Raw genomic sequence first — 144,179 nt, forward strand, 5'->3', positions numbered from 1 at the left:
CTTGTGAATGTGCTGAAATCTCCCAAACTGAGACACGTACAGCTAAACAGTACTGTAAGGATGAGATGTGGCCTCATATAGACATGGTCTGCCAGTGATGAGACTGTTGTTATGTTACAGGGTTCTGGCTAGGAAAAAACATGCAGTTAAAAGGATACTGTACCATGTCCCCAGATCTGGTCCACATGTGTTTTCTACTGGCCACATCTACGGATGTGGTCCAGGTACAACTTTGTTCCCCGGGCCAGAAGTGGGCCGGCTCTGGCTGCCATTCCTGAGCCTTAACTTTTGCAGCATGTGGATGTGGTCCAGGTCAGACCAAAGATGGCCCAGTAGCTGCAGGAATGTATCAGGGCAACATTCCTAATACCAGAGCTGGCCCACAGCAAATTGCCAACATCAGCCAGGGCTGCCCCCCCACATTTGGACCGAGTCTGGCCCATATAAGACGTGGCGTTTCCGGCACTCAGACATATCGTATGTGCCACCACAAGACCAGATCTGGCCCACAATTGTCTGACTGAGATAATGTGTGATGTGGGTTTTGAGAGATGGGTGTGTGTGTGTGTGTGTGTGTGTGTGTGTGTGTGTGTGTGTGTGTGTGTGTGTGTGTGTGTGTGTGTGTGTGTGTGTGCGTGTGCATGCGTGTGTGTGAGTGCACGTGCGCGTGTGTGCCCATCTTCTTTGGGTTGTTGCGTGTTTCCCACCAGTCTGTTTCTTGCAGATTATTTTTGTACTCCTGTCTTAAACGTCTTAAATCACCCACCCCCACCCCCCTCTCCCCTCAGCCCCCCACCCGCCTCAGCATCTGCCAGGTAGCATGCTGTATTCATACGCTGCAGCTCTGCAAGAAGCACACATGGCAGATTGTTAATTACGACAAGTCTGAAGAAAATTACTTTATCGATTTGCATCAGGGTCTCTCTCTCTCTCTCTCGCTCGCACTCTCTCTCTATCTCTCTCTCTCTCTCTCTCTCTCTCTGTCTGTATAAATCATTCTGTTTGGTCCGTTCGTGTGTTTTACACTCCCACTTTGTCCCTGATAACTCACTCATCAATTATGCATCAGCATACCTCCAGTGCAGCAGAACGGACTGGCAAGAGGAAGAGGAGGAGGAAGGAGGGGAGCCACATCACACCGCCGCTCTGAGATGCCCAGTGCATGGCAGACCTCCATGTTTCTGCCACGGTGCGATACGGCTCCACCGGTTCTTTGGGTTCGGCTTTGGGAGGGCTGGTGTGGGTCAGAGAGGAGATTTGAGAGAATAAAGGTGGGGACGAGGAGGGGGGGGTGGAGGGGAGGGGAGGGGAGACAGGGAGGCAGACTCGGGGCGATGGAGACATCAGTGCTTGACAGGTCTGGCCGGACTCCAGGTGGAAAAGGCCGGAGCTTTACAGAGGATTATCTCAACGACTCAGGGCAAGGCTTCAACAGGCTCCGCTGGACGAGTGACAACAGTGGATGAGCCATAACCGAAATACTGCAGAAATACGTCAGGCAATCCACCTAGGCTGTCAGGACACTCAGGAGAACTCTATCGACTCTAGTACTACAGAGGTTTATTTTACTGTAAAGGTTTGTCTTCAGGCTCTCTACCAAATATCAGTTGATTTTTATATTTTTTGGGCATGAAATTTAATTCCACCCTAATCAAAAGTGGAATGTGAATTGCGTGACCTACGACCCCTTGAGGTACAGTACTGTGATTTCACACACGACTATGTTTTCATGAATTAATCAACAACCCCAAGCTGTTCACAAGGCGTTGTGGTTAGGAGTATGAAAAGGAGAAATACACATGAAAAACCAAAGTCTTTCATTCATTCATAATTGGTCCGGTAAGGGATAGAGATGAGCCCTTTGCTAAGAATAAGCAAATCATCATTCTGACAACAGTTTCCTATGTGTTTTCACAGAATGAACAGAACTAATCAAAGCTGAAAATATATGTATCTTCAAATATATTATATTTCCCCTCATTTACAGTCCAGTGGACAGGTCCTTTGGTAGTCACTATTCAGCTCCCTGAATGCAGATGAATGTGACTAATCATGTCAGATAGAAACACCTGTGACTGCTGCTCATTCTAATTGGGTATGTATTCACTTCAAAGCATTTTCTTATTATCCAATTATCTCACCGGCTCGAGAACCTTCATTTAGTCTATTAGGTAAATGGAACAGAACTACGCCTCTCTCTCTCTCTCTCTCTCTCTCTCTCTCTCTCTCTCTCTCTCTCTCTCTCTCTCTCTCTCTCTCTTTCTCTCTCTCTCTCTCTCACCCTCCCTCCCTCTCCCTCTCTCCCTCCCTCTCTCTCCCTCTCTCTCCCTCCCTCCCTCTCCCTCTCTCTCTCCCTCCCTCCCTCCCTCTCTCTCTCTCTCTCTCTGTCTGATTTGGCAGTGATGTTGTTGAATGATCTCCCTGTGGTCGTCTTCTACTGTGCAGTCTGAGCACGGACGTTTGTGTTGACTTGATCAGTGGTGACAGATGAAATGGGAAATAACACTTCGCTGTAAGGGTCTAGGTATTACCATGACACACAGCATGATTCTTTAACTGATCATTAAGTCGTGAAGCAGATACGCATGGGGCTTGAATGACAGACAAGAAGGACACCGAGGGTATCCTTAGGTGCTTTGTTTGTTGTTTATATTCTGCAGTGCAGCCTCAAGCATTCTTATTCAATGTCTGACCCAGGATTTGGATTTGTTGTGTAGCTTGCCAGTGTGTTTGTTAAGTAGGTTTGGTGTGCTATCGGTCTGTGACATCTCCTCCATTTTGTGTAGTCGTCGACTCCTTGTGCTACTGGAACTGGAAACTGTTGAAGGTAATTTCTATTATGGATGATGTGACAACGTCCCCTCTGTCACTTGACATACAAGCTCAGCCCAAAGGATCGTGATTAATTTTTCATCTTGTTTAAAAACACAGGCTGTTGATCCTATTCAATTAAATAACATCCTACTTTTAGAACTGGCAAAATATAAGCTCAGTGAGCGTCATCCCACTGAAGTGTAATTAACATGCAATTAATATGTAATAACAGTTTTACAAGTACTTTTTAAGTACATATTGTGCTTGCTTCATACTGGGCTGTCAAATTAACCGTTACCTATTATACTGAAGAAAATAAGATTTGATGGTGAAATAAATGGAGAATGCATAAAATGGCTGAATATAAATGTACTCACATGAAATGTACTGGAAAAAGCACTGGTATCCTGCTGGCTTTCCATGATTCCCGAGATGTGAAAAGAACAGGTGTTTATAGTTCTGGGGAACATGTGATGCTGTGTAGAGTCTATATATATATATATATATATATATATATATATATGGATAATGCTTCATATGGGAGAGAATGACGTTACCCAGTAACCCAGTCAATGTTGATTTCCAGAACGTTCCTCATTGTGGTTTGCAGTTAGAAATAATATTCACCTGGCAATCATTTATCCAGATGTATGCAGTGATTTTGAGAACCTTTATTCCTGGAACAGTATGAATTGTCAATGAACGCACTTGTGAACTGTCAATCACAAATTGCGCAGTCCTCTTCTTATTTGTGTTTCTCTTCCTGGAACAGTAGCACAGTGAAGCATCTGATCCGGTATATATCAGGGATACAATCGTCCATATCCTCTAACTATTGTAATCATTACCACAGGTGCTGACCTAACAGCACCAGCAGTTACCATTGACTTACTGTAGGACTAACATTGCAGTACTTCATGGCTGCACATTGGATCCAACCAGTGATCTATCAATATGTAAGCCAAGGTCGCTCTTCCCCTGCTATAGAAGTCATTATTTTCTAAAACCAACAGCCTGCCTTGTAAAGGCCATTCTAATTAACTATTGATCAGGGAGGATAGTAAAAATAATTGAGTGACTTAGATAGCATTCCCTGCTCAGACGTTTTCTCATAAAGGGTAATACGCAAACATATATGGCTTGGAATTACTGTCTTCGAATTCTGAGTCATCCCTTTGTTTGCCTTTATACTTAATAACACAGTGGCGGACGCGTTGATGATATACAGTCTGTACTCAGATAGATCTTATCCTTCATATCACCCAGTAAAGACAATCACTCACTCTTATTGCAGGTTCTGACATTGTTTGACACGATTTCTTGAGATGATGAACTGACATTTTCATAAAGATGATATCACTCATTTCACACATGTATGAGTCATGCTGTATGTGACGGAACATTTCCAAAACATGGAACATTTAACGGCCCACTAAAGTGACTTCTGGGTAAATGTTAGATTCCATACTTTAATTGTTTATAATTAAAATGCTCCAAAAGAAACAAGAAGTGGCTTTTTTACTTATCATAGTTTCTCAAGCAGACTACTGGACTCATTGTGTGTGACGGTCGCACATTTGATTGACAGTTTGTCTCGTGAGCCCTTCCCAATGTTTTTTTAGCTGGCTATAATGTTGACCCTTTCCTTAGCAGCCTACAGTGTCTCTTATGTGGATTTATGCACTATTTCTGTTTGCAGTTGGACGCTATTACATTCTTTGAAGCTAGCTTTATAAAATTGGAAGCAACTCAGCAAACAGGTCGTTTTTCCAGCTTGCAAAATACGCTTTGCTAGCTCAAACAACAAGATAACTTCAGCTGGTCATGGTGACGGACATATAACCCCTTAAATCACTCCTGTCAAAAATGGAGCATTTGGGGCGTCCAGTGGTGTCGCACACTAAGGCGTATACCATATCATCGCAAGGTCCCTGGTTTGATTCCGGCCATTGACATATCCTGCATGTCATCCCTCCTCTCTCTCTCACCCATCCTTCCTGTCAATCTCTACTATCTCTATCCCAATAAAGCAGAAATGCCCTAAAACATATACTAAAAAAAACAAAAACAAATGGAGCATTTGAGGAAGAGTGGCAGGGCTAGATTTTTACATAAAGAGTACTCGAAAATGACAGAAACCTAATATTTCATATTTGGGTGATACTAATTTGATCTGGTGAAGCAAAAATTCAAACCAAAATACTGGAAATGTCACTTTAGTGGGCCTTTAAGGCTGTTTTATGCGTTTTTAATATGTGTCGATCGACATATCATCGCTCTACAAAAATGAAGTGTCCCTCACCTTGACATAGCCGATCTATGGCAGCAGCGTCAGCGACATAACAAAGTTCAGGAGGTGTGCGACTCCCCTCGAGCATACTCAAAAGTGTCATTTCTGTCGATCACCAGTTATCTGCAGTGTCGATCAACAAAGCATAAATTAACCTTTAGACACGGTTAAAATGCATCAAGCTTTCTTTTTTTTTTTTGAAAGACCAGCATGAATTGATGTGCTTTGGATCTATTTTTGGGGGTCGCTGTTCTAGTCCCTATTTTAGGAAGTCTTAGTATTTTGAAAACATATTTTACCTTGATGACATTGAAGATCACAGACTCATGAAAGGGAACCCAATTAAACTGTTGAGGTTTGTGATTCAGGTTGGTGGCGTGTGTGTGTGCGTGTGTGTGTGTGTGTGTGTGTGTGTGTGTGTGTGTGTGTGTGTGTGTGTGTGTGTGTATGTGTGTGTGTGTGTGTGTGTGTGTGTGTGTGTGTGTGTGTGTGTGTGTGTGTGTGTGTGTGCGTGTGCATTGACCGTAGTCACTCGTTGGTTTATAACGGCTGTATTTTCTGTGAGTCTGGCTTTTATAGCTTCCTTTTAGCTGTGGAGTGTTTTACTGTTGATTGGACCATGGTCCAGGCCCTCTTGTTTTGTCATTTTATTGCTGGCACATCTTAAATTTGTGACAGTTATACTCTCTGCATCCACAAACAAACTAAAGTAGCTACCTCTCTAGTTTGTTGGTATTCCACACACACAATGTGTGTATGTGATACATTGCATCATCCGCTCATCTGTATAATAATGAACCACAGAAGACCAAAACTGTTGGACCCGTAAGCCTATTAGCTCTCACAGTCAAAGATATATATATATATATAATAAAAAAAGGCACATTGAAAATACTTGAATGACCTTTTTCATGTTGACTGATTCTCTGAATTAAATGTCAGGATATACTTCATCAAAGCTTCGTCAAAGCAGTACAAAGCGAGGGCTCACATAGAATGTAACTATTTAATGTACAGCATGATCTCTGTCTTAGCGCTTTGCATGCTGCCTGTTAATGTGCTGCTCTGTGAACAGATCAATGCATGTATGTGTATGGCTCAGGCTCTGCATGACTCCTGTGATGGTTGAGGCTCATTAGGGTAAGATATCGTATATACAGAGATGGTATTGTCTTATCCATCACAGTAGATAACTCTACTGTGACCTCCTCCCATACAGCCAAGAACCTTGTGGTGATCCTTGACAACCGCTTATCCTGTGTGGCGAACATCACAGCGACAGCACGCTCCTGTAGATTCTTCCTCTACAACATGAGAAGGATACGTCCATTCCTCACCAGAGAAGCAGCACAACTTTTGCAAGCAATGGTCAATGCTCACTACCCCCCCTATACTAACCCTAACCCTGAGACCTCTTCTCCCTTGCTAGCCCCCTGTACAAGTTCTCTCCTGCTAATAAAATATATTTTTAAAAATTAAAAAATTTAGCCTACTGGCATTACGACTGCCAATGGCCCCTGGTGTGAGCATTGATTACTTTGTCTTATGATGACTGTTGGATAGATGATTCACTTATTTAAACAAATGTATTTGTTGTATGTCGCTTTGGATAAAGGCGTCTGCTAAATGCCATAAATGTAAATGTCATTACTTTGTGCTTTAGAAAAACACCACATATACAACGACAATGTTCCACCAGTACATGGAATTTTCATTGCATAAAAAATATATTTGTCTTGACTTTGGTGACCTGACTTAAATGACTGCAAATGTCAAACATGAAAAGCACAGTATGTAGAGTTTAGCTTTAAAAGGGTGCTAAATGGCCATGATATTCAAGGAATGAGATCACATGATGAAGAACATTCAGTGAAATACTGAATGCTGCATTGTTCCAAACAAAGTGTTTTCTAAAATCAGGTGTCGGGTACGTGTCTGTTTCATATTTGGTTTGTTTACGAGGATATGCACGTTTGGTGCTATTAGGACACATAGCATATGCACATTTGGTGCTATTAGGACACACAGCATATGCACGTTTGGTGCTATTAGGACACATAGCATATGCACATTTGGTGCTATTAGGACACATAGCATATGCACATTTGGTGCTATTAGGACACACAGCATATGCACGTTTGGTGCTATTAGGACACATAGCATATGCACATTTTAAAAATGTCAGTGTGACCAGTATGGGCAGCAACAAGCAAAACTACATGCTGGACCTTTAACATTCGAGACACACAGCCCCAATTTGATGAATCTATCACACTGACTCTCTAACTCTCTTTATCACTGTTGTGGCTCTTGCAGTACACTTGAGTAATAGCACTGTAGTTACTCTGGCAACAACACTGTACTTACATGTTATTACATAGTGATAGCATAGTAAAAGCTTAGTACAGTAACAGCATAAATGCTTAGTAATAGCATCGTAAAAGCATATGCTATTTCATAGTAATAACTGGCTAGTAAGTACACTGCATTCTGTTATTGTACTGTTCACTTCTTTGTTTTGTCTTGGAAAACATAACTGTGTGTACTCAATAACCGAGGTGTGTTTCATTTTCTGAGAGGAAAACACCATGCAACGGATGCAGGGAGGGACTCAGAGGAGGCTTGTTGAGGTCGAAATCGGACGACGGGCTCATTGTAATATATGTAATGGAATGAGGAATGTCTGTTTGATATCATTACTCATTCCGTTCCATGCATTACAATGAGCCTGTCCTCGATTTGTACCTCCACTAGCCTCCCCTGGAGGGACTACTGTACAGTAGTACTGCTCCTCCAGGACTCCAGTCTTGCATTAGGAGGCAGACAGTTCCCCGCTGCTCCGTACAAAGCCTGTGATTACATGTACCTAATCTCAGCAGAACAGAGGCCTCCGCCAGCTTCTGTATGGCAGCTTCATTTGGCCTGGTGACGGGGTGCAATGAGAGCTGGGCTCCAGTCACAGTGTTGTGGCAGGAGAAGGATTTATAGAAGGAAGCAATATGGTGGATAGCTTTGTTTGGACTAGAGATACCAGCAACGATCTCTCCCTCTCTCTCTCTCTCACACACACACACACACACACACACACACACACGCACTCTTACATGTGCCCCCCCCCCATTATGGGGCAAAAATCATTTGTCACGTGAATGCAAACAAAGTCATAATCTGGGAGCCTCAGGGTACTGCTTATTACAGGGAGTGTGTACTGTAGGTTCTGGCTGGCTCGGTCAGTCTATATCTCATCTATCCAGACACACACACACACAAACACACACACACACACACACACACACACACACACACACACACACACACACACAAACACACACACACACACACACGCACACACACACACACACACACACACACACTATTCGTGCCATGGTTTTATCTATCCATGCATGTAGTTATCTAACCACACACACCACTGCTCCTGTACATGTTATCGATAAGTTATCAGGCAATGCGCAGTCTCTAAGGAGCTATGGGGGGTGGATATCACCTTACTTGTCTCAGCTGTTGTCCTGGCAGGCCTGCTCTGTATACAAAGAGGTAGACAAAGGAAGGTGTGATAAATGACTGAGCAAAGTGGAATCAGGGGATATATCTTCCTGCTTAGGCCCGTGCACAAATAGACTCCACAACATGGGGAGTAGCGTTTTAGCAGACTCTACACTGCCTCAGCCTTTTTTGACTGTCCGATTTAGTTCTCAATGTACATCCAAGAAAAAAACACTTTAAGGCCTTCTGTTCGATTAGTTTCCTGTTGCTTAATTAAGAGTGTTAAAACGTCAGGGGAAATGAGGGGTAAAATTGTTCCTTGGTAACAACCGTCTGGTTATTGTAATGTGAATCATCAGGTCTGTGAATGTGTTCTTCTCTTCTAGCTGAGGAGATAAATTGGGTCCCCGTGGTTCAACAATCTTTATTAGATTCTGCCACTTTACTGATGTAACCGTTTCATAAAGGCTAATTATGTCAGATATGAAGAGTGGGATAGGGCTCGGGGGAAATATTTCTTTTTTTAAAAACCAACAAACATTTCTGAGAGGATGACACAGGGACTCTGGCAGGGTTGACTGGTGGAGGTAGAAACCTGAGATTCAGTTCCATGCATTACAATGAGCCTGTCCTCTGATTTGTACCTCCATTAGGATGGTATGGGAAATACTGTATATCATGCATATTGTATAACCCAAACACATATCCACTGAGGGAATTGGCTTACATGTGTTCTAGGTGGTCTCATACAGCACTTTGTTAGATTGTTCCTAAACGATAAAAGTGAAATACTCTGCTCTCTCAGAGAATAATAAAAGAATAATAATACCTCTTTGACAAACAGTTTATGTCAACCACAAACACACAAGGTCTACTGTAGTCCTACACCGGCAACCCCTGAAATCCACTAGTATTGATTCAGAAAGGCCTGACTGTATACTTTTCACTGACGAGTGTATGGCTTTTATTTTTGATACCTATCATTGTAGCCCTTGGGGGAAGAGCAAGAGCTATTGGGATATTCCTCCATTTTGAGCGTGAGGCCAGAGCAGGTGCCATGGTATCTGCTCCTCTTTCTTTTGTGTTGTCCCCAATAAGTCGTGGAGCAATTACATCCTAAACATTGAGTCACTACTGATGTCAGTGTCCATGGTCGTCACTCTTATAATCAATTCACTAGTAGTGATTCTAAAAGGCTTTCTAACTCTAAATGTTATCGAATCCACTTCGTAGGCAAACAAAACATCAAATGATTTACAATATATATGTACAGTATCCGGCTGTATCCATTTACAAGATGAGCAGTCAGACCTTGTAAGGAAAAGTAAATAAGCATCGCTACACTGCAACCCATTCAGCGCTCCTCAAAACAATTTGTCACATTCATCATTAGGTTTACCTTGAAACCATTTGCCACAAACACACACCCCTCTGTGTTGTTGTTCCCCGAGGAAAACACAAAAGAGCAAGAGCTGCAGCAACAGCAGCATTAAAGCTGCTCGACTTTGAGAACAAACGACAGGGAGGGAGACATCCACAGCCAAGGTCCTTTCTGCCTCTGTGGCGGCTGGCGGCTCGTGGATGATAAATGGCTGTACATGGCTAAAGCCTCATTTGGCTCAGGGAGCATCAGTGATAAAACGGGCCGAGCGTGGTGTAGTCAGGGATGGAGTCTGTTCCCCCTGTACTACAAGGACAAGGCCTCACCATCACTATGGAAACTGTTGTAGGGAATATGTTTACTATTCACAGTGCATGGGACTAGTGTAGGTAGATAGTGGAGGAATGCATTGAGGGATGGAATGTACTGTAAAGAAGCCTAGGCTGGTTAGGCCACCACAGAGTATACAGCAAAGAAAAGGACACATTGTAGTTCTACACCCTCATGCTAAGACCTAACCATATTTGTATCATCCAATAAAGCCTGTATTATATATATACTATATTATTCAATATAAAGCTTTCTAGATACTATGGTTGATTATGTAATGTAATACAATGTGTTTGCAGGAATACTAATATGCTGAAGGCCAAGACTAAAGATTTAGATTCCATGTACTGTTGTTGATTGGGGGCAGAAGAGAGCAATGCTCCTCATCTGACAAGCTGATATAGTTTGTAGCTGACTCTTGTTAGAGTACACAAGTGATGGGGTAACAACCCAGCATGGGGTATTAGAAGATGTAGACATTGTTCAAGTTGTTTACAGCAGGGCACTGAAGCACAGGAGTGAGGGGGTGAGGGGGATGGGGGGGATGGGGGGGTGAGGGAGTGAGGGGGATGGGGGGGTACTCAATGTCTGAAGCATTTTTTGGTAAAATGTCAAGACAGACCGTTAATTATCAGGGGGCCCCTCTGGCGAATGTCTTCTCAAAGAGACAGGTGCTATGCTAATCCTTTCCAATGAGGAAATAAAAACTGCTTTTAATTAAAGGAAACAAGCAAACAAAATAAGGCCCACACCCAATTATATTCAATCAGTGTGCAATCATAACAGAGTGTAGCTCAATTAAAGGATTTCAATACACCCCTTATGTAATCTAGCGCAGCGTGTGTGTGTGTGTGTGTGTGTGTGTGTGTGTGTGTGTGTGTGTGTATATGTGTGTGTGTGTGTGTGTGTGTGTGTGTGTGTGTGTGTGTGTGTGTGTGTGTGTGTGTGTGTGTGTGTGTGTGTGTGCGTTTCAATATCCTGCTCAACTTCCCATTACATTTGCTTCTGGAGGATAATTGTTTATATTTTGATTTTGATTTGATTGTAGATGCTGGACATCAAACTCTCCTAGGAAATAAGACTGTCATCTCTGCGCCGGTCTCATAACACTGTGTGAGATGTACCGTACCTCCTCGTGATTGTGAGAACTATTGAAGCTCAATTTGCATATCTTTAAGACACGAAACACAATGGATGGGTTTTCATGAGGAAATTGATTCTTGTTTCATACAGCAAGTGTAAATGAAAGGAGATGGTTGGTTGGTTGGTTGGTTGGTTGGTTGAACTGTACCTCTCTAAGATATTCTAATGATAGGAGAAACAGATGGGTTTCATTTTTACTACTAGGAATGTATAATCATCTACCAAGGACGCCATGCTCTGCTCAGCTCGGCTCACTCTCTCTCTTTCTCTCTCACTTTTGGGAAAAAAGTAGTTTGCAGTGCATACATTGCAGATCTCTTCCTTACCTTCTACATTATCCATGAGTAATAAGTGCACACTTCGGGGCGGCAGGTAGCCTGGAGGTTAGAGAGGCCGGCCAGCAATCAGAAGGTTGCTGGTTCGAGGAGGGATCTGGATGTGAGCTGGTGACTGGAGGGTTACTGGCATCATATCCAGGTCCCTACCACTGCCGTTGTGCCCTTGAGCGTGTGTGTTGTCTCGGGGGGGGTGTGCAAAAAGATTCATTCCAACAATTGATGAGAATTCATCAATTTCCAACCTGTCCTTGTGGCAGCCTTACATTAGAGACTACTGAGGACCCAACCAAGAGAGGAGAGCAAGTCAACACTAGTTTAAGTCTAGCAACTAAAATGGCCTCTCACCCTTTCTTGAATTAGGGTGTTCCATTAGAATGGTTGCACTCTTCTCTCTCACAGGCTTTCCTTAGAAACCTAACGATGGGTTTAATATTATGGTAATGATTTTTAACTTCCTTTGGCCTTGCATAGCACTGTAACCTTTTAAAATGCCGCAATGCATGTGTGGATTCATCACACATCACCTTCAAGGCCAGCTAGCTGAGAGTAAGCCTTTGGAAACATGATTACTTTTAAGATGCCAGCATTTCTTCTCAACATATTCTTTATATTTCATTATGACACGTTGTAAGAATGGAGGTAAAGATGTATTCGTTCCCTTAAGCTGTGGTTTTGAATCCATTTTAAAAAACTCAACTTCAGGTTTGTTTTAGATTAATTAGAGGTGTACTCCAATGATGATGCCTCCTCTCTAATGATGTGGGTGGAGTTTACACACGCAGTTCAGCCTGAGGGAAGCATGATGCTAATGTTTTTATTTCTGTGTGTGATGGAGAGAAGCTTGGGTCAATGTGGGGCCAAACCTTTAATTACTGTCGTTCTGTGGCCTTAAAGAGCAGCAGAGAAGCATTAACCTCGGCCACACAGCCTTTCAGACTGGGAGACGGGGGTGAGAGAGGGGAGGGAGGGAGGGAGGGAGGGAGGAGAGGAATGGAAGATAGGGTGATGAGACGAAGGAGAAAACCCAGTTGTCTTCCACACGCTCATCCGGTAATGAGGTCATCGCTGTTATGCTCTCGAGCAATGTTTCAAATCGGTTTATCTCTCTGCAGTTTGTCAAAAGTTTTTTCTTTTTTTCTTTTGAAAATGTTTCTTTCTTTCTTGTTGAAAGGACTTGATTGCAACAGTTCTGAGACAAACTTACTGAATATCAACCAAAAAAATAAACAAATCTCATCATTGTAAATTATGGTGGTGTGAGGTATGTATTTCAACCGTTTCATTTCTCATTGAAAGGGCTTGATTGACGCAGTAAGGAGACAAATGTAATGAAAAATGTAGAAATTAAAGCCGGATCTGATCATCAGAACAATGATGGTGTGGGGTAACTGCTTCAACTACTTTTCTGGTACTGTCTGTATATCCTGGTCAATTACAGAAGTTCCAAGGAATGTGCCCAGACGCCATGCAACATGACATGCCCATCTTTCCATGTACTGTATCAGTCTAGGTTACATATTCTATCAATTCGAAATGTACAAGTTCTCAGTCAATAGCTCTCTCTCCTGAGAATGGGATTAGCTAAATCTGCAGTGTATGTGTATGAATCAGCATGGTCTTAATGACTTTGCCTGTGCTGCATTTACAGTTGGTGTTATGTTGTAATATTTCTTTGGCTATGCTTCACAGTACACTGTGTTGAATCACAGGTTACAACCTTCTCTATTAAGGCTTAGAGTGCAGTTCAACATCAGTGCATTAATTCATCAGTATGTAGCTCACTCAGTCTTACACATAATCCCTCTATACGTCTCCTCCTCATCAGATTAAAGACAACGCAAAAGGTAGGCAATGAAAACCTTGAGAATAACCTATTTTCAAATAATAATAAATCATCTTTTTTTTTTTTTTTTTTTTAATACATTTAAAAAAATAATAATCTATTTTCAAGTCAGGGTGTGTGGTGAATACACTACTTGTGGTATCGGCGAACCTTCCTATGATCTCAAACTCCCTGATTTGAAAATGGATACGCTAGCTGCATGTTTACTATCATTCCCAAGTCTGATAGAGGTAGCAGAGAAATTTGCCTTACCATATCTGAAATGAATACCGCATCTGTCCCCTGTTCCACATCCCGCTATTTGCAAATTGCAAAAACCGACCATGGCCGATTCCTAGAGAACCACTGTACATCACTTAGGAGGGCAAACCCATGACCAGATGCTGCACGTTTCTGGTTCCTGCCAACGTTGTGGGCTGTCTCCTGAAATATACAGACCTCATCCTTCCGCATTGGTGTCGTCACCTCAGCAGCCTCAACCTCCGAGGTGTTGACAGCTACACCCTGATGAAGATGGGTCGATGGTCTTCATCGTCATACGAACGTTACATTTGACTGAAGTCAAAGCCCAAAAAACGCAGAGTAGTCAGTGTCTGATCGAGAGATGTGTCTGTGACAGCATTCAGCAATTGACAGCCTGAAATACAAGCAAAATAAAACGCAGGAGACAGAAGTTCTCCATGGGCAGTTCATGAAGGGCAGCAAGCTTGCTTAAGCAGGTGGTCGGTTGGGTATTGATTGTGTACTGTAACAATAGAACGACCATTCAGATCTTGATAATCATCCATGTTGAGTCGCAGACGTGCTCTGTGAACTAGAGTCTAGCACAGAACTGTGAAACATCATGAAACACGTGCAGGAAGCAGTGATTGCACACTGTAAACAATAATTCATTAGGTAGAGTATTCCCCAGGTACCACGGTACTGTAAGTGAGTATCTTACCTTTGCGTACTCTGTATGGGTGCTAACAAGCTTAGAGTAGAGGCTGCAAGTGCCAGTTCTAATGGGCAAAATTCCCTGCCCTAGTAATACAGTGAGAATGGCAGATGGTATGGTGTTGTGCTACATGGGTAATAGTTCATAGTTTGGTCACATAATTCTATAATGACCTCAGTCTGATCCAGAATGAAGTTCATTCGTCTCGGCACCTTCAGAAGGTGCCGGGGGGGACACCAGGAGGTTCATCTCAGGTGAGGAGCGGCATATACCCTCTGATCACATAGTCTGTTATAATGCTTGAATTACATCCTTCGTTACACACAGGTATTATTGGCTGACGGATGATTCTGCTGTGTTGGCGTCTGTTAAGTTATGGGCTCCCTGCCATATTATACACAGTACCTTGTAACTCCAGGCACGGTGCTCTGAAGAGCAGAGCCACCCAAATACACCAAGCTTAGAGGTCTTACCATTTCCATGCAATAAATGGTAAAACTGGCGTGAATGTAATTCCGACTGAAATTAAGACAGCATTAGTTCAGGCAGTGCCCTCTACGTTGATGGAACAGCTGGTTCACAGGGATGCACAAACACACGTCACATGTTCAAGGGACAGAGGCTCCACAGCAGCCAAATTAACGCTCCTCCACAGCATCCAACAGTTGTTCCAACAGTTGTGGCCATTCACCTCCATTCAGGAAGCTCTAAAGAACAGAGCCATCAAATACGCCAAATTTAAATGTATTACCATTTTTCATGCAAAAAATTGTTAAACTGATGTGAATGTCCTGACTGAAGTGTTGTTATTCCTGTGCAGGTGTTCCTGTTACCTGGTCCCTGGAGGCTGTCACTCTCCACTGATTGGCAGGAGGGGGGCTGTTGGAGGAGTGCCACAAGCCTGTCAGTCAAATGGGGCCTAGCTATCGTGCTGTTGTGTGATTTATGTAGAAACTGATCGTGTCACTGGCTTCATAAATTGATCTTGTCGTTTTTTCCCGTAAACAGAATGACTCAGGCTGACGCCTGCGCATGTCCACTCCTGTGATCTGCTGAGCTGTGGCTGAGACTGTCAACGTGTACTATCTGACACACATACACACACACACACACAGACACGGGCGCGCGCACACACACACACACACACACACACACACAAGCATGCATGCACACACACACACACACACACACACACACACACACACACACACATAAAAGTCAGCCTGGAGAAGAAGAAATTAGACAATGGACTTCCTTGTGTTGTTGATGTAAAAGATTAACAGGGCTCCAGACCCGGAACTCCTCTATCAATGTTGTCATGCCTTGAAAAAGGTGTCCCATTGAAAGGCCTAAGGGAAGATATTCTGCTCATATTCCATTCCATGGTTCAGAGTTTGAGTCACTTAATTCAGTGTGACTACTTGTACCCCCAGTTGCAATCCAGAGGGGTGAATTTAGATGAGTGTTTTGAGGCTCATTTGGTTTTATAATTGTGTTAGAGGACATCTGCTGTGGTAAACAAGAGGTTGGTGTTTAAAACATGAGATTAGTTTGAAAAGGGCGATATTCTTGCAAGGGCACAGACTCCCATCAAGTTGAACGGGTGCATTTGGGAACACCTGAATCAAGTTGCAATATGTTGTTTCACTTAGACTACATTTGCTTAGTCATCCTTTAACCTAACCACCAACCATGTATCTAGATTGCAATGGAGTTATGCATAAGACCAGTATGAGAAATTCTACATCCTAATGGTATCTTTAAAACCATTACACAACATCGTTCATTTTCACTATCCCTCCATTCCTCTCTCAGGCATTGGCATTGCTAACATTGGTAACAATTTAACAAACAAACAATTGTAGATGGATGATTTAGAGGAAAACAAACAGCCATCAAATGACAGGTAGAATTACATTCTTTAAAACATCCTCTAAACAGCGTTGCAAAGCAGTTTAGCGACGGCCAAGAGCATAAAAGTTTCCGTTAATAAGGTCTCCCTGGCAATTGAAAAGCCTGGCCGGTCTGGGCTGCACAGAGTGGGGAACATACAGTTGTGTAAATTGGTATTCCAGCATAGATTGCATAGAAAGAGACAGGAAGGAGCAGGGATCAGAACTCGCACCACTTCCTGTTTACTTTTGTAAACAGGATGTGAAAATGAAAATAACAAGAAAACCAACCGTATTATTTTCAGAACTACAGTACATGTACGGGATTTGATTGACGTGCCTGAGTGCTTCTCCATTGTTTGATTGCTGTGGGATGGAAGAATAGAGTAAGGATATCCCAGAGGCTTTCAGAACTAACCCTGAGAAGAATTGTAACATGCAGTGATTTTGACAAAAGGCTGCTGGGTTGCTCATTTCCATTAGTTAATGCAGGGTGATTACAACCATTCCAATTACGATTTTGTACAACAGCTTTTCAAAAACGGTGTCACTTAAGTATGCACGCTTGAGAATCCTTGCAAACACAATTACTTTACAACATCATGCACAAAACCACATGAATAACAGTTTATCTTGAACTGTCTTATCTCATTGGCAACGGGAATGTTCTACACATAGAATTAGAATATTAGAATATGATTATAATAATATTATAATTCTATAGTGTTCTGCATCCAGACAGCCTGAGAGCCTACAGGTCAAATTAATTGCGTCCTAGATGTTCTAGAATCTAGAGAGTCATGTTTGGATGAGTTTCTTTGTGAAGGCATAATCCAACCCCGCATGTTAGACTGTGACAGGCAAGAGCTGGAGCATTATGAGTCACCCCGTGTGTCACCTTTAGACGTGCTAGTGTCAGAACACATCCCACGCAGTGCCAGGCACACCGGTCCCTGATAGTTCTACCCCACAACTAGGCTGCCAATTGTCGACAATGCAGCTTCACCTGTAGATGGAATTTGCAATGAAGATGGTTGGATTGGCAGTCACGTCACGTAGGGAGATAGGCCCACCGTACAAGGTCAAAAAATAATTCTGTTGGTCCCACACACCATATCGATAACATACATGAGAATAGAAGAGGTCAATGTGCTCATTCATATTAATGGTAGAGGAGTGAAACCTATAGCTGTAGTATTGTTATTATTCACTCAGTCCTCAGGTAGTCTCTCAAAGTATATCCGACACAACTAACCCAGAGAGGGTGTCCTCATCCCGATGGAAGGATAAGCCTAGCAATGCCTCGTCCGCTCTCATTTTTAACGGCTCATGACACTGCCTGCTGACGATCTTCAAAGGTAATAGTAGTTGTCAGACATTTCACCAAAGGATATATATGCCTCATTTCAAAAGACCTCCACACTCCTCAGTTGACTAGTAATGCCTTCGTGGGTCTCCTAAAAATTGAATGTAGGTTGAATTCCGAATGTCAGCCTGCTAAAATAAGCTATACATAGGTATAACACTTTTGGGAAAGGGAAAAGCAGAGGGCTGAGGAGGTGCTAATTTACTTCAGAAACGCAGCCCTTTTGTTTTACAAAGCCCAAAAATCATCTTCAAATTGGCAAAGGAATCTCCATCAGCGATAGATTTGAACCACTGGTGATCCCCGATATCATCGTCCAATCACCCAACCCTACCTCATACAGTACCTTCCTCTCTTGTGTGGGAGTCACAGAGCTGGAGGGAAATTTATTAGCACATCCATCCACAGGCAGTGGTAGGGACCTCAAAGGCTCCCCAGGTCCCCAGCACCCCCCCCCCCACAGGCCACCACCTCTCAGCTCACCTTCTAGCCTGGGAGAGCCGCTCAGATGTGATAGCTCAACAGAAAGCAGTTGCTTAGGAACCTGTGGAAGAGGAAGACTGAGCACAGCCCAAGCTGTGTAAAAGCATACTTCGAAAGGTCACGCCCAGGTTTTGCCATGCCTGTAATAAAGCAATGATACATTATAATTATTGTTCCACTTACTATTACTGTTCGCTCAAATAGTGTGCATGTGTGTGACTGTGTGTGTGTGTGTGTGTGTGTGTGTGTGTGTGTGTGTGTGTGTGTGTGTGTGTGTGTGTATGTGCTATATTCTTACTTGGCCCCACTGCCTTTGAGATGTTTGTTATTGTTGTTATTCTCAAATATGCTTTCTGTCCATGGCTGAGCATATTTCTAGGCATCAATGGGAATCAGCTGAAGTCATAGTTATTAGAGTAACAACACAGTGCAGTGTGACAGGCCTCGGACTATAAATCCCGTCAGTTTTAGACTTCAGCCTCCTCACAGTTCTCATTGGGAGACAGTGGCCTGGCAGTTGAGACTGCACTTGATGAGATGGGAGGCCTGGTCTTGTCTCGCCTCATCGAGAAAGAAAGAGAGAGAGAGTGCCTTTTTGTACTGAGCCGAGAGTAAGTCAAATAAAATGTAGCGTGATATAAAATTTAGCATAACACTAACTGTACAGAGCAATCACTTATGTAACGCAAGTTGTTTCTCCATTAAATAAGCTGTCACTCTTCCTACAGTAAGTATAATAGGTTATAATATAATAGAAATACACTTTGTGAAAACATACTCTATATCAAAATATGTCTGCTTCAATCCTGGGTGTCTTATTGTATTGGAACATTTCGTACAGTACAGTCGGTCTGTATTATATAACATTTCTCGCAATGCCTGCTGCTACTCATTAAAAGTCTGGGAACATACAGTTAGTCTGTCAACTGAGCAGTAGTCAATGTGTGTGTAGACCAGTGGAGGCAGTGTTTGATACTATTCCTCACTCCATTCCATGCATTACAATGAGCCCGTTCTCCGATATCTACCTCCACTAGCCTCCTGGTGTAGGTATGGAAAGAAACCCACACCCTCAATCTTCTTCACCCCTTTTCACAATACTCTATATACTCTGAGAGGGGCATGCAAGCATGAAGTGTGACAAGGGACATTGAAAAGGCTTCAGAAATGTGATACTGTATTGTTTTGGAGTTGGTTGAATGGTTGTGCTCAGGTATTACCCCTCCTCTTAGTCCTCGACGACTCCTGACAGCCATTCTCCTAGTAGGAACACTGTTTTCGAAAAAGATCCTCTTTGTGAAAATGATGGATGGGGATTGTGAGAATCCTTTACACAGAGTGCTAATGTTTTTCCTTCACGCACATCTGGCCCTGCGCTGCTGTCCATGGTATCTGTATTTTGCATTTTAATAACGTTTGGCAAAAAAAAAAAAAAAAAAAGAAAAGAAAAGAAAAAAATCTTCCAGCAGTTTGCATGCAAATTAACATCTTAACAAAAGAGGAGAGGAGCACTCTGTGCTTTTTCATAAACATTCTTCTCCCCAGAGAGACTCGTCTGCCTCAGAGTAGGAATGGAATCGACATGCAATCATCAAAAGCATTGGAAAACTGATACTTATTTAACCCATCACTGCTGCTGTAGAGCAGTGTTCAGGAAGCAGCTAGTATTTGTGTATAAAGTACAAAGGGTTGCTATATACCTGCCTGGTGCCCCACTACTTTCCATGTGTGCCAGGTCTTTCAAATCAACAACACCAAAGCAAGCCAATTTGACTCTGAGACACATGTTTGTGAGTGTGGAGTAGTGAAGAAGCTGCGGGAGTCTCAAGTGTTTGTGGGGAACAAATATGTCTCCAGCTTTAGTGCCTAGGATTCAAATCAAATCAAACTGGAGAGGGCTGCAGAGAAAGAGACTTGTGTCGAAATACTGAGGCCAGAGACACTGGCCTGTGTCCTGGACTGTGTGAATTTGGAGCTTCAGTCTTCATTGTGTTTTGATAACGCTTCGGTTCCTCCAATAGTTATGTTATGTGAATCATGGTGATGACAAGTATAGTACACACAATTGGTATATCTCTTGGTCTAATCCCCGTAAAATTTCAAAGAAAAACTTCAAAGAGAATTTAGATGCACAAGGTTTTCTACATAAACTGTATTAATGTGATTTACCCGGTGTTTACTATATTCCTGATGCTCCAGGTAAAAGGTTAACAATCAAGGATAGAGCCAATCCTTGGTTGGCTCTCTGAATTAATCAAGGAAAGAAACCTAGCTTGGCCAAAGGCTAGATTTACAGATTTAGATACTGATTGGCTATAGTTTAGACATCTCAGAAATAGATGTACTGCCCTGATTAAGAAGGCTAAATCAAGTTACTATTTAAACACTATCTCTGATGCTGGTTGTGACCCAAATACATTTTGGAAAGCAGTTAAATCACTGAAACAGAATAGTGTGTCTCCCTCTACCTCAACAAGTTGTATCCAGTCATTCATTACATCATTATGGATTCAAAAAGAATAAGTGACACCTTTAGCCAATATTTTTAATTAATAATTTATCTCTGCAGACTACCTATTGACTACCTATATCTCTGCCGACTGATAGCCTGGCTAGGTTTCCTGTTTAGACTGATAGACTCATAGCTTCCCCACTGGCTAACAATGACATACAACATATTCTCCATCCGTTGTGTTTCTACCAGGGATGTGTTTTATTTTCTTCTTTTTTTTCAAGGAAATGTTCGATGATTTGTGTAAGATGGATGTTAACATGTATACATGGGTTGACATGCTTGATCCATATCTCCTGCAGCTCTCTGTCCTTTTAATAGCTGAACCTCTGGCATTAGTCAGGTTTTAGGACTGGACATAGCACCATCACTGCTGCTTCCCTGGTTATAAATGACATTGTGATCTCTCTAGATAAGAAACAGCATTGTGCAGCCCTCTATAGTGACCTCTCAAAGGCTTTTGATACTGTTGATCATGCCCTCCTATTACAAAGGTCATCTGCCATTGATTTGGTTCAGTCAGCATGTAATTGGTTTCAAAATTACCTGCAGAGTAGAACTCTGTTTCAGTAGCTGGGGTTCAGTCTAGTTTTCTCTATATAAATAAAGGTATTATGCAAGGTTCAATTCTAGGTCCACTGCTGTTTACCATTTACATAAACAATGTTGGTTTGTCCTTGAACAATTAAGTAAATGGCATCTTTATGCTGATGATACTGTTGTCTACTGTGGCCCCTCCAATTCAGCAGGCTATTCTTGACCTTCAGCAAGGTTTTAATTATATTCAAAAATTGCTTGTTGGTCAACAGGATGCTTTAGAACTGGATACTCTTGTGTCACTTGACATTTTTGGTGAGGGATCTCTTTAGAGAGGATTGCACTTGTGGATAGTGTTTTAATTGAGATGCTCTTCTAAACTATTTGTATAGCATTGTTTGAAACTGGTTCTTGTATCGTACATGTATTTATTTATTTTCCTTTCCTTTGTTCTCTGTGAATAGGGCCTCACTCAGGTCTCTCTGTATAAATAAAGGTAAGTAAATAAAAATGTGTCTGGTCTCTGTGGATGGCAGTTGAGAAAGTGCAATTACGTTCATGTGCCATGTATTCTCTCCTCCTACTTGAAATCAATGTTCTCTGTTGTTCCATTAAAATGTATTGTGGAGAGCAGCCTGATTGCTCCCTGGATTTGTAGCTCATCAGTCATTTTTATTGTTCCAGTGGGAAGTTATGGTGTGTAACTAGGGTTTCAGAGTCAGGTAGTCCCATCAAAGAGGAATACCTACATGATGATTTATTAGTTTACAGTATATGTGTGTTCTCTCCAGGGAATTAGGACATGGAGTTTATAGAATCCTTTGGAATGTATATCTGTACATCTGTACAGCATGTACACTGTTGGGCTGTGTATCTCGCAGTGTGTCAAAAGCATGCAGTGGGTATGTCAATCTAAATATAGTGAGTGATGCCATGTGTGTGTGATGCCATGTGTGTGCTATACTTTCCTACACAGGCATAGAGCGTAATGCGGTTGTGCTACTGAATGTCTTCTTTTACCTGTGTGTGTGTGTGTGTGTGTGTGTGTGTGTGTGTGTGTGTGTGTGTGTGTGTGTGTGTGTGTGTGTGTGTGTGTGTGTGTGTGTAAGTGTGTGTTTAACATGCACAAAATAAAACAGTTAGTAGTTTCATATTCAGACATATCACCTGCTAATTATTATGACTAATATTATTAGCCAGTTAAAAAATATATACATATATATATATCCAGTTCCAGAAAACATATTCTCCATCAAGTCAATCCCTGTTACTTTTGATGGGCATGTCTAATTAAACACAAACAGTCAGGCATTGGCTAATGAAGAGCAAATACGCACAGAAACTTTCTTCTTCTTCTTCTTCTTTTTTTCTAATAATAAGTGGAACCCGGACGGGAGAAAAATAATGAGGCAAAGTACAAAGGCTGGCATCTTAATGTGCATAGAACTGGGCTGTCATTGGAGATCTACTGCAACTAATGTGCACCCGCTCTTTCTGCATAATTAGGTCACCTCAGCTCCGGAACACTCTCTTGATCTGGGGTTTAGTTGACAACCAGTCCCTAGGAGCCACACGGAGAGGCACACAAACTGTTTATTTACCATTACCACAGAGGTTGTTCAGACAAAACTTTTACAAAATAGCGCCGTCCCTCTTGTCCATGGGAGCGGGTGTGTGGGAAGGGCTAGGAGATTGAGTGGGATGAGGATTTATTCTGGGGAGCTTGTAACTGGTTGATGCACTGTTCATTTACAGTAATAGTGGAGCTGTGGGTCAGCGATTTGTATCTACAGTAGGCCTACATGTCGAATTACATTGAAGGACATTCCTAACGTAAGTCTTGATGCAAAGTCATTCTTTTTACCGTTGTCATCATTAGCATCATCATCATCGTCTTCATCAGATTCACCATCATTATCATCACGCCCATCATCATCATTATCACCATCATCATCCGTGATTGTCTATGGTCACTGGATCACACTCAGATCTCAAATACTGGACTTGAATCCTAAACAGATTCTGGGACTCAAGAGTGTATCTACTGTATGCATGAGTCCTCTCTAACTTCACAGCCCACAACCTGATCTCTCCACTCTACAGTACTGATAGTTGATACCAGACTCACGGCACGTCATGCACACCTCCAGCTCTTATCACAACTCAGCTGATGAGCTGTAAGCGCTCCACCGATTATGGCCAACTGATTGTCAGCCTGCACTTCTGGTATCTGGCCTCTGAAGTGGATCTGTGCAGGTTGAGTGCCTATAAGACAGTCCCCCCCCCCCCGTCCCCCCATCCCCCCACACACACACCCATCGCTCCCTTTCAGCCCCCCACCACCCCCCATGGATTTGCAAACCCACTTCTGCGTTTCCATTACTCAGGCATGGCCAGTGTGTGAGAAAATGAAGGGTCTCTCTCTTTAAAGTGGACAATATATGGTTGGAGATTGAAATAGAGATTGCTAGCCGTGTCATCTGCGGCCCCTGCTCTCCTCTCCTCTCCTCTCTTCGCCTCTCCTCTCGTATTTGTGAGGGAGCAGATATTCTGTTATGGATATTCATCTCTCCCCCAGATTCCCAGTGCTGTTTCAGACAGGGCAACGGCGCTCGGGCGACATCACAAAGATGGATTAAGCCATGCGTTAAATTGCCTCTTTGAGGGAAATGAATAAATAAAATTGAGGAACTAATTCCTTGACTGTGCACATCTCTTGTGAGTGTGGTTATATAATGCAGTCTCTGAATTCAGTCTCTGTTTCTGCTGCCCTGTTCTATAACCTGTAAATAGGCCATTTGCTCATCCGCCCCTGTACAAATATAGTCTCATATTCACCCAGTGGGTTGTTCCCTAAAAAATGACCTGGTTATTCATTCATGTGTTTCTTTTATCTCTAAATGAAATCATGAAGGAAAAACTCACCAAAATGTTCATCTTTAAATGATGACCTTCCCCTTAGTTCACAAATGTTCTAAAAATAAATTGAGTCTACTGGGAGAGAAAGCTACTGGTAATATATGATGTCATCCGTCATCTGTGTTGAATCGTTGAAGAGTCTGGTTCCATGAGTTCGGACATGGGGAAAACAGCGGAGGCTGGTCGAAGTAGAAATCAGAGGACAGGCTCATTGTAATGCATAGAATGGAATGAGCCTCCCCTGGTGGAAAATGTGTTGCTGTACAAAGTCGGTTCAACTGTGCTACTCTCTTTAGAAACTATCAGAAAAAATGCAATAAGATAATGTTATAATAATGTAAGAAAACATACTGCCAATCATAGTCAAATCGCATATTAAAGGGATGGTTCAGCCTTTGTTCATGTTTACGTGAATATTATCTTACCCTGAGTTGTCCACATAGGCGAATAGTGAAAGCTTCTCTACTGGCCTATGAGGACAACTCAGGGTAAGGTGATGTTTCACTTAAACATGAAAATAGGCTGAATCATCCCTATAATAGTACTCTGTAATTAGTTGAAACAACATCCATTGACATTAACATTTACATTTTTGACATTTAGCAGACGCTTTTATCCAAAGTACATTTGTCTTAAGTAAGGGAATCATCTATACATAAGTCATCATAAGCAAAAGGCTAGAAAAGGGAAGCTTTTTTTTTTTTTTTAATTACAGTAGAGGAAAACCATTAAAAACCTTTCCTGTCTTCTACCATGTATAATATCTGCTAGCAGGGTTACAATGCGGTCTGTGTCCCATCCGCCACCTGTGACAATCTGTTCCTGCCAATCAGAAGCCCATGACAGGTGGCCAGTTCCTGTTAATACACAGAAGGTAACACCCCCATAACAAAAGGACTCACTCGCTCTTCCCTCAGTGGTCAGCCCCTTTTACAGACACACTATTAGACCACATTAGAGGTGTGATGTGACCTAGTGTTGTGTGAGATAAAAGGTGCGGACCACTTAGGGAGGTGAGACGATTATAGGTGTTATGAACCTTTTTGTGCCACCATACACTCCCGCTGGACAGGAAGTTGCCTATATACAGTCGTGACTGTGCCACAGTGTAGTGTGTGTGGGCATGGTAACTGTATTGTCAATTTTCTATTCAAACTTCCATTGAGATGCCATATCCAAAAAAAGCCATGACAACTTTCCACACAAAATACTGCTTTATCCCCCAGGGACAATTGTTGAGGTAAGATCTTTTGAAAGAGAAAAAGCTAGTCCAGTGAGAAGGCAGTAGCTTGAGACCATTACCTAGACTAGGCAGCGCTGGGAGGAGAAGGCAAGGCAACAGCTTGGTTTATTATGTCTCATGATGGAGCCCCTTCTGTTAGGAACAAAAGCATTCCATTGGTTTCCATCATCTCCTCCACTGAAGGGCTGCGAGTTGCCCCATGCTGATGGAGTCAATTAAAACCTCCATCCGTCAAGCTGCTCCAGCCTGCCTGCTCTGAGCCTCTGTTAGTGTGCTCTCTCACTCTCCATGTCCCACTCTCTCTCTCTATCTCTCACTCTCTGTTTCCCACTCTCCTACTTTCTCTCTCTCATACACACACGCTTGTTCTCACTCTCTCCTGCCCTCTCTCTACCTCGACCTCACATCAACACACACACTCTCTCTCTCTCCCTCTGTGTGTGTGTGTGTGTGTGTGTGTGTGTGTGTGTGTGTGTGTGTGTGTGTGTGTGTGTGTGTGTGTGTGTGTGTGTGTACTGGCATCACAGTGCCCAAAATCACTATCACACCTGATATTTCGACAGAAGGTGGCAAATCCAACTTGTGTGTGAATATTTATTCTCCCATAAAATACAATACAATTAAAAATGTGCATCGAAAGCCATCATGTGAGAATGGGGCCTATAACAAAGGGCTGATAAAATTCATCTCCATGCATTTCTATTTCTCTCTAAGGGGATTAGTGAGACTGTGTGCTTCCCAGTTTTCTGATATTTAGGATTAGCTCTGGCACACTTGGTATGAATTTTGAGCGCTGCACTACAGTACGTGGGCTTACATTCTGACCATGAGAGGTGAGATAGGGGGAAGGAAGGAAGGTGTGTTAGTACTGGGAGCTGGTCTCCTCAAAGTACCCTTGTGTAGCCTTACAGTACATGGCAATGATGTCAGTACCTGCAATACTTCCTCAGGGCAAATCTAATCAGATCAAATTTAATTAATACAGCACATTTCATACACAGATGCAATGCAATGCCCTTAGCAGAAATTATACATTCAAACAGAGGGAGAAAATAAAAACAAGATAAAAACAAAGAACAGGTGAGAACAAAAATGTCAACAGTACACTGCCATCTTCTCTGAACTCCATTTCAACATTGGAATTGCAATGACAGACTGTCTGACTTGAAATGTCTGAAGACTGAAATAGAGCTGCAACCTTCAAAATATTATTCTTCAGATAATTGGACTTCATGAAGACCTCAGGGACCTAAAAGAAAACCAATCTACAGTCCTTTTTAATCCAGTGTTTTCAGTCCGAACCTGGCCTATTATAGTCAATAGTTGTGATCAATAGTTGTCAACAGTCTGTTTATCGGCATGATTCACACTGTAAGACCAAACAGATAGGTAACTGAAGGTTACAAAGGTAACCCGGTTCTCTGAATGACATGATTGAGGCCCCTCAATATGGGACATGCACTCTTGTGTACCTTTCGCTGAAGATCCCTATTCAATCCCGCCTGGTACAGGCCGGGGACGCTTGCAAGTGATAGCTACATCCATCTCACGTCCCAATAGAGGGATGCTGCAAGCCCGCCATTTCATCCAGCGGACCTTCACAAGCTCAGCACGAGAGGGGCAATGAGGTGAGGGGGTCCCTCTCATCTCCTTCAGAGAACCTGGGCTGCATTTGTAACCTTAAGTTCTCTTTCAGTCGTTTCCTCATTATGGTGACCCTGCAAAACGTCCCTGAATGCCTGGCCCGAACTGGAAACCTATACGGATACAAGAATGTCACCCTTCTATGTCCGTCATGCGGTCTCAATACCAATGCTGTGGATGGAATGCGCCACAGAGGGCGCAGTCACGACCTGGAAGGTATGAGGAGAGAAGGCCAGCTGGTAGCAGCACTTATCTGTGAAGAGATAACAGGGCCTTGAACAGGGCCCAGGACACCACCAACCCATGGGTGGGGTGTGCCCGGGTCCCCACAGGGGGCTGCAATCCTCTAGAATTGTAAGCCTCAACAATGGCCCCAACAATCCAGGACTATGAACACAGGGCGATAATATTTTTCACACAAGGCGAGAAAGAAATAGCTTGTCAAAGCTGGCCGAGGGCTCAGCTGTCCGGATACAATGAGTCACTTAGTTAGCCGACCTAGCAAGCGCTAGACGTAGCCTACACGCAGGACCTAGCAAGCAATAATAACAACATGAGGAATTATCGTCCCGCTAGCAAGGGTTCAACAATTCCAATTCTAAAGAATTGCAAGCTCCCAGGCTAGCCACAGATCTTCTCGTCTTAGCTTGCTACCTCAGAGAGTTAACAAGGCAAGGTGCTCACAAGGTGAAAATCGTCAAACTTATTAGACTTATCGACTTCTTTGAAAATCGTCCTTTAATGTCGTGCTGTACCGCAGGATTCTAGTAGTAGACAACCTAACGGCCCAGGAGAATCATAGGATTCTCAGTAGAACCGTTAAGAACTACAGTACGCTTCGGGCACTCAGTGAGTGAAGAATGAAAAGAATAAAATGGCGCACTTGCAGCATCCCTGTATTGGGACAGGTGATAGGCAGGGCTATCACTTGCAAGTTTCACCAGCCGGTACCAGGCGTGATTTAATAGGGGTCCTCAGCGAAAGGTAGTGAGGGGTCGAACCGAGTCGCCTGAAAGAAAACCACTGAGGATGCAATTGTTGTAACTTAAAGGTTGAGCAAGATTGAAGTGGACACATATGCTACAGTACTAGTAGCACTGTATTGCAACCCTAACACTGTAATCCGATTTCTATGGTTAAACTGGAAGGCAGAAGGCAGGTGTGTAATGAAACAAACTTTCAAGCATGGTGTGTAATAGAACAGGATGATGTTTGTCCGATGGAGGGAGGAATGGAGGGATGTTACTACACAGTAAATTAATGGTAAACGCCTAGAGGGGATGAGGCATTGTCGGGAGACATTCTTCTCATATAAATACATTTCTTCCTGTTGTAAGACTTTACCCAGGCATATAGGGGATCAATTGAGCGCGGGGAGGAACCATACATCTTTAAAAATTCCCCCATCACTGAAACTATAGGCTACATTAATTATGTTGAGTCTCGTTACTTGTTAATATGGAGACTGAGCAATGGAGGAGGCACTATATGTCACAGTGAAAGCAATGGGATTTGACTGCAGGCTTGAGAGAGAGAGAGAGAGAGAGGAATTATGGCAGTGTAATATAGGATGGACTTCCATCCCAGTATAGCCGCTTTAAAGATTATAAACGCTCACATTAGTCACATAGGTAATCATTTACACTCACATTGATCATAGTGAGAGATGAGAGGAGAGGAGGACAGAATGAGAGGAGAGGAGGGCAGAATAGTGTGATTATCTCATGATTGTTACATCATCACACAGAGGCAATATGTGATTCAAGGCCATTAGACAGTAGCAGAACTATGATAGTTGCACAAGGAGTGTTCATGGGAGGTTTATAGCCAACTGGAAACATATATAGAAATCATACATTTATATCAGTGTGTGTGTGTGTGTGTGTGTGTGTGTGTGTGTGTGTGTGTGTGTGTGTGTGTGTGTGTGTGTGTGTGTGTGTGTGTGTAGAACATGTGTGTGGCTCATGCATGTGTTTGTGCACGCATTCATTTGTCTTCTTGCCAGTAATTGGAGTTGTGCGCTGCATTGCTGAATCTTAATAAGCCCATGTTGACAGTGATGGTGTGGCTATATATGTTGGAAGCTGTTGTCAAAGACGGATTCAACCGTCATTATAGCACAGAACATCTCATGGGAACACTCTCTCCGAGTGTCTTTCTCTCCCCACATGCATACCACTGACACACGTACACCACTCACACACAAGCCACATCCATCCCATCACCCAGATGAGCCCCTGTCTCACACAGCAACACTACATCCAGACCTCTGACAGCATAGACGAACACGCACGTACGCACACACACACACACACACACACAACACACATACGCACACACACACGGCAACACTACATCCAGACCTCTGACAGCATAGACGAACACGCACGCACGCACACACACACACACACACACACACACACACACACACACACACACACACACACATACACACACACGGCAACACTCACAGTAAGCAAACAAAAGCGAATCTCCCCAGAGTGGACCTCAATAGTGATAGAGCCAGACAACACTCTGCCTCCACTTTATGGAGATACTGTAGTCCTCTACAGTTGCAGTATGACATCACTGCTTCAGCTCGACATCCTTTATAACACGGGACGCTAACCTGCATTAGCCGTCCTTTAAAACTCAACCCTGGCCACATCAGTACTGATGCTAATCCAGTTAGCTCTGATTCTCATTGAAGGACAGCTGATCCTGCTGAGCTACGTCCTCGTAGCTTCAGCTGTCCCAGACTCCCACCGTAGTGTGTGGGACAAGAGGGGGAGAAGGAGAGAAGAGGAGAGGAGATGGGAAGGTTGGGGAGGAGAACAGAGGAGAGAAGAGAGGAGGGGAGAGGAGGAGGAGGAAGAGGAGAAGAGGGTGTGTTAGTGTGAGGGGAGTAGAGGTGAGAATCTAAAAGATGTGCTTATCTCCTTCAGAGCCATCAGAGCTGATTTCTCTGTGATCCTCCTGCCTCCCTGGGATGGGTTGACCCCTCCACTCTTCCCTCAAGATGGAATCAATGCTCTCCTACAGAGCAGCAGTCAATGAGAGCTCTCCACTCTGACAGTTTTCTTCAACTGGTTCAGAGGGAGTAAAGGGGTTGGGAGAGCAGGATATAAAGGTAGGGTGTTCTAGAATTGTGTATGCATAGCATGCCATGATATGCACTACTGTATATGCTGAAAGTTCTACAGGGGTTCCACTCCAAACTGCAGGGGTTGAGCAATACTGGGCAAGACAGTTTAAAAGCAGAAGCCTGCTTAAGGTCCCGATGCTCACTTACAGTTTTATTTTCAGCAGACCATTTGACTGTAAAACACAAACTGTTCAAAAAATATTGCAGTCATAACACGAGAAAAACTGCTGTTTTCTTTTCCACCTCAATTTCAACAGCAATTTCAACAGCAATTCTCTCTCTCTCTCTCTCTCTCTCTCTCTCTCTCTCTCTCTCTCCCTCCCTCCTTCCGTCTCTCCCACACGTCTGTGCTCTGGTTTTTCCTCAGTATAAGCACAGACAAATAGTCTTCCTAAGAGCTGAGTGTTGACAATATGACAAAGAATAACATCTGACTCCTGCTACAGTATCAGTTCTAAAGTTCGTTAAAGTCCTGTTGTTGCAGCAGTGAAACATCTGCCCTGACTCTCATCTGCCCTGACTCTCATCTGCCCTGACTCTCATTGACGATACCATAGCTCAGTGAATGTGACAGTGAGGGGCACTGTTTAATATAAATCTATGGACAGAAAGACCTTGTGTGTGTGTGTGTGTGTGTGTGTGTGTGTGTGTGTGTGTGTGTGTGTGTGTGTGTGTGTGTGTGTGCGAGTGTCTGTGTGTGCCTCTGTGTGCCTCTGTGTGTGACTGTGTATCTATGTGTGCACGTACGTGCGTGCGTGTAGGGCAGATGAGTGAGCTTTTGATTGCTGTCAGCCTTGTCCCTGGCAGCTCTGTGTATGACAGCACCATAATGGAAACATCAGCTGAAGAATTGCAATCTGTTCACTGCATGAGAGGGCGAGGCGAGGGGTAAGGTTAGGCAGCCATTGTACTGCTCTATACCATACCATGCCTATGGAACACCGTATAATACAGTGTAGTACAGTTTCTACCTCCACTAGCCTCCCCTGTAGGACACATAGCATTAAAGGTTATTCAAGAGAATCCATTTGTCGTGCCGACCTTTTTCTTTTCACCATTTCTGTGTAGAGCATGACGTCCAGTATTTCTGAGAAAGCTTCTTGTTTGCCAGCAGCCCTTCACAATACGGTGTCAGTTCAGGCCTGAACTTCTGGTAAGCACTTTACAATAGCCTCTATATTTACATTTACATTTACATTTACATTTTGGACATTTAGCAGACGCCTTTATCCAAAGTGACTTACAACAAGTACGTTTGTCTAAAGTAAGTGGATCATCTATCCATCAGTCATCATCAAGACAAACAAATCCATGCTAGGACCATTGGCCGTCACAATGCTAGAAGAAGGAAGGATTACAATATACAAGATACACTGAACATATGCTGGTGCCCAAGCTATGTCACCGTCACCCGGCCCCATATCCATCCAGCCATAGCATCATCCCACCTATGGCCAGGGGCCACCATCCGAGTCACAGCAAATGACAGGACATGGAAAGGGAATGTGTGACACAGAACGACCCTGACCACAGAGACATGGAAATGTAGGTGATGAGAGGTCTGAACTTTTCACAGTCTAATCAGTAACTCCCTGTCTGCCCATCCCACAAACACACGCACACGCGCGCACGCACACACGCACACACACACACACACACACACACACACACACGCACACACACACACCGTCTCCCATTTTAAATTCATAAGAAATGTTTAGTCCTAGAGGCTCGTCTGGAATGCTTAGTGAGGTTAAAGCTGTGGCATGGAAGGATCTATAACCAGTGGCTTGTTTGAGTAATAAGCTCGGCTGGACAGATCATGAAGACTGCATTTCAATCAGAGCATTAATCGATTTCTTTGGGGGGGTTGAAGTCACTTAACGTTGCAACCCCATGAGACAGCTGTGTGACCAGAGAAACAAGTGGAAGAGCGAAGCACAAAGGTCCCACAAGCTTTCAATCAAAACCATGCTGGCTTTGCTGCCTAAACCCCTAAGGGAGGTGAAGGTGTATGTGTGTGTGTGTGTGTGTGTGTGTGTGTGTGTGTGTGTGTGTGTGTGTGTGTGTGTGTGTGTGTGTGTGTGTGTGTGTGTGTGTGTGTGTGTGTGTGTGTGTGTGTGTGTGTGTGTGTGTGTGTGTGTGTGTGTGTGTGTGTGTGTGTGTGTGTGTGTGTGTGTGTGTGTGTGAGTGTGTCTGTGTCCATGCGGTGGGGGTGTCAAGTATGATCAATCATACCATGCTGACTCTGCTGCCAAAACCCCTAATAGAAGTGTGTGTGTGTGTGTGTGTGTGTGTGTGTGTGTGTGTGTGTGTGCCCGTGTGCATGTACATGTGTGCATATGTGTGCACGCGTGCGTGTTCAGTATGTGTGTGTGTTCAGTACGTGTTCAGTACGTGTGCGTGTTCAGTACGTGTGCGTGTTCAGTAAGACCACAAAATCACATGGAGAGTGAAAGTGCCGTCACAACTCATTAAATACAGAAATCAGCTAATTAGACACCTGACTTGCTAGCTGCAGATGTCTGCAGTAATCAAGGCTCATTATGGCTGAAATACCTGTCAGCGTTGAGGTTGTGATGCCCTTTACTCCCATCTAAACTTACGCACGTTTCTTTTCTACATCTCATCATATCAACCGACGTTTAAAATGATGGCTGCATTCAGGTATCAAAATAGATCTAATAGGTATATTTTGTTACATCTGTTTGACCTCCTGCGTGATGGATATGTGAAATGAATTTGCGAATTAAGAACCTGCTAATACGACACTTAGTTAGATATTTCTAACTATTATATTTAGGAAAGCTCTACAGTATGTCTACCGTCTGACATGAACATATTTGCCTAAAGAAATCTAGCCTTGGCTAAGGCTAGATCTACTGATTTAGCTACCGATTGGATATCCTTCAGACAGCTCAGAAATAGGCTCATATTTTTAACATAACAATTCTCTGTGGTACCATTCCCAAACTGTGGAAGGTGGCCAATGTACTCCCTCTTCATAAGGGGAGTGACCTTGAATTAAATTTGATTGGCAAAATAATGGAGTCTCTGATAAATTCTCAGATTCTCAATGAATTGCATTTTAAATGTGCACCAGTCAGGTTTAAGTTCTGGACATAGTTATAAATTACATTGTGATCTCTCTTAATAAAAAACAGCATTGTGCAGCCCTCTATATTGACCTCTCTAAGGCATTTGATACTGTTGATCATGCCCTCCTATGGCAGAGTTTTGCAAAAGTTCATTCTAGGTCCACTGCTGTTTACAATTTATATAAATAATGTTGGTTTGTCCTTAAAAAAATTTAATTGCATCTTTATGCCGATGATACTGTTGTCTACTGAGGCCCCACGGTTCAGCAGACTATTCTTTACCTTCAGCAAGGTTTTGATTCTATTCAAAAATCACTTATTGATCTTAAGCTGGTGCTGAATGAGGACAAAACTACATTTATGTAAGTACCTGGGCATTTAGATAGATGATGAACTGTCTTTTAAAACATATGTAGAAAAACTGATTGAAAAAAAAGTTTGGGAGTTAAACTTGTTTCTTTGTACAGAAATAAGTCCTGCTTGACCTTTGATAAGACGAGGAGGATTGTCCAGGTGACCCTCCTCCCTGTCCTCGATTACTGTGACACAATTTCCATGCTCGCGGAGCCTCAAAACTCGGTTTATCTCTCTGCGGTTTGTGGGTTGGGAGCCTTTGACTTCCGGAAGGGCTTACCATTGGTTTTTATTTGTATATAAAGCATTTCTTTTAAAACTCCCAAATTACCTCACATTGTTGCTTTAAGGGCAGACACGCTCTCCTGAGTACCAAACAAGGTCAAAGCTTGGCTACTCCTCAAAGTTCCATGAGCTTCATCTGAACTAGGTAAAATGGCCTTTAGTTTATGTAATATACGCCATTTAGTTGACGCTTTTATCCAAAGCGACTTACATTGCAGTGAGTGCATACATTTCAGTATATATGGTCCCAGCGGGAATCAAAGCCACAACCTAAGCGTTGTTAGCGCCATGCTCTACGAACTGAGCCACAGAGAACCACTCTTATGTGTCCTGAGTACTTGAAACGACCTTCAAAACATACTCAAATGACCTTCTCTTGTATCTATCTATCAACTTAAGACCTTGCCAAAAGATCTGTCATCCAGGGAATGTACGTGTTTTAATTTATTATATTGTGTAAATTGTTGTTGTCATTGTTTGTCATTTTAAATGTACCTTTGATTGTTCATGTTGTAAGCAGGGCTCCCTGAAAAAGAGACCTTTGTCTCAGTGGGACACCCTGCTAAATAATGGTTTAATAATACTACATGAAACAATATCACATAGAACATGAATATTGTGTTGAATCTAATCAGTAAAAAAGAAAAGTAACTTCTACCATATGTATTCTACAGGAACTAGTCCCGGACACCTTGATTTTTATTAGTCCAATATGCTTCAGTTTAATAACTCTAATCTGTCTGACAGCCCAAAGGTTAAAGCCTAGTGATTTATCAGCATCCTCCTTGTTACTGCAGATTTTTAATTGCCAGTGGGTTAATTGTTAAGGTGTGCACAGAGATCATTTGGAAATGATCCATCATTTAGTATTGCAATAATGAGTTTCCATTGGCTCACTGGGCCTCTGCTGCCTCTCTCTCTCTCTACAGAGAGAGCCTCCAATCAGGCATGGAGGGCCAGGGCTCACAGCCTCCTGAGAGGGCATCCTGAGACAGAGTGCGTGCGTGCGTGCGTGCGTGCGTGCGTGCGTGCGTGCGTGCGTGCGTGCGTGCGTGCGTGCGTGCGTGCGTGCGTGTGAAAGGGCCTGTGTGTATTTGTGCCTGAGTGTGTGTGTGTGTGTGTGTGTGTGTGTGTGTGTGTGTGTGTGTGTGTGTGTCTTTAGTGAATCATTATTCTTAATCCAACTACCTCTACTCGCTGCGGCAACAGATCTGTAAGTATAGACCAGTGTAGCATAAAGAGCAGCATAAAGCCGATCCAGAAGGTATCAACAGTGTGCCCTTATTGAGCAGAATTGGTCTGAAGCTTGAGACCCAACCCATCCCACCCCACCCCACTCCACCCCACCCCACCCCACCCCACAAGATATTACCCCGCCATTTATCTAGAGCGGACGGTAATCATCCCAATTTGCTGATATTTTTGCATTTAAAATGCCAACCTGCAGTAAATTATGCAGTTCAAGTGTCATTAAAGTGACGCTTCAAAGGATGTCCATGTACTCATAGTGCAAAGGTTATTTTAAATACTTAAAGAAAAAAATAGCCATTATGATTACGAAAATAGAGCACTTTCCGACAATCACAAACTTCAAAGGTGAATTCATTCTAACCTCACAACCACTGTTGTTAGAAGAGAAATGGGAAAGAGACCAGCCATTGTGAACCGTGGATGGGGTGGAGCAGTTCCATACTGTTTGTTATTTCCCCTATGATTTACTGGGGTCAAAGATGACTCACATTAATGCAGTCAGCAACTGGGTAGCTATTACAAAGCCTTTGAAAAAGGCTTTAAACTTGGGAGAAATAATACTAGTTTTATGTACATGGTTCCACTATTAATTGGATATACACTCACCGAACACTTTATTAGGAACATCTGTACACCTTCTCATGGTGGAGGTGGTATAATGGTGTGGGGAATGTTTTCTTGGCACACTTTGGGCCCATTAATACCAATCAATCATTGCTTAAATGCCACAGCCTATTTGAGTATTGTTGCTGACCATGTGCATCCCTTCATGGACACAATTTACCCATCTTCTAAAGGCTACTTCCAGCATGATAATGCAAAATTCATCTCAAACTGGTTTCATGAACATGACAATGAATTCAGTGTTCTTCAGTGGCCTTCCCTGGATCTGAATCCAATAGAACACCTTTGGGATGTGGTAGAACGGGAGATTCACAGCTTGAAAGTGCACCTGAAAAATCTGCAGGAATTGCGTGATGCAATGATGTCATCATGGACCAGAATCTCAAGGAATGTTTCCAACATCTTGTGGAATCAATGCCACAAGGAATTGAGGCTGTTTTGTGAGCAAAGGGAAGCCCTACCCAGTATTAGTATAGTGTTCCTAATAAAGTGTTTGGTGAGTGTATGCAATTGTTGTTTATGTAATGTTATAAATGATTTGAGCAAATATGTTTCATGATTCATGTTTTCATTGAATGCATGTTGCATTAATGTTTAGGTTGCACAGATCCCTGACTGCTTGTTGTAAACATAGTTAAGTAGAACATTTGGAATCAAGTGGGTTCCGAATAAAAAAAGGTTCAATCAAACTAGCAAGCAAACATAGTTACCATATCCTGTGAAACTAAACACAGTTTCTTGTCTATGGGTAGTTCTGCTTTAGGGAAGCCAATAGTTTCTAAATTCATTTTAAATTGTCACACACTATCCCCTAAAATGGCAGCAGCTATCAAATGAGTGATGTATATCTTCCCTGTGCGTTCTTCCATTGAAGCTCATGACAGTTTGAAATTGCTTTATTATTCCCCCCGAGCCTGATGGATCCCTTGCCAGCCTCACACTCATCTGTGATCGGTGGCTTTTGTCTGAGAGGAAATAAAGTGTTGCAGGATTCGACAGTGACAGTTTGCAGTATTACCCCCCGTATTCTGACAAGAGTAGAAACAGCACAGTGGGCAGAGGAGGGGGAAGGGAGAGGAACGTCGGCATTCAGGCTGTACCCCTTTCAATGTGATAAGCTGCAAATTGAGTTTTTTTAACTGGGAACCTTCACAGTGGGTGAGCTTTGAGATGTTTCTTTTGAATGTGGAAGGGAGGCACCACTCTCTCTCTACCTCAATCTCTCTCAGAGGCATCTGACAGTGGGCCACACACCAGGTAGATGAATGGGATTCAGTCACAGTGTTGCTACGCTGTTTGAAGATGTCAGATGTCCTCTGTGTCCCACATTACATCAGTGCACACTACTACAGTTGTTTTCTTTACAGTACACTAGAATACAGTCTACAGTATGTTGATGTGTAATGCTTTTTATTAATGTTACAAATGGTTCATCATTCTGATATGACAATTTCATAAGGACCAGGCCATTTGAAAGGAGGCCCAATAGCAATCAAATTGACAATGGACCAAATATGAGCATACATGATGACACAAGTTATTGAGATGATTGTTAGAATAGACTCAATATTGCTTCTCCGTAATGTAGAACGTGCAGATGTGCCTTGTTCAGCTCTTTCTTTCAAAGTTCAAAAGGGAAGCCTGTTCCAATAACAGTTGCTAATTACACTGACATGAGATCCCATTGAGAGCTTGTTAAGCCCACCGTTGTTTGTTTTCTTCTCAGAGCTTTCCTTATATCTTCCCCTGATGACACAGCCAGCATCTCACCAACACGATTATCCCTGAAATACTTCACCCGACTCGCAATGGCATAGGAGTTTGGGAGGACAGGGGGACATGCCTCCCTCAATAATAATACAATTATTTTGTTGCAAGACCATTATTTTTGAAAAACATATGACAGGTTTCGTTGCAGGATTTTTTGTTTGAAAGGCCTCCTTCAGATTCAGCAGCATCATTAGCCACTGCACTAGGTAAAGTCATTGGAGGGCAGAAACAAACAGTAAATGTAAAGTAAAGTAAAACGTGAGTACATGTATGCATGAATACACTTGGAGATGTTACAAAGAATGTGAGAAACTATGAGCTTTCTCCTGTCTAGTCGTTACTGTTGCTTCAGTGTCAAGGTTTATCTCCAGCACTTTAGTTAGCGAGGTAATGTTGGGTAGTTCTGGCTGTATGAAGAACTGATAGTGAGTACTGTTTTGTACAGTAGCAGGGAAAGAGTACTTAAAAGTAGTCGCGCTAGAATGATGACACCTGTTGTAAGACAATGCAGTCAGACTGGTATTCAGTACACTATGAATGGCCCTAAGACTGTAGACTACTAAGACTATACCAGAGTAAGCCCCCCTCTGCAAGGCAATTTCAACATTCCTTCTAAAATCAACCAGATCTGATTTAGGTATTGCGTTTTTTCATCATGGGTCAGCAGTAGGGTGTCTAATAAAGTCAAAAGGAGCAAATGTGAAATAGCTGAGAGTCTTGTACCACCATCCAGTATGTACCACCATCCAGTGTGTACCACCAACTCAATGAGATTGCCAACTAGTAGGCTAAAAGGAATGAGTATACTAATCCAAATGAACAGAAATTTCACACAATATAAGCAGCATTAGAATCAGAATCAGTACATCCGATACATTTAAATGTCCTATTTGTCTTTAAATCCTGTGAGAGTGAAATCCATCCAATATGTTTTTGTTTAGTTTTTTTCTTTTATTATTTCACTCAGTAACAAGTGTCACTGTTTTCCAGGGAGTCCTGGGATCCATAAAACAATTAAAACATAAAAGTTACTTAAAAAGACACAAAGACATACCTTTCTGTTCAAGAGTGTTCCAAACATCAAGATGAAGAAACCCTGTGAAGGTTTCAATGTTTTAATGGATTAGGTTATGACAGCAAAATCAAATAAACCTTATAAAATATATAGTATGATTTGTTTACTCCAGGCAGGTACAGATAACAGCCGAGATTTGTGAGCCATTTGTGCGGGATTCCTTGAAAGGAATAATTTAATCAGCAAAACAATCTACAGATGATATGGTATCATTCCAAATAAAATGAATTAGCTTCTGTTGGTATTCAAAAGAAAACAGAAAAGCTTTTACATACTTTACCTTAGACGATACTGTATGATTTATGACATATGTTCTTATTTGGCAAAACTCAGATAAGTCATTTGGACCTATAATTTACATTTACTACTGACCCCTTACCTCTGAGTTGAAGTCTCACAGCAATCCTGTTTTTCCAGACAACAGTGACACAGAGAGGACAGCAATGTACTGCACTGTCCTTGGTAATGCCATTACTCTATGAGTAAGCCAGAATGAAATCAAAATAAGATTGAAGGGCCAATCTGGGATTCAAACAACAGCAAAGCGGTCCACCTATTTTGGTAAACAGCTGAGAGATGGGGCTGGAGAAATGTAGCCACTCTCAAACTTATAGACGGAGCAGTCGACGCAAGGACTGACCATCCATGAGATCAAAATGACTGTTTTAACCTAACTTGTTTTAAACAGTGCAATGAAATGCTTACTTGAAAGCTGTACAGTGTTTGTTTACAATGAGTAAAACAAGCTTATATTTTGGGTACTGATGGGTTAAGACAGTTGAACTTATCTCATAAGACATGTATAATCTCTGGATAAGAAACAGCACTGTGCAGTCCTCTATATTGACTTCTCTAAGGATTTTGATATCGAGGTGACAAAGGTTATCTGCCATTGGTTTGGATCAGTCGGCCTGTAATTGGTTTTAAAATGACATGCAGGATAGGAATCAATGGATTTTAGTAGATGGAGTTCAGTCTAGTTTTGTCAATGTTAATAAAGATGTTCCACAACGTTTGATTCTAGGTCCACTGCTGTTTACCATTTTCATAAATAATGTTGGTTTGTCCTTGAACAATTGTAAATTGTATCTTTATGCTGATGATACTGTTGTCTACTCCTGTTCCCCCTCACTTCAGCAGGGTATTCTTGATCTTAAGCAAGGTTTTTAATTCTATTCAAATTGCTGTAGAAAGCTGATGCTGAATAAGGACAAAACTAAATGTATGTTTTTCTCTAGATCCTGTAATATTGATTACAATGATCTGCATGTTTGTACCATGAAAGCAGCCCAAATTGAAAAAGTCCCACATTATAAGTACCTGGGAATTTGGATAGATGAACTGTCTTTGCTGGGGGGGTTTTTAATAGAAATAAGACCTGCTTATACATTCTGCTAATGGGTCTCGCTTACAGCATGAATGAAAGTTGGACATTTAGCTTCAGCAGCATCATTAGCCTACTCCCCACACCGTATTGTAATTGTATAAGCTTTTTGCTGGCTAGTAGTTACTGTAGCTGCAGTGTCAGGGTTTATGTCTAGCACTTCAGTTAGTTAGATAACCTTGGGTATTTGTGAAAAACTGATAGTGACCAATGTTTTGTACAGAAGCAGGGAAAGAGTACTTTCCAAAATGGTTAGTTAATTGAATACTGTATATCCATATTCACAGTCACACTATTGTGTTATGATAGATAGCGTGACTCCGTCCTCACTGATCGGTTTGATAACTCTTAGCCTTGTAATTTGCTTCAATTGTAAATCAAGATTTGTCTTTATAATTTTCTCAAAAGTCACAAGCAATGAGCATTTAAAAGCTGTTTTCCCCCCCCAAAAAAGTCCCTGGGGGGCATGCCCCAGGACTCCCCTCGCAAATGTATTCCCACTCATGTCCAGATGAATCCCACGACCTTTCCTCCATGTATTCCTCCGATGATGCATAGAAGTTTGAGGACAGCATACACAGCATCCCTCCACCTCCCATTCCCAGAGGAGGTTGTATGACACAATTCTTTTCTCACTTTATGACATAACACACTTTTTGTCTCTTTTTTACGACCTCCGCAGAGTGATCAAGGTAGCCAAACGGGAATACAGCAATAAGATAGAGTCACAACTATGCAGCAACAACCCACGCAGCATGTGGCAAGGGCTACACACCATCTCAGACTTTAAAGGGAGACCTGGCTGCGCAGCTACTGTAGCTAGCTCTCTCCCAGACAAGCTGAATAGCTTCTACTCCAACGCCATCCCACCAGAGAGGACACACACCGCGGACAGCACTGCCAGCGCCCTGGTCATCACCGAAGCAGACGTGCGCAGGCAGTTCGGGCGCATCAACATCCGCAAAGCAGCCGGACCAGACGGCATCCCAGGCCGGGCTCAGCAGCGCCTCTTCCACCTCAGGCGGCTAAGGAAGGTTGGCATGGGGCCCAAGATCCTGCGTACCTTCTACAGGGGCACTACAGAGAGCATCCTGACAGGATGCATCACTGCCTGGCACGGCAACTGCACCGCCCTCAACCGCAAGGCCCTGCAGACGGTGGTGCGGACAGCTGAGCGCATCAGTGGAGTTTCCCTCCATCCAGGACATATACAGCAAACGATGTGTCAGAAAAGCCCGGAGGATCATCAGAGACCCCAGCCACCCCAATCACAGCCTGTTTGAACTGTTGCCGTCCAAAAGACGGAGCCTCCTCCGGAGCTTCAGGGCCAAAACTCAGAGGCTCACCAACAGCTACTTCCCCCAGGCCATCAGGCTCATGAACAAGCCTACCCCGAACCCATGACTTTACCCCCAGCACACCCACAGAATGGACTTTACCAGCACATAGTCACTTTAACAACATCTCTTGCACCAACGGCACAGTGCAATAATAATGACATTCCACTGAACACTTAACTTTTTTACTCTACTATTTATACTGGAATTGTGTCATGTCTACTGTCTTGTGTCCCCAACACCGTCACTGTCTAACCGCCTCACTTATATTATTGTCTTGTCTCACTTATCTTGCACTATGTCACTTATTGTCTTGTCCTACCTCATTGCACTACTGCGTATTTGTATTATTTGTATTATTTGTATTATTTGTATGCTGCATTGTCAAGGAACCGAGCCCAAGAATTTTACTCCCTGAACTCGTGTATGAGACTTAACAAATACACCTGAACTTCTCTCTATCTCGCTTGCTCTCTTGCTGTCTCTCTCCCTCTCTCCCTCTCTCTTTCTCTCTTGGCCTAAAAAGAGATGTTTTGATTTGTGTTTCTCCTGTCGAGTGAGAGAACAACTGTCTATGTGGGCCAGGCCTGTGTCCCTTCTCTCTCTTGCTCTCCGTGGCTACCATAGCAACTGTGACAAAGCCAATCCAGACATCATTCCTTTCACGATTATTATTCACACTGTCTAAACGGCGGAGTGGGCAGCAATGTCTGAACAAGGCCAAAGGAAGTGAAATATAAAATAAATATAATGAACTAAAAACATTTGAAATGAACACACTTCAACAATCATCTTCCTCATCAATAATTGCAAAATTCCATGCTCATCTTCAGTGCCATCGATCTGCAAGCTCAGCTATTCCAAAAAAGAATCCTGTTGTAAAGCTTCCAAAGTCATGTTCTAAGGCTTTACCATTTGCTTCGGATGCTCCTCCGGCAAAACTCTACTGTCGACAAAAGTTGCGACAAACGTTTGCCATGAAATAGAACACATAGTGCCAGTGGCAATCACACTGGGAGTGCCTCTAGAGATTGCATATCAGTCAGAGCTGACACAGTAGCTTCATAACTTATTTGTCTCCCTTCACAAACACTCACGCATACACACACACACACACACACACACACACACACACACACACACACACATATACACACATACCCACACACATATACACACACACACACACACATACACACACACACACACACACATATACACACATACACACACACATATAAACACACACACACACACACACACACACACACACACACACACACACACACACACACACACACTGCTCCGCTTTCCCAAGGCTTCAGCACAGACAGCAGTCAGCACAGCTAGGGCGACTTTGTCACCACAACACAAAAACATGCGTTTGAGTCCTGTCTTTTCAGCTACTGACTTTTTGAACCTGATTGTGGTTTTATTGATTTTACTGCGGTCACTCTGGGAAGTGGAAAATTGGAACATACAGTGTTTGTAAGAGGGAGAGTAAAGTGTGGAGAGAAGAGAGCTGAGGAAGGGACTTCCAAAGGGATCAATGGTGTCCACCCACACATACACACACACTCTCTCTCTCTCTCTCTCTCTCTCTCTCTCTTTCACACACACACACACACACACACGCACACACAAACACACACACCAAAGTGCACAGAAGCAAATTTGGTGGTTGAACCGAAAAGTACCTGCATGTCATTCCTTTAGTGCTTTCCCATCTCAGCAAGTCAGCAAGACGGCACTAATGGAGGGATTGTATGTATAGTAGTTCCTGGTATATATGCTAGGCTTGTCCAGCTAGGTGACCATCCCACTACTGTATAGGCCTCTGTAGTATCAGGCAATAATGTCAGATTGTCAAATTCAGCTGGGTTTGACATGAACGCTATCAAAGTGCTTTACAAGTATGATAATAATCCTTCAGTCCATGATATGATATGTTTATACATATCCAATGTGAGAACGGCAAATTCCTCCTAGGGCCTAATTGAAAGTTAAAGCAATTGCATTGATATCGTACACTGATTAAATTACACCTACAGTAGCATGATGAGGGCCACAATCACTCAGCACTGAGGAAGACGAGCTCAGTGCTTTGTTTGCTTTGATGATCATTGCATTTCTGCAGGATATGAATTATGAATCCATCTACGAAAGTGTAATTGAAAGTGAACGAAAGCGTTTGAACTGCACCACCGGTCTCCACTCTGTCACACTAATAAGCTGTGATCCAGCTTTGATGTGGAAGTGTGTCACCTCCTCAGGAAAGGAGGAGAGGAAAGGAAGGGAAGGACTGCCTTCTTCTTCATCTTCCTCTTCCAGCCACAAATAACCTGTGTTTCCCAGATAAATAGCATCTCAAGAGATCCTAAGGCTCTGGCACGAAGTTTTGTATGTGTAATTAATGACCCCTACAACGGGCACGCCACACACACTGACACTGGCATAGGAAAGTCGTGACAGCTTTGAATGAGGAGATTTTTCCATAATTTATTGATTTGCAGAATTACTTTGCAACATGCTGCTTTCATGAAAAATTAAGGGAGGATAAAGGACGAATGTGACTGAAGAATAACAATATTTTGCCCTGTTAGCTGAGAACACTGTTTCCTTCTGTCTTTGACAGTTGGCAGATGTTATGCAGACATCTCTCTCCTTCTCCCTACCCACTACCTAGCTATTTACAGCTATTTGCTTCTCAGTTGTTATAGATATGAAGCCATTTTGGGGGTTTTGCCGTCCTCTTCCCTCTTTTTGGAAGGCTTTACAATCTACAGTATTTACCCAGAATGCACCACATTCCAATAGAAATCCTGTTGGATGCAACGTCAGAGTCGTTCTGGGTCGAAAAGTAGTTGAAATACTTCAAAAATACTTTGAGTGTTTGCTTGATCCTGCATGGAGTGCCAGATTAGTTGGATTTGCACTTTTGGGATGATAAAATTGGTTCCATTGTGCCAGGCAAACTCAATCATGCAGAACCAGGAATTCCATATGATTTCATTTAGTTTATGAACCCAGATCTGAATACGTGCAGACTGCAAAGAATATAGCAAGTACTGTTAACATGTTTTATTTCCCTTGGAATTTCAGTTACAATTTCAACCCAGGTTTGTTCACCATTTAAATATAAACTACACACCTTTACATTCATAAACACCAACACATCATAATAATACCCAGATAATGAGATGGTATAAAACCGTAGGCCACAGTCTCCATTGGCCCCTAGGATGTTATTGTGCCAGAAGAGAGATAAATAACATTTAGAGGCGGTATCATTTTAACAAGCCTATGATGCATAGATGCTGGCCTGTGTCACTCTCTAACAAAACAAGAATACATAAGGCCTAGACAACTAGATTACTGATTTATGATTTCATGATATAACTATGCAAATATATTTGCAGATGCAGGACAGTCGTAACATACTCAGAGGACCCTCGTAAATGTATCATTTGTGTGAGATACGCTTGTAGTCGTAGGTGCAAGAATTACAGCTATCACTAAAGTAAAGGGGTTGCTGTGGTGCAGGGGAGGCTGGTGGAGGTAGAAATCAGAGGACGGGTTAATTGTCCATGCATTACAATGAGCCCATCTTCTGATTTCTACCTCCACTAGCCTCCCCTGTTAGATGGTACGATGCTCCCAAGCATCCATATATCAATACAGTATTTAATCCCCAAGGATCCATATATACTCAATAGAAGAGTAGCTATTGATCGTGACATCTACCTATCCTTAAAAGCATCAGCAGCACCCCCAATCCAGCACCCTCCATTTTACACACACACACTCACACACACTCACACATACACATACACACTCACTCACACACACACACACACACACACACACACACACACTCACACACACACACACACACACACACACACACACACACACACACACACACACACACATACACACACTTGATTTCCAAGCCCATGAGTCTTCCTCACTGGCAAACTCCCAACGGGATCAGAGTAAACATCCATCTTGATTATAGTCCACTCTAAGCCATCGGAAAAAGGTAAGTAACGTCCATTCGTCATGTCATAGTCTTTGTGAATCGGACTGGCTTCAGTTGTCAGGTCCAAAGGATGTACATTCTAAGGCAGTCATTCATATAGTAGCAACTGTTAGGATGCATTGTAAAGGCACGATAAAGCATTTATAATGACCCAAGTCAAGTGTTACCGATATACTGTGTCAGGAAATGTTCAGACGGTGTTGTAGATCAACCCCACATTGTTAGCACACACTCACACAGGGTATTGATTTACTCTTGTCAAATCGTCTGCTGTTCAGCAACTGGCTACTTGATGGGATGGGATCCTTATGTGTGTTATGATCTCATAAATGTGCAGTAACTGTTTTTCTCCTCTGACAGGTTAGATGCGTCCAGGGTGTGATACCAGCAGCACACAGCCCAGTGGCTGGCTCAACATGACATGTGATGGATTATAAAACTGTCAGAGACAGGAACTGAGGTGTGTAGAGAGCATCAACAGGATATTGGATACAACCAGGGTTAACTGTTTGGCTTTTTAGCATGATACAAAGTGATGGGGAGCATAACAACGACGGACGTATGCAATCATTGTCTTACAAGGAACCAGGACAAACACATTTCCGGGCCACATGTTTCCGGGGGCCAGTCAATTCTGGAACACAATGGGATGTCTGTCCAAACAGATTATGTCTAATCCCTTTTGTCAACGGCATCGACAAACACGGATTTGAGGGTCATAGCGCTGTCACAATCCAAACAAGGCATCAGCAGGCAAGGCAAGGCAATGCTTCTATCAGCAGATCAGCACACCCACTCTGTGTGGTTCAGTTGGTAGAGCATGGCATTAGTAATGCTAAGGTAGTGGGGTTTGATTCCCGCTGGGACCATATTTTGCAGAGTACAAAAAGCACTCACTGTACTGTCAGTTTTTTTGGATAACATTGTCTGCAAAATGCCATATATGGTTATTGTCAGACACTAGAAGGAGTGGAGGACACATGGCAGGGTGTTAGGAGAGCTCTATAGGTAGACATTAGATATCTCTGGCTGAATTAGTACTGGGTGAATAGCGTCATGGCAACATATCTCAGTTAGGTCTATATTAGTTCTGGGTCTTATGTCAATTAACCCCTGCCACTCACACAACACACACATGCATTATCCAGTGTGTTTTTCGTATGTAGAATAGGCCTTCATGCAATTACATATATTTATGCATTCACTATGGTACCTGGACTGATTCAGAGGATAATAAGCCTGTTGATACGGTACTTTATCATACAGAACATGATGAATTCTTAACTGTGTTCTTGAAGGAAGAGCAACCACCACCCTGAACAAAAAGTTCATCATGGGGTTAGACACAGGGGCAAGAGGGATGTCAACAATTTGCGTTTTTGACATTCGCTGCTGTGGAATATTTCATGTTTGTTTTTGGTGCAACTCTTTCTTCCTGCATTTCATATGTTCTTTTGTATGCAGAAGTACTTGAGAAGCTATTTATTTATTCTCTATTCTGTTTTGTCTTTGAGGGATTCTTTGTGTTGTCAATCACACACTTCACTTTCTTTGTTGTTATCATTCTACTTTGGTGCCTTTGTAACAAACGTAATTCTCTTTGTAGGCTTAGACTTTGCCATACGGCATAATGACAAAATATGTGTATTTCTACCACCCTCATTTCTAAAGTATCTGGCTTGACCTGACTATGCACATGTAATCAGAAACCATTGATTACTATTTGATTTCATTTGATGAGCCACAGCCCTTGTTTCCAGCTCAACTGATTGCCCTACTGATTGCAATGCCAATACCACTGTCGAGAGGTGTTATTTTCTCAGAACCTTCCAGGTTAAGCTTACTCCTGAAAATACTTTTAAATGTGTTTTTCCTGCCTCCGCTCCAGCTTTGTGGTGGAGTGACACACAGTTAATTGTAGATGATGAGAAAGAACAATTCCATGACCTTCCAAACATTCTACTCAGATGTGTAAAGCACCCTAATGAATTAGGAGGCGGATGTGCCTTAATTTGGCTCTAAATTGCAAACTCAAATGGGTAGAACATCGACTGCACATTGGCAGAGGGAAAGATGGTGCCCTGTTTCAACTGGAGACACAACAGTGCCATCTGGTGAGACACTAGGGTAGTATAACTGTGTGTGTGTGTGTGTGTGTGTGTGTGTGTGTGTGTGTGTGTGTGTGTGTGTGTGTGTGTGTGTGTGTGTGTGTGTGTATGTGTGCATATGCGTATGCGTATGCATATGCGTGTGTGTGCGTGTGTGTGTGCGTACGTGCGTGTGCGTACGTGCGTACGTGCGTGCGTGCATGTGTGTGTGTGCCTATCATGGATTGTAAATCTAATATCAAAACCTCCCTCTTCCATTTGAAGTCTTGATCTGTCTGTTATGAAATTACACAGTTTAATAGCAATCTCATAACTGGGTGTTACACTGAGGTGCAAAACAAATCTCTGATCCTGTCGTGGCGTGACTGTCCTGTTTTCGATTTCATCTCCTCATCAGACTGGTGGCATTCAGAGCATGTAATAAGCATTTAAACACTGAATCCCTGGTAGCTCTGGGATGGATTACTCTCTGATGCCGATCAGTATGCTAAGTAAAAAAGAGCTTAGAAACATGATAGTACTGTAAGGCTCCATAGTAAAGTGTCTGTCATTAAGGCCTTAAAGGAGAGGTGATACACGGTGTCTGTGATACACTGATCAAACCCTCAAACAAAGGAGTGTTAAACATTTGTTTGAATAAAGGTATGGTGAGGGGCTATTTAATAAGCTCTCAGGTCGTGAGTGGAGCTATCCTGAAACCAATGGGCCCCAGAATGTGTTTTGTTCTTCATCAGTCAGACTTTAACATGATGATGGGGCCTTAAATACAAGATAGGGGAACAAAGTTAGCTCTTCTGTCAACTTTAATCTTACCTTTGCTCTCCTTTCATTTCTCAGACTTGCCACCATTGTGTGATCTGCTGCTTCTCCAGTCTCTGTGATCCCACAGAGTGATGAGGTCTTATGCAACCATGCGTGAGCGAGCAGCGGATTAAAACAGACTTGATAGGAGCCCCAGTTGCACTACTATACATTATAGATGGCCACTTCACACAATCCATCTCCTAGCATGACTGTGTGCGTATCAAGCATTTGATCTCTAAGAGATAATCACAGAAGCAGGAACAGAGAGAGAGAGCGAGAGAGAGAGAGAGAGAGAGAGAGAGTGAGAGAGAGAGTGAGAGAGAGAGAGAGAGAGAGAGAGAGAGAGAGAGAGAGTGAGAGAGAGAGAGAGAGAGAGAGAGAGAGAAGAGACTGGGGCTGAGCAGAGCAGAGGAGCTTGAACCAAATGCTAATGAACAAACGAACGAATGAATGAACGAAATAACAAGGCTGGTGTGTTTATGAAGCTTCAACATCTTGTCTGTTATGTTATGCAGCCGAAGGGGCTGTGGTGGGTAACCTATTGAGATCAGGAGTAGGGCCGGGAACCCCCCACACTAAGAGTTCCTCCTAAATTGTACTTTTTCCTCTTCAGTTATGTTGAACACCATCCCCCTTTGGAGGGAGGGAATGAGGACAATGTATTGATTACTTAAACGGCCCATCAGCAACTTCTCTGTTGACAGGTCAAAGGTCAAAGTGTCAGCTGCGGTCGAAGAACCCCAGGTTAGTGGGTTGCAGGCAACAGCTTTCTGTTCCCAAACTCTACTGTGAAACTGTCTAGAATTCTCAGGATTCATCCAGATCCCGACCATAACAGCTATAGTCTATGTTTATGCAACAAAACCAATGCATCCGAAATATATTGCGGCCCACCAGAATAAATGGCATGTTTTTGCAGCTGCACTTTCACTATCTTTTGCTATCTTAGCTAAGTTAATACATTAGTAGAACAGTATATATGAGCATACTGTATGAAGTTGAATATATATGCCATGTACATATTTCTAACTGATATTTTTTTACTTTTCAGTCAAAGATTTTGGTTGTCACCTTTTCTTATAATGTTGCTGGTATTTATATTCTTGCATAAAAGAATAGAAATACAAAGAAACAACAAAGTAGTCACTTGGTCTGTTTATTATCCAACCATATGTTTCCACAGAATCTGACCATCCCAGTACATCTATCTTCGGAAAAACACTCACTGAAGGCAAAATGCCTCCAATTAAACACATTAACACATTCTGTGTTTCATCAGAGCGTCATTAACAGAATTGTGTTGAGGAGGGAATTGAGGGCTGGATTATCTGAACAGAACTCATTGAGAGATAACAAGACAGGTAATTGCATAACACTGGATAATCAATCAGTCCAGCATGCAGTCAGTAACGTTGTAACATTATATATATATATATATATTGCATTTAGCTGACACTTTTATCCAAAGCGACTTACATTGCAGTGAGTGCATACATTTTGCAGTATTACAACAAACACATGTATACATAGACCTCTGCTTCAATGTACAGATTTAAAAAAACACAAATGCTTTAATACTTTGACCTGCCTTCCCTTCTTTTTCATTTCTAATGTTATCTAACTGCTAACTTCAAAGTCAGACACAGATATCACCATTGTGACTAGTGTGAGATGATGATTGTGAATCCCATCAGATGTCTCTTCCCCTTATCCCTTCTTCTTCTCTCACTTGGCGGTGGGGTCTGTGATCTTGCCCATGAACAGGATGCTCTTGGTGGAGTCCTCCAGGATGAGGACCAGGAAGGGCCTGTTCAGTTTCATGGTCTCGGGTATTGACATGGGCATGATCTCTATGGTGGTGGCGGCAGCAGCCTCTGTGCCAGTCTCGTCAACGCTCAGCACGGCCTTGTGTGCCACCTGTTGGAGAAACAGGGAATGACATTGAAAAGGGTTTTCGTTTCAGTGATGATTTTAACACATAATAGTTTGTTTATAATGTGATATACTATAATTCCAGTAACTTTGTAGTGAAGCTACAGTTTGAGTGAGTGAGTGAGCCGTTTGATAAGTATCGTATGTGACCCAATAATAAGGAATTGAGAAGTTACTCATTGGATACATAGTTATACAAAATAGACCATACAGTAAGTCTATCTGAAGTTGGCACCCTTGTCTAAAGTTGATTTGACGTGCTTGACATTCTCCCCTACAGTTCAGTATGTGGCCTATACTGTACACATCATAAAGCAAACATTAGAAGCCATGACACACTGCATCTGTCAGGTCCACAGTAGCCTACCTTGGACACCTTCAGCTTCACCTCCTCTGAGATGCCAGAGAAGTCGGCGTTGTCACCGAAAGCATTGACCATGCCCATCTCCTTCAAAGTGTCATCCAAGGAGGAATCAGCAGCAATGGAGAACTTGGGCATGAAGATATCCACAGAGCTGAAAGAGACAGCATCGCACAAAATGAGTTACATACATTCATTAAGAAACCTCTGCATCACTCAGGTTAAACATTCTGAAAGATAGCTACCTACCAACATGATAATGCTGCTCTTTGTAAACAAAAATATCTTATGCCAATTTTCTGAAATGATCCCTACCTGTAGGTTCACATACTGCACAAACTATGCTGGTGGTATAAATAGATGAACAGAGAATGCTATACTGAAAGCATGCCCCCTAGAGAAGAGGGTGGCCACCTCTGGTCCTGCACACCCACGGCGTGGCTAGAACTGAGTCTGAAGTTACTGTTCTATCCTATTCTGTTCTATTCAATTCAATTATATTCTATATCACTCCACTCTCATGACCAGAGTTGACCACCCCTGCCAGTAGAACCAGGTCCAAGGACATGGATGTATCCCTACCTCCTGAACATGGAGTCATGCCAGTGCTTGATGTAGTCCTTGTTGATGTATGCCTCCACAGCCTTCATCTTGCCCTCGTCGGGCAGGATGATCATCATAGAGGAGTTCCCCTTGTACGGCAGCATGATGACGGTGGTGCCGTTGTCCTGGTCCTGGTAGAACTCGTAGCGGCCGCCTCTCTTCATCATGTCCACCTCAACCTTGGTGTTCTCATCCACCTGGAACTGCTCCTTCTCTGTATTCTTGGGGTCGAACTGCTTCTCCCACTTCCCTACAAAGGTAAAGGACAGTTACATAATGTTTATTTACCAATGAGTTGTTTTATTGTACTTTTTCCAGTCACATGTTTTCTTTCATGTATTTGTTGACCATGTGTGGGAATGAATAAATGAATAATCGAATTAAGTACTGTCATACTGTAGCATAGTTATAATACAGTATGATAGATTCATGATAGATAGATATGATATGACAGTATTCAATACAATATCATACAGTATGATAAAATACAATACAATATTAAACAATATTAAACAATACAACACAATATTAAACAATACAATACAATATTAAACAATACAATACAATATAATACAATACAATACAATACAATAATTATCAATAATCAATTATTTTGGAACTTGCAGACATATACTTACCAGGCAATGCAGACAGGCATCATTCAACCACACATAAGACCTGGCTTGTGTCCTACCTCTGAAGAAGATGTAGTTGATCAGCACCATGGCGGTGTCTTTATCCAGATCCTTCACCATGTCTGTGATCTTATCCTGGGTCTTCTTGGCAATGAACCGGTTAATCTCCGCCGCGGCCTCCTCGGGTTTCGTGTAGTCGACGGTGAAGCCCTCGCTGGCATAGAAGTGCTTGGCGTCCTCCAGGAACTTCTCAAGGGGTTTGAACCCGTCCCTCATGGCGATGGCGCTGCCCATGACCAGCTGCATGGTGTCCCCGCTGTGCCCCAGCATGTGGATCAGGTGCTCGTAGCCTTCGTTGACCTGTTCCTGGGTCAGAGCCCCGTACCCCAGGGCTGAATACAACTGGCTGTGGGTGTCTGCCTTGGCCCCTAGGGACAGCATGGAGAGGCTGCTGGCGACGCCCAGAGGGGAGAAGAAGACGTTCTTGGCCCCGGCTTTGCTGCTCAGGCTCTTGTAGAGGGCGAAGGCGAAGTCTGCATTGTGGGGGGAGAGTTTGTGGCAGGTGTCTGCCGCATTGCCGTGGGTGTGGTTGTGGGCCTCCTCAGGACCGTGGTGCAGGTGGTGGTACTGCTCCGGGGTGTGGCCTCCATGGTCCCCGTCGTGGGGGGCCGCCCAGGCTACAGACAGCAGCAGAGCCACGATCGCACAACAACTGGATATACCCTGCATATTTATTTCCTGCACAGAGGGGATGGAAAAAGTATTTTATTCTATAAATACATATGCACTTTTCTTTGTTCCGTTCTCTGATATTCTATTATATTTTGTTGTGTTCTGTTCCGTTCTATTCCAGCCTTTGTATTCTTGGTTAAGTAAGTCATCAAGAATACTTTAACTAGTAAAACAATCAGCTGACTGCCAATGTGGTGTGTGGTGTGTGGTGCATGGTCCTCTGTGGATCTGTTGAGCATGGCGCTAACAACGCTAAGGTTGTGGGTTTGATTCCCGCTGGGACCATATATACTGAAAAATGTATGCTCTCACTGCAATGTAATTCGCTTTGGATAAAAGCTTCAGCTAAATGGTGTATATGGCATGGGACAATTGATCGCTTCACAATGTCCTTGATTTTATAATAGGAATTATCTGACTGAATGTTGGTTAAGAGAGTGAACTAACCTACTTCAAATCAATGGTGTGTTATTCAATGGTAAGTATTCGTTCAGTGTCTGCAGTTGCCGCTCTGGCAGACCATCAGCCATTTACCTGCTTCACATGACTAACTCACTCTCTAAAAGTAGTGAAAATAAATTGATTCGAGTATTTACCTTCACATTGCAGGGAGATATAGAAAAGTGCTTACCGTCAATGCCCTCTTTGCCGGAGACAGTTTGACAGTTTGCCTTGTCAATTTATGGTCCAGAAAAGATCAGCTGACCAGCTTAGTCAAACATTAACCAGGCCAAACCCCTATTAACGGACCTGATCAGGACATTTATCTGGCTGGCCTGACTACATCAAATTGTGCAACATGACTAAGTACTCCTGAGAACTGCAGATATTTGGGGGATTTTCCTCTGAAACAACAATTGGTCTGTAGGTGTAGTTATCTGTAGGCCTGTCAGTGAATACGTATCTAACAGGTCTATTACAGCTTGCAACAAAGCATCTTAAAGCTTTATGACTGACACCTTGTTCAGAACTCTAATCTTTTTAACAGCAATATTAAAGACCACTTTAAAAAAATAAAATAATAATAGCTACTAACAGGTATGACCTTCATTATTAGAAGTCTGTTGAACAGTAGGGCCACGTCTCAATGATCTATTGATCTATTGATCTATTGATCTATTGATCTATTGATCTATCTCTATGTGTCAGTGGTGGAAACAAATTGGAACAATTATGAATAGAATCTAGACATACTCCTGACAATGTTTAATGAGCTTGTATACCTGAAGACCCATCTGAACGAACTTCATACAGTAGTACCCTCCTGATTGGCTAATGATTGTAATCTGTCAGTGTAGAACTCTGAGAACAGATTGTTCGGCTGACATTTTTGCCACTTGTGACAAATCTCCTGTCTCATTTATCAACCTCTATTCTCTTCATCATTTCCCAGCTCGCAAAATATGACTATATCATCTGCAGTGCTTCATCTTATCAGGACAGGGAGAGGTCGAAAGCTTCACCAGTATGTTGTGCATTATGAAATGTTTGATTGATTCTGGGATTGTAGAGTGTTGTTCATCGTCATTTCAGTGACAAGGAATTTCATGTCACGAAATGTAATTGTAATCTAAAAGTCAACTCTGAGCCTGTAGTGACTGTGATGACAAGGAAAACATACTCATTAATATTATCTTCCATACAAGTGGGAGTCAAGCTAAGTATAAATCAAAGAGTCTGAACAAATGCAATCAAAGCAGTTTTATTTAAAAAATGTCATTTCATTCTTTCAAGGGAAATCCATAAAATGCAAACGAGTAGGTTTATGACTCCGATTTTATTCACATTGTTCCACGTCCCCATTTAAAGACAACAGCAAATGTTTCATAAAAAAAAACCAATCATTATTAACAACAAAAGCCACAAGCAATTTTACAATCAAAGATTCTGGGATCTGCAATATCACAGCATTTCATAGTTTATATCACACACATTAAAATGACCAACAGGGAGAGATAGAGGCATCGAGGCTTAAGTGGGGCTAGAGAAGAGGAGAGGAGAGGAGATGAGAGAACAGAAGACAAGAGAAGATACGAGAAGACAAGAGAAGATAACAGGAGATGAGAGAGAAGAAAAGAAGAGGAGAAAAAATATATGAGAAGATAAAAGAAGATGAGAGGAGAGGAGAGAAGAGATGGAGGCTGGTGCTATACCACCGTGAAAAGAAGATGTAGAGATAGCCTGGGTTACATTTCAGTTGGATCAATGATCTTCGCTAGGAGCAAGATGAACCCTGTGAGTTCATCATAGACTATAAGCATGAAGGGTCTGTCAAAGGTGATCCGAGCCGGTACAGAGAAGTCCAGTTTGACACCTGGGCTCCCCCCCTCCTCTGACTTCGTCTCATCCAACTCTAGGGTGACCTCATGGACAGCCTACAGAAAGAGAGAGAGAGAGAGGGAGAGAGAGAGAGAGAGAGAGAGAGAGAGAGAGAGACAGAAAGAGAGAGAGAGAGAGACAGAAAGAGAGAGAGAGAGAGAGAGAGAGAGAGAGAGAGAGAGAGAGAGAGAGAAGGTGCCGTGCAAGGGGATCAATTGAAGGAATCAATAATCATTACTTGAAACAGTCTCTGATATGCTCTGTTTTCCATTTTCGTGCAATGTACAACCTACAAATTGACTGAACAATTTCATAATGCAGACAATTGTATCACCACAGTGCTTTTGCTGACAATACATCTGAAATCTGTTTGCAGTGAGAGGAATGCCAGATAATCTATAATTCTCTTTGTGCCATCTTGTTACTCCTTAAGCCTTTAGATAAAGCTCCCCGCTAGTTCTCATACCTGAATGAGTTTAAGAGTCCTCTTTGGTGGGCCCACAGAGAGGTCCGCAAAGATTGAGAAAACAGATGAGACCCCAGAGGATTTCAGAAGAGTTTCCAAACTGTAAGACTTTTTCATGAGAAACTTGGGGAAACGGATTTCTGCCCTCCTGTGAAAATAACAATCAATGTGATAATGGATTCTGTGTTAGGAAGCTGCCTTGTTATTGCATAAATCCATGTAGTGGTTGTCGCTTGCTGAAGCAGATTAATAATAATAAGATTAGTAATTATTGCTGACTCGGGATCAGCTCAGCATAATTCATCATTGTATGAAGAAATGATGTCACATGATACAAGAGAACCTGTAGCAAAGGTCCCCCAATGAGGCCTCATAAATCAATACGCACCCACACATACACGAACAAACAAACACCCATCCACCCGCACATGCACACACACACACACACACACACAACTGAACTCACAAACCACCCATACTATTGACACAAGCACAAATTCACCCACCTACACGAACACACCCACACACAGCCACACACACCCACACACACACACACACACACACACAAAAACAAACACATGCTGCAAATGAGAAACAAGGCCATCGTACCCAGGCTTGAGGTTGGAGAGCCAGAAATCCATCCTGGACGTACAGAGGCAGTCTTCCAGAGGCTGGACCTCTGCCTTGGGTAGCAGGAGGAGAGAGGCCAGGCGGCCAGAGTAGGGCAGTCTCACCACCGTGGTGGAACAGTTGGTGTCGTACAGCATCCTCAGCTCTGCAGAGTCATCTCTGAACATCATGGGCACCTCAACGCTTGATGTGGCATTCACGTGGAAACGCCTGTTGACTGTGTGTCGTCTGTTGAATGGCTGCTCCCAACGACCTGTTAGTACCATCATAACAGTGTATGCTAACTAACACTTTCATTCAGTACATTCAGTACTCCATTATATTCCCCATTTCCTAATTGGATTGCAGGTTTGCGTATGGTATGCTTTATAGAAGCTGCACTTAAGACAGATTTACGCAAAGCAAAGATATCAATTATTCATTGCACTCAGATCAAATTTCCTCAACACGAAATGATGACCTTATAAACTAATGAAGTAAAAACAAATGCACGAAAGAAAGAGCAACTAATGTGAATGTGAAAAAGGACATACAGTAGTACCTTTAAAAAGTATATGGTTAGTGAGAGTGAGTTTGCCTGAGCCATTCTGACTGGAGAGCTGCATGTCTTTAATCAAGGTCTCCAGGGTCTGCGGAGGTCGGGCCTGCTCTGACAAGAGCCTCTGGTAGTCAAGCTGGGGCTGGAGCTCCCCGTACAGACCGTTCCACACCCCCAGCTGAGCTCTGCCTCTCTCCCCTGGGAGCGTGAGTGTCAGAGCCTGCTCCAGCTCCGAGAGGGCAGACAGAGTGGCAGAGACACGCTCCTCCGTGACGTTGGCCCTCAGGCCGAGGGCTGCCAGGAGCTCAGCCCGTGTTGGAGACCCTGAGACCTGGGACAGCTGAGCCAGGGAGGAGGCCAGGCCCAGGGGGGAGAACAGGAGGTTCGCCCCCAGACTGCTGTTCCTAGCCAGGTCAGAGTACGGACCGAAGGCCAGGTCAGCGTTGAGGACAGAAATGTCCAGCTGCTGTTTGCTCTCTTTCTCCCCTGATGGTCCATAGTCAGGTAACAATGGCAGCGCTAAGGCGCCGCTGAAGAAGAAACCTGTTAGTGCTGTTAACCATGTAATGCTATTCATTATTATCATCATCTCTTTTCTATCTATCTTCAGTATCTATCTATCTATCTATCTATCTATCTATCTATCTATCGCCTGGGTTGGCCAATTCCACAGAGATCCGCGTGAGTTCCTCATGTAACGCTGTCCAAACTCCAGGCCGCGGCTTGTTTTCCTGTGTTAGTGGTGTCTGGTGTTGAAAGTGTACTGACCAGTGTCGTTGACCTGGAGGCCGAACTCCAAACAAATAAGCTGCAGGTTCTCAGAAGCCCACAGTTGTATGGAGGGCCTGGAGGCCACACTCAGTTTCACACACACACACACACACACACACACACACACACACACACACACACACACACACACAGTCCCCACACTGTCATTGCTGCTGTGTGTTCGCTGGCTGCTGCTGGCACATGGGCCCCCTGAGCTGAGCAACCATTCGATTTTGTACATTTATTATGTAACTGTAAAGTGTATATCTTTTGGTGCTCTGGTTTAACTGCCTTTTAACAATGGCAACAACTGTCATATAAACAACATTCTCTCAGTCTAACAGATGCTTGTGATAATGAAAAAAATGGCCATTGATAATATATATACTGTGTATGACATTATTTCCACCAAAGTTGTATTAGCCATGCAATCAATTCAAATCAATTGTTGGAACGTGGTCGTCCCCCCCGTGGTGCCCCCCCCCCCCCCCCCCCCCCCCCCCCCACACACACACACACACACACACACACCACCAGGGAGAACAGAGAACAGAGCTCTGGGCACAGGGTCAGCCATCTTCGGCTTAGGGGTTAAGTGCCTTGCGCAAGGGCACAACGGCAGTTATGATGCCAGCAAGCCTCCAGTCACCAGCTCACATCCGGCTCCTTCCTGGGGTGGGGATTAAACCAGCAACCTAGTGATTGCTGGCCGGCCTCTCTAACCTCTAGGGTACCTGCCGCCCCTAAACATCTGCAGTACACTGTGAACAATTAAACACTTTCACTGTTTAATTTTTATTTTATTTTTTACATAATTTTTAAATGTATGTTGTAGTGAATATTACATTCAGAAAATACAATAGCGCTTTAAAAGTTCCTCGGAAAACCTAATCAAGGTTGCTGGAAACCCTGAAGTGCAAGTCATTATTTTTCCTGTGCAGTTAATAACATCACTTCACACATCACTTCATGATATTAGGTGAGGTGTCTAAGTGCTCATTAGTCACTGCTAGCTTGAACTCACAAAGCTAACTTAGACGGCAATTAGGCCCTTTGGTACCTGACAGTTCATGTGGGGTTATAGCACTGTAGCAAATCAGAGAGACTAACCAAACCACCTACATAACTGGTCCAATGTTGCCACCTTGTGGCTATACTATACAACATTTCATTATTAAACTTGGTTGCGGTAGGCCTATTGTTTTGTCTAATCCATATTTGAGAGAACAAGAAGACCAAAGAGAAGCAGCACATCTTACAGCCTTAAATTGAAACTTGAAGTCTTAAACCACAAGTACATTCAATGTTTCAGTTCATACAAATGTGAGAGTGTAACAGTCAATTAGTGATGCCTGAGGAGACCATAGCAGAGGTGGCCAGAGAGGTTCAGCTGTGGAAGATAAAGACGCAGTAGACAAGGATCCACACGACCAAGAGCATCTCCAGCTCTGATGTGACCCAGTCACAAGGGGCTGCCACAGCCACAGATATCACACCTCCATCACTATAACAAGAAAGGGGATACATGTCCACATTCTCTGCAGTGCTTTCCTCCTGTGGGATCGCCCTGAGATGATCTCTCCCTGAAGCCTTCTCCATGTTCTTCTCCTCCTCTCTCTCCTGCTCTTCCTCTTTAAAGTGATTTTCACTCACAACTCCACTCTCCTCTATCCCCTCCATCTCCCCCTCTTCATGGTCTGATGCACTCACATGTCCATTCTCCTTTGTCTCCTCCTTCATCATCTCCCCCTCTTCCTGGTTTGATGCAATCACATGTCCATTCTCCTTTGTCTCCTCCTCCGTCTCCTCCTTCTTCATCTCCCCCTCTTCATGGTCTGATGCACTCACATGTCCATTCTCCTTTGTCTCCTCCTCCTCCCCCTCCTCCTCCATCTTACCCTCTTTAAAGTCCTTTGCACTTTCAACATCATTCTCCTTTTTCACCTCCTCTAACTCCTCCTGTTCAATGGCCTCTACACTCATATGTCTATCCTCATTTTCCTCCTCCTCCTGCTCTACCTCTGCCTCTACCTCCTTTTCCTCTCCTAATTCCTCTGTACCAATTTCTCCATCCACACCTTCCTCCACAACCAATCTCTCTCTCACCCCATTTACATCCTCGTGCCTAAAAAGGACATCCTTGTCTTTCTCCCCTTCTTCAGAGTTTTCTTCTGTGCTCACCTCTTGCTCCATAGGTGTTCCTCCCACCCCTCCCAATCTCTCTCTATCCTCTCCTATCTCCCTGACCCCTTTCATGTCTTCCCTTCTAAACATCTCATCATCCACTTTCTCATCTCCCTCTACAAAGTGATCCTTTGCACACACTTCTTCCAGCACCACATCCAACCTTTCATTCATGTCACTGACCTCATCACACTCCTCCCTAAAAACCTCATCCTCCTCTTTCTCATTTCCCTCCTCAACATCCCCCTCTTCTGCACTCACTTCTTCCACCATCACACTCAGCCTATCTCTAGTCTCCACCTTCTCTCTGGACCCTTCCATGCCTCTTCCTTCCTCCTCCTCCTCCTCCTTCATCTCCCCCTCTTCATGGTCTGATGCACTCACATGTTCATTCTCCTTTGTCTCCTCCTCCTCTTTCTCCTCCATCTTCCCCTCTTTAAAGTCCTCTGCACTTTCAACATCATTCTCCTTTTTCACTTCCTCTAACTCCTGTTCAATGGCCTCTACACTCATATGTCTATCCTCATTTTCCTCCTCCTCCTGCTCTACCTCTGCCTCCTTTTCCTCTCCTAATCCCTCTGTACCAATTTCTCCATCCACACCTTCCTCCACAACCAATCTCTCTCTCACCCCATTTACATCCTCATGCCTAAAAAAGACATCCTTGTCTTTCTCCCCTTCTTCAGAGTTTTCTTCTGTGCTCACCTCTTGCTCCATAGGTGTTCCTCCCACCCCTCCCAATCTCTCTCTATCCTCTCCTATCTCTCTGACCCCTTTCATGTCTTCCCTTCTAAAAATCTCATCATCCACTTTCTCATCTCCCTCTACAAAGTGATCCTTTGCACACACTTCTTCCAGCACCACATCCAACCTTTCTTTCATGTCACTGACCTCATCACCCTCCTCCCTAAAAACCTCATCCTCCTCTTTCTCATTTCCCTCCTCAACATCCCCCTCTTCTGCACTCACTTCTTCCACCATCACACTCAGCCTATCTCTAGTCTCCACCTCCTCTCTGAACCCTTCCATGCCTCTTCCCCCTCCCTCCTCCTCCTCCTCCTTCTTCATCTCCCCCTCTTCATGGTCTGATGCACTCACATGTCCATTCTCCTTTGTCTCCTCCTCCTTCTCCTCCATCTTCCCGTCTTTAAAGTCCTCTGCACTTTCAACATCATTCTCCTTTTTCACCTCCTCTAACTCCTCCTGTTCAATGGCCTCTACACTCATATGTCTATCCTCATTTTCCTCCTCCTCCTGCTCTACCTCTGCCTCTACCTCCTTTTCCTCTCCTAATCCCTCTGTACCAATTTCTCCATCCACACCTTCCTCCACAACCAATCTCTCTCTCACCCCATTTACGTCCTCGTGCCTAAAAAAGACATCCTTGTCTTTCTCCCCTTCTTCAGAGTTTTCTTCTGTGCTCACCTCTTGCTCCATAGGTGTTCCTCCCACCCCTCCCAATCTCTCTCTATCCTCTCCTATCTCCCTGACCCCTTTCATGTCTTCCCTTCTAAACATCTCATCATCCACTTTCTCATCTCCCTCTACAAAGTGATCCTTTGCACACACTTCTTCCAGCACCACATCCAACCTTTCATTCATGTCACTGACCTCATCACCCTCCTCCCTAAAAACCTCATCCTCCTCTTTCTCATTTCCCTCCTCAACATCCCCCTCTTCTGCACTCACTTCTTCCACCATCACACTCAGCCTATCTCTAGTCTCCACCTTCTCTCTGGACCCTTCCATGCCTCTTCCTTCCTCCTCCTCCTTCTTCATCTCCCCCTCTTCATGGTCTGATGCACTCACATGTCCATTCTCCTTTGTCTCCTCCTCCTCCCCCTCCATCTCCTCCTCCTCCATGACCTCTAACCTCTCCTGCACAGGATGGAATGGATACATAATGTCCTGCACTTCTTCACTGCTTTCTTTTCCATGCTCCTTATGACACAACCCAGGGTTCTCTTGGCATCTACACTGGTCCCCCTCCATTCCTTCTGTCTCAACAGCACCAATCATCTGGATCACTGATGATTCCATATGTTGTTGACCTGGATCACATTCACGTGCACTCTCCTCTGTTCCGTTCCGGTCCACTATGAACAGTGGGTCTGGTGCCATGTTCCTTGCTGTCAGCCCCAACCCTGACACTAGCCCACAATGTTGGTTGGAGTTAGACCACACTGCTTCGTCGGACTCCTCCTCCTTATTCAGATCCAGGAAGTGTTGGTTGGAGTCGGCCAACACTGATTGGCCAGATTCCTCCTTGTTCAGATCCAGGATGTAGCTGTAGGCGTCCTCCTCGTCTGAGTCTAGCAGTGGCAGAGTGTAGATGCCCTCCTCAGAGCTCTGGGAGAAGTTGCCCTCGGACAGACATCGCTCACTGTATACCTGGTCATTAGCCACTCCATGTCCAGACCTCCATGTCCAGACTTCCTGGTCAGCAGAATCCACATTTAGGACAAATGGGCTGTTTGGCTTAGTGGCACTTATGGAGATGCTAGTATCTTTATTTATGTCTCTGATGGCACTACCCCCCATCTCACCTATGATGGAGCTTTTAGGGTCATTTGAGGGAGAGATGTAATGGATGTTGGATGGCGCAGAGGAAGTCTGCTCAGGTGGAGGAGAGGGGGGTGCCTGGGGCTCCCGTACAGGGCTGGAAGTCCTCCTCCTCAAGGGCTGTAGGTCACTGGTCCTCTCCTGGCCCAGAGACAAGGCCTGGGACATGGGATGAGCGGTGGAGGCCTGTCCTGAGCTGGTGGACTCTGCTGGAGTGGTGGTCTCGGGTGATGGTTGATCAGCAGGATTGTCCCTCAACAGGTTTGCACACTTTGACTCAAAGTCAAATGCATTATCCTATAAATGCAAAGAAGATTTGGGTGTTCATAGTTACTGTCTGTATGTATCCTGTGTAGAGCAAGGGCACTGAAATAACTACCATTGAGAAAGCACTGGTACGATACACATCCGTGGAAGTAGAAATCGGAGGACAGGCCCATTGTAATGCATAGAATGGAATGAGGAATGGTATCATACGTAATGTATAGAATGGAATGAGGAATGGTATCGTACCATTTTTCCGGAATGAGGAACGGTAACATACCATTTCTTAATCCACTCCATGCATTACAATGAGCCCGTTCTCTGATTTCTTCCTCCACCAGTACACATATATTACTCACCTCATCCAGGCCAGGGTGATGCTCTAGGAACTGGGACAGGTAGGTTATCATGCACTGCTCATCAGGTATACTGTATGTTACATCTGTTACCAAAATGGAGACAATCAAGACTTGACGTGTGATGGGACTAGTGAAAACGCATGGTCACAAACTGGTTGCAGAAAGGTTATAGGTGAATTGTCAGACACATGTAGGCGACAGTGCTTGTGGAGTAAAATAAGCCTTCAACTAGAAGCTCTGATTTCATTGGTTATCATTAACACGTAACATACTCATTCGTTAACAGTTGTCCTCCTACCTTCAGGTTCCATCAGGCGAGGGATCCCCAGGCTTTGCTGTGCTATTCTGAAGGCTTTGTCTACGTTTTCCTTGGGTTCTATGGACAGAGTGTCCCTCATATCCACCAGGCTAGGATCAATGGACTTAACCATCGCCAGGAAGGCCAGACCACTCATCCAGCTCTTGCCAAAGTCATGCACCTCCACCCCAAACCTAGCATAAGAACAAGCGATGGAAATGGTCAATCAAGGACTGAGTAACAAGATCTCGAATGGATCTTGTTACTCCACCCGCCCCCCCTCTCTCTCTCTCTTCAAACTCACTTTGATGTGCATCTTTGCACCCAGTACAGAAGTGTCTTGATAGCTTTTCCATGATACGATGGGGGCATAGAATCTTTTCTGCCCTTGGAGGGCAGCGTGGTGGAGTGGCCAACACTAGGCTGAGGTAAACGGTCACAAGCAGAGGGGTAGGGGCTGATGGGTAAGGATGAGAGGCTGCAGGAAAAGTGTTTCTGGATGTTCACTGTGACCTCTTTTATCTGACAGAAGAAAGGGATGATATTACCATCAGAGCTTTTTGATTAGTAAGGTGTGTGTGTGTGTGTGTGTGTGTGTGTGTGTGTGTGTGTGTGTGTGTGTGTGTGTGTGTGTGTGTGTGTGTGTGTGTGTGTGTGTCTGTCTGTCTGTGTGTGTGCGTGAGAGAGAGGGATAACAACGCTAAATACTTTACTTGGAAGTAGAGAATAATATTCCAGATAAGCCTAAGGACAACAGAGGGATTGCCATCAGCAACACTTGGCGCATCAATGCTTAGTAGCTTCACCTGTTCACAGCAGGGAACATCAAACACGATTGAGTAATAGTCTGTCAAGATAGATCTAGACCAAATGGCTGCCAATCCCAAAATTGTTCAGTTGCCACTACCACTTACATGTCTGTCGTCAAGGAACGCCAGGGCCTTAGCAATGTTGTTCAACTTGAATATGCGAAGAGGAGATGGTCTGAACCTGTAAAGCTAGACCACAAACAACAACATAAAAACTCCCACTAAAATCAATAGATCTGTCTAATGTCTATTAGAAGGATAGCATGCTGCTTTGTCCTTACCAGCTTGCATCCTGACAGTTCCTCAAGTAACCCCATGAGAACCCTGCCATCCTGAATGTCTGTGAACAGGTCTCGTATCTCCATTGGAGGGTCGCACTGGAAAAACACATTCACACCTGCTGTCACAATGTTAACATTCTACTCATCCTATGCAAGTTAAGTTCAATATCAAAAACGTAGTTAGGTGCTAGGGGACTACAGCGCAGGTGGACAACACTTTACTGTAGTTTCAAATGGACTGTGCCTTACCCTCTCCAAGTGCACATTTATCCATCTAGTGAAAGTTCTCTTCTGTACAGCTTCCTGCTCACCTGAGAAAGACAGGTGTCACACCTTTTAATGCATCAGTCTAAAATGCATTTACACTAGAATGTGATGTTTACCTGTTTTGATCCACGTCTGTAAAAGCAGGCCTATAGGTAAAAGCGTGAGCAGGTAAGGGCAGGTACGTGTACTAGCCTGAGGTGATGGCGTAAATCCGCGCGCCCACAGAATGCGGAATTAGTAGTATTTGCATACCAAACTGCGTTAGATAATTCCCACGAGTGTGAAATAATCAAATTGATTGTGCAACCAGATTCACGTGAATTCCAGAAAATTCACGGGAAACTGAAAGTTTAGAATCAGTGAGATACGATACAAAACAACCTTTTCCATAATATCCATAATCCAACTCATGTACAGTTATTATTGGTGCGTAATGCGCGTAGGACTATATGCAGATAATTAAGCGAAGTCTCGGACCTCCAATTGTAGAATCTTAGGCCATGTAGCACAAAATCACTTTGTCGATATTCTTTACCTTGAAGCCCATGTACTCGTCCATCACTTGTCTGTCCGATAGTTTCCTTCTGTTCAAACCAGCTGACCTTTTCGTGTCTTGCCATGGAAACCGTGGAGAGCCTAACCAATACCCAACGGTGTTACTCACTACACATTATCAGCTAAACTTTTCTCACTGAAAAGCCATTATTATTCCTTATATAGGACTGTTCTCAATTCGAAGCAGTAAGACAACAGTGTGTGTACATCAGTCGGTGATAATGTGCATGAGGAAATGATCATGCTAAGCAGGGAATCTTGCCTCAACACGCTAGAACTCCTCCTACCGCGTTTCTTCCAAATTTACCTGGATCGAATGCGTTATTTATCCACATTATCCAACTGTGGATGGACTAAAATTAACATCTGCACAACTGAAAAAGTTATGTAACATGGAGACTGACTGTAAAGCAATAACAACTGCAAAGACATCTGAAATACAACAGCCTTTTTTTATTATTTAATTCAAATACCAATTCCAGAGTGCTATAAAATGACAAAAAGCAATCTTTAATAATATTTTTTTTATGTTAACAAAGGCTTTAGGAGAAATTACAACAACAAAAAATTCCTGGACATGAGATCCTTGAGAGCCACAGTGATGTAGGCTTTTGTCCTAGCTCAGCAATGACACATGATTCAGCTATTCAAGGTTTTGAAGACCAGTTGATAAGTTCAATCAGGTGCGATAGCACTAGGTTGGGACAAAAACCTGGACCCACTGTGGCCCTCCAGGACCAGGATTGAGCATCTTTGTCTGGGCCTTTGGGGCACAGAAAAATCATTGGGATACAAAACCTGCATGTTTGAACATGCTGATTCAAGCCCTGTTCCAGGTGTTACCCCTCAAATGCGACACCGCCACATTCAGTGCACAGCTGAGTACAATTAGTGGTAGTGTCATACAGTGGTTGAATCTCAAGCCTTCCCTCGATTCCACACATCCTCTCTCCTCCCCTACTCAAAACCCATTGAAGGAGAAGAGTCATGGTTTAAAAGGAGGTGGTAAGGAGAGAGGATGCAAGGAAAGGCTTGAGATTTACCCAATGCGTGACGGTTACAGAATGCATCAGACAGACTGAAGGAGCTGCAGCTCTCATTTCATGAGAGGGAGTGTCACAGTATTGGCTTGCAGGAGCTGGCCACTTAGTTCAACCATGAGTGCCCTTACCCTTTTTGGCATCCCTTACCCCAGTTCTGAAGATATCCACGTACTCTCCATCTGAGATTTTCTCCAGCCCCATGAAATACCCAAAAGGCTGCTTAATATCCATACAAATTAACTTTATAGCCATCATTACCCCGAAGCCACAGTGGAAAACTCCAGAGAGTGATTGGCTAAACGCCATAATTTTAAACGAAGAAATGGCAAAGCGATGCAGAGTGCCGTGTTAGGAGTTTTCTACCATGGCTTTCGGTAATGATAGGTATAAAGTTAATCTGTATGGATATTAAAACAGCCTTTTGGATATTTCCTGGGGCTGGAGAAATCTCAGATGATGGGAGTACGTGGATATTTTTCATAACTGGAATAAGTGATGTCGAAACAGGTAAGGGCACTCAAGTTGAATTAAGTCGCAAGCTACAGCAAGCCAATACCATGCCACTCCATCTCATGTCAGAGGTAGCTGCAGTCAAGCAAAGAGAAGCTGTCAAGTCGTGGTGTAAGCGATGAGGTGCTCCTGCAGCTGCAGATACAGCCACTGAACTGCTGCAGGGCAACTGTGGCAGTTCGACAACAGGCACTTCTGTAAAAACACAAATGCGCAAAGAATTAAGAGACCATAAAGAATTGTTTGGCAACTGCAAAATTTATGAATATATAGATCATCAATTTACCTTTAATAACAAGGGCCACTTCCCATGATACTTGGCATCCTGTTCAGAGAAAAAAAAACAAGGAACAAAAACATTAAAAAAGGTAACTAAATGAAATAACAATGAAAGTTCCAAATAATAATAATAAGCTTTTATTTATATAGCACCTTTCATACATAAGAATGCAGCTCAAAGTGCTGTACAATACTAGAAAAAAAATGGAACAGATAAAAAAGGAAAACTAGAACAACCAAAACATCAGCAAAGTGCCGTACAATACAGTGCAAGAGCAGATTAAAAACAAAAACAACTAGAACATAATTAATCGATACAATAAAAGTAGCATCACTCTCATCTAGTTGCATGGACAGTTGATCAATACATTAAATCAGCAGAGATAGCAGCATCGATAAAATGCTAATTGAAAGCTACATTGAAGAGATAGGTTTTTAACTGGCGCTTAAAGATGTTTACTGAGCTTGAGGTACCATATTCCAGTTTAGGGACATAGTTAATACATGCCGCATCACCAACTTTCTTTTGGGTTTTGATAGTACCTTCAATAATCCAGCAGAAGAGGACCTGAGTGCTCTTGAAGGCGTATAGATTGTCAGCGAATCAGTAAGGTAGGGTGGTCCCAGCCCATTTAGCATTTAAATACGAGTAGAAGGACTTTGAAGTCAATTGTAAACGATACAGGGAGCCAGTGCAGAGCAGTTAAGACTGGAGTGACATGCTCTCTCCTCTTAGTTTTTGTCAGTAGCCTAGCAGCAGAGTCTGCAGCCTGTCTATAGATTTATTGTGAAGGCCAGCAAAAACTGCATTACAGTAGTCAAGTCTACTTGAAATAAAAGCATGAATCCGTTTTTCAGCATCCAACTGATTTAAAAACGGTCGCACCACATGGCAATGTTTCTCAGATGAAAAAAGGCCGTCTTGGTCACCTTGCTAATGTGGGCATTAAAACTCAGATGAGAGTCTAAGACAGCGCCAAGACTTGTAACCTCTGACTTAACCAAGGGAGTTAAGATTCCCAAGGCTGTTTAAAAGCATAGCCCGTTTGTCTTTGGGGCCAAGTAAGAGGATTTCAGTTGTCCTCATTTAGCTTTAAAAAGTTGTTGTAGGAAGGCGTTAATTTGATTATAAACCACCTTTTCGAGTATCTTGCTAATAAAAGGGAGATTGGACATTGGTCTATAATTAGTTAGTCTCACTATCCTAATGTGATTTCTTCAGCAATGGTTTCACAACAGCATGATTTTAATGTTGAAGAATTTGGCAAACTCCTCACATTTCAAAGCAGGCTTTTGAGAGAAAGTCAGTAGAAGGGCCTGAAAACAATATTCTAGAGTTGCCAGCAGTGTCACTAATCATCTTAGAGAAATGTGATTTTCTTGCTGCATGTACTGCCTTATTATAGTCAGCTATTGCTTCCTTATAAATGCCACAGTGAACCTGTAATTCGGAATATACTTAAATTAAGCAATTCCTGTTTTAGAGAACCAGTTGAGGAATGTGCCAACACAGAAGTGTTTGACAGGAGTAGCTTCGCCTTTCAAACGATTATCTGATTGCCGCATGGCTTTCTCTGCCTGCTTCAAGAAAGGTGATGGTTACAGAGGAGAACGTCACCGCCGTGGAAAGCAGACTATTATTGTCCAACGAACATCGCACGTGAAACTCCTGAGCCTCCAGAAGTCACGCCTGAGCTTCTTTGTTTTACTTTATGCAACCTTATTTAGCCAGAAGCAATGTTCTTTGCAGGAAGCTGTATCACAAGGTTGCAATGCAATAGGGGGGTGGGTGGGGGGGCTAAAGTTAAACACAAGGGGCACAAAAGACTACAAAAAGCTAGCCGAAATTATCTTACATTTACGACATTTAGCAGACGCCTTTATCCAAAGCGATTTACAACAAATACATTTGTCTAAGTAAGTGAATCATCTATCAATCAGTCATCATAAGAAAAAGTAATCTATGCTAGGACCAGGATCCATTGGCAGTCACAATGCTAGAAGAAGGAAGAATTACTTATTTTTTGATTCTTTTTCTTTAAATTAATTTATTTACAGTAGAGAAAGGGGGGTAGTGGGGACGAAGAGGTCTTCAAGAGGGACAGTTAAGATGTAGCCTGAAGAGACGGGTCCTCAATCTACGGCGGTCAGGTTCTCTCAGGTCAGGACCCTCAGGGAAATAAAAACCCTGAGACCTTGGCCTGAGTGATAAAGAGACAGACTAAATAGCTAATCATTTATCTACCCCTACACTTCACTTCATCAACATCAGTTGTAACACGAAGTAAGTTTTACTTGCATTAAACGTTGGTATTCTTTTAAAAGCGACAAACCTGCGCTGGAATTCCGGTCCGGTGAGCTAGTGCTTGTTGTCAGGTGGTGCGTCACGGCCACCGCCGGAAGTAGAATATAAATGGCCGACAACCGGAAGTAATCGTCTCAGTTACTTTTTAAAACTGTAAAATGTATTTAAAAATAAATACATTAATAAAATAAATGTAAATTCATAATGACTACATCATTAATATATATATATTATTAATACGTTTATAAAAAAACATGTTATATTTGTCTTCTTCTTGAGTAACCAATGTAATTGGCGTTTGTACTTACCAATGGCAAGCGGGCTGGAGTTTATGCTGTCCAATGAATGTTCAGATCTAGTCGCTTCCATATTGGCAGATCTGTGAGGTGGATGTTTGCGTCTGTACTATAAACTGTGCGGTGTTGTTGCGAAGTCTGTCAAAGTGTGCCTGTCAACTCAATTTACTGCTGCTTTTATTTACTTTCAGACTAACGAAAGCCATGAACAACTTAATTAGATCAACTGGTCGGTGTCTACGGGCTAGTTCAGCGGTTTTCCTGCCGAGACAAGCTGATGGACTTGTGTCGTTTGCGTCCTCTGCTCGGCTCATGTGTACGGCGGCCATAGAGAAGGACCTTGGTGAGATGGTGAAGAAGGACAAAGTAGTCGTGTTTATGAAAGGGACACCAGCCCAGCCCATGTGTGGCTTCAGTAACGCCGTGGTCCAAATTATGCGGATGCATGGCGTAGATGACTATGCTGCCTACAACGTGTTGGAAGACCAGGATCTCAGAGAAGGTCAGACACTTTTTAAATTGATAGCTAACATTAGCTGCCTTACAAGCCGTGTCACTATGCCTAACTAGTGATGATCAATTTGATCAAGTTCACTTAAATCTCGTATACGCCTCTTTGAGGTGAGGTTGTATGGTTAACATTATTATCCATGACTAGTCCTATAACTTAAGTACTTTCTGAGCTGAGCTTTTCAAATCTAGGCTGTAGTTTTATCAGTACTATGCAGCAAGACAAAACGGGTGTGGTTCAAAACGTCAGGCTAATCTTATTACTGGAATTGCTGTGTGACTGTATGTAACTGTGGCACCAGCTTGACGATACAATATAAGCCTGGTTGTTAAAGTGTTTCCTGGAGGGAAATAGTTTCTTGCAACACATACTTTCCCAGTTTGTTGTCAATTGGGGAAGGGTAATCTTGCAACACTAGTGCTCTTCCTGGAATTGAGTCATACTGACCACACCGTTACATAGATATGAGTAGTGTGGTAGTAGTCGTAACCATAACCCTGTCTGTCTCACAGGAGTGAAGGCCTTCTCCAACTGGCCCACGATCCCACAGGTCTACTTCAACGGCGAGTTTGTGGGGGGCTGTGACATCCTTCTACAGATGCACCAGAACGGTGACCTGGTAGATGAACTCCAGAAGCTTGGGATCCGCTCTGCACTTCAGAATGCAGAGAAAGAGTCCAAGTAGAGTCCAGACCACTGGAGCACAGCTGTCAAGACAAAGCTTGAGGTTGACTCTATGGCGCCAATAACAAATTGACCCCCTTGCCTAGCCACTACCCTCGCCACCTGCTAGGCACTTGTGTAGATCTGAGAGGATTTGATAGGTGTAAGCAACAAGGTGAAAATTCCAGGTAGACCTCAGAAGGAAAGATGGCGCTATTACCGTGTGGTTTAGATCTATGTAATCCATATATATTTACACAAGTGCTTTAGGGGTTGGGGGGGTATGGGCCAGTGTCCCCAACACAACCCCCTATAGGAAGATGTGCTAAAGACCAAACTGCCCATAGGGGACTAGGGGAAAGCACCAGAATCCCTCCAAACGCACTGCCGGTATCTGTGGACTGACACTGACTTCACAAACAAACATACTCTCACTTAACAGTAGTAGACCCGCTCAAACGCAACAACACTCTTTCCAACCTTCCCTTCCTCCCTCCCTCCTTCCTCACAATGACCACTGGTCTAGTACAATTAGATGGGTGAAAGCAACGTGATGAGAAGCTTGCTTCTCTGTGAAATTCTCTAAAATGCAGGGTCATGTTAGGAAGGGTGGGAAGGCCACGATTTTATAAGTATTCAAACAGGTTTCTTGATTTCCTGATAGTAATTAATTTATTCCATCTCCATCTGCTGTAAGCATGTGTGTTGTCTATGAAATTATTATGTAGTTCACTGTATATTTAAGATATTGTACATTCAAAGGATATTATTAAATGTATTTAGCTGCATTTATCAATGTTTATCAATTAAATATTTTCTGACAAATTACCTGGGTTATGCAATTTCTTCCTATTAATTCTGATGTGAATTATCTGTTTATACCAAATATTAATTTAAGGCTGAATACACTACAAACATCAATGTGTAGGAGTGTCGATCAACCACCAGATAGAATGGAGTATTGATAGTGTCATCATATTTAATCAAAGCTCCTAAACATGCATCACAGAGAATAATCTGACAGTGATGGGATTACTCTTATTCTACTGCCTGCCTTGATCAACACCACACACCTGGCATCATGTAAACTGTGATGTACTGTATTACACACTGGGTGTATTCTGTTTGAAACTACTGTAGTAGTTGTTGGGGGTTGTGCTAGTAATGTAATACTTCATCAGTCTCAGTGAAGAGGAAATGGTCAATCTATCTGAAGTAAGACAATGGAGAATAGGGGCAAGGGGTTGTTTTTGGACAGGCCCCAGATCTCAAAACCACAAACTAGAAATGTCCCCAAATGACTTGTGAAGCACACCCTCCTGTGGAATCATGAGGAATTTCCCCTTCCTCCACCAAACAGTCAATGATTGGCTGTTACTTTATGTTACATCAGCATGACTAGTAACTTTCCCTAGTGCTGTAACCACATAATGGTTTGGCATTGTCATTGTTTTTCACAAATAAACATGCTTATTTTCATACCCAGTATTCAATCAATTTCAATCATGTTTATTTGTGGGAAACAAAAAGACATATTTGAACAAAATGTTGTTTATTACAAAATACTATTTTACATATACAAGTTGAAAAACAATGATATTACAGTACTCTTATTAAACACATTAAAAAGACATTACTGAAAACAGTGTTTCTCAATCCTGGTCCTGGGTCCCCCAATTGTGCACATTTCTGTTCTAGCCCAGCACTAGTACACTTGATGCTATGGATCAATGGCTTAATGATTCCCCCCCCCAGAGTAGGGATTGAGAAATACATGTGTAGGAAATGGGTGAAGAGGGCAGGTGGTGTTGGGGTCAGAACACGGTAAAAAGCCATGAAAGGAATGAGTTAGGGTTTTGGGGTTGTGGTGTTGGGGTCGTGGTAAGACCAAAAGTTAAAGGTCAGAGTTTCTGCAGGAAGCGCAGCACCAGATCCCTCAGGGTGGTGCGCAACAGCTCGTTGTTGTCACACACGATGTGTGTTCCGCCCTCGTCCAGCTGGATCAGCGTGTCTTCTGCCTGTAGGTGCAGGATGTGACCGTCAGCTGTCTCCTCCACCTTCACCTCTGTGATGCCATGCTGGAGGGGGAAGAAAATAAACGTTACACCTCTGTGATGTGGGGGAAGAAAAGACACGTTACACCACCTTCAGCCCTGGCACCAAGGAGGAGAAGACATAACACCACATGCTTGTCTATGACACATTAGACAGGGTACATTATTATTGGTTTAAGCGTTACCCCTAGCCCCTATTCTAAGCAACAGGGCCGAAACAAACCTCCACTTAGCCTATTGAAAGTCTGGGTGGAGCTCTGTATCCAGTCCCTATAGATATGCCAAGTCAAAGAGGCAAGGGATTGAGGGTAGAGGCTAGGGATTGGTATCAGACCGGGTAAATGAGAAGGTTCTCTCTTGCAGTACCTTATGTAGAGTCGCCAGGAAGGAGTCCAGGGGTACGGCTCCACTGAGCAGGGGCTTGGGGGCCATGACCTCAGGGGGCTCCTCAACCACACGCTTCCTCTTCTTACTGGGCGGCACTGGAGGGGGCTTGGGCACAGTCTGGTAGAGCAGAGAGGATAACACACAAGTCAGTGGTGTACATTATAGTCTAGACGAATTTGTTATGTGACCTACGCTATCACAATACACACAGACAGACAGACACACACACCTGCAGAACATGCTTGTTATCCTTGGAGTGCAGAACTGCTGACACGGTTGCTATGGAGATGCCGGGTTTAATCTCGGACGGCACGAGGGACTTGGCCAGCTGCAGAGGGAGAGAATTCAATAAAATTTAATTCAACTTTATTAATCACCTCAGGGAGAGGGGGCATGGTTTGGTGTACAATAGAGAGGCCTCATTAAAGAGCAATTAGTGACAATTGGACCATAGTGTACTACTACTATATCAGACACTCTGTCATCCTGGTTATTATTTTTGGTGCACTATATCCTCAGTACAAATCTCAGAATTAGCTTCAATGGTTACATGAATTATCTTCAACTCATTGACATGTCTCTAGGGAGCTGGCAACCAGATAGTGAGTGACCAGTCATCAACAACACAGGGTTGCACTGTGTGTCTGACCTCTGGCTGCAACTGGATGCGTTCGTAGCTCCGTCTGTGGGGCAGGCTGAGGACGGAGCACCGGCGGTAGGGCATGGGCGGAGGCTGCAGCTCCAACATCAGGTCTGAACGGTGCGACTGGGAGATCGGAGGCTGGGTGTACTGTTCTGGGCACACTACATGGAGAGGCTAGAAGAGAGTGGGTGTGTGGGGGGAGGGTTAAGAGGAAAATAAAGTGGCAAAGATAGACAATCAAAACAATAAATTGATAAAAAGGGAGAGGGAGAGAAAGCATGAAGAAGTCCTCTTTATTGTCAGGGCCACTCCACTAGAGACTCCAGCGTCCTCTCATTTTTATTCCAATCTGAAAATGAGATCGTACAAATATTAAAAAAGGTTTATTACCTGAACCTCCTTGAGCAGCTTGGACACCTGGTGGAAGTTGAGGCGTGTGTCGATGGGACAGTATACACACTTCATGGCCAGGGGCTGGTAGGGCGCTAGGGCATCCAGGTAGGAGAAGTCAGGCTCTGTGAAAATAAAATGTGGAATGAATGTCAACTCAGTTTGGGGACTGAAATGTCCTCTTAATTCAATAAAAAGGTGTGTGTTGGAGGAAGCACGTTATTTCCACACATTCAGTAGAAGAGTTTTTAGGGGTACTGGGCATCACACCTTATATGACCCATCTAGACCTGTTTCCACTTGGCTGAGTGAAAACCCTATTTTATTTGGCTGAATCTATATTTGGTTGCTACAGGTACAGTTCAAACAGTGGACCAACGTTTTAGGGCCTGGCTTTGATGAAGAGTCCTCCCAGGTCTGCTCACCAGTGAAGATGATGGTGTTGAGGCTGGACTTGCCCCACAGCTCCATGAAGTGAACCACATCCCCGAAGCGAAGGGACGGGTGGCCAGTGAACACCACACACGGCTGACGGAACTCACTGCTGAAGTCGCCATGGATACTGGGGTAGTGCTTCAGCTTATTGGTCTGGATCAACTGAACAGACACAGACAGACAGACACAAAAGTCAAATAGGCCTCAATGGATTCAGAATTCTCTCTAGCTAAATTATAATAATAAAATAATGTATCAATTGAGATGTAGTTAAAATGTCACATTTCACGTGGCAAATACAGTATCTCTATATAAGAGTGAGACAGTTGAAAGACCACTGTCCATACATATTGTTGGTGGACAGCCTTACCTCAGCATGCGGGAAGGGAGGTTCTGGGAGGTACACCTTGGACTGCTTGTTGTGACAGAGCCTTGTGGAAGAATAGGGAAGGTAAGAGGCTATGTATCTCTATTATGGCAAGAATGTCACTAACAATCCCCTCAAGTGTACAGACAATTCTTAAAGCTCAGCTATTCAGCTGCTGTTGCCACTAACAGTGAGTCAAATCTGTAGAAACCTGGACGCTCAGGTATACTCACCACTCTGCAAAGATCTGTGAGAATTCGAGAGAGCTGTTGGCGACGGGAGAGATGAAGTAGAAGGGGGTGGTGCCAAGGTTGGCATTCTCGATGAACTGGTAGAGGCACTCCAGCAGGTCGTATATCACCCCCGACGAGTAGCAGGGCACCAGCACGTTGCCACCTGCCCGAATCGTCATGGCTACAAGCAAAAGCACAACTGTTTTTGTACACCACCTTGGCACAACACGACAGATCGACATATTGCCTAATCAGTCTAGCTTTCTGTGTTTTTATAGATATTTGGCATCACACTCTTACCCAGGTTACTGCAGAATTCTCCCAGCATGCCATCTGGGTTGGCGGTTGGCATCTGTGTGAGGCCCGTCAGAATCAAAACGTCGCTATTCTTCAGAGAGCTCTGGTCCATCGGCTGGGAGGGGAAAGAGATTCACACTCAGATTTACACGCGATGACACACAATTGTCCTGCTCAAATCCATCCATCCTTCTGTGAGGTAATCATTGATCTAACATGAATGGGTTGGTGAAAGCAGAGGTTCTCCCGCTTAGCTTTCACAGGTCCAGTCATGTCAGATCAATGATAACTTCAAGGGAAGGAGTAAGGATGCATTCAAACGAGGCCTCGGCTCCATTTCATTAGAAGTTCAGCCTATAGGGCCTACCTGAGGATGTGTGGTAAGGAGGGAGGAGCCTGAAACATAGGAGATTTTCTCATAGTGGGATTGGATGTTCCAGTTTGAGCTACCCAATGAGTAGCCAGAGCTAAGGGGGGTGACCTGCACAGCACCAAACAGCTCCTGGAGAGAAAGAGAGAGGTAATGTTGGAAACAAGAGCTTAGTTGAGTCAGCAGGGTTATCTCAAGTTGAATTGTAATCGAGCTGTGTGTGAGTTTTACAAAACGTGTGTGTGCCTGTGTGTGTGTATATACGTTTGGAGGAAGGAGCTCTCACCACTTTCTGAGAATATCCCACAAGTTGCACCTTGCTGAGAGCGGAGTTGACTTCCTGCATACTGTAGCATCGCTTCCACGAACACACCTCAACCGCATCTTTTAACTGGCCAGGGAGCAGCCTTGTGACGCAAGACAAACAGAGACAGAGACAGAGACAGAGACACAATGTATATTTGTAAGCTCATTCTCCCAGGCGATTATCTAAAATCGAATTAACAATTTGAACTTCCTATGCTCTGCCAGGAATTTCATCATTTCATTCCTCAATCTTAGTCACTAGTCATACCTTTGTATTTCCTTATTCTTCCAGCAAGTAGCAGACTGAGCCTTGGGGACTCTCTCCATGAAGTTCACCAATTCCTCCATGAGCAGTCTAAAAAGGGGTAGATATGTAGTATCAGCAGGTCCGAATACTACCCTTAGTAGTACCCTAATTACACCCATCTCTTCTTCAATTCACACAGTTGGGTTAGGGGTGGGTTTTGGACCAGACTAATTCAATGCAAACATCTATAGTGCCATTTCCATTGTGTTTTGAAGAAACATGTTACTGTGATGTAGTCTGTCCCCACCTTCCTATCTGCAGTGTTGGCTCCGTGGCGTACACCGTCCCAGTAAAGCCTGTGTGCTCTGTGATGTAAGGCAGGGCCATCATACAGTGATAGTTGGAGATCAGGATGACATCAATGGTGGACAGGTCCAGCAGCTCTTTCTGAGAAGGACGAAGAGACATAGAAGAAAAAGGCTAATGTTAGATGCATACCAATAACAAGGCAAGATCAAGCACACAAGAGGTGAAAGAGATGAAAGTTTAACACAAATAATTGTTCACCTCAGGGAGACAGAACTCTGGCTGTGAGTCCACAAACACACGGCCTGCACACTCCTTCAGCTCCTGTATGGGTGAGAAAACTGGTGATTAATCTATAATAAATCCACAAGATATCACAGTCACAACAAAAGATGGCCCCTTCGAATGGTACTGTACCTTCTCAAGGTTTATGGTGCCATCTTTGGAGACCCATCCAGGAAGCTTTGTGAGCCTTGGACTAAGTAGAGAGAGAGAGAGAGAGAGAGAGAGAGAACTGTATTCATGAAACTTGGGCACTGTCTTCAATTCACCTCAATATGCATGGGCCTACGTACAACACTACTGTTAACTAACAATGAACTACTGTTATTGTTATGTGCAATTAATATTAACCGCCTATGGCACAATACAGTAAAGATATGCAAGTCTGTTGCCATGTATACAGCTTTGAGGTTGATGCATTTGCAGGTGCACAGTGTCTCAAACGGACTGGATGGACAGACACATCGTTGGTCTCACCTGTGCACTAGAGGCAGAGGGAGAAACTGCAGGACAGATGTGGTGTCCAACCCGCAGTCCAGCATGATGGTGGTGGATTTGAACTTGAGGACATTGCAAGGCAATGTGGGGTGACCCGACAGACAGTACTGAAGAGGATGAGACGCATGTTCAGAAAGCATAAGAGCCACAAGAACACATCGCATTACTTGGCATTCATTGCTGGCTAGCTGTCAGGAAAAACAGCCATCAAGCAAGTTGGCACTTGGGTTTACCAGGCAAGCCGTAGAAGCCAGATGCAATATAATGTTATGAGGCTAGCTAACAAGTTAGCTTTAGCAATTGACAACATGTTTAGCATACCTAACAATGACTTGTTAGTTGGCTAGCCTACGAAGGCTAGCCAACAAAGTATTCTATTGTCAAAATATCGACTCACCAATTTCATCTTTCACAATTAGATATGATAAATAACGTTTATCACAGCATTTCAGCCTTGCTCTGTGTGTGTGGTGTGTGTACAATTTTCATTCTTCTTCTTGGACTCCCGCCTACTATCCTGAAAACCCTAACAAATGATTGGTGCATTTACCGCCCCCTACAGCAGTGGAGTACGTTGCAAGTTTGTTTATTATTTTTGACATAAGTAATGTGGTGCTATTTAATTTTAAATGTCCACAATACTAGCAAAACGTAACTTGCAAGCTGGTAGCAGCACATAGCACGCAACGAAAGCGACAAAAGCTGTCAATAAATGTCAACAAAGAACACAGAGGCGTGCAGGCGGCGTACCACGCAGATCGTGCCATAACTTCCGAAGCGGTGTAGAGTACCTGTCAGAGTAGCCACTCCCGAATGACACATATTTATTCACACAATAGCTAGCTAGCTTACTACACATACCAACCGATTATGTTACGAAAGCTAACTAGCTAACACCCAACGAGCTACTGACAGTACCGGTATGTTTTTTCTAACTAACTACCTTACTATACTAATGTAGTCAAGCTAGCCAGGTAGCTAGCCAACCTCCCCGAGGTCGATGTTTTCTAATGGTGGACTCATACAATTGTTAGCCAAGAGGTTTTACGAGTGGTCAAGGACAGGTATGGATACTAAATTGTATCAAACTGAATTGTCATTAGTGAATGCCAGCTTGGTCTTCCATCTCAGTAGTTACATGTGTTGTTAATTACAGCATCAATAACTAGCTGGCTAAATTGTGAATTGACAGCTGAGTCAGCCTGCCACCTTGTAACAGTTAGCTCGTTGGCTAGATCACTTGCAATTGTCTGTAAAAGTATTTAATCATGACGTGCTCATTCATGAGGGGACTGTTGTCCCCAAAAATAGCTAACATTTAACGTTGTTCATGTTATTGTAGTTGTACTGAAATTGAAAAAAAAAAAAAAGTACATGGATGTAGGGTAGGGGGCATCCTTTTCTCCTCCAGCACCTCTGTTATCTTTATGCCAAGTCATGTTCATTCCCTGACTGTCGTTCTTCCATGTGTTCTCCCTTGAAAGATCAGAGGTGCAAGTTGAGTGTGTTTGCCATGGGAAACACCTGCAGTAACAACCTGGGGATCCCCCCTGCCAAGGGGCCCAATCCAGTAGGATGCACAGATTTCATGATGGATTATACTGTGACGGTAAAGCACATTTTGTCCTAAACACAAAAACTACTGATGACCAGTCCTGTCAGCTGCTGTGTAGCCTACCTGTATGATCTCAGAATAGCATGACATGCTGAATCAAATGCTCCCTATAACGTACCACTGACAACCAGTGATGATGTGTGAAACCCCTGAGAGTATTGCACATTGACACCTGTTAGACAATCACAACAGTTTCACTAAAGGGGGAAGATCAAGCTATTTGTCCTGTCAATTGTCTTGTCTATAGGGAACCTTCTTCCGGCTATACTATCCCTGTCAAGAATCAGATAATGCTGAAAAACCAGACTGGATTCCCAGCCAGGAATACTTTAATGGGCTCGCAGACTTCATGAAGATCAATAGGAGCCTAAGTGAAAGGATATTCAATTACCTCTTTGGTGAATACTTTTATTCTGTGATACACATTTATACACCCATTGTATCTGTTTTCTTGTTGTTCTGTAGCATGGCATATCAAACTCATGGGAATGTTAAACTGTATGTTTTTTGCAGTGTGCAGTTGAAGCTATTCAGTCTCAACCTGTTTTGTGTTGTTAGAAAAATATCGCTTTTTTCTTCTTTTTTTTTTTTTTTTGTTAAATTGAAAGGATCCTTTAAGATACCTGCTGCCATGAATGCCTCATTTAAGCCAAATGGGAAATATCCAGTCGTTGTCTTCTCTCATGGACTTGGAGCTTTCAGGTACATGGATAACGGTTTATCAGTATTTGTAATGTATTCAAATACTGTACATTTGAATTGTCTTGTCTGTAGATTATTTTACAGCTTTCCCTCTTACTTTCAGGACTTTGTACTCAGCCATATGTGCAGAACTGGCCTCGCAGGGCTTCGTAGTAGCATCAGTGGAGCACAGGTAATGTTCAGCCTCTAGACCACAGCACTTCATCAATGAACAGAGGCTTTCAAACTGCACTCCTGTGAGCATAATCGATAGGAAAGAGATTCCAGTTGACAGTAAACTCATTCAAGCCCACAATCCCACACACTGTGCTCAGTGAAGCAGAACTTATTTAGTTGTCTTTACCTTTCTGTAACGGTACAGCTCTACTTTCAACATAAGTGACATCCCCCTGCAGTACCTGCAATAACAAACTCTGAATGTGGGAGTTCAATTCACTCACGCTAACAATAACAAAGGACTCTCCATAGATACACAGCCACTCTGTCTGTTTATCTCAGGATAGTAGTGGGAAGGGTGTGCAGACAATGGTACAAACAAGGTCATCACATTTTTATCAGTATGGACTGCTAGGACCATATGGAGAACATAATGGCTGCTGTGCGGGTATGACCTAAGCCCACACATGCAGACTATACAGGTTAAGCTTTTCTGTGAAACTGCTCAGTTCAGTAGGCCCCACAAAGACATGCGTAACAAAGATCAACATGAGTAGCCAGTGTGTTAAATGATCAGGTTAATGATTGATTGTCTCTTATCAAGCATGTGTTCCACCTCTGACCATGATGTTAGTATGATATGAAAGGAGTGTTATGTAGACAGTGTCAGGTACAAATGTACTCACTCTAGAATGTTTTAGATTTTTCTATTTACAGGCATCTTGTTCATTGAAGGACATTCATTGATAGCTACAGTATAGACTTAAAATTGAATTTAGCTCTTATCCTTCATCCCGGACAACTGAAGTGAGCTATGCAAGTGCTTGTATATATGAAAGTGAACAAATCGTTTATTTGTTTTAATCCAGAGATGAATCCGCTTCTGCTACATTCTTCTACGATAAAAAGCCTGAGTCTGAGCAGAAGGATGAGGCTTCTCCCAAAGTCCAACCGTATAACCCAGAGATCCTGGCGGAGGAGTGGATGTACTACAGAGCTCTGAAACCAGGAGAGAGTGAATTCCCCTTAAGGAATAAACAGGTATACATGCTGTGCCATACACGTAACGTAATGCGAAGGGTATATGAAGAAGTGTGTGGATATGTTCTCTGTTTCATTGTACCACATTTGCGTGACACCCTACGAGACCTGAATCCGATTGCATTTCGTTTAGCACAGTATCTGAGACTCCAAAGTGTATTATGCGGGTACATCTCTGGCTGATTGTATTTTTTTATCTGTAGGTTAAACAGCGAGCTGACGAATGCATAAGGACGTTGGACAGGCTCATCGAAATCAACTCAGGAAATGCAGTGGAAAACGTCCTGCAGACAGGGTTTGACTGGACGACTCTGGAGGTCAATATTTAGACAATGATGAATATGATTTTCCACAAACTGGTGTAGCCTGTGTCAGTCTACTGCATGAGTGACTGTGATGAGGAAATGACGCATCGGTTCCCTGTACAGTGGCGTCCATAAGCATATTGTCTTCTTTTAGCTCTAGACTCCAACAGTTTGGATTTGAAATCAAACAATTACTATGGGGTCAAAGTAGAGATTCATAGCTTTACTTTAATGTTTTTTTTCTTTCAGATTGGTTTCACCATTTAGAAAGTACAATATTTTCTAAACATACTCCCCTTAGTTCAGGGTACCATTCGTATTGGAAAATTGGCTTAACGGGTGTTTCTGGTTAGTCATGTGTGTTCCATCAAATCATTTGTGTAGGCATAAGAGAGCTTGTTTGTCAGTGATTCTAAAGTGGCATTCTACCTCTTTGATAAGCATTTGACTACACTTTGGGTACTGAACAGGCGCTAACTGTGTTGTTTGCCAGCTTCCTCTTGTTTCTGTGGTCATTTGAGTAACCCAGTATAGGTATTACTTCCCCCTGTCTTCTCTTCTCTCCTCTCATCTCCTCTCATCTCCTTTTCTTTTCTTCTCTTCTCTTTTCTTCTCTTCTCTCCCACAGAATTCCTTGGATCTGTGTCGGATAGCTGTGATGGGCCATTCTTTTGGAGGAGCAACAGTGATTGAAGCCCTTTGCAAAGAGGTCAAATTCAAGTATGTGGAAAAAGCTTTTGTAACTGATTTCATCAGATTTTTTTTTTCACATTCAAACTGTTGTTTTGCAAAACTAAACCAGGGTGAGTTTCCCAAAAGCTTTGTAGCTTGTCACTTTTCCCTCCCTCCCTACACAAACTATCAAATAGTACTGTAGTATACATAGTAATTCATGCATTTGTTGTCCTCCACAGGTGCGGGATTGCTCTGGACTCCTGGATGTTTCCCCTGGACGAGGAGATCTTCCCCAGAGTGAAGCAGCCCATTTTCTTCATCAACTCTGAGAAATTCCAGTGGGCGGGCAACATCAGCCGTATGAAGAAGCTTGACTCAGCCTCCATACCAAGGAAAATGATCACTATCAGGTATGCAAAGAGCCAGTAGTCAACAACACAGTCTAAATAGTACCAAAAACACATAACGCAAAATGTACATTTGTTCTCCAACCCTCTTTTTGTGATTTCAAAAAAAAAGTGTGAATAGATGATTTCCACACACACAAAACAAATAACAAACACCAACAATCCATAGTTCATGAACAAAGAAAAATCACATAAATCTCTCTACATCTTCAACAAGATATGATTTCCCCAAACCACACCCCTAAAACGTGACTTGACTTGAATTGAATGAGGATGATGAACATTTGATGTAACATTAGTTCTTTCCATTGTGCTTTCTCTTCAGGGGAACAGTCCACCAGAGCTTCCCAGACTTCACCTTCCTCACCGGCAACTGGATCGGCAAGATCTTGAAGCTGAAAGGAGAGATCGACCCTCAGATCGCCATAGACCTCTGCAATAAAGCATCGTTAGCATTTCTGCAGAGACACCTAGGTACATAGGCAGCCCTACGTAACGTTTTCATGTTGTTTCATGATGTACTAATATACACTCTCCTGTATGACAGTACACGTGACGATAAAACTTTGATACAACTTTAAACTTGTTTAACTAGACAAAGCAAAGTGGCCAAGAATAAACATAAACGTTACTTGAATGAAAGCTGTTTGGTGTGCACGTGTGGAAAATGCTGCTTTATTTTTCAGGTATTAAGAAAGACTTCAATCAATGGGACCATCTTATTGATGGAAAGGATGAGAACTTGATTCCAGGCACCAACATCACTTTGCTGGAGTCATCCAACTGAACTAGGTGCCTCACATCCGCAGATACAATCCCCACAATCAATACTAGCTCAATTAATGTGGTAATACTTGAGCCTTGAATGTTGTCTGTTGACGTAATGTAAAATGGATACAAACAGATTCCTACTACAGGACAGTCAATCTTTACCATTACCACGTAATTGCTTGGAGGGATATATTTCCAAGTATTGTGAATTTTATAGAATTTTATAGCTTCATGGGCCGTATATACCAGCAACTACACATTCTTGACTGTACGCAAATGAGTCATTATTCTACTTGAACTTTTCTCTCATGAATTCTATGCTTATACTTTTCCACTAGAGACAAACTTTGGTTGCAGTGTGGTAGTAAATACGTAATACGCAATACCTGAATGGGATTTTTAAGAGAACAGTTTTTACATTTTGTTGAATACTAATGCAGGAGTCCATGGAAGTCTAGGTCGAAGACTTTCATTTTAAACATGACCCCAGATTGTTAGCTACCTTGATTATGATTGAAAACTTGATATGGAATTTATTTATCTAGCATGATGCACAGATTATTAATATTGAAATTATTATGTTGTAAAGATGCAGCAATCTCACCGAAAGACACTACCAAGTCACAATACAATACAATGCAAGGATGAGTGAGTTTCCTGATTTAACCAGATCTAAGAAAGAAACCATGTGCCTTATCCTACAGTATGTGTCTGTTCATTCTGGGTTACTCAAATGTAACAGCCTCTTTTCTACCCTTCATTTCTATGTTTTTCAAACCACTAAGCAATAACTGTCTGATATATTTTTCATTTGTACACTACTACTGTCAACCCATGCATTTGATCTGTACAGTATACAACTATAAAACAATGATGACTGTGAAACCTGAGTTCTTTATTGTGTGCCTTTAATTGACTGAGTAAAAAATATTCAAGTCCAGGATGAAGATTCATGCTTAATGATTGTCTTATGGTAAATCTGGATTGCCCTGTAGTACACTATACAAGAACCTGAAGAAGATTGTAGATCTAGTAGTGGAATATTCAAACTCACTTACAGTAGCTCCTTCACAAGTTATACGATTTTTACTGGATCGTAATTGTCAAGTGTAGCTTTAAGTTACTTGGTGTACTAATTAACATGGACCCATCACACTGGCACTGTCATTCTTCCTCAGACAGCTAGATACATTTGTCATGGCCCCTCAGATCCTCACCAGCTTTTACAGATGCACCATCGAGAGCGTCTGGCAGACGGTACCCAGAGCATCTGGACTCCGAAACAGCTTCTAGCCCCTCTTCAGTCTCTCTCTCTCCCTATCTCCTCAACCTGCTGCTCACATGTACCTTAAAGGGGGAATCTGGGACTGGTACATACATTTTTGGATGTTAATTTTTATATGAATGCTATACAGCCATTGATTCTTGAAGAATATGACTTATAGATGCCTAATGAGCTTAGTTCAACTAACCCTAACCCTTTGTAAACAAACACTGTAGCTTCAAAACATGGTTAAAAACTATTAACCATTTTGATCTCATGGATGGTCAGTCATGGCAACCATATGAATTTGAGTGGGAATCCCAGATTGCCCCTTTAAGAGACAATTTGCACTGACTGTTTACACCTCACAACCATACCATCCATATTTCAGTCAGGAACTATTTATTGAATATAAAATGGTTATACAATTAGGCTTGCTGTATTTGGATGGCTCCGCTCTTTTGATAGCTCCCTGCCTGGGAGTTATAAACGACTAAAACACATACATGTATGTTACCTGGCAGGGAGCCCACAGACCAATCCCTCACACAAACCCCTGATAGACACAAACAGACAGAACCAAAGCAGATGGAGTCTGAGGTGGGAACAAAACCAATACACTTTCATAGCACAGTAATGGCCAACAGTAGCAGCACCAACATTGTGGGCTAGAGTTGTTTAGACTGACCACTTAAATAGGCCCCCATATCAACGTATAACGTGATTGTGTCGGGTGTCAACAGCTGATCTGTCACTTGACAGACAGCGAGCACTGACTCACATGCCTGAAATAAGGTCACTCCATTCCTCTTCTGATCTGTGTACAGTATCAAGGGGGAAGCTGTTTCTTCCCGTCAAGACAACCTCGTGTTGGTGTCATTTGAGTTCATCACCTGTGTAAATCTCATAAATTCTGTGTAAATGAATAAAGCATGACACATTTCAGGAACTGCAGACTATTTATTGTGCGAACAAAGAAATGACTGTCTTCGATGACACTGCACATTTCCACTTTTTTTTTTTAATACAGGAAAAAAATCCTATGACTTGCTGTTGTAATCAAGTCTGTCCTATCACATTGAATATTACCAGAAATTATTAGATTTGTTGTCTACACACAACAATAATTAAATATTTAAATTTTCAGTGCTTTTTCGCAAGAATTACTTGGCAGTTTTTGAAACTTACAAAAGGAAACATTACAAAACATATTCTAAACTTATTTTGAACATAGATCTATCTTGCTGATACAAAAACAAATTTGAAGATTTACACTCCTTATGAAACTAAAGATCTCAACCACAAGGTGTTCTGGTTGTTACTGTACAGATTGTCCACAGTATCAAATCAAAAGAGGCAACAACAAACAAAGGAAGAGCAGCAAATGAACCCAGAAACAAAGTAAATGCTCAACATAGTATTATACAAATGCAATTTGATGCAACTGAACTGAACAAACTGGCACTTTGAACTCCACAGAACAGACAACTTGATAAATATTCCACAACAATTGGGACAGAACTTGTTAGTGTGCCTGCCAGACTGCCCACTAGTTTCAGTGGCTGCTTCTTCTTTCAAGTCTTCGGCTATTCCCGCTGACGCTGCTCGATGGCCCGTGTCTCACTCACAAATATGACATCGTCATCAGATTTGTCTTCAACTTTTAGGGTGAGATGAGTCACCAGGGACATCTGGAGCTCTGAGAGGGAGACGGGAGGATGGTGTCGATGAAACAAACAGACACACATTACTGATGCTTTCTTTTCATGTACGGCTTTTGTCCAGCACCTAACAATAAAGGATTCTTACCTCGCAAGCTCTCCTCTTTGAATACACAACAGAACACAAATAATAGCACCGGATATTCATCAGACATATTCAGACATAACAGTCTTATGGATCCACAATTTATGATCACATACCGAAACAGTCAGGAGAAGAGGTCACCTCCTCGAGCACGTCATCCTGTTAATTAGTAGAACTTCTTTAGTGTGTCAAGTTCATTTGATGCACACACTGTAAAGACACACTACCTCCCCAACAATGCAGTGCGGTTACCTTGTCCTGTGTGGCAGCACTTGGTGCAAACTCCAAATCTGTTGCGTCTTCAGTCTCCGCTCCTTGGTCTGCAGGCACATCTGCATGGGCTTTCACATCGACAATTCATGAGTTTATAAAGACAGAGCAATTATCCATGTTTACATTCTTCTAATACACATCTGTAAAATGACAACACTTTCACAATAGATGACACACGGTGTAGCAATTGATTACATACAATGTTTTCCTCATACTCTGAAATATACCCTGGGTCCCGTTCTCACAACAAGCAAACCTGATATACCTGTGCAGTCTTCAACAGGGCAAGGAGCCTCTTCATCCAGCACATCATCCTTAAATGGAATGGAACGGAATTAGTGAGTGTAATTTAAAGTTTGTTGAATACAGACAATGGAAAGATGCAGCCCCCTTCAGCTCGGAGTTCTGTTACCTTGTCCTGTGTGGGAGCACCTGCCATAACCTCCACATCTGTTGCCTCTTCCCTCTCAGCTCCCTGGTCTGCAAGCCCATCTACAAGGGCACTGGCAACTACTGATATCGACAAGTAAATAACTAAGTACACACAAAAAAACAACATCATTAAAGAACAGCTTTCCTTGTTTTAATTTGTGGTTATAACTTCACAATTATTTCTAAAGGGAGAACCTCACCGATGCAAACATATGTGTTTGAAACACAAGATAATGATCACATACTTACAATCTTCATCAAGACAAGACGACTCTTCCCCAGGAGAAGAGAACTCCTCCCCAAGCAAGTCAACCTTAGGTGGAGTGGAATATCATGAGTTTGCCATTCAATGTTTGTCTGATGCATCATAACAATAAAGTAACAACTTCCATCCCCCCTAAGAGTAGGAGCACTTCTTACAACCTCCACTTCAGCTGCTTTTTCAACTCCTCTCTGGTCTGCAGGCACATCTACCAGGTCAGTGACAGCTGACGATCAATAGGTAGACAAACAACATGTAAACAAACAGTGGACAGTTCTTCCTTGTTTACATTTAGCAAATATTTGTCCCTCTGCGTTTATCAATTCTTCCTATAAAGCACATTAATTGTACTGCATATGTCTGAGAATTGTATTAATCTAAATTAAGTTTCATTTTACATCATATTTAAATGGAAAACCCAATATAATGTTTGCCAAAATGTTTCCAATTCTCACAACACAAAGCGTTTTTGTTATGAGTCCACAAGATATGATCATATACTCAGACAGTCTTTGTCAGGATGAGAAGACTCTTCTCCAGGACCGGAAAACTCTTCACCAAGCACATGAACCTTCAATGGAGTGGAATGTAAAAAGTGTGCCATTCAAAGTTCTTTTCATGCCATAACAATGGAAGGGTTTTTACTAGTTTCACTGCTTTAAGCACTCCTGTTTTAAAAAAAATAAAATAATAATAATAATAATTTTTCCTTCTTCTAACATTGTGACTGCCAATGGCCCCTGGTCCAAGCATTGATTACTTTTTCTTATGATGACTGATGGATAGACGATTCACTTACTTAAACAAATGTATTTGTTGTAAGTCGCTTTGGATAAAGGCGTCTGCTAAATGCCATGAATGTAAATGTAATGAAAAAATGTTAAGCAATGTTGCATGGAGGTTTTACTAATTTCACTGCTTAAGCAATGTTGCATGGAGGTTTTCTTGACAGCCTCCTGAAATACAACAAAGTAACTCCCCAGCCCCTACCATCACTCCAACTCCTGTTACCTTGTCCTGTGTAGCAGCACTCGTTACAACTTCCACTATGGCTGCTTCTTGAATCTCAACATCTTGGTCTGCAGGATCATCTATAAAGGAATTCACATTGAAAATGCACATCAACAAGTGAACACATTTACAAGGGTAAAATATCCTGTTAGCACTTGGCCATGGCATGTATGAGTCAACTCAAACAATAGGTGAAGCATAATGGACATTCCTGTTGTACGCATCATGTATCCTCTGGTGATTAGATGGATCACGGAGGATCCCTTAGACTTACCGCTAGAACCTTCTAATGAAGCACACACCTCACACAGAGGCGATTCATCCTGGACCTGTAACATCAAAGGATGCTGGTGTTGTAATGCAACAGTGTCATAACATCAGGTACATGGACAAGTGTCAATAATGGGTATGAAAGCTATCATCTGTGTCGGAATTAATTTTCATATGGAGATGATAGGAGATAAACAATTGCATCAATGTCATGGTACAAACCTGATCTGATTCCGCAGACACTACATCAAATGTTGAGTTCGCCAGGTCTACTACCATCTCTGCATCATGATCCACCAGAAGAGCCTATAGTTCAAAAGAAAATTATTTCACAATAGGCTCAATCTCAGGGTTAAGTCCAAGCACATATACAATTTCAGTGTCAATAAACTCTGCTAAGAGTTTGCAAAGATCACCGTTCAATACATTACCATATCCTCTGAAGCAGTACTGATACGGTCATCTCCTGCAATAGTGTCCTCACTGACATCAGTGTCTTCATCTTCATCTGTAAACAATAAGGTTTTAACGTTAGGCTACAACTGATATTAACTCAAAAACGGTACGACACTAAACATTGGGAACTGAGATAATAGGGACAAAAACACGTGCAAATCCTCATAAGACTGACGCATCAGGCGTGAGCTTTGCTTATGCAACGATTGAATTGCTTTTTTCACTCTGCTCCGTAAAAGAAATGGCCATGCTTGATTCAACCTTTTGGCCTGTGACGTGTGTTAATGTATTTTCAGGGCGTGAGACAAGCTTACCCTGTTGTGACTCTCCATGCGATGATGCAGAATCAAACTCGTCTACAGCACAGTCGTCTACAAACAACAGCTCAAACATGTTTTGCGGGTCCACCACCATCTCAGAGTCATGATCGACCAGAAGAACCTTACATGAAAAAGAACAGTGTCAAAAGAGCATAAAACACTTCACATCAACTTACAAATCAACTTGTAACTCTAATTACACCTGTAACAACATTGACTGGATTAACATGCTGTAACATAGTACGTTAATAATGACTTTGTGATTGCATATTGATGGACATATGCATATGTTTCAGCAATAATTATAGGTGTTGTTATTACAGGGTTTACCTTTGTCGAGTCCTCAAAGATTTTCAAAACCTTTGCTTTGCACATACTCTTGTGAGCCTGGGACCAGACGGCACAGGTAGACCCAACTGGAAAAGTGTCTTTAACCCTCTTCAGATAATCAATGTCTAAAACAGACAAACGCACAGAAGACCCAACCAATCAACACTACACCCACATAAACAATGAAAGTGCCAATGTAATCTAAGTGTATAACTCACCAGACTCAGGAACAAGATCTGAGTTGTTTTCTTCACCCTCATCTCTGATGTCAGATTGCTCCTCTTTGGCCTCCAACTCCACTGGAACGGCTGGACCGGACACTGTACTTTCAAGGACAATCTCAGCACACAGTTTGAAGACCTCTTCGTAGATGTCATCGTGACTTTGGTCGACATTAGAGAGTGTAGTCTCTTCAAAGTTGTCATCTATGTACAGTGCAGATTCTGAGTCATCCAGACCGAAGGCTTGTTCCATTATTGATGCACTCCCCGTCTCTTTGACTTCATCGATCTCAATGATGTCCTTATCAGCACTTGGAACCAATATGACTTTTTCATCGTAGTTTACATGGCAGGTTGCTGTTTGAGCTTCACGAGAACCTCCACTCTCTGAGACACATTCAAGGAGTCCTGCATCGCTAACTACCTCTTCAAATACTACAATTTCAGGAATGTGTTTCATTAGATTCTCTATGACTGACCTAAATTCTGACCCATCGTCTTTTTCTTCCTGTTGATCATCTGTAAATGGCTCTGTGTCACTGTCATGGCCAAGGTCATCACACTCTATATTTTCAAGGGTACTTGTCTGTTCCGTGTGATACTCCACCTCCCGAGTGAAAGCTACATCTGTTGCTTGGGTGATGATTACTGAGATGTCCGGTTCCTTGTCACAATTATCAGTGTATTTTTCATCACCCACTACTTCCTCATGAGTGTCACTGTGGAATACACCATCACCTGTGTCATGCTCTTGGACAGTTCCAGATGGTTCCGGTGTTACCGAGTCTGCCACTGCTGTTTCCTTTATGGCTAGCTTCGACTCACATGGCAATGGGAGCACATCACATGAATTGTCTTTTCCAGTTACATCAGACCTGTCTTTGTCTTCTCGGTCACTATTAACAGAGCTCTTCCAGTGCACTTTCATTACCTCATTTATTACCCGTCCATCACATTCCACCTGGACATAATATGTGGCCCCTCCCTCATCACTGGATATTCTCAGAAATGTCAGGGTTAAGAGCTTCTCAGCTGTCAGCTCTGAAAACTGATCTGCTGCACTGTCATCCCAGGAGCCCTGTGAAACATCAAAACCTTCGAGCTGACAGAGGAATGCCTGTGGGGGAGTTTCAATCAGCCCAGATGGCATAGCCCGGACATCAGTCACCTTGACTTTTGACTCATTTCCATAGTCAACAAACAGAACGGATAAGACGTCTCCATCTTTTCTGATGACTTCTGCACGATACCACTGTTCATCATCTGTGAAAAGAGCAATGCAAGGGCTTCCTGCACACAGAGTTTCTGGATGAATGGATTTGTATTCCACTGCTTTCCCAGCTTCCGAGACAATTTCAGTGATCTTGTCAAGTTTGTCTGAATCAGCTGACTGACACCAAAATGACTGAGGCCCGATAACAGATGAGGCATAAACATCCAACACTTCTCCATCAGTTATATCAGCTTTAAGGTAACACTGAGGCTCAAGGTTGGGCATTTCTGGGTATTTCTCTGGTGGCACATTCATTACAGTGGGGCTCTGATGGAGTTTTTCAGTCTCTCGTCTGGGGCTCTCCGTTTTCTCATGCATCACGTCAGACAAGGCAGTTGGGTCTCTGGGAGATGCATTGCATGTGATCGTACTGCCACCCTCTTCAAGGCTAACCTCCCACACAGATCCAGTCTGTTTCATGAACCTGCATTTCATCTCTTTGTCACCACTTCCATCAATAGCCTCTTTGAAGTTAGATACCACTTCCGGATCCAGTTCACTATTCTGTATGGCAGCAGGGACTCCACTCAGAAAGCAGGGAATGCTAAACCTGGGAAGTTCAAGGAATTGCTTAGCAAGTCTACACATCTTGGAGGCTGACACAGTTGCAGTATTTCCAAAGTCTATGAACTCAACAAGAACCTTTCCATTTCCCAGCATTTCTCTTACAACTGCTCTGTACCATGATGAATCATCTGGGAACTCTGCATTAACTAAGTCACCTTGATTCAAGTCCTTGATGTCAATGGTTGCAGTAGTTGGCTGTTCATCATTGAGTTTTTCCACAATAGAATAGATGTCATCTTCCTCCTTGATCAGCTGCACAAAGAAATTCAAAGGGCTGTTGCAATGCGAGACAAAAACACCTGCATCCATACCAGGTTCTAGGCATTTTGAAGGCAAGTCTGACAGTTTTGGAAGGCTTTGCACCTTTGCTTTAGGAGCCACATACATCACCTTTTGAGACTCACAGATAGGTGACCTCAGAGTTTGGAAGGGTTTTAGTTCCATCAGAGGAGTCAGTTTTGTCGGTATGATACTGGCCTCTGTTTGTTCTGGGCAGTTTTCTACATTACCGTTTCTCCTCACAGGGGCCTGCCTTTGATGTGGTGTTCTGTAGGGTGCTAGATTGTGACCCTCACGCTTATGGTTTTCTTCACCTGTTGGACGTGCTGGCTTCAGAGCAGACCCATATTTGGCCTTGAGAGCTTGTGTGTCGCTGAAGGATGCATCATGTGATTTTCTGCTCTTCACGTCATATCCTGTGTATACAACCTGTTGTTCTCTATGCGTCTCAATGCGGAACTTCTCCTTTATCTTTGCATTCACTTGTGTTTTCTTATCATAGAGCTCAACCAGTAATTTACCACCAGGTTCTTTTGCCACCACAAGAGCTCTGAAAGTTTGGTCAGTCATGCTAGTCTCAAACCAACTGTTCACCTCACTTGGAACATCACCCGGGATATCAGAGAGCCCACACTCAACAGCTTGCACAGGCACGGACATGATCTCACTGGCCTCTATGGGAACGGGAAGCATGTCAGCTTTGTCAACCACTAGTGTGTCGCCATAATCCACAAAGTGCACAGTGATGGTTGGCTGTGTGGACTTGATCTGTCCTCTGTACCACAGTCCATCTGTGTATTTTGCAAAGCACACCTTTCCGAAGGTTTTGGGGCAGTTGGTCATCTCCAGCTGACGACACAGTTTGTTTACACTCCCAGCCAGTCTTTCAACTGTGTGAGCGTTCCTTTCCAGCTGGCAGTAGAAGTGATTGACATTTTTCACACTCGTCACGCTCACCTCCTCTTCTGCCCCCGTTTTGACGCCATGAGTGGAGTAGTAGTACGTGTCCAGTCGGAAAGGGGAGGGAGGGGCTTTCTTGGGAGGGGCACGGTTTGCGAGCCCTCTCTGAACCATCAGGCTGCAGACACTTTGAAAGGGTGTTTCCAAATCCACCACATTGAAGACCACTTTTTGGGCATCAAACATGACAGCATATATAGTGCACTTCAAGACCACATGGTTTGATGCTGCCTTGTTCACAAAGTCCTGGAACTGTGCTATGGCATCCTCACTCCATTCGACAGTGGTGGGAGAAGTAGGGAGAATTAGGTTGTACAGGCTGCATCGAAAAGCCTGACCTTGCAGTTTCAGAAAAGTTGGATTTATCCGACGCAGGTCTTGCAAAGAGACAGTCTTTGTCTGGCCATAGTCTATGAACAGCACGTCAACATGAGGTGTTGCATGCTTTTGAATGACCAGAGCTCTGTACCACATTCCATTGTCTGGGTGACGAGCGACACATGCTACTTCTACAGGCTGTTGTTCAATCTGGCTGTCAGCGTAGAAGTTCTGAATGTCTTGCATGAGTACCTTCAGGTGCCCTGTGTTTTGTGCTTGTTGACACCAAAAGTCATTTGGACTCTCAATGTATGACACAACGACTTCAACTGAACTTCCAATTGGAAACAAATACTCCTGAAAGGCAACTCTAGGTTCTTTCACAGTGGAGTCAGTAGTGGGTTGAACTTTTGGAGAGCCATTAGTCTTGTAAATGTCATACGGTATGGCACCTGGATTCTTCAACGTAGGCATAATGTTAGGCTCAAAGAGGAAATGGTGTGCTGTTTTGTTTGTGTCAGCTTTCTCTGCAAAGCCAGCGCTGCACAACCACATACTGACATCTCTCTCTCCATCACCAGAGGGGTCTGTGAGCTGAACAACATAAGCACCATTATGCTTAGCTGTCACATGTACATCCAGGATCTTGTCTAAGACAGACTTTGTAAAGGATACTATAGCATTCGGGCTCCACTTGTCTTCTTTTGGTCTCACACCAGCAAGTCTACATTTCAATGCAAGCGCTGGCAACCTTTGAAACTCGCCAGGAAGGACCCAGAGGTTGAACCAGTCAATGGTCTCAGTGTTTCCATAATCAATGAAAAATACCTTGACTTGGTTATCAGTGACTTCAGACACAGTCGCTCTGTAAAAAGCATCATCTTGTGATTTTGCAGCACAGTACAGGCCAACTGTTGGATTTTTGACAACATCTGTGCTGTCTGGATTGCTATACAAATAAGCAAGATCATCCATCAGTTGATCAAACTCATTAGCGTACCTCTGTGTTTGAATCCAGAATTCTGATGGGTTTTTCACATGCTGTACAACAGCCACATGTGATGAGTTCAGTAAGAGTGCTTCCTCTGGGAACTTTGCCTGCATTTCCTTGTGTTCAGCAGAGGGAGGTGATGCACTTCTTTGGTTTTCAACTGGGTGCTGCTCAGGTTTCTCTGCATTGTCGTGAACGGCATAATTTCCATGAGATTTCTCACACTCCAACAAACACTTCTCCTTTGCGCCAAATAGGTTGTTAATGTTCTTGTTTTCATCCCCATAGAGTGTGACGTAGTGGACTCCCTCTGAAAGACTCTGGTACTCAAATTTGGCAATCAAAGTCCTGTTCAGAAGTAGGGATTTCAGATAATCAATCTGTGAAGCTGTCCATCCAACACCTTTGTCAATGATGCCATGGAGGGAGCAGACGTACGTCACAACAGGCATCCTGAAGAACTCAGTAGCCAGTAGTCTGATGTTCTCCACTTGAACAAACTGTTTCTTCCCATAGTCGACCTGTAGCACCTCAACCACATTGTTTGCTGGAAAGACCTGTTGTAACACAGACCGATACCACCTTCCATCACTTCCTCTTGAGGCACATGGGGAGCCCAGAGTTTCAGGTCTGGCAATGCCTGTTGCCACCCGGCCCTCGTAGTGTTGGGTAATTTGCTCAGTGAGTTTCTTCAGCTCTTGTGAAAACACCTTTAATTGGCAGAAAACACGCAGCGGGTTTGTCACCTCTGTGATGATGACTGTCTCGACTGTTTCAGTTTGCAGCTCTGGATACATGTAGTGCTGCTGCTTTTCGATTTGCTCATAGATCTCCAGTGGCTCGTTTCTCATGGAAGGCATCTGCTGAGATTCAGTTGTGGCTAATGCCCCACTGTGTGACTGCAATGACCTGGAAACATAGATTTTGAACCTTTCAGTGGTCAACTTCTTGGCAAATCCCATTTCGTACATTTGTCTTGATACATTGGGGATATCCAGAAGAAAGGCTCTGTGAGGCACCAGGACATCTTGAACACAGGCGGTCACCGTACTTCCACAGAGGGACTTCATGAATTCCAAGGCCATGGGTGACCACCTGTTCTCTGGGGACAGGGGTAATACGTTGGCGAGAACACAGAATTCCACCTCAGGGGGTAGTTGAAAGAACTCAGTTTGGCCCCATGCCAACATGCTTGTGGTGGCACCAAGCGTTCTGCCCTCGTCGATAAGAAACACACTGTAATTGGAGCCATTTCTTGAGGCAATGCGTGCCCTGTACCACGTTTCATAGGCCTGAACCAAGCAATGGTCTCCATGATTTCCCTCCAACTCTCGAAAGGTTTCTCTGGGAAACTGGATGTCTTTTTTTAGGCGCTGATAAGCCTTTTTCCTCTCTTGGTCAAAGTTGCCCCAGAGCTCAATGATAACACAGAGAGGATTCAAGTTCACTTTCGTTATGAGAACTGAGACATTGGAACCGGGTGTTGGGAGTCCAGGGATTGAACACATTTTGATGCTTTCAAGGAATCCAGTCTTCCATTAATGCTCAATTCTCATCCACCAAAGCAAACAAATCAAGGACCAATCTGAATGAAAAAAAGAAAAGAGAAAGAAAGAAGTAGATAAGGCTAATTTCAGCATTTGGACACAAACTGTGACATTTAAACGTACAATAAGTTCTTTTTTTTCTTTTCTTTTTTATAAAACATGAAAACCTTTTAATTACAATTTACTTGTTGTTATCTTTAGTACATGGTAGCACTTTACAGTAAGTTGTCCCTGTACCTGTGTAGTAACAGTGTTATTACATTTTAATAACTCTAACACTGTATTAACAAGTTGTGACATTACATTACTATGTGAGCATTTGTCACCAAAGTGTAATAGGGAACAGTCCTTATTCCACTAATGTAATAACACAAAGCACCTTATATTTCCTTCTATGGGATATTCTGGACATTTACTGATGACAATTTACCTGCATGCGCATCCAATTTAAGAAGATTTGGAATTTTGGTAATTGTGCAGCTGCCGAGTCACAATGGTGCACACCGCATCCCATTGAAATCAATGGACTTCCGCTGGACCTCAACCACATTGCACAGTCTATGTGCACATGGCGTTATGCACAATCCTACAGCTGCATTCGTACCCAGTCTGGAAAGTTACCAGAATGTGTAGTGCTTATTTGATTCATTGTCAAGTCTTGCTTCTTACAGCTTTGGTTGATTTCTCAAAATATTATTCCCAAATTCATTAGGCTATAGGCCTATTGCATTAGGCTACACTCCTAGCTCTCCACCCTATTATTATGATTATTATGATTATTATTATGATTTTAATGATGACTCTGCATCACCTTGAAAGTCCTAAACAATCTCTATGGCAAGGCATTTGTTACCATAGTTTCGTCAAAATTGGGCCAATCAGTGTAATTTCGTAAATGTCGCATATGTATGGCAAGACCTGTTATTCAACCAAGTTTCATCAAAACTGTCCCAGTGGTGTCAAAAGCACCAGCAATACACCACTGCCAAAGGGAAAAACGGATTAAAACAACTTCTGGTTAGTATTTTGACTTCATTTCAATTTTCCGGAGAGAAAAAAAGACAACAAACAAGTAGGACATCTTGAAGCAGGTTTTTATTCAGTAATATAGTGCGCCATGTGTCTGATTATTCTTGCAACTCTAGCACAGTTGCAACTAGGTACGGCCTACATTGCCAAGCTGATGGGAGAAAGACAGAAAATTACAGCTGTTAGTAATTTTCTCGCTTTTATTGTTTCTTGATTTCTGATTGTTTGATTATATGAAAATTAAACAATGTAGTATTGTCTTTGTGTTAATCTGTGATACTCTGTCTATAATGTGTATATAACTATTCTGTCATGTGTTTTATGTTGTGTGGACACCAGGAAGAGTAGCTGTGACATGAGCAACATCTAATGGGGATCCTAATCAACTAAACAGCAATGTGACTTAAATAACTGAGCTGAACTGTAATGATTGTTTCATTAGTCACAAAAAGAGTTTGTTCATCCAGTAGGAGTACCAACTGAAAACTACTGCACCGATTTACAAACATGCCAACAGCCATGCAAAATACATGAGTCCCGTTTGAAATGCATCCTTCCTTGAGGAAATCACTGATCTAACATGATTGGACTGGTCAAAGTAAGCTTTTCATTGCATTGCTTCTGCTGATCAAGTCATGTTAGATCAGTGATTTATTCAAGGATGAAAGTAAGTAAGGACTCAAGGACATGAAAAGTATTCAAACAGGACCATTGCCTCTTTGGGGACGCCTCTGTAGATTTGACAATTCTAACTTTGATAATGTCGCCATCTGGTGGTGCTGCTATTCCACTGACCGACAAAATCACTTATTTTAAATAACTGTGAGAATTTGTTGTAGTATCAGGATTTTCAGCATAAATGTCATGGTCACAAATATGTATTCCATGAATAACTGCGTAATTTACAAAAGCATTATTAGCTACGATAACTACCCTGAGGGGAAAATAATCAAGTCTGCTAGACAATCTCAAGCCGCAACCACTCAGCACATGACATGGTCAAGGCAACAGCTCACTCATGGATTGACTTGCTAATTATTAGCAACCTTTAAGTTTAGCTGACATGGTGCTAACCTAATTTATAAAAACAAATTCTGTGAACATTTAAAATTAAAAGTCACTTGTCGAGTTGTCTTCGTAGTCATTACCTAATATTTACATGACAATCAGCATTACTTAAGCTAGTTACATGTGGACAGAAGCACCAAATGTTCTAGCCGGAAAAATAGCCGGTTAACACATTTAGCGTATGAATCATAGTATGATGGGAAGTTTTTCCCCGTTAGCTAGAACTAACAAGCTAGCTTACTAGTTACCACGTTATTAGAATTGTGGATTTTACTCTCATATCGAAACAGTTTTCCGCAACACTTACCCCTGTTCCACTGAAATAACGATGAACCAGCTCCAGATGAACGTCGTCTTCAAAGGACAGTTTGCAGCTAGCTAGCCAGACACCGCAACATGGCGGGAGCCAAGTTAGCGTTGCATGGGTTCTACGACAGAAAGCAAAGACTCAAGACATGAACGCTATTAAAACTGTCTGCAAAGTCTTTTCGAAATACAAAGTTGTTTGTAATGAGTCAGCTTGGCTCAAGCTGAAGTAGCTAGGAATTTTAGCAAGCTATCTCTGAAATTGCGGCCGCGGAACTCACTTGGCGATCTTGAAATAACTTTTTTGTCTCGATTTTTTTTTTTTGTTGCGTAGTGCAGTTTTTGCATCCGGCGGCGGCGGGGGAACTTGGGTTGAATTGGAATTACATTTCGGTTCTTGTCATGACATTTACACTATTTTTTAATATTGTTCTAATAGTATTCAATCGTTCAACACATTTCTACATTCCTGTATTTTTTTCCACGTTGATGTTGTTAATTTTACTGGACATGCAATATGGAATGATTGGATGTATTAGAATCAGGAGTTGTCCATGGATGGAATGAAAGAGATGACCTTGGTCTCAACGTTGCACTTATTTGATCTTGACATGAATGGACTGAAGTGAACTTCTAAGTAATTCCCCGTATCTGTTCAATTGTGTTTGATCAGTAATTTTAAAGGGAAGCGTTCTACTTGGCCCTATAGTTCTGCCATAGAACTTCCACAATCCTACTTCAATAAAACTTCACAATATCACAACGTTGACCCCACTGAGTCCCACAACTGAAGGAGAACAGCTGGAAAACCTTGCTTGCTTGTTGAGTGTCTATCATGAGTTTGCTTCTCTACAGCCCAGTGTTAGCTGTGCTGCAGATGGTAGAGAGAAGAGAGGGAGCCATTCATTTGATAGCTAGAAATAGCGGGGCGTAAACTCCATTTAACTGATGCGGCTCCTAACAGTTGAATGATTCCATATACAGCACTATACAAGAGTGACATTTATAAACAACCGCCCGGGGGGCAACCGCCTCATTGAGTCATTGTCTGGCCCGGCCAGGAGGCAGTGTGGTTGACAGACTAATTAAACGATTGCACTGTGAACACAGTGCCGTTCCGTACTCAAAACGAGCACCGCTACTTCCCGTTAGCGGAAACTGCAGCATGGTCGGAAATTCGTCATCAACCTGAGTCCGTTTCGTCGACCGAAGCAGTGTTGACAATTTGTTGTTCCTTAACACATTTTGACCAAAAAAGTACCTAATCATGGCTATGCAAGCAGCGAAACGAGCTAACGTAAGTTATATTATATCAAGTTCTGGGTAGAAATGAAAGTTGCCTAGCTAGCTTGCGCGTATCTACAGTAATAAAATAACGTTAGCCATTTAGCTACCACTATCGCTAGCAATCAATTTGAGCTTGTACGTAGCGAGCTAAACCAGATTTCATGTCTTGCTGCGTTTGTGACTGTAATGAAAGTTAGCTGGACAACTAGCTTCTCAACTAGGGGTCAGTCAGATGTTTGTTTCATTGACTACTTATGTTGATACCCACGTGCGATAGTATAAGTGTTTATGTATTCGTTCGATAGCTAGCTAACATAGGCAACGGTATTAACTTGACTTGGCTTCAAATATAAGAATCTCATCAACTGCTCGTTTTCTCTCCCTGCCCTGCAGATACGATTACCCCCAGAGGTCAACAGAATACTTTACATAAGGAATCTGCCCTACAAGATTACAGCCGAAGAAATGTACGACATCTTTGGGAAATATGGACCAATACGTCAGATTAGAACGTAAGTATTAATTGTATGTGGAAAGCCCACGTCTGCCCTACACCAAAGGGATCCTATGTCAATGTGTGGATCTCATCCATGTCATATCTTGTAGTGATGCAAGTTTATTATGTCCTGTTTTTCAGTGGTAATACCCCAGAATCAAGAGGGACCGCATACGTGGTCTACGAGGACATCTTTGACGCCAAGAACGCCTGCGATCACCTGTCTGGATTCAACGTCTGCAACAGATATCTTGTGGTGTTGTACTATAATGCCAACAGGGTACGTGTTATTAGATCAATAAAGCATAGGAGAAATGCAGCGTCCCAGTTCTCACCCAGGTTACCCTGAAGTATGCATTTGTGCCAAATATATTTAAGAGCAAAGGATTGGTGTAACCATGGGCATAATCACCAATCCATTCCCATTTAAATCCATGCTGGAGAAAATGGGACGCAGGCACATCTTGCTCATACTTGTGTTGAATACATAGTCAAATACTAATGGTGTGGTTGATTCAGTTTGCCCATAACTGTGAACTCCAAGCTAAATCATGTGCTCTTCATATACTTTGACTTATGTATTTGATCCAGGTCTGATCGAGTAATAATTTCAATAGGCACGTCCCTAGGAGTAACATTCAGACATAGCCAGGTTATTGGCTTCATTATAGGTTTATAAGAGCCTCATCAAGCCCACTCCTCGACATAAAAGCACCTTTTCCATAGAAAATAATTAAGTCTAGTATTTCACTTAACCTGAGTCTGAAAAACTGGCCCATATAGTTTATTATGATATATTATATTTTGAACACCTTGAATGTTGAGACAAAGTCAGAATTCCCTGTTTGGGGCTGGAGCCTGAGCCTGAAAGTGAGAGTAAATATCAACGGTGTACTAACAGTAATCATTCATTTTGTGTTTTTCTAAGTATATTATTTTTTATCATTGTCTCTCTCAGGCTTTCCAGAAAATGGACACCAAGAAGAAGGAGGAACAGCTGAAGCTTCTAAAGGAGAAATATGGCATCAACACGGACCCACCAAAGTAGCCGTCTGGAAGATCACCCTGTTCCTTTGTTCTTCTTTACCAGAATATGCATTTTTGGCATCTGTACATTTCACTTCTTACTTGTTGTAAGCCAACGATGCTTGGTGATACGATTTTACCGAAATGTGCATTCGTGTAGATTTAGGAAAAACTCAATTGAACAGTATTGTTAATCATTATTGAAAAACTCAATTGAACATTCGTTAATGATTATTGTTCGTCCTATTGCTAAATTAAACTGAGATTTTATGTTTTGTCATTTGGGCAGGCCTAACTTTCTCATTATTAAGTACTCAAGGGTGAATATTCTGTCTGGATAAATTCCCAGCATATGGGTATTTTTGTACTGAATGCAATCTGGTAGATGTATTTCACAGCATTTGTCTTTTTTCTTTTTCTTTTTTTAAGAAGCGTTTGTGTCTGCAATGGTTTATTCCATGCTGTTTTTCAGAGAAAAGTGTATGACAGTGTGTAATCTATGCTGTCAGTTGATTACATTTTTACCTCACTTTTTAGAGTGTAAAATAAGTTGTCTTTTCTGTAAAATAAATGCTCTCCACTAAAACTGTCTGGCTGTCTCGCTGTTGTATGAATTTAGTTCAGTTAAAACATTGTTCTCTTTACGAACCCATTGATGTCAACAGTAATTTATGCACTGTAGTGGTAAAGGCATGGGTCATGGTCACCTCAAAGACAGGCACACAGTTTTGTCTGCAGCATTGCTTGTACTGTAATGTCATATTGTCAGATGTTATAGATGGACACCATAAATGCCATAGACTACAGCCTATAGAACTAGACATACAAGGTATAGACTATTAAGAGTTCAGGGGTTGCTGTAGATTAAACAGTCTTTGCTATTGTCTTTAATGTCTTTAGAACTCGGATAGTGAGAGTCTGCCTTATCTCGCCCAAGACATCTTCATGTGGACTACAGCCAAATCCACATTAATGGACCAGAACCAGCCCATTGGAAAGAGGCTTGTTAAAGGGCTCGTTAAAGAGATGCTACAGGATTTGTGTAGCTAATTCTTTACATCAAATGAGGCTTAAGTGTTGGCTGTAATGTTAATGTTGTTTTCTTATCTCATTAGATGATACAGTCCTTAGTTTAAGGCCAACAAACTTTTGTTCATGGTAGTGGGGAGGTGCCCCCCTCTGTCCAATCAGGTCATTTATAGACAATTATCAGGAACCAGTTTGTGTGTGTCTGTGAGTGTGTGTTCAAGAGTCTGTCTTTTCTTTGTCTGCTTGAAACTATTCCACTCACACAGCATATTGCTGACATAAGTGACCCCTGGTGGTCATATATAAATACAGCATGCAGTCCCAACCCTGTACTATACAGAAACTCAATTTATGAATGTAACCTGCCTCACTGTCATAATGTACCAGCACATTTCCATTCACACCTTCAGAGAACAGCCCATAGAGTTATTTTATTAGTTTAAATCACAACACAAGGAGTAGTGCAGCCATGTCATCGGGGACACAATACATGCTACATGTACAAAAGAATCCTTTTACACGGTTGCCATTGCTTACATTTGGTATATCTGATAATAATCATAATAATCATAATCATAATAATAACAATAATAATGATAATAATACCGTTTTTTTTTAAGTATAAACATTTCTGGGCAAAGATGTTCATGTAAAGTTCAGACTACAAACTGACAGTCTAACCTCTTGAGGAACGGTGGTGATGGATTTGGTCTTGGCATCGCAGTATTGTTGAATATGAATATCACTCGTAGATTACTCCTCCGAAATGCCCAGTTGGCTCATAAAACAAATGGGTTAGTTTACCAAATTGCAAGAGTATAGTATCTATACAGGCAGGATCTGCAGTGCACGTCTTAAACGAACATGTACTAGCAATCAGGGGGAATTACTTTATAATATCCAGTCAGGACTGGGATCTCAGGCTATTATTTCCAAGCTGTGGGTTGGTTGCTACTGCACACGTGTGAACAGGGATGATGAGCTAATATACAGTTTGTATGCTTCAGTATGTGAGAGCGGGGAATAAAAAAGTAGAAAAAGTTCAATCAATAAGAGGAGCGCAAGGTTACACTTTGGGACAAACTGGATAGCGTACCAAAACACATGGCTTGAAGGGTTATAGTAATCCTCTTGGTACAATTGATAAGGAATGGCGTTCACTAGTTCTTTCAACACATTGGTCTTTACAGTCATGTTGTTAAAGTTAAACTGAGAGAGACAAACAGTGAAGTAACAATCCGTGTCTAAAACACAATGTTGCACGGCCTTATTCCACGTCCCCCTGACACTGGATGAGAGGAACTTCAACACATTGATATGCAACACGTGTTTTCATTGAAGAAATGGAGTGATGGCATCGGCTATAGTTATTGGATAAAACACACTTCAAACTCTCCGGACAGCTTTTTACAACCTCTCATTGGTTACGCCTCAGAGAATGGTTCTCCAGACAATACTGATGATGGTACTTTTTTTTTCTTAGTTTTTCATTAATTTTAGGCTGTTCATACTGTTGGTTTTGTTGTTGTTAAATATGCCACATTCAATATTTCCTCATTCAAAAGGTGTTTATGAGATGGTAGATTTCCACTAGGGGGTCGGCAGGGAGTTTTTTTAGCGACTTACTACTATTATCTACAAGGTAACATGCTTGCACGGGTACAGCAGTCCAAAAAATGTCTTGACAAATCACAAAAAATACATCCCATACGACAATAGTACTTGTAGAAGGACCTACTGTTATATGATTTTCCTAGTTCAGTAGTTATTTTAGGTTAACTGTTTCACTGCAATTCATTGATAAGGCTTTGTCTTAGTTTAATCTTACAGGATGCAAAATGAGGAGATTATTTGTAAGGCAAAACCTAAAGGCATGCAAAATAACTACATTTATATTAGTCACCGACAGTACAAGCACGTTTTGGAAGGAAAAGTCAGATGAATACGAATCCATCTCTTCATCCATCCAGATCTAATCTTCTTAAGAATGGATACATGGTTAACTAGAGACAGTTAGGTTACCATAGGAATTTGGTTTGGTTGACATTACTCAATATATGAAACACACAGCTAGCGTCAGTAAACTTGAACAATAAATAGTAGCGTAATTCAACAAAGCACATCACTGATGCGCAGGCTCCGGTGGAATGAGACTGTATGGAAAATACTTTGCACACTTCACATTTTGGCAGTTGATTTTTAAATAATTTCAATATATATATTCATATTTATATATCTATATATATTTGTGCGTGGTGTGAATATGTACTGTGTGTGTGCGCTCACACACGGGTGTGTGTGTGTGTGTGTGTGTATGTGTGTGTGTCTGTGTGTGTGTGTGTGTGTGTGCGTGCGCTCACACACAAAGGTGTGTGTGTGTGTGTGTGTGTACGTGTGTGTGTGTGTGTGTGTGAGTGTATCTTCATGGTGTGTGTCTGTCTCCCTGTGTATGTACGAAGGTCGTTAGTGTAAATCTTTTTTTTTTAGCAAATAACATTCTCATGCACACGAGTGTTTCAAACACAAGAAGCGGATCCATTGAAAGGTAGTCCAAGCATATTTTTTTCAGTGGAAATAGCTGCAAACTGAATGGAACATTAATTTTCCTCCGTGCAGTCCGTGGCGGCAGGCGATCTCCCAGGCCGCCTATTTCTGGAGGTCACACTGCAGCAGTAATACAATGGAGGGGTCGCTCTTGGCCGCCTCTTTGAACTCCTCCAGCGAGATCTGGTCGTCGTTGTTCTTATCCATCTTACTGAAGATCTTGTCCACCCGCTGCTCTGGCGTCAGGCCGTCCTCATTCATCTTCATCATGATCACAGTCCCCACCATCTTGTAGATTGCCTTCACAGAGAGAGAGAGAGAGGGAGGGACAGGGGAGGAAAGAATGAGAGATCGTCATCGTTATCCAGAAAACACAAGGATTTAGGTCACACACACACACACAGACAGACAGAGACACACAGACAGAGACACACAGACAGAGACACACACACACAGACAGAGACACAGACAGAGACACACAGACAGACAGACACACACACACACACACACACACACACACACACACACACAGACAGACAGAGACACACAGACAGAGACACACAGACAGAGACACACACGGTCGCACGCACGCACGCATGCACGCACACACCAACACACTCACGCACGCATGCACGCACACACACACACACACACACACACACACACACACACACACACACACACACAACCATGAGCTCTTGATACCTCAATGATCTCTAGCATCTCTACTCGTGTGATTTTGCCGTCTCCGTCGAGGTCATACATGTTGAAAGCCCAGTTGAGTTTCTGCTCAAAGCTGCCCCGTGATGTGATTGACAGGGCGCAGATAAACTCTCTAAAGTCGATGGTTCCATCCCCGTTCTTGTCAAAGGTTCTAAACGCATGCTGGGCAAACTTCGACGCATCTCCATAGGGGAAGAACTGAAACAGAGAAGAGAAGAAGAGATCCATGGTGTCAATTTAAAAGGAAAGCAAGTTCATCAATAATATCACATATAGCTATGCTTTTCATATGATTTTCATAGCACCAGACATCATTTAAATTCCCATCGTATTTTACTGGGTGTCAAGCACTGTGTGTGTGTGTGTGTGTGTGTGTGTGCGTGCGCGTGCATGTGCTCGTGCCTGTACGTGTGTGTGTACACAGCTCTGTGTACATGTGTGTGTCTGACGCTCAGTGTGTGTGACACCAGCCTGAGGCGTGTTTATGGAGATCCAGCAATGGGCTGCAATGCGGACCTAAGCTTTGTAGTCTGTCGGAGTGAGAGGAGAGGAGAGGAGAGGAGAGGAGAGGAGAGGACAGGAGAGGAGAGGAGAGGAAAGGAAAGGAGCGAGCAGGGAGTGTCATTCATCTTCAGAGGAACATCACAGCGCTTGAACACCATTATGCTCTCAGACACAGAGTGCATCATTTCCACCCATCAAGTTTAACAGCGCCTGTCCACTTTAAAGTCCCTCTGAATTCATATCTTCGAGAAAATAAGAACAGACGCAAACCTGATGGGCATTCTAATTGAATCCTGCTACTATATAGACATCCCACAACAATCCTAGTCACATGAAATTCAAGGACACGCAAACAAATAATTCTTATTTTCGTCGTTTTTATACAAAATCTATGACAAAAGACTCACATCTTTGAGAAGCAGTTGGTTGTTGAAGATCAAACCCCACACCTCTCTGCCTGTCCTATTCAAACTGTGATGTTACGATGGAGAGGGAGCTAATGTGAGAGCTATCCAGAGTAAGATTCCCAACAAACTCATCACAAATTAAAGAAATAATATTGTACTTGAAAAAGATAGTTAAGAGGATAGATCTGATTAGCCTCTACACCATTCAGATACATAACAAGCTGCTCAGTGAATCAGCAGAGGCCAGGCTCATTGTAACGCATGGAATAGAATGAGGAATGGTATCAAACACACAGAATAGAATGAGGAATGGTATCAAACACACAGAAAAGAATGAGGAATGGTATCAAACACACGGAATGGAATGAGGAATGGTATCAAACACACGGAACAGAATGAGGAATGGTATCAAACACACGGAATAGAATGAGGAATGGTATCAAACACACAGAATAGAATGAGGAATGGTATCAAACACACGGAATAGAATGAGGAATGGTATCAAACACACAGAATGGAATGAGGAATGGTATCAAACATGCGTTGATACCATTCCTGATTCCATTCCATGCATTACAATGAGCCCGTCCTCCGATTTCTGCCTCCACCAGCCTCCCCTGCAGTGAATGGTGAATAAACACTGTCGTCTGCAGTTATACCATCCTATGCACGAGCCATCGCAGGCCCTGAGCGTAACCGCGTAACCATGGACAACAGGGCAGAGGTTAATGAGTGAATATAAAGAGGCTCCATGTATTAAATGATGAGGTCCTGTTGGAACAGTAATCTAGAAGAGAGGTTTCCGAGGGAGGTTTCCACAGAGAACCACAGCTATTCATTAGAGTTGACCTTCCACTTGCCCTCCCTGATAGGAAGAACAAAAGGGGGGCGCGTAATATGAGCCCTGGTCTGCTCCCAGAAGACACAAAGCCAAATGGGGATGTGCCAAATTATTAATTTCACTTCTAATTGCTGCTTGCTGGTTTTGTAACAAATAATAATGTCTCACACGTAAACACAAAACTCATTGCCTCACACATTGTGTTGTTTTGTTCCTTGTTTTTGAAACAAGGAACAAGGACACACCCTCTGTCTGGAGTCTGGACAGTGAAGAGTGAAAGGCTGTGAATTCTTAATGCAAATGAAGGCAAATGAAACGGGGGGACTGCAGAGGGACAGTCTGCCACTGTCCCTCTGCAATAAGGTCCCACCCATCAAATTCTGCTGCAGTGGCAAACTGATCAGACTGCAGTTAAAAGTTGAAGGGGAAGAAAGAGAGAGAAGGATTAAGGAATGGGTGAGAAGTAGAGAGAGGGGGGGGAGAAGATAGAGAGGCCTTGGGAGAGAGAGAGAATAAACAAGAGAGAGAGAGAGAGAGAGAGAATGTGTGTGTATAAGAGAGAGAGGGATTGAGTGAAAGAAATAGACAGAGAGGGAAAACGCGAGGGAGTGATAGGAAATAGACAGAGAGAGAGAAAACGAGAGAGAGAGTGAGAGAAAGCGCACGAGAGAGAGAGAGCGAGAGAGGGCTGCTGGGACCCGCTCTTCTGTTCTGACAGAGCCCACAGCTCTCCTCAGTGTAACAGACCCGAAGGCCCAGCCTGTGTGACCCTGGCAGGATGTAAAGCACACTGTGATGCAGCATGCGCAAATGCAAAGTGACTCTCTCATGGGGCCGTCCTGCTGCTCCATATGGCCCAGCCTGACTGATACAGGCATTGGCACTGGGACTTCAGTGGGACTAAAAAGAACATAATGAAAAGTCCTGGAGAAGTGGAGGGAGAGAGAGAGGGGGGGGGGGAGAGAGAGGGGGGGGAGAGAGAGAGAGAAAGAGAGAGAGGGGTGGGAGAGACAGAGACAGAGAGACTGCTGTGCCTGGAGAACCGAAGGGAAAGAGAGAGTGAGAGCAAAAAGAGAAAGAGAGAGAGAGACTCTGCTGTGCCTGTGCTTCTACCTCTGCCTATTCCTCCGTGACATTCTGGCATGTTATGAAACACTTTGTTATGTAAAAGCCGGGAGAAAAGTGGGCCAGGATGATGAGACTGTACAATTCCTCTTTCAAGATTTTTTTTTTTACTCACTTGACTTCATCTGATGCTTCCCCTCCCTCCCTGTCCTAATCTTACACAGATGCAATAATACATTGGTCAGAATATGTGAGAAATACATAGAGAATTAAGGTGAGGCAACACTGCCAAAGCATTTCATGAATATAAAAATCCCCTCTCAATAAATCACCAGATGATATATTATTATGATTTAACATATACACGCACTTTATTAGGAACACTATACTAATACTGGGTAGGGCCTCCCTTTTCTCTCAAAACAGCCTCAATTATTTGTGGTATTGACTCCACAAGATGTTGGAAACATTCCTTTGAGATTCTGGTCCGTGATGACATGAATGCATCACACAATTCCTGCAGATTTTTTAGGTGGACTTTCAAGCTGTGAATCTCCCGTTCTACCACATCCCAAAGGTGTTCTATAGGATTCAGATCCGGTGACTGGGAAGGCCACTGAAGAACACTGAACTCATTGTCATGTTCATGAAACCAGTTTGAGACGACTTTTGCTTTGTGACATGGTGCATTATCATGTTGGAAATAGCCATTAGAAGATGGGTAAATTGCGGCCGTGAAGGGACGCACATGGTCAGCAACAATACTCAAATAGGCTGTGACATTCAAGTGACGATTGATTGGTATTAATGGGCCCAAAGTGTGCTAAGAAAACATTCCCCACACCATTACACCAATCACCCCCCCCCCCCTTATAATGGCCTGAGAATTACAGTATAAGTATGAGTGATTCTATGCCCCTGCCTTTCCTTGGAACCTCTTTAGTGTTTAGGGACAAACATTAGCATCCAAATATGTCTGTTTATTAGCATTTGAAGCGGCTATCAGGCAGACTGCCAGTCACGTCCTAGCAGGGGAGCAGTGGCCCAGGTCCAGTCAGCTAGCCACAGCTGGTCTAATAAACGCTGATGTCAGAGATGAACAGTGCAGTGGTGAGCGATGTCCAGTGCCCAGCCAAGAGCCCTCCAGATACAACCCAAATAACCCACCACTAAGTGGAACATAAATGCCTTCATAATCAGACCACAAGCTGCCACCTCGCCCAGGCCAAGAGATGGAGGGAGAGAGAGAGAGGGAGGGGGAGGGAAGGGAGGGGTAGACAGAGAGAAAAAGAAAGAGAGAGGAAGAGAGAGAGAGAGAGAGAGAAGAAGAAGAGAGAGGGAGAGAGAGAGATAGAGGGGCCAAGAGACCTGGCTGTAGACAACACATTAACTACGTGGTCACACTTTTAATGGGGGCCATTTCACACCACCGTAACAGCAGCGACCATAATTAGGCTCAGGAAAAGATGGGTTACGCAAGCAGAATGAAAACAAAGTGTTCCATAATGCATCAGTCTGCACAGTCGGCAACCCTCTCATAACTAAAATCATATAAGTGGACATCCTGTCTCTTATAAGCTCTTACTAAAACTGGATGCAGTCATGCTGTTATTTTAGCAAAAAGCTTCCCCAAAGATGATAAAAAGGTACGGGGTGACAACAAGGTTTAAGCTGTAATACAGACACAACTCTTTATTGGTCCATTGATGATTCCTCTCTGCTTGTTCTCTTTATGTATCCCATCCTGTCAGTGAACTGATGGTATTGGTTTTGACTGTTTTTCCTGCCTAGTGCCCTGGATTAACCTTGTCTATTCCCTGTTGTTGCAAAAACAACATCAAATGAACACAAATTAATAATAAAACCCTTAGGGGGAAATTATTTTGTATATGCTTGTCTATTTGTTCTATACGTATACACCTCCATCTTGTCTGGCGATTCAACCTTGGCACTCACAGTCCTACTAGATTAGCAACACTGTTTGCTGTCAGCTGATGACACACAGGACAAGGCCTGCCCAAATGGAGGCCCTCTCTCCTATAACCACGACCCCCACTGAGTGATAATGCACACAGGACCAGCCCATAATGCCTGTGTTGGACCGCTGCCATGGTAACACTCTCCCCGCTCCCCTCCCTAAGGTGAATGGGTGGCTGGCTCAATGTCTGCACAGTATAGATGTTTCAATATGACATACTAACTCAATGAATGTATGAAGTTGTTACCTGCAGTGTTGTCAAACAAAACCTTCCATAACACAGGTTATGGAAAGATTTACAGTTCAATATCTGTCATATAAAAAACTGCCTGGAGAATGCATTATGTATAAGTATTAGAAAACAATGGTAAAAGCCAAGCTGAACATTCGCCACTCTCATTCACATAAACCACAAACCCCAAAACACAATAGCATGAAAGGACGAATTTGTTTTTAATCCTGCTCCTCACTGACATGAATCATGCATGAATAATGCTTTATGTTTTATGCAACTTTCCAAAAAACAACAGATGCAGTTAAGCCTATTTTAAGACTAAAAGAGTGGCACAAGCAAGACCTTGGGTAAAAAAACAACAGAGAGAGAGAGAGAGAGGGGGGGGGGGGGGGGGGGCGCTGTCACTGTGTCACTGCATATGCCTATTCTACCTTGTGCTGCCAAAGCATTGCTCAAAGACGCTTGTTCGCCCAGCATAAAGGGGCTGCTGAGAGCATGCATAATCCATCTATTGGGTGTTTCAAGTTTGTGCGACTCGACCTGAGCAGAGTTCTGAGAAGCTCTGTGAACTCTTACGTAAATCCTCAGTGACATGGAAGGCGAGAGCAAGCCAGCGAGCCAGCTAGCACGCAGCAGCGCAGCAACGCAGCCTTTGCAGCTCCAGGGCTCTTTACGAGGTTATAAAACACACCGAACCAAACGCAATGTGTCTCCAGCCACTCAGCGGCCTCGCCAATTGCATTCTTAATCTTTTACTAATCATCCTCAGAGGACATATGCACCGCATCGTCATGGCAAAATGAACAGCTTACTGGCCCCCCCCTGGTTTGCGAGCCGAGGGTGAACAGTATCTCAGCAGTAAAGCAGGCAGCTCATACAAGCACTCAAAGTAGTAGCCACCGTGACTGAAACGTAGAAATCCAGTAAGATGATTATAGCTTAGAAAACAGTTGGTACATGACAGACACTCCAAATCACGGAGGGAGGATAGGGGAGACGAGTGGAGATCAGTGGATGGAATCTAAACTCAGTAGGATAATATAAGAATCAAACTGTGACCATGCATGTGTATGACCTTTGCCCAAGGTCTGTTAAGATCGTTCCGGTCTAGAGAAATTAGACCCTGATTCTGGTAGGTAGACAATCACCAAGACTTGGAAGAGAGGTCGCTTCATGAGATAATACACCAGTGTCTATCAGAGGGTACCACCACTTTCCATGCTGATTTGGTTACTCTGTTTCCCCATGTGCCTTCATTTTGGGTTTGAGGATTAGAAACGATCTATATCCAGCATCTTCTCTGCATCACAATGACAGTGTATATCGTGAACAGCCAGCAGAGGGGGCTATAGAGAGTGGAAGGGGAGGCCGGGGCGATCCAAAGTGCTTGTCTCTGACTCAGCGTTAGCTGGCAGGTAGACCTGGGGGCTGCCCTAGTGTCCACGATCCTTGAGCTCAGTTTTGCTCACCGCCACTGCTCTATCCTCTATGACCTCATTACACACACACACACACACACACACACACGCACACGCACACGCAGACACACACACACACACACACACACACACACACACACACACACACACACACACACACACACACACACACACACACACTCATCTCCCTCCTTCCAACTCATCTCCCTCTCCCTCAGGGAATAGGGACCTGTGTGTAGTTGTAACCGTGTGTGCGTGTGTGTGTCTGTGCATGTGTGCGTGTGTGTGTGTGCGTGCATGTGTGCTTCCAATCCAAATGTTAGCTTCATTCTATTCATAAACAGCCCTTCTTTGAGGCAGACTCAATTGATTGCCTTCATAATACATAATGATTACAACAGATCCTCCTCATGTCTCCTTTCATTGTTAAAAGCGCACCATGTGTAATTGTTGACAAGGAGCTCCGTAATTAGCTGGAACACTACTTTGTTATGTAGTGTATTACCCGGTAGAGTTCACCCCATCATCCTCGTTGTTGTAGCCTCTCCTCCCTCTCGGTGTCTGTGCTGCAGTCGGAGGAGCGATGGGCATGTTGCCCTTTCCCTAGTGATTGAATTAGATGGGCAGTTCGCCTGCGGGATAATTGGGCCTGGCTGGCACAACCCTCCACCCGAACCCCCCTCCACCCCCGCCCCCCCGACCCTCCCGACTCTCTCTGCTGCTACAGTCCCAGGCACAGTTATATAAATGTTTTTTTAGCTCGTCTCAAGTGGGCATGTAGCAAAACAAACTTTGACAGGCAAATATATGAATTTATGTATATATATATATATTTATGTATATATGATGTTTGCTATATTTTTTCATGAGCAGCATATTGACAGGCAATATATCATCCAAGGATATAGTTTTGGACTTCATTTGGATGAATTCACTCCCAGTGCCAATGTTTGATCTTGCATTGGCTTGCCTTGATTATTGTCTAATTGTAAAGCAAAGGGATGTTTTTCAGCATGTAAGTCAATGCAGCCTGATTTTCATCACACATTCTGTGCTTTAGGGTGTGACATCTCAAGTTTGTGATTAAAAGCCACTTTCATAACTATCATCATCATCATAACCACATATTTATTACCATATTACAATAACGTTGCTAATAAAGTTCCAAACCAGCTCGGATTGAAAAACAACAATTACAAAGTCAATTGAACAATGCAGTCAAGCAGCCCTTATTGGAGAAAATGTAATGACAACAATCTTATGGTAATGGCATGATAAATAGCTATACAGTAAGTAGCAGAATAATTATTACTTTCTTTTCATGTCCTCCAATAAGGGGAGGGTTGGGGTAGGTGAACAAACTAATAATAATAAAACATAAAAAGTTACTAGAAATGATGCAAGCAATGCAAACTTCTAATTCTATCTACTCATTTCAAAACTGATCTGCCCCTAAAAAACCACTGTTTTGGGAATCAGGGCTTCCAAGCAGACCTCCAGTAAATGTGATGCTTTGTTGCAGTCAGACAAATTATGCAGCCTCATCCCAGCCACAGCCACATCCTCATCCCAGCCACAGCCACATCCTCATCCCAGCCACAGCCACAGGCCTAGCCTGAACCTGGTCCCCAGCCACAATGTCAGCCACAGAATAAACCAAAGTGAACCTAAGCCCCAGCCTCTGCCTCTGCCTCAGTCAATGTTACAGCATCCCAGGCCCTGGTCCCAACTCCAGCCCTGGTCTTAGTGTCTGTTACCAGCCCCAGCCCCAGCCCCAGCCCCAGCCCCAGCCCCAGCCCCAGCCCCAGCCCCAGCCACAGCTTAATCTCCAGCCCCAGCCCTAGCCATTGCCTCAGTCTCGTCCCAGCCCCAGCCCAAGCCCTAGCCCCAGCCGCCAGCCGCCAGTCGCCAGCTCCACCTCCAGCTCCACCTCCAGCTCCATCTCCGGCTCCACCTCCAGCTCCATCTCCAGCTCCATCTCCAGCCCAAGACAGCAGTCATAGATCAGAGTAGACTGGGCTCTCAGAGCTGGGTCGGTGCTATGAGAAACCTTGGGGTGACATTGGGAGAGGATAGGGGATCCGGCAGGGCGCTGTCCGCAGGCTCATCACTGGCAACATCAGAGATTCCATGTCCCAGGAAATCACATGCTCCTGGTGATGTCATCACCCTTATAGGCAGGCTGGTCTAGCCCCTCTCATTCTACTGGGAGTGGTCTGTGAGATCATCGGCTTCTGTTACTGCACACACAACAGTAGGCTTACAAAGACGTACGGTGGCTTACAGAGACGTACGGTAGCTTACAGTGACATACAGGTATTTCACAAATGCTGGGACACAATCCTCTTTAAAGAGCTATGTTAAGGAGATCAACTGCAACTGATTACTTCAGCAAACCTCTTCCTTTTCATCCTGTTTACAACATCAGATGGATATTCTTATGAGGTATTATCCAAACGGTATATCAAAGAATCCCGTAGAGAAGGACTCAAATCATTTGGCCTTACTACCCCCCTTTGTCTAGTCGGACGGATAGACTGTCACTGTAAGGGGGTGGGTGGGGGTGGGTGGGGGTGGGTGGGGGTGAGGGGCCTGAGCTTTCTCCCATGAGTCATAATCTAATAAAGGTTAACTACGAAGCACTATCGGCTGAGAATGAGATGGGCCTCCTATTGATTGCGGAAGGCCGATTTATTTCCTTTGAAAAAGACAACCTTGGGTGACATTGCCTTGATCTTTTCTCCGCAATGCTGCAGAGCTATCATTTAACCAATGGATACTTCAATTAAATTAGGGGGCTCCTAGGTCATTAGTTATTCCCTGAGCATTCCAAGGGAGGTCAGAGAGCGCCCACTTGCCAATAGGTTTAGACAGGGATGGATGTGTAGTATCCATGCATTAGCTAATGAGCTAGGCCATTGACACTGAACATGAATGCTTTGCAGTTATCTAGGATTTCAGCCTGCATATTCCTGTTTCTTTACTAATCGTATGCAACCCAAATCTTGACATGTATGAGGGTAATTACATTACAGAGAGAAAAAGGGACAGAGAAAAGTGCTGTTTACAGTCAGCTAAATATCTGCTGTATCTTCCCACAGAGCCTTGAGCCAGGTTATATTGCATACAACTTCAAGGTGTGTGCAGTATGGAAATGAATTGAAATCTCATCTTATCACTACTTATAAGAGAGTTGCCTTGACGTTTTGCCTCTATATTTATGCACCAGTCACACACAAACACACAAACACACACACACACACACACACACACACACACATACATTCACTTCTGTACAATACAAAGCATATGATGATGAAACAAGATGGGTGATGAAGAAGTGAACAATAAAGGACTGTTTTCAATTCCCTCCATGTTGTGACAGTGATGGAGCATGGCATGTGGGCCTCTGAAATGACAGCCGCTATTTTTAGAGTGCCGCAGCAAACTCCGTGCTCGGGCAGCGAGCGTAATGAGAGGGAGAGAGAGAGGAAGAGAGAGAGAGAGACACAGAAAGAGAGAGAGACAGACAGACAGAGAGACAGACAGACAGAGAGCACAGTGGGTGATGGTTTATATATGTGCCATTACGGAGGCATCAGGGGACACACGGTTCTTGCTGTGCACATGTCCCCCCTCCACACACACACACACACACACACACACACACACACACACACACACACACACACACACCCATACACACACACACACACACACAGGTGTCCACCCTCTCAGCTGGATGTAATGGCTGAATCGTCTGTACTCCAGACCTCCTATTTGCCCCGTTATCACATCAGAACATGATACAGTATCTGTCACAATGTCTCATCAGCTGTCAGTCAAACGGACGACCACATGATAAGGCTACATCTCTTGTCATATGGATTGTTGCTACCCCTCATCTCATTTGAGACATATGTTATACGTAAAAAAGGGGGTGGACGTCATTCTACGCCAGTGACAGTGTTATTGTTGACCCGCTGGGGAGTCACATCCATTACTGGATGGTTCCTGGTGTGCCCCACACACACACGCTCACACACGCTCACACACACTCGCGCACACACATGCACACACACGCTCTGAGCTAAATGCCATGCAAGCGGCGGACCAGATTCCATCCTATCCAACCAGGTCAGCTGGCTGTGTGACCAGTGTGAAGGCCAGGTTAAGGCTATAGGTTTCCATCAGTGTGATAGACAGCTGCGTTGTGGAGATACCACCGTTGGCCCATATGGTCCTGTGTGGGTGATGTCACAACAAAGCTTTCATTACAAGCCAAGGCCAATTGGCCAATAGGTACAATATCTATTCAACGAGAGCGATGAGCAGAGCAAGTATAGATTTTCTGATGTACTGATGTGAGGAGATGTACACATGGAACGTTTAAACCATAACATCATCATTATGAACATCATCTTCATCTTCCTCACGTTGAGCAAAGCACTAGCCTAGTGCTACTGAGTATGTAACCAAGATCCAAATAAAAACATAATCAGATTATAGCGTCATGGCAGTAAGGCGTATACAGTGCTGCTTGAAAGTATGTGAACCCCTTTTAGTTTTTACCATGAAATCTTTATTTATTCAGAACCAGTCTTTATCTGACATAACAGGTTTATATTTACCAATTCCATATGTTGGTTTAGAGGAAATCATGCGTGTAGTAGAACAACTAAATTATAAAGAAATTAGCAAAAATAAGTGAACCCCAAGTTGCATTGGTTAAATCAAGTAGGTAAGTAGAATCAGGTGGGTAAATATTTGGGTGCCAAATGAAGCAATCAAAGGAGAGATCTTTAGGAAAGAGTTTGGGCGGGACTCTGATAAATAGAGATAAGAACCTGGTCAGTTTTGTGTTACCCATACAGGTGAATGCAAAACACACCATGCCGAGAGGAAAGGAGATCTCAGAGGACATCAGGAAGAGGGTATGAGAGCACATCAGTCTGGGGAAGGCTGTAAAATCATCTCAACAAGATTTGAGCTCCATCAGTCCACTGTGAGGCAAATCATTTACAAATGGAGAGCATTTAACATGACAGCAACTCGGCCTAGAAGTGGACGCCCTTCCAAAATATCCCCAAGAGCCACAAGGAAAATAATAAATCAGGTAAAAGTCAACCCAAACATAACATCTAGAGATCTCAGGTAACTGCTTCAACAATAAGAAGAACACTGAATCGAAATGGCATTCGTGGGAGGGTTGCTAGGAAGAAGCCTCTGCTGTCAAAAAAGAACCAAACTGCCCGTCTTAACTTTGCCAGAGACCACCTGGACAAGCCTGAAGGTTTCTGGAAGTTTCTCTGGACAGATGATTTGATCACAATCAAAACCACTATGTTTGGCGAAAACCCAACACTGCCTACCACCAAAAGAACCTTATCCCAACAGTCAAGCATGGTGGTGGGAATGTCAAGATCTGAGGCTGCTTTTCCTCCTCTGGACCTGGACGACTCCACATCATTAAGGGAACCATGAATTTTGAGGTATACCAGGAGATTCTTGAACAGAATGTGAAGCCATCAGTCAAGGAGCTAAAGCTGGGCTGAAAATGGGTCTTCCAACAAGACAACGACCAAAAGCATTCAAGCAAATCTACCAAAGAATGGCTCAGGAGAAAGAAGATTTGTGTTTTGGATTGGCCAAGTCAAAGTTCTGACCTAAATCCAATCGAGATGCTGTGGCAGGACCTGAAGCGGGCAATTCATGCCAAACACCCCATAAACCTCACTGAATTGGCTGAGTTCTGTAAGGAGGATTGGGCAAAAATCCCTCAAAACAGATGTCAGAGACTGATTAATGGCTATACAACATGTTTACTCGCTGCTAATGGAGGTGCCACAAGCTATTGACTGAAGATTCACATATTTTTGCACACATGAAATCTGAGTTTTTATTAAATAAACCACTTTTGTTAAATAAACAATGAAAATATATAATATTTATTTATAATGTAATTTATTTGTAATGTCTTTAGTACGAATTGGGGTTCAGATAAAGATTTTCTAATATAAAATTATAATTAATTTATAATTATTTTTTATATTTTTTACATTTCCCTGTGGGGTTCACAAACTTTCAAGCAGCACTGCATGTTCTTTCCTCCAGCGCATATGTTATCCCATAAGACCAATTACTGTGTGTGTGTGTGTGTGTGTGTGTGTGTGTGTGTGTGTGTGTGTGTGTGTGTGTGTGTGTGTGTGTGTGTGTGTGTGTGTGTGTGTTTGTGTGTGTGTGTGTGTGTGTGTGTGTGTGTGTGGAAAGTTGCTTGGTTCAGCAGGAACCCATACGTCCATTACCCTGCTGTTCATCAGTGATGACACTGCTACATCATCACAACAAGGCTAAACACACAAAACGGGTTGGCTGGCCAGTCACTTAACCAACACTGTCATCATCACCTCCCAGACTGTGTGTGTGTGTGTGTGTGTGTGTGTGTGTGTGTGTGTGTGTGTGTGTGTGTGTGTGTGTCTATCAAGTTACAAACGGTTCCCAAACCGCTTAGCATGTCACTGCAAGGATGAATGAGAAATATCACACCAAAGTACAAAACTCTCAGTGAGATGTCACTGCGTTTTATCCTTACACAGATATTACATGCTACTGGAACTCAATCCTGTCACATATTCTCATTTGTCTTTAACAAACTAATTACTATAAAATCAGTACTCTTTTCTGAAGAAGTCACGTCGTTACCAATTACTGGCACTTGCTATCTGCCACACCACCAGAACAAGTTTGTGTAAACCAATGCTTAACATACTTCCGTTTATAACAAACCTATCCTAGTCCAACCACTCCTTGGGATTAGAACTCAACAGATTGCACACGCACCCTATAGAAGCCGTTGACTGTGTTCTACTGATCCATACGATCGATTCCTGGGGTTGCGTCTGGTAAAATTATCATCAGACATCATTTGCACACTTGCTAACTGAACTGAGCCAAGCCAAGAAATAGAATATACCATGTAGACAAAATATAAAATATATATATAAAATACCCAAAGACAGGTTTCCTCCCTTGAAGCCTGCAGGATGATTGCCACTACAAAAGCTGTGAAAATAATATGAGAGTGACTGAATAGGGACGAAGAGGCTACTGCTTCATTCCCCCGTTTAAACACACTTGGACTCTGGAGACTAACAAAGTTAGAGTCAATGCTGCATTTAGCACAGTTACTGAAATGGCATCTGGAAAATTGGCACAGGTGTAATGATGATGCATGCATGAATGATCCAAAGGCATGTTAAGGCCCCCGCCCCATCCCCCCCTACCGTACCACACGATCAGTGAGCAGATGTAAGTCACACACACACACACACACACACACAAACTCACACACACACACACACACACAAACACACACACACACACACACACACACACACACACACACACACACACACACACACACACAGTTCACAGGAACAATCTGTCCTGCTAATGTGAGGTCATCAATTTTTTCACTATCTGAGCCTTTGGATTTAAATAAAACTGTATCAGTGATACCCAGTTGCCAGGAAACACAATAGGATACCTCAATAAGACGATTAGCCAGCAGCAACCTACAGTCAGACCCCTGTAGAACCCGCTCTGTATGGAACCGGTTTTTCACATACAGCCTATTGGCTGTATAAAGATGGACTCCAGAGTGTACTGCTATGCTATGGATACTAATGGATTCTAAACATTTTCTAAGTCTCCATGGCAATAAAGCATTGACATTTCAAACAGTGTCTTTAGACCTCCATGCTTCTACACGTCTTATGTAATAGCCTCCATTACGTAGCGTCTCCTGAGAATACTGGGACTGAGAGAGAGTGATAAGTGGCTATATATTCACTTCCCATAAATCGCTTCCATTAGTCACTTTTGTAATGATCTATATTACAACATGCACGTATTTCAAGTCATTGAATTGAAAATTGTAGAGATTCAACTTTATATAGAAAATGAATTAATAATGAGATTAAACCTAATTTAATATGTTTCAGAATTGCATATATAATTCATTGATCTAATTGAATTCATTTTCCTTTTATAGACTTTTCCCCTCCTTATCTTCCTCAAATCATTTCACAAAAACCACTAAAGGTGCTGAGATAAATATTAGAAGAGATTATGATCTCTTGAGTCATGATCTCTGCTCTGTCGGTTCTCTGCCTGCATACAGGAAAGAACGAATAAGAGAATAATAATATAATTAATAATATTAGAATAAGAGAGGAGCATGATATATATTATATATGATGTAATATACCGCTTCTAATTGCTGTCATTTGATCACTGATCATTACAGATTAATCGCTCTGTTCCAATGTGATATAATATGTCTCTATCATTGTTACCAAGTCCCCCAAAAGAGTGCTAATTTCTTCTACTCTAGTCTACTTCATCACTACTCTTCTCTCCTCTACTCTACTCTCCTCTACTCTACTCTACTCTACTCTACTCTATCATTGCTGATGGAATAAGCAGTATGTGTATAGATCTTGGCAGAGAGACAGTGTACTACTTCCTACCTTCACATAGAGCTGTTGGAACTCGTCCAGGTTGAGTCTGCCGGTGGGGCAGTCCTTCAGGAACCCTTTGTACCACTGTTTCAGTTCATGCTCGTTAAATTCTGTGCTCTTCACCAGATCCTCCATCACTTCAGGGGTCAGCTTGCTGTTCTGTTTCCCCATTTTGTCTGCAAAAGGAATGGCACATAATTATATTAGTCTGCAGAGAATGTCATGCGATCATTTTAGAATGTCTGCAGAGAATTTCTTCCCATTATGTTCTATAAAAGCAGCAGGTCAGACTGGTCAGGCGCCACTGAAAAGCACTGTCACAAATCTAAAAAGATTTTGCAGAATCACTCGTCTGGTCTGAAAAGACAGAGAGAGAGAACTTGCTAGAGAAGCTAGTTCTACATCGCGCCTCAACACGGCCATTTCTAAAAATGACAACAATGTCAACAACACCTGGGAAAGCTTTTGAGTGGAAAATATTATCCTCAGTCAAATTAACGAGAAGCAATGTATTACTGTTTAATCCCTGTGTGTAATTACTGTATTAATTAATTACTGTGTCTAGTAGATTTAATCGCATCCAGACCAGGATGATGATGATGACTCATAGGATGAAAATTCCTAATATTGTTTGGTAGCTTAGTGGACTAAAAACAAAACCTTTGATACTCTGTAGTAGGATGTGAATTCATACTGAATGCTGACGCTCTGTCCATGCTGACGCTCTGTTCAACTATTGTTATACAGTGTGCATTTCCATGCTGTGCACCTTGTGCACCTTGTAGAGCTCAATTAACAAAAGTTAAGAGTTAAAATAATTGTATTATCTTGACTGCAAAATTCGGTTGCATATATTAAAAATGGTCTTGTTGACGAGGGCCTCCTGGTAGCTGCTACATACTGGTTATGCATAAACCCATACAGTCATTATGGTTTGGAAGTTATGTCAATAGAGCATATATCACCCCTGCCTATTCTTGGTCACATCTACAATCATTCAACAGATGTGTAAAATGAATCCATATTCAGCCCCATAAGACTCCCTCCTGAGTCATCTGTTCTTATTTGATGCCATAGTAATTGAGATTTATTTGTGAATCTAAGGGTCTAATCTGTGTCTCGGAAAGTGTTGTGTCTCATGTCGTCGTCGTCCCCTCGGAGCCCACGTTGCTTATCTCAACACCCTGCAGCTGTTAGCGGCTAGCGCCCCCAGTCCAGTCGCATCACAGGGCCTAGCTAGCCGCTGCTCACTGCTTCACTGGAAGGCAAATTAGCTCATTAAGCCCCCTGTCATTAGCATAATTACTAGAAGGCCAACAGATCCAAGGCTACAATGTGACTTTTACTTTCAGAATTAAATCTGGGGGCCTTTTCACTAATGCTCTCTCTCTGTGTGAATCACCGAAAGAGCTACGGAGGACGACAGGGACAGAATGCAAAGCTGAGTTCTGACTACAGATGGTTTCATAGTTTGGAGTGCATGTTAGGTTTACCTAAAGGGGGAAAAGCAGTATTCAAATTAAAGCAATAAGAATCGAGACAATCTGAGAGGTCATATGAATTAATTAGATGCCTCCACTGTATGAAACAAATGAGCAGCACTTTAAAGTACATCCAATTATTTCCAATTAAAGCATCACAGATATGAAGTGTTCCTTAGAAGATGACACATTTCAGATGTTTTAATAGCAGTCCATTCTGACTTGGTAAACAACAGAAAAGTCATTATTTACCTAACCGCTATGGTAGTCTACAAAAAATACAACGATCATTTCATGGCTTAGAGGGTAAACCCCAGCCATGACCAGAGGGACTTACAATCCACAAGCCATGACCAAACAATGAATACAAAGCATCAGCAATACCAGACTGAATAACAATGAAAGCCACCAGTCCAATAGCTACACATGCTAGGTTCTCAGATCCCCTGATAAATGGGTTGTATGTCAGCCTCTCTGATCTATGGACTGCAGTAGATGCTCTCTGTCCTTGGTGATTACCCCTCTGTTGAACAGCCTATTCCCCTGAGCATCAGGGACTGTCTACTCACTACCCCCTACGCCATGCTAGTGCAAAACAAGCCTGAGGTACAAGCCTTTGATTGGATTGCCCTGGCGACCTCCACCTCCACAAACCCTATTGACAATTCAGAGAAAATAGATCTACAGTACAGGGAATTCAAATTACATTTTCTGATTGTTGGGTATCCAACAACGGTCACTCCAAGCGGAGTTTGTCTCTGACGGAATGTTTGGTACCTGACACAGGTGTGGTTTCATCTATCTCTCTATCAAAAGCCATATCCAGTATATCATCCTTTTGATGACATGAACTTATGTGATGTTCCCATTGAGTCATGTAGGCATTGTGCTTCTGGCAGCATGTGAGTAGCCTTGGGTGGGGGTATGTACTGGATCTCTTTCTTGTTGTATATACTAGGGGTAATGAGTAAGTGTGACTACCCTAGGGAGTATGGATTGTCCGAGGCTGGACAGAATAGTAGAATAGTAGAATAACTGTATTTCCATCCTGTACCTCAGATATTAATTATCTCAGAATAACGTTACACTACTTGATCACCGGTTCTGAAGAATGTGACCAACATGGACATGCCCACGAAAAGATCATCACACCATGAATACAACCTGTCTTTGACCGAATATTATCAACCACATGAAACCACCTTTCTGACGACCATCCTCCTGACCCAGTGATACAGCAATCAATGACGGTTTTGATTGAGAAAGATGTGTCATATGAGGAATACCCCTATTCCTATCAAGAACACCGACAATGGTTTGCATTTCCAGACAAAGCAATGTGTTTTGCCTCTGACACAAGTAGTTGGTAGCATGTTTCTGTCACTAACATTGTGGACCTGAAGACAGCAGCAGACAGCTTTGTCCCCCATGTGGGCCATTAGCATCATACATCACAGTACAGCATAGTACATCAGTACATCACATGCTACCCTGGGAGGTAGTCGTAAAAAAACAGGTGGGTAAACACTGAACACCATGGATTGAATAGGTGGGGCCTGGAAGAAAAGGTGGGTAACCCCTATTCACGATTCCCAAAGGTGGGTAAACTGAGTTTGTTTGTGTTTGCCCTCCACTACATCACTGATCCTACACCATCCAATCGATGGGTGAGGCACGACACTTCAAAAGCCTCTCCATTCACATAATGGCGGAGGTGAGAGCATGACTACAAGAGCTTCACCTGTACGCCCCCGTCCTCCTGTGTGAGCCTGTGTGAGCAGCAGCATGTTTGAAAACGGTACATGCTTGAAACTGCTCTCAGACACTGCCGGCACTGTTCTGTGGGCGGCCTATGCTGATAGAACTGAAGTCCATTTCAGAGCTTCAGTAGACATTGAATGGAGTGAGAAGGCGATTCAAATGTGAATGGAGAGAGGTGATAATGTACAAGAAAAATACATTCACAACGAGACATATGATCTAACAACCGTATTACAAGATAAGGTTTTCATTAGTCTGAAAGCACATAACAATCACATTTTGAATAGAATCTGCTGATATTAGTGGTTTATAGCTACCAAAGACTCAGAGAGTGGAATGGGAGTGCCACTATAGGTCTGTCTGCAGTGCATTGCAGGGAAGCATGTTGACTTTAAACCCTGAGTCAGAGCTAGTCATTTAGTCCAACACAAGACAACACAAAATACTGTAATATCATACACCAAAACTACTAAGATTCAAGGGTGTGGTATTACATATTGGTACATAGGGCAAAAGAAAAAATAATTTAGTCTGATTCTGAACCTTTAGCAGACCCCTACATTGGCCAGGCACATTATATAACAGTGTGTCCGTTTTCCATCATTTTCCAATAGGGAATGACCTTGAGAGTCAAAGCCCAGCAAGTACAATAGAAACACCCATGACAGCAATGTCTCTTATAATACTATTGATGACATATTTTACATGTTCTTCAGTTATGTCTTGCAGTCATGCTCTCTAAGCGTAACTATAACCAGAGGACAGACTAACAAATATGGCTTGGTTTGTAATTATAAACGTCTATCGTTTAAAATACAAAATAGGAAATAAGCGTCCAGCAGAAAAATCATTCTGCTATTTTTAAATATTTTTAAACGTAGTTTTTCCTTACTCTACCATCCCATTCATGTATTTGTTTCCAAACTACCGTCATCCCGCAAACGGTTCGGTGTGAGCAGCGCATACCGACGTGCCTGCGCGAGGCAGAAGCCGCTCAGCACCACATCAGCACCACATCAGATGAAAGCGCGAGGAAATGTCATAGTGGGTTTAATCTATAGCCTATGCAATATTGAATATCCCCCATCGCATTTATTGATTTGACAAATGAATAAACAAATACTACACAACACTGTCCATTTTATTTCTAGTTTTAGTCCTTGCCACTTGATACTTTTGTTTATAAAACAAATCCGACAGTGGAGTATCACACTTCCTTCGTATATAGCTTATCATGAGCATCTTGCAGTTTGGAGAGACAAATAGTCATAATTCACCTAATTTACTCTAATTCGCACTAATTTAATGTATGCTAATGGATAATCGACCTTAATTAATACGGTAAGTAGTGATACTGATACACAGCATCCTGGGGGAACGGGACAGGCACGTTTTATGCTGCAAACATATAAGGTAAAACACAAACTAAACAATTAATTAACAAACCAGCCTTTAATTAGCTGCAGGATAATGTGTGTGTTAGCTTCAGGATAATATGTAACCTGTAAACATATCATAACTGAATAGAGAGGGTTTCCCTACGAGTTTGCAATAAGCAACAATACGGAACCCATCTTACCTTGCAAGAGTGCGAAGTCAATGGAGGTCTGGTCTCTTCTCAGAGGTTGGTTTTATGTTGTAAGACGTTGTTCAAACGTTTACAGTTCTGTCGACCCCTGTGGTGAGGTTTCCTTGAGAAGAAATAATTAGCCTCGTCGAAATTCACTGATGCAGTTCCGAGGATGCTGCAAGGAAGGACCGTCCACACACACTCTCACACACACGCTGAATAACTGTACGATTGATACAATATAGCGCAGCGTCAGACCGTGAGCATCACCACCACTCGCTGTCTCTCACGCACACAGAGTGATTGTTGCATGCACAGCCAGGTCCGACGCTTTTGGTGTGGTGCTTTTTGAGTTTGCGCGAGATTAATAGGCCTACGCCTTCATCTTTGCACCTATGCACTGAAGTAGACTAGACATCAAGTGACACACAAGCAGTTACAGAGAGAAACCAGGACATTAGGCTACCTGTGAATAAAAGTGCATAAACTAAATCTAGATATTTTGACCAAGTTATAATAGCCCCAAATCCTGTAAAAAACTATATATTTAGTTTTAAAGTGCATTATCACCAGGGTCTCAACAAACTATACATCATATACAAACAAAACACATTATCAAAACACATTACATAAATAAAAGCATGTACACATGGGGTACACAGAAATATCGACATGGGGAGTGGAAGTAGGGAGTGGGAGGTACAGATGTAAAAAGGTGGGTCTTGAGGTTAGATTTAAAAGCCAAGGTAACAGTCTCTGACCCCCTAACAAGGGCAAGCAGGCTATACTACAGAGGTCCTCTGACTCCAGCTGTTTTCTTTTTGATGTGGGGGACGACAAGCAATCCAGCATCGTTAGATCTGATGGCGTGAGTGGGTTGATAGGAGTTGATCAGATCTGCTAAATACTCGTGTGCAAGACCGTTTAGGGCTTTATATTAGCCTACTTAGCCTATTGTAAGTCACTTTGGATAAATTACATACATGTAAATGTTAAATGCAATCACGATAAAAACAGAGATGATAGGCCTATGATCAAATGTTCTGGTTCTGGTCAGGAGTCTGACGGCTGAATTTTGGACTAGTTGCAGACTTCGTACGGCAACGAAGTATACCACAATAGTGCACTGCATTAACCAAATCGAATTGTCATAAAAGCGTGAATACATTTACAGCATAGTGTAGTGAAAGAGAATTTCTTAGTTTTGCAATATTGCTTAGGCTTGACAGTTTTTTGACTTGTGGAAACTAAGAATCCCTCTAAAAAAGTCGAATTTCACAGAAGTGGTACTCGACCAATGAGGCTACCTTGCACCTAAATAAATCTATTAGACCTGCTGTCGAATTCTTACATTTGCTTTGGAATGCAAATATCATAAATAGTTATGATCGACATGTTTTGGTTCAAACAAGCATCAACAAATCCCTAAATGTAATCGCTGCTAAAACCTGAACACTAGAACACTCTGCCGGCTACTCACCTGACCATGGAACGTCTTATCAGTTGACGTTCTCACAGCCCGGCGCGCGTGAGACAATATTTCGCGCCCAACTACGTTCATCAGCATCAGCACCATAATCAACATCCAGAGTTGGCGAGGAAGCAGGTTTCAGGAGTCGTGTCATTACAGAAAACCCGTCCAAACTTTTTGTGGTGAGTCACCAGAAAACACATTTCATCTATGTATTTAAAGGATAAAGGCCTCTGCTAAATGCCATGAATGTAAATGTATTTTGATAGGTACCTAGCTATCGTATTTAACGAGCTTTACACATTTACACTCGAACCAAAACGATTGACAAGTCACCAGCTAGCTAGATACGTTACCAGCACCCAGTCTGTATCTATTTTCCTCAGAGCCAGTCTGGCTGCCAGTTGTAATGTGTGTCTGGTGGTGGTGTGAGTAACGTTGTGAAGGAAACATTTTTACTAATTAAGTGGCTTCATTTTAGTTTGTATGTTAATGGCAGCTGTAGGCAACTGTTGCTCAGCTCAATAACGAATTCATATGAGAGCAAAGGAAATCAGATATGATTTACTCTGTTTGCTGTTCCTCACTTGCTGTACAGTATATGGAGAGGTAGTCGATTCAGTATTACTATAATCCACTAACTGAAGATTATGTTTTTGCTTTGAAGGTTTATGGTTGGATTACTTGTCATCTGTTCAGTTTTCCTTTCACTGAAAGGTAAGTAACTGGGATAATAAACACTTGCTTTATTGGATTTACAGGGTGTATACCACTGATCTATACTGAAAAGGTTGTTGTAAATGCAACCAATAACAAATAATAATAGTAATAAAAGAGAGCATTGAAAGCACAAGGTTGTCAGATATTACATTTATTTGTCCTACTTTACTGTACTTGCTCTAGGTCTAGGCCTATAGGCCTACATAATTCAACAACCATGTCTAAACAAGAAGTTACACTACATTGCCTTTGGCTTGTAATTCAATCATCACAATCAGTTTGTTTGTTTAGCATGCAAAAATAATAATTTAGGCCAACAGTTTATGACTATCAAACAACTCTGTAAAAAACAAACCATGCGTGCTGTCAAAGTAAAAACATAGCCTGGAGTAGAATAAAAATACTAACAACTGTTTTGGTTTTGGCTTCAGTAAATGAGAAAAAGAATGAATAAAATCACTCAAGACAGCTGGTTTGCGACTGAGAGAGATACTGCTTCAGCTTCAGTGTCTCCTAAACGACCAAGGACAGATTGCACAATAACAAACAAACCCAGTGACAAAGACGACGGTGTCACAACACTGCTGAATAGTCTATGGGAAAACCATCGACATGGAGTCGAATTTGACCATGAACATGTAAAATACATAGGATATCAATGTGAAGAAGACACAAAAGCGAACAGCATCACTGAAAAGAGTGAAGCTCCCAGGGGTAATCAGACGAGCGCAGGGTCACGTGAAATCAATGTTGTTAACAGTGCAGAGGGAGGCGTTCTATGTCAGGGGGAAGATGAGCAACACTCACAAAGTGGAACAGGCAAGTCTTACAGCTTTCACCATGGAGATGATGCTGGAGATGCGTCAGCAAAGCCTCACACTTTCCGTGACATACTAATTGATGATACCTCCTCCTCCTGTCACGTTTTTGATCAGCCTGAGAAAACACCTGAATGCAATTCCTCTGGAAGTCCCTCAGCACTTAGTCCCCCAGTGTCAGAACAGAACGGTGACCCTCAAACCACAGTCACCTGTCATAGCTCTAGAGAGAGAGACAATACGAAAGAGCCCAGTTGTGCCTATAAAAATGTGGCACTGGGCACAGCCATTCATCGTGTGGGCAGTGGATCTCCTGAAGGTGCACAGAATAGGCCGAGTCAAAATGAGGATGAACGTGGACTCAATCAAAATATCCCCAGTGAAAGAGAGGCCAGGGGTTACATATTCACTCTTGGTGATTGCAGAGACTATATATCATCTCACGCTCAACACGCTGAAATGAACCCTTTTGGAAACTTAGTTGGAGTGGAAAAAAGCGAGGGAAACGCAGCCAGATGGGAGAATAATGTGAAAGAAAATGCAAATGTCTGTGATGGAGAAACAAAAGCAGGAGATAACAAGGACTGCAGGCTGCATAATAATTCTTCCGCAGCTGAGACAGTTGAATGTGGAGACGGCGGCCCCATTGTCACTTGTGATGTCGTGTTAGACAGTAATTTACTGAGAAATGGGGCTGCGATCAATATGGGTCTTAAGCATGATGATCTCCATGAAGCGACATGGGGGCATGCCACTGGCAAGATGACAGCTGAAACTGTGTGTGAACTGGGTGATCAGAGAACCGAGACACTTCCAGCAGGCTTCAGTCAAAAGCCAGCCGATGAAGCTAATAATACAGCAAGTAGTGTGATTGAACCCACAACCTGCTCTGATGTTGACAGAGCCCGTCAGGTGAAACCCACTTCCTCTGATATGACCTCAGGTGTTGCATTATTTTCATCAGTGGGAGATTTCGAAACTCCTCTCTCCCCACGACAAGCAGATTCTGCCCTCAGGCCATGTGAATACATCAAGAAGGAGAATGCTAGTTTGGAGCTGTGTGGTCATTTTGAGGCCCAAAACAGAATACAAAATAGGGCTAAAGGTCAAAGCGAGGACGCCTGTCAGTCATCCATGGAACAGCATTGTTGCATCACAGCGGAACCTGACATAGCCAACAAAGAGATCTATCATCAGGAACCGCTTCCCAGCGGCAGTCCGGGTCCTGCAGCGTGTTTTGATGCTGTGGAGGGAAATGAAGCAAATTCAGACGCAGCGGGGCACCTGTGTGAGGGATGGGATCCAGCTGGCCAGTTTCATACCAGTCTAGACCACCTGATGACACACAGGATTGCAAGTTGTTCATACCAGCGAGCAATGGTGGAAAGTGTGATAGAGGGAAATGGTGGAAAAGCTGGCGAGAGAGAGCTGTTCTCGGATGTTGATTCAGTGAAACAAGAGCTGGGATTGATATTTCAAGAAGGCATGTTAAACGTGGGTGTCACTGGGACCTCAGCTTGTGAGGGGGAAAATGACTTTGTTGATGAAGAGTTTTACCAAGATGACGGCACGTTCCACCAACCTGTTAAAGCTGCACCTGGAGGCAGGACCCCTGAGGAGGCCTCTCGAGGTGATTACAGAGTCAGAACAGAGACATTTATAATTGAAATACCCAATGATGCTGTGGTCCCAGGAACATACTCAAACACTGTGGACGACGATACATTTCAGAGCTGCAAGGAGGACAGATCAGCTGTACCATCTGCACACACCGTCTCTGACTATGTGCCTGTGGTTTTTGACACTTTCGAAAAGATCCAGCTCTCTCTTGAAACCAATGCCCTGGAGCACAGCCCTCTCCTCCACAGCTCACCCATTCAAGTGTTTAGAGCTGAGCTCCAACTTCATGGTACCGTGCCTGAGGGAGAGAGTGATAACAAGGAGATATTAGAGAGAGAATGTAAAGAGGAGGAGGCTTTGGGATATTTCCCCTGTGGTCATTCCAGGTTAAATGAAGTCCCTGTGTATATCTCACCCCAAATCCCTCAACCGGTCAGTGTAGCACAGCCTGGTCAGGCTGGCCCTGCTCTCCATGGAGCCCACCAGTTTGACCTCCCCCCTCAACCAGAACTCTCCACTCTCACCTCCTCAGCTATAGCCACACTCAAAGACCTTCCCATCTCTGAAAACAACGACTTCAAAGTCCCCACGTTTGAAATGAAGGAGAGGTTCGACATGGTAATGGAGGAACTAGGTTTGTATTTTGAGATCAGCTACGAGCCAGGAGATTCATTGTCGGACGGAGCAGCATCTGAACTAAGTAGTGTTGGGGATCCTGGACTTGATGATGAGGGCAAGGCACCCAGCAGTGACTATCCAAGCACAGAGGCAGTGGAACCAGAACCACATAGAGATGATGACCTCGCTCTGACAGATCAAGCAGAACCAGAAACTACATGCACCACACAGAGCCTTGACTGTGAGCAGGAAGTGCCTCTTGAATGCAGCCTTCAGGGTACAGAGGGAGAGGAGTCCATGTATTCTTCAATGAAGCAGAAAGGTTGGTGTGATACAGGGCTTGGTTAGATACAGTCAGAGCCACATATCTCTATATGTGACCAGCGTTACAGTTTTTTGATCTCACATGAAGAGATCACTCAGAAAACATGTTTGTTGATAAAGCATGAATGCAAAGAATGATTGCTGAGGAGTGCATTATAAATGATTATTGATGAAACATAAATGTGTTTTCAAGTTCACTTTTAATCCGAATCCAAAATGATCTGCTGCTGAATCTTAAAAACATTATTATGAAAATGAAACCATGGACTAATTATCCTGTCTTGACCTTATTGATATTATTCTTACATTGTTGCAACGTTGTCTTCTCAGACCCCAGGGAGCCGGAACAGAGAGGCAAACTGTGGTCTCCTTCCTTCACATCCGTCCCGTTCTTGGACCAGTTGAACCAAAGTAGTAACACATCTGTAACATGTGGAATAGAATGTTCCATGCCTTATACCTGTGCAATAACTCTATAACTACATTAGTAACATTGTATTAACATGGGACATAAGTAATTGCTTTGCAATTGCATAGTAGAGGAGTTGAAGGTTTTCTGTTATTACAAGTGGAACAATACAACATATGTGTAATAAACTGTCAAACGATTAAAACAATTAATCAAGTTAATCACGTGCTTTGCTGTGTTTAATCACAAATTAATCGCAATTTTGGTCTGGTTAAATTTAGACCTAATAAAGGTCAGCGAAAATGCAACTATGGTACAAACCATAGTCGCAGCCCTTGTAATAACACACAATTACTAAATAACCATACCAACATGTTAAGACAATGTTATTACTACAGTAATTCCAGAGTTACTACACAGGTATAGGAGCAACGTAATATATCTCATAATTGGGGCCACAGTTCAGTTCAGCAAGCAGGTGATAACCTGCTCACACACTGAGAGTAATTCCTGCTGTTTTCTCCTTGTCTTCAGGACCGCCTGAGCAGCCCAAAACTAGGTTGGAGCCTCTGAGAACTTGCTCACGTCCCATAAGGGTTGGACTCTCTAAGAGGGCAAGGACCAAGCAGCTGCACCCCTACTACAAATGAGCAGATGGACATCAGATATGATCTGTTTATGTTCAATAGTATTTATGCATATGCGTGTGTGTGTGTGTGTGTGTGTGTGTGTGTGTGTGTGTGTGTGTGTGTGTGTCTGTGTGTCTGTGTGCACGTTTGCACCCTTATTAAAAATCAGCAAGTGGACAGTGGTTGGAATGTATTTATGTTCAATAGGATCCTTGCATGCATATGGGTTTGTTTGGACCCCTACAATGAATTAGCAAGTTGACATGCTGGATAGTGTTTAGGTTAAGTGGTATGTTACCGTAGTATGAATAGTATGTTACCGTACTACCTGTTTGTATTTATATATGTTTTCTAGGTTCATCTGTGCTATTTATTGAAATGGTTTGAGAGTATTTATTTGTGGAATGGATAGTTGAGAATTTTATTATGTTATATGTTTATTTTAATGGGTTGGCTTTAAGTCATTATTGTGGTATGTGGGGAGATGAGTTTTAGGAAGACATGTTTTTCCCGAGAATAAAATATAAACCACTCTAAGAAGTACGTGCATTATTTTGTGAACTACTCTATATGCAATTGTCTTGTTCATTGCTCTGTTTTTCATATAATTCTCCTTTGATCCAGATGAGGTTGATTTTACCACTAGCGTCTGGGAAAGACCCCTCAAGTGATGGAGGTGGTGAGGAAAGATGTCTATGGGGAAATGTGATAATGGGTATAATTGTCTATGCTTCAGGCCCAGCTCTCCTCCCAGGCACAGCTCCTAAAAGGCAAAAGAGACTTGTCATCGTGACATTGCCAAATTAGGTTGGTATGGATTTAGCAAAGAAAGTTTTAAAATATATGAATATTTAGACTGTTAATGTTTTAGCCAGGAACATTAACGTTTTAATCAGAAACAGTCGAAATCAAATAACTGCCTTCTGCCGATATGTAATAGATAGATTTGTCCAGTAATTTGATGTAATCTGCACTTGGATAAGTATACTCTTCCATCTTTCCAAACTTGTTCTTCTGCCAGTGAAATCTGAAGCATCTAATTAATGCTAATGATAGCACAGCACTCCTCCAAATCACGGATACACATAAACAAATCTGACAAATATGCTATTGATCCCACACTCTTGAAATGAAGATGCAATGGGTTTGTAACAAGTTGTGGTGAATTTAAAATCTTAAAAGGCTGCAAACTCTCCCTCTAAGGATTCCATAAAGCCTAAAACTAGCTTGTATCTGTCTCAGTTGTCTTTCTCTTTCCTGCACTGGTAATAATCGTTTTTTTTAAAAGCCATTCTGATCGACGTTAATGGTGAGGTTTGGTTTTTATTAAAAACCTAATCTGGTGCCTGTGTAACATGAAAGCGATAATAATGCTTTGGACCGAGCGAGGAGACTTCAAAGCCTCACACAGAGCCAGAAGGTATCACTGTCTTTTGAAGTTCTTAGAAAATTACTTGTCTCAATCCCTCGCAGATGCGCCTCTATGTAATTCGTTTACCACAATTATGAGCTCTGATAATTATGTAACCTGGGATCCGAGATCTTAAACAATACTGACAATGAATCCTGGCAGTGGCATTATGTTTTTTCGTTCCAGAAATTGTAAGGATTAGACACACGTAGATTTTGTTTATTTAAATTAATTTAAATGGATCTGGTTGTTATGGCTGTGCAATAGAACAGTAACAGCAATATTCATAGACCTTGCAGATACCTGTATAACACAGAGTCTAGTGCTTAACTCATTCAGTATTCCTATTTCTCACCTGATATGATCCATATTTTAACATCTACGAGACACAACCCAACCCACCATTCCACAGATGTCATTGTATACTTGAAAGGGATCAGTGTTTCTTCATATCCACCAGCCCTCTGCAGATAGATGTCAACTGTGTCAGGAAAATATGACCACACATCTTTAACGAATATAAAATGCAACTCAAAGACCTATAGATCACAGCTTGTTTCCACCATGGAGGAGAAACTACTGTAGGCTACCACGGAATGCGACGTTTTCCTATGCTTAATTTTTTCTTTCAACCAGCAAAACATTTATCACATACAGTACAGTACACATCTGGGCCATAAGGTATCCATCCAACCATAAGGTATCCATCCAACCATAAGGTATTCATCCAACCATAAGGTATCCATCCAACCATAAGGTATCCATCCAACCATAAGGTATCCATCGTCATTTTTGCCCCTTTTCGTCCCTCCTTGTGCACGTCCATGACAAATGCTGTATATGTACTATAGAAAAACAGTAACAATATATTATGGAAGTTAACATGCAGTTTCTGTGGTCCTCTGTGGCACAGTTGGTAGAGCATGGAGTTAACAATGCTAAGGTTGTGCGTTTGATTCCCGTTGTGACCATATATACTGATAAATGTATGCACTCACTGCAATGTAAGTTGCTTTGGATAAAAGTGTCAGCTAAATGGCGTATATTATAGTTTCTGACCCTTAGAATCCCTCTGTGTGTTCCAAACACACTTTTAATGCCCAGTAACAGTTGCCCCTCTGGGATGAATAAAGTACTGTGAATTGAAGGCCCTAGCAGCTTGTTTCGGTTTGAATTGAAAGCCTGGGATTTCACGCAAAGACACTCCTCGTCCAAAACAAGGCCAGCCCTCGTGTTTAGGTTCAAGAGGCTTGTTTTCCTTTCACAACACAAGCGGTGGAGTTGCAGCGACTCCGGATTCCAGTTTTAAAACAGTAACCGTGTATGAGTATAACTTAATGTAGTTTCTGACTGTTAGAATCATTGTGTTTCCTCTACGGTACTCTCATCTGGGATAGCTGTCACAGTATGTTTGGTGGCAATGCCTTCAGATCAATAACAATCTCTGCAATCAGATCATCGACTCTGAGCAGGTCTCCTGTCTGCAGTTGATTCACAGGGGCAATTTTCCCACAATGCAACAGAAAAGCCAGAATTAATGTAAATGATACTAACGTGGATAAAAAGTTACGATGGAAATGAATGGCATCACTTTGGCCACTGCACAATGTTGGCAAAGAGTAAAAAGCACAATGCTTTTTAAGCACTCCAGGTGGATAAAATAGAGAGCAAGAGGATTTTAAACCGGGTATTATTACATTATATCATCACAGTACATTTTGTCTTGGCACTTATTCTAAACGCTCTGATCAGACTGTAAAAAGTACCCAGGACAAAAACAAAACAACATCATCCTCCAAATACACACAGTAATGTAAAACCGATCAAGATAATCCTTGGAATGTGTTCATGGAGGCAGATTCTGGTTCAAATGGAAAGTAATTTCAGTGAAGGGAAAACTCTAGATGAGGCCCTTCAATCTGAATCAAGGCCTGGGCTTTCAGAAAACAGAGCGTGGGTTTAGTAATTTAGCTGTGCCCCACATTAGCTAGTGCTGAATCACCTATTAAGCTGACATTGTGATACTTCTTTACAGATTGCTGTATTATTTCTATACCACCCACACATTACAATTATTCAAATCTGATGAGGGGGACTGATGATTTCAGGTCTTCACTAGATCCCACATTTGTACAGATAAGCCTTAATGTGTAATCCATTAAAAATGATATGGCCTCATAAAGATGAGGGATTTTGTCATGTACATGGCAAATTAGGGATATGAGACAGTTGGTAATTGATTTGTCCACATGTACTGTATCTTGGTCTTCAGATACAGTATCGAGAAAAGATTATGTAGAACACAATAAGTCAACATGGTGTATAGAGATCTGTGTATATCTCAATGGAGTCCCAGGTGGGAAAGTGGTAGATATGACCCTCTGATACTGGTACTGTACCTCCAGGCACCAAGCCTCCTTCAGTGTAATGCATTGCTTGTTTTATGCATTGCATTGTATATTTACATATCTGCTATCAATGAACACAACTTTAAGTACAAGTTAATATTCCAACGTATTTTAGATGAAATTATACCACCGTGAAAATTTGCTGCCATCATAAATTCAGCCTGGAGTAAAAAATAAATATATGTTACTTTCAACAACTCAAGAGGCAATCAAGGAATGGCACTAATCTGTTGATGACTGTCGGAATTTAACCTTCCAATATAGATGAGTTTAATTTCAAATCTATTTAAAGGCCCACGGCAGCCAGTTTTACATCCTGGCTTTTCTTGAAAAAACACACTCAAAGAACGGATGCACCGAGTGGTGACGTTAGCCATTCATGGAGCCATCTGGGAAAATATCGCCAGATATAGCTAGGAGCAATTCTCAATAAAATGTGTCAAAAGGTTGTTTGACTCAGTCGCAAAAAAAGCCCGTGAAGGCTGTGAGGTTCAGAGGGATACATTTGACTCTGGGCACTAACTTTGCCAGCCAAGTCACACTTCAGAGCTCTGTAGCTGTATGAAACGGCAATTTCGGACTTGAATCATTGTGCAATAACATTGTGCAGCGCCAGGATGTCATACATCAGCGAAAAAAATGGGCTTTAAACAGCTTAGGACAGAGAGCAGACTTGACTGCGGTAATGAACTGACTGTGTTCTCTGTCACCTTAGGGCAGATACAGTATGTCTGGGTCGTGTTATATGGTAGCTGGGACTGGGTTGCGGGACTGCAGCTTCATCCATTAATACCCCAGACACTTGTTGATTCGAGTTGTCCAGACAGCAACATTTAGCTATTATCCCTGAGGATCTCTATTGTATGAATAAATAATAATACATTTTATTTGAAGCGCCTTTCGAAACACCCAAGGTCATTTTACATTAAAAAAGGGTAATACGAGGACATAAAACACAAATGGACAGGGGAACAGACTGATACAGGAAATACAAAACACAGGGTAGTATGGGGAAACATCACATAGAGCACATACAAGGCAGCGAAACAAGGCAGCTAAAGTGGTTAACTAAAATGTCTTAAGTGTTAAAGTGTTAATAAGTGTTTTTTGTGTTGCGAATCACAGTTGGGCCACAATTCAATTAATTGTCGATAATGGACGAACCACACTGGGGGTTCACTCGGAATGTTTACACTGTGTCGGATGTGTTAAATACATTAAAATCGACACACCTCTCAAGATGTTGCTCTCGCTGATCATAGGAAGTGTGAAACCACAGCTGTAAACATTCGGAGTGAACCTGCAGCGCGGTCTGCCTTTATCTGCAATTGATTGAATTCTTCCTCAAAACACCTTAAACCCAGAATCAAACAATGTTGCATTGAAATTACCCTGGTCAGAAATTACACTGGACAGTGAAAACAGTAACTCAGGCATTTGTAGTCATCGTCCAACGTTATTTGTCTTTGACGGGAAACACCCTGAGATGACATGACATTCAAATCAAATTCATTGTTCTCCTTTCTTCTCTAAGCATTTTCAGGAGAGGCACTTGTTTACAGCTGAGGATGCTTCACATTTTGGACATTCAGATTGTGTTACCTGAAGTGATCTTTGAGATAAATCCATGACTAATCTGGCTGAATGGAAAAGCAAATAGATGTAGGTGAAATAGTTGTGTTGCTTCATTCCAATAGCATTATAGTCCTACCATGCCAGACTTATGTCAAAGCAAGCTGAGGCAGCAGACATAAACAAGTGCCAATTAACATGAATCTCAGTCAGTCATTGATGCAAACCAATATGATGATTGCAAATGTGCTTCTCTTTAGTTTGAATCTTGGCTGTGAAACTTCGGAGTGAAGGAGATGGCTCAGCCCTGTATCTATTAGGTGTTTTTATTTCCATGCCGACAAGGGAAGAGGTCTCCTAAAATTGTTTGTACTTTATTGATCTGCAGACTAATTCACATTCCACACAAACCCCCTGATTCACCGAGCTGATTCCTTAATTTATCACCAGGGTGCCACTCAACCGGTGCAGCGGGACAAGCCGCAGTGATGCAGATTATTGTTGATCTGATATTAGACGACAAAGATGAATAAGTATTGATGTACACAGGCAATTTTCAAAGCCCAAAGGAACAGCTAGTCTTATGCGCTCTTATCAATGGTAGTCTTTGATTTGGATAAACAAATAGGCCTTCCTGTTTCGATTGTTGTCATGTTGGTGTTTTACCAATGAGTTACATGACATTTCACAGCATTTATATGAAACAGTTTTAGGACCCATTAGCCATCGACCCATCGATGCCATTAGGTCATGCTCTCAGACTTAATCTCACAGCCTTCTAAGTGAGCAAGGCCACATGTACAACGTCACACACTCAATCTTTTTCGGTCCCACTGTTTCTCTGGATTTAATTGCCTCAGATAAGTCTCTGTCTCTCCGTCTTGTTTTGTTTTCAAATTGATGCCTCGCTGTTTTCTTGCTGTGACAAAGCTTGGGGAATTCTCAGCAACATTTGTTTTGGATTCTAGGTAAAATGAATCAAGAACAGGATCCCTTTGTCATCAAGTTTAATAAAACATGAACCAAGACAGACTGGTTAGACTGAAAATGGATTGTGTATATCTACAGTACATGAAACTAGACTAGTTTAGTTTCTAGACAGTAACTAGACAGTAGACTAAAACTACTGTTTTACTACATTGGTATTGTCTACATGACATATTATGAATTATATATTCTCATTAGATAGTCCCAAATGTTCTCCTTAACATAATCAAGCAACAATGTGATCTAGGTCATACTGCCCACTCTTGGCTACACTACAGTGTGTGCTGGTGGTTAAGTGTTTCCAGGCGAAGCTAAGCTGTTGTCAAGACTGTATTAGTCTCAATGCATTCCTCCCCCAGGGAGGTATTATCAATACCCTAACCTCCTGTAGGTCACGCTTCCCCAGTCAACCATTTCTCACCATTGCTGTTGACACTGTCGTGTTTGACACCATTCATCATTCCATTCCGTGCATTACAATGAGCCTGTCCTCCGATTTCTACCTCCACCAGCCTCCCCTGGTGTGAACACACCCCTGATGATAGTGATATCATTCGATGGATGTCTGTTTATTCTTAAGGATCCTAAATCCTATTGATCTTCAAGAGAAAAAATGCTTAATTGGTACTATTTGATAATGCAGGCTAATAGAGACACCTTTAAGCTAATTTAAACCTCAGGGTTGGGAATGGGTGGGGTTGTGAACTGCCTCTTTGAATTCCAGACAAAGTATTACACATGGAATAGCAGCAATGACATCAGAACATCAAATAGCAATTATGACATCAGAACAGAGAGGATGCAGGGTAATGTTTTGTCAGTTATTACATGGCGTGGTGTGAGAGAACTGCGTGTGTATTTGATGAATTTAAGAGTGTGTTGGACAGCTTACTCCCCCTCCCTCCCATTGAGAGGTCTTGCAGGGAACGAGTACTGCAATGCAGCAAAACAAATCGTGAGAATCAGTTAAGTGGTTTCTGATTGCAAGAAACAGCCCCTTGGTGTATTCCTAATTTGACTCTGGTCAAACTCAAAGTTAATGGATTATGTAAAGGTTATGTAATTCCGGAGATGATATGGAATACAGATTAAGGCCTAGGAGTTTGGGATTGTTTTAATTTCAAACCCAAGGCTATTCAGGAAACAAACAGAAATTTCATCAGTTGATTCAAAATCGCCCATCATTTTCTATAGATTTTTCAATTCATGACATGAATCACAGGTAACTGTCTATTTATTCGCCTTATTCGAGATTGACGAGTAGGCTACACTTGCCTTGCCTCTCTATAACTATAACTCACTACCATTATCCAGAAACCCTATTTAAAACATGGTCACACACCATTTTGTCACATTGCCTATAACATGTGTCAGATTCTTCATCTGTAGCACTAGTATAAAACAGCCAATATGGCGATCAAGGTCATCTTGAGTCACATTAAAGGTGCCAGCTCTCCAGTAGATATACCTCAATGCCTCTGAGAATACTAGGCCTTTTCTTTATAGGAAATAAGATACAATGCAACATAGAGACCATCCTTAAATTATAATCCTGGGATAATACACTTTAGAAACACTCACTGACACAAAGAATCCAGAAACCGTTCATGTTGGCTAATAATTAGACACGAAGCGTACGCCCTAGCAGACTCTGACATTTCAAGGGGGAAATTAGGGCGGGCGTGAAATCAATTGCTCTTTCCTTGACCTCACTGAGCTCGGCCCGCTTTGCCTACAGTACATGTGCCACACAGAGATAGTCGATATTCTTCTGCTCGGTGCTCAATGTGGCCTGGAGCCACTCGCAGATAGAGGAAACAATATGAGATCATTTGTGTTAAACAGGGATAACTCAATAACATATGTCTCCTGAATGAATAATCCTACAGATAAAAAAATATTGTCGAATATTGTGAGGTTTTTCGTGGTTGCCTGGACATAACGCTGACTTCAACAGAGGAATAACATTATCTTAAAATATACATATCAAGGAATGCTCTTTATGCAGAGGAAGAAAGATGAGTCTGACCTGAAAATATCAACAAAAACCATCTTACATACACCACAAGATTTGACTGGTAGGCTCAACATGAGTTATGCTTATAATGCAATGAAAGGCATCTAACTAGATTGCACTTTCATCTGTTCGCCATCATAATCAATCACTAACATAAATCTAAGTAAAATATCCCATCGAGCAGCAAAACATTTTATGTAACCATCGAAATGATTATCAAGTAAACATCTGAAACAACCTTTGTGTGTTTGTCTTGTCGTCTTTAGAAAATATGACATTTTATTCTATATGCATACTTTAGCATACTGTAGGTTATTAGGTCTGAATGTGAATGAGCTTGGTGACTAAGCGCTATCTCTCCCTCGCTGTTCCTGAAAACAGCAATTTTTAAAAACATTCTTGTTCTCATTATTCAACGACATTAATCCTCTCACAAAGCTGGTCAAGGATGAAAGAGTTGAGCAACTGAAAAAAAAAGAGAAACTGTTAAAAAACAGTATCAAATGATGTTGTGTGTGGGTTGACTGGAGACTTATTGCTATGGTAACAGGCCATACGGCGCATCACCCCCCCCCACCACCACCACCACCACCACCCCATCACCACCCCACCCCTCCTCCCCCCACCATCGCTCTTCTCAGGCTGGCACTCGTTTACTCCCTCACTCCCTCACTCTCTCACTCTCGTCACCGGCGCTGCCAGAAAAGAGTTAGCCTTCCAATAATGAATATTCATGAGGTGACATCAGTCCGACTCGCCAGCTCAGCCCCTCATGAGAGCAACATCCTATGGATGTATCACCGTGGTAATTAGCATTAATTTCACCCCTCTTAAACAAACTGTGGTGACACTGAGGGACCAGGTTAAAACCCAAAAGCACGGTCTCCACGCCGCCTTGTTTCCCCACCATGTAATTGAACAATCACAGTGTCGTTTGCTGATCCGTTTCTCTCTGTTTGTTCTCCGAGACCACATTGTGAACCCGCCTGAGGGGAACTGCATCATCATCACTCTTATTCCAATAGGGGGGAAGAGGAGGGAAAGAACTGTCTCAGACAGTACAAAGGACTGTACATTTTTTGTCTTTGCCAAACAAAAATCTATAAAAACGCAGGCGGTGCACGTACAGTATCACAGATAACATGAGTAACATGGACAGTTATGAACACAGGTTGTACCAGGCCAGTATAGGAGACCCATGTCTGAATCTGAGGAAAGTACTGTTTGCTGTGGCATTGTACAGCTGGCTGACTCATAAAAGGGCAAAGCTCATAGCCTCTTGTTGCAGTTTCTCAAAAAGAAAGATTAGTATCTTTATTGAACATGCTGTAAAAGAAAGTACAGCTCAGAACAAAGGTTTCAGCAAATGTCTCAGCTAGCTTCCCACCCTAAACCGGAGGCATTTCTTCCAAGGGGCACCTCTGGGTATTTGTCCTGAAGTGAAGCAGGCTGGGCCAGGCAAGTTGCCCAAACATTAGTGATAGATCAGAATTGGAGGTTCAAGGTGATTGTATTTCTCAGGATGTCTTGGGTGCTGACGGGCGATCTTTTGAAGAGCCTGGGGGAGAGGTGCAAGGGGATGGATCGATAGCCGGTAGCTGCACTGCGATCAAACACCGACCTTTGATGACATCGGCAGTGGGGTTGAGGGGGGTAAAACGGCTGCGGAACAGGGCAACTCGGCACTTAAACCTTTCTAAAGAAATGACACATGTTCTAGTTTTCCCCACAGCGAGTGAATCATAAATCATATTTTCCCAGGGCTGCAGGGATGAGGGAATGGGGTTACTTCGGTCTTTTCAGGCGAGTGGTGATGAGGTCATGTCAAAACGGTTCTGCTGATGTACTGTAAAGGATGATGTTCTTGGAATCCAGGTCAGTATTACCAGTTTATTGTTATGACATCATGCTCAGGGGAACGGGCAGACAGTACATCACACCTGGGTGGAAACAGTATTTACCTATTTTTCAAATGCTTCAGTTGCACTTCATTTAGCTTGCCTGTTGCTCTGGGAGGGCGGCGCTTTACCTTTAGGGACTATTTCATTGGTTCTATTGCGCCAGGCAAGCGAAATCAAGCGCACCTAATGTATACAAATAAAACCAACTAGGGTTCCAGAAGGAACTTCATGGTCTTGCAAAATCTTATTTTGGTAGTAGAAAAGTTTAAAGATGGTTAACTGTGGACCATAGATAGATAGATTAGCTGGGTAGCTGATATTTCCACCTAGGTCTGCGGTACAGATCGTGAGAGTTGTTTATCAATGCTGATACGACTCTAGCATTTAACCTGCTGGTCACAACTCTCTCTCCCTGATACGGACCTCAACTGTAACATAAGCCATAAGACAGAGGTTAACCATACGATGCCCCCCCCCCCCCCCCCCTTCTCCTCTTCTTTGTAAATTATTTATCCAGCAACTGGCAGTGCCTTTCATCACATCAGGGGGTGGACAAATCCGACAAGGTCCCCGGCCCCACTTGAAAACAAAAGTGTGTCATGACAGACCGCATGGTCAGGGTTCCTGGATGTGTATGTCAACGTTTTGTTTTTGTTTGTTTTCCCTCCCTAACAGTTGATTGACAGTTGAAACACATACCCCCCCCGGGCCCACTCCAGCCAATCCCCATCTCTGAGGCCCCTGAGAATTGGCATTACCATCCATTCACGCTGCTGCTGCTGCAGCCAGCATACCTTCATTAAACTTTCATCACATTTCAACTCAGAGTGGCAGTGACTGGGGCTCTGGGCTCTTGCTTTGTATGCCTCCTGTGGAAAGCACAAAGTTTCCCCCTCCAGGTCTCTCGGTCTCTCTCCTAGTCCACGTCATCGGCTGTTGAATAACACTAGCCCCCCCCCGAGCCTGCCTAAGCTGTCATTGCTAAAGATGGCTGAGGACTTACTTAGTTACTTACTCACTTATATCTGTCTCTTCTGGTATTTGCAGTGCCACTAGACGGCCAGAGAGAGAGAGAGAAAAGAAACACACAGAAGAGAGGAGAGGGGACGCGATTGCCTCGGTGTGGAAGGAGAGGAGTAGGTGTGTGAAGTGAAGAACACAGTCAGAACTTCTTTTACATGGACTCTCTCATACCTTCCCACTACACCTCCATTATTCAGAGCAGTGTTTTCTTTGAGCATACCTCATGCCATATCATGTCATGGAAAAGCAGGCGTCTTCTTCTTGTTCTTTTTTCCTGTTTCCCCAGCCATGGGTACGCACTATTGTGTACTGCACTAGTCTGCAAAGCGTCGGTCAACTTGAAAGAGCCTTTGGAATTGATCTGAAATCAATGGATCCAGCTTGTGGCTGGATTTGTACTATAGACCGGTTTCGTGTCTGCTGTTTCTGCAAAGTGTAATCCTCCTGTGTGTCAAAGGCTTAAACTATTTTGTCGTAGTAGTTAAAGAAGTCAAGGGTAGATAGATATACCATTCTCTGTTTACATACTAGATACAGACACAGACTTAGTCAGTCTCATACAGACTCATACAGTCAACGTATATATATATATATATATATATATATATATATATATATATATACTTGCATACTAAAAGAGGACCAATAATCTGTTCCTCGATTACCCAATGAGTCATTAGTGGCATAGTCCCATTATAAATCCTATTCAGAATGTGTGTGCTCAACATTCTATTACTGTATGCAGAGATGAACCAGAGGTGTCTCCTAACAGGTTCTGCTGTATCCACGGCAACTGTAAAAAGTCAGGACAAAAAAGAAAAATGTGCACAGGAGATACAAATGCTCCCTCCACAATAAGCTGTCATACAGCTCTCACAAACAAAAATGGGCTCGATGTAGAGGTGCACAAGGACAGTGCAGAGTCAGAGGATAAAACATTCACTAAGAAGCAGAGATGTCATTGGTTCATACAGTACATAACCCATTGAAACAGAAAAAAATATATACAGTATATCTCAGTAATATGTTGATAAGATGATGAACGGTAACCTACCTAGTTTCTACTCAGAAACTCTCCCTAGTGACCAGGCCTATATCAGCACCTCACCCCATTGTCACCCTTAAGACAGGTGGGGTCATTACTTCGTGACACTCAGTGGTTCAACCGACAATGTTGCACTATCAGACGGGAGACAATGCACCTCACCTGAATGATGAGGGGAGAGATTAAGACTGTTGCTCTTGTG

At 42.7% G+C, this 144,179-nt stretch overlaps 8 protein-coding genes and 1 long non-coding RNA gene across 14 annotated transcripts; 3 read left to right on the top strand and 6 right to left on the bottom strand.

Annotated features, from left to right (window-relative positions):
* Positions 1 to 50,178: 50,178 nt before the first annotated feature.
* Positions 50,179 to 57,246, bottom strand: LOC310818416 (uncharacterized protein; the record flags this gene model as incomplete). The annotated part of the gene is made up of 7 exons (XM_083689360.1): positions 50,179 to 50,370; positions 50,753 to 50,900; positions 51,329 to 51,599; positions 52,044 to 52,722; positions 55,502 to 55,649; positions 56,111 to 56,384; positions 56,709 to 57,246. 7 exons carry the CDS (start codon positions 57,244 to 57,246, stop codon positions 50,179 to 50,181), a joined length of 2,250 nt encoding a protein of 749 aa, XP_083545486.1.
* Positions 57,247 to 58,274: 1,028 nt separating this feature from the next.
* LOC310818417 (uncharacterized protein) lies at positions 58,275 to 65,354 on the bottom strand (the record flags this gene model as incomplete). The annotated part of the gene is made up of 9 exons (XM_083689361.1): positions 58,275 to 62,483; positions 62,810 to 62,892; positions 63,108 to 63,301; positions 63,412 to 63,629; positions 63,821 to 63,913; positions 64,022 to 64,105; positions 64,198 to 64,293; positions 64,447 to 64,508; positions 65,327 to 65,354. The coding sequence occupies 9 exons, from the start codon at positions 65,352 to 65,354 to the stop codon at positions 58,827 to 58,829; spliced, it is 4,515 nt and encodes a 1,504-aa protein (XP_083545487.1). The 3' UTR covers positions 58,275 to 58,826.
* A 152-nt stretch (positions 65,355 to 65,506) lies between these two features.
* On the bottom strand, positions 65,507 to 69,227 carry LOC310817776. Its single transcript, XR_014554694.1, has 3 exons — positions 69,185 to 69,227; positions 66,859 to 66,897; positions 65,507 to 66,767 (listed from the first exon to the last, which is right to left on the bottom strand). It is a non-coding gene; the product is annotated as an uncharacterized lncRNA (long non-coding RNA).
* Positions 69,228 to 69,547: 320 nt separating this feature from the next.
* Positions 69,548 to 71,452, top strand: glrx5 (glutaredoxin 5 homolog). The gene is made up of 2 exons (XM_083688989.1): positions 69,548 to 69,954; positions 70,476 to 71,452. The coding sequence occupies exons 1-2, from the start codon at positions 69,657 to 69,659 to the stop codon at positions 70,646 to 70,648; spliced, it is 471 nt and encodes a 156-aa protein (XP_083545115.1). The 5' UTR covers positions 69,548 to 69,656; the 3' UTR covers positions 70,649 to 71,452.
* A 125-nt stretch (positions 71,453 to 71,577) lies between these two features.
* On the bottom strand, positions 71,578 to 78,424 carry ints9 (integrator complex subunit 9). 2 transcript variants are annotated; one of them, XM_083688977.1, is made up of 17 exons: positions 78,390 to 78,424; positions 77,421 to 77,548; positions 77,079 to 77,139; positions 76,923 to 76,985; positions 76,663 to 76,802; positions 76,377 to 76,463; positions 76,089 to 76,209; positions 75,800 to 75,934; positions 75,436 to 75,547; positions 75,136 to 75,316; positions 74,906 to 74,966; positions 74,526 to 74,697; positions 74,101 to 74,225; positions 73,717 to 73,884; positions 73,297 to 73,395; positions 73,047 to 73,184; positions 71,578 to 72,704 (listed from the first exon to the last, which is right to left on the bottom strand). In XM_083688977.1, exons 2-17 carry the CDS (start codon positions 77,483 to 77,485, stop codon positions 72,528 to 72,530), a joined length of 1,905 nt encoding a protein of 634 aa, XP_083545103.1. In that variant the 5' UTR covers positions 77,486 to 77,548; positions 78,390 to 78,424; the 3' UTR covers positions 71,578 to 72,527. The 2 variants fall into 2 exon arrangements, with proteins under 2 accessions (XP_083545103.1, XP_083545102.1); XM_083688976.1 differs by lacking the exon at positions 78,390 to 78,424 and adding an exon at positions 77,839 to 77,939.
* On the top strand, positions 78,193 to 83,992 carry pla2g7 (phospholipase A2, group VII (platelet-activating factor acetylhydrolase, plasma)). Of its 4 annotated transcripts, none has more exons than XM_083688978.1 (11): positions 78,193 to 78,505; positions 78,926 to 79,050; positions 79,304 to 79,454; positions 79,665 to 79,758; positions 79,862 to 79,930; positions 80,784 to 80,955; positions 81,159 to 81,272; positions 81,889 to 81,980; positions 82,175 to 82,345; positions 82,668 to 82,816; positions 83,029 to 83,992. In XM_083688978.1, the coding sequence occupies exons 1-11, from the start codon at positions 78,442 to 78,444 to the stop codon at positions 83,127 to 83,129; spliced, it is 1,302 nt and encodes a 433-aa protein (XP_083545104.1). In that variant the 5' UTR covers positions 78,193 to 78,441; the 3' UTR covers positions 83,130 to 83,992. The 4 variants fall into 4 exon arrangements, with proteins under 4 accessions (XP_083545104.1, XP_083545106.1, XP_083545107.1 ...); XM_083688980.1 differs by having other exon boundaries at positions 78,195 to 78,505; positions 78,931 to 79,050; XM_083688981.1 differs by having other exon boundaries at positions 78,195 to 78,361.
* Positions 83,993 to 85,943: 1,951 nt separating this feature from the next.
* On the bottom strand, positions 85,944 to 95,654 carry tdrd6a (tudor domain containing 6a; the record flags this gene model as incomplete). The annotated part of the gene is made up of 13 exons (XM_083689362.1): positions 85,944 to 86,076; positions 86,300 to 86,342; positions 86,436 to 86,524; positions 86,722 to 86,770; positions 86,869 to 86,990; positions 87,138 to 87,201; positions 88,162 to 88,241; positions 88,436 to 88,490; positions 88,654 to 88,737; positions 88,863 to 88,939; positions 89,202 to 89,328; positions 89,538 to 89,662; positions 89,756 to 95,654. The coding sequence occupies 13 exons, from the start codon at positions 95,652 to 95,654 to the stop codon at positions 85,964 to 85,966; spliced, it is 6,927 nt and encodes a 2,308-aa protein (XP_083545488.1). The 3' UTR covers positions 85,944 to 85,963.
* Positions 95,655 to 99,270: 3,616 nt separating this feature from the next.
* sf3b6 (splicing factor 3b, subunit 6) lies at positions 99,271 to 101,496 on the top strand. The gene is made up of 4 exons (XM_083688990.1): positions 99,271 to 99,393; positions 99,777 to 99,895; positions 100,021 to 100,159; positions 100,838 to 101,496. Exons 1-4 carry the CDS (start codon positions 99,364 to 99,366, stop codon positions 100,925 to 100,927), a joined length of 378 nt encoding a protein of 125 aa, XP_083545116.1. The 5' UTR covers positions 99,271 to 99,363; the 3' UTR covers positions 100,928 to 101,496.
* Positions 101,497 to 104,580: 3,084 nt separating this feature from the next.
* On the bottom strand, positions 104,581 to 120,363 carry vsnl1a (visinin-like 1a; the record flags this gene model as incomplete). 2 transcript variants are annotated; one of them, XM_083688987.1, is made up of 3 exons in its annotated part: positions 104,581 to 104,778; positions 105,184 to 105,399; positions 120,202 to 120,363. In XM_083688987.1, 3 exons carry the CDS (start codon positions 120,361 to 120,363, stop codon positions 104,581 to 104,583), a joined length of 576 nt encoding a protein of 191 aa, XP_083545113.1. The 2 variants fall into 2 exon arrangements, with proteins under 2 accessions (XP_083545113.1, XP_083545114.1); XM_083688988.1 differs by lacking the exon at positions 105,184 to 105,399.
* Between the last annotated feature and the right edge of the window lie 23,816 nt (positions 120,364 to 144,179).

The sequence above is a fragment of the Argentina silus genome (genome assembly GCF_951799395.1).
Source record: "Argentina silus genome assembly, chromosome: 17".
NCBI classification, from domain to species: Eukaryota; Metazoa; Chordata; class Actinopteri; order Argentiniformes; family Argentinidae; genus Argentina; species Argentina silus.

Bases quoted from the DNA above. Each gene is read 5' to 3' on its own strand.
- pla2g7 (XM_083688978.1), top strand. From the start codon at position 78,442: ATGTTTTCTAATGGTGGACTCATACAATTGTTAGCCAAGAGGTTTTAC. The intron at 79,051-79,303 runs GTAAAGCACATT...TCTTGTCTATAG, and splicing joins TGATGGATTATACTGTGACG to GGAACCTTCTTCCGGCTATA. The intron at 79,759-79,861 runs GTACATGGATAA...TCTTACTTTCAG, and splicing joins CATGGACTTGGAGCTTTCAG to GACTTTGTACTCAGCCATAT.
- glrx5 (XM_083688989.1), top strand. From the start codon at position 69,657: ATGAACAACTTAATTAGATCAACTGGTCGGTGTCTACGGGCTAGTTCA. The intron at 69,955-70,475 runs GTCAGACACTTT...TCTGTCTCACAG, and splicing joins AGACCAGGATCTCAGAGAAG to GAGTGAAGGCCTTCTCCAAC.
- sf3b6 (XM_083688990.1), top strand. From the start codon at position 99,364: ATGGCTATGCAAGCAGCGAAACGAGCTAAC. The intron at 99,394-99,776 runs GTAAGTTATATT...CCTGCCCTGCAG, and splicing joins AAGCAGCGAAACGAGCTAAC to ATACGATTACCCCCAGAGGT. The intron at 100,160-100,837 runs GTACGTGTTATT...TGTCTCTCTCAG, and splicing joins TGTACTATAATGCCAACAGG to GCTTTCCAGAAAATGGACAC.
- ints9 (XM_083688976.1), bottom strand. The intron at 76,464-76,662 runs GTGGGGACAGAC...ACCCCTTTTTAG, and splicing joins CCAACACTGCAGATAGGAAG to ACTGCTCATGGAGGAATTGG. The intron at 74,226-74,525 runs GTGAGCAGACCT...TTATTTTCACAG, and splicing joins CAACACCATCATCTTCACTG to AGCCTGACTTCTCCTACCTG.